The 105,526-nt window shown below is 38.8% G+C and overlaps 1 protein-coding gene across 2 annotated transcripts; it reads left to right on the top strand.

Annotated features, from left to right (window-relative positions):
• The first annotated feature begins 43,026 nt into the window (after positions 1-43,026).
• Positions 43,027-104,473, top strand: LRRK2 (leucine rich repeat kinase 2). 2 transcript variants are annotated; one of them, XM_054273141.1, is made up of 51 exons: positions 43,027-43,242; positions 43,327-43,412; positions 47,251-47,357; positions 49,438-49,526; positions 49,923-50,057; positions 51,685-51,819; positions 55,227-55,358; positions 57,789-57,908; positions 59,037-59,161; positions 59,708-59,787; positions 60,537-60,643; positions 62,277-62,406; positions 62,964-63,088; positions 64,739-64,872; positions 66,407-66,551; positions 66,831-66,970; positions 68,321-68,449; positions 68,536-68,706; positions 69,942-70,197; positions 70,429-70,617; positions 72,025-72,146; positions 72,905-72,974; positions 73,425-73,645; positions 74,158-74,408; positions 75,567-75,715; positions 76,470-76,563; positions 77,598-77,784; positions 78,169-78,350; positions 78,868-79,097; positions 80,104-80,231; positions 81,288-81,506; positions 83,670-83,871; positions 84,489-84,577; positions 85,145-85,332; positions 86,268-86,422; positions 87,268-87,414; positions 87,568-87,759; positions 88,528-88,674; positions 89,013-89,113; positions 89,277-89,467; positions 90,120-90,280; positions 91,099-91,269; positions 92,610-92,710; positions 93,186-93,380; positions 94,368-94,561; positions 94,852-94,924; positions 95,751-95,935; positions 96,714-96,866; positions 97,575-97,783; positions 100,883-100,957; positions 102,852-104,473. In XM_054273141.1, the coding sequence occupies exons 1-51, from the start codon at positions 43,083-43,085 to the stop codon at positions 102,971-102,973; spliced, it is 7,599 nt and encodes a 2,532-aa protein (XP_054129116.1). In that variant the 5' UTR covers positions 43,027-43,082; the 3' UTR covers positions 102,974-104,473. The 2 variants fall into 2 exon arrangements, with proteins under 2 accessions (XP_054129116.1, XP_054129118.1); XM_054273143.1 differs by lacking the exons at positions 43,027-43,242; positions 43,327-43,412; positions 47,251-47,357; ... (6 more) ...; positions 59,708-59,787; positions 60,537-60,643 and adding an exon at positions 61,280-61,352.
• Positions 104,474-105,526: the final 1,053 nt, after the last annotated feature.

Here is a 105,526-nt window from a genome sequence, read left to right as displayed (position 1 = left end):
AACACAACTTCAGGCTGCTCCCTCAGGTCCTGTCACTGGTCACCACAGAGCAGAGATCAGGGTCTGTCCCTCCTGCTCCCCTCATGAGGGAGCTGTAACTGCAGTGAGGTCTCCCCTCAGTCTCCTCCAGGCTGAACAGATGCAGTCACTCCTTATACAGCTTCTCCTCAAGGTCCTTCACCACCTTTGGGCACTCTGTAACAGTTTAATGTCTTTTCTATATTGAGGTGCCCAAAATGGCACTCGAGATGAGGCCACCCCAGAGCAGAGCAGAGCAGGGCAATCCCCTCTCTTGCCCAGCTGGTGCTGCTGTGCCTGATGCCCCCTGGACATGGGTGGCCCTCCTGGCTGCCAGGGCACTGCTGACTCATATTTACCTTTCCATCAGCCAGGACCCCCAGGTCCTTTTTTGTGGCACTGCTCTCCAGCCTCTCATTCTCCAGTCTGTCCATACATCCAGGGTTGCCCCATCTGAGGTGCAGAATCCGGCACTTTCCCTGGTTGAACTGCTGAATGCTGGACATTCTGTCCAGAAGGATATTATGAGAGACGGTATCAAAAGCTTTGCTGAAATCCAAAAAGATTACATTATCCACCTCCCCTTGATCAAAGAGGTGGGCTACCAGGAACTGTCCCCTCAGGTCCAGCAGCTCTCCATGAGCAGACTGGCTTACATTGCTACAGCACAAGCAGCACAGAAGATGTAATCTTCCAGAAGTCTCCAGACTTGCCTAACAAGCATAACACTCACTAGTTTTTTTTATGTAAGCCCCAAATAAAAATGTGGGACACAGTGCATGAAACAGAAAACATTCACACCAAATCCCCAGCCAGCTAGAAGGAATGCTTTTACAGAATACTGTAACAACAGCTGGCTGTCACAAAAACAACCTTTTTAATAGCCACTGCAGATGCTGGAGGCATTCTGTATGTTGCAGTTAATAGAGACTCAAGAGAGCTAACAAAAAGCTTTTATTTTTTTCAATTGATGTCCCAACACAAGCACAAACAGACATAATTTCTCATCAGATCATGCTGTCAAGCTTCTCTCTTAAAAGGATTCCCTGAAGAAAGACAACAAAAAGTTCAGCTGTGGGAGTTCATGCATTACACTGAAGACTGACAAATCTTTCATGAGAAAGATTTGGTTTGTTTGTAGATTTTCATTATTGTGATAATCTCTCTATAGTACTGCATTTCATCATAAAAGCTGACATAGATGACATCACATTAATTCAAAATGCGGTAGGTATGATCAGTAATCTAAGACAGGGCATCAGATTCAAAGAAGAATTTGAGTGGATTTTAGCTATGATGTTATGCTTTCAAGAGATTGAATATTTAATTGAAATACCTTTTAGATTCACAGCACTTCCTCATTCTCTCCTTTAAGGTGTGTTTGCACAATTGTTTGCCAGGATGTTGTGAAGTAGATCAAAGAACTTGTCCAGTTTCAAAAACTCAAAGTTTTGTGTTTCAATAGAGAGCAGGAATAATCACACGATTTTGCTGCTTTTTATTTTGTTGATACATGGTATCAATCAAAAAATATCTTCCAGAAAATTACCGAGGGCTTTGTAATGTGCCCAGAACTCTGCCAGACCAGAACAGGGGAGTAAGCCCCTGTCTTTGCAGACCCTCAGAAGGGGGTGGATGAGTGCTGAAATCTCCAGCCAAGATTCACAGAGAGATGCTCTAGGTCTGTTGTGTGATAGTCTGGTGGTCAGTAGCCTCACCCAGCAAGTGGGAGGCCAGATTCATGGATTTGCTTCAGCCCAGGACTCAGGACCCAGGAAATCTCTTTCTCACCTCTCAAGAAGATTATAGGTTCAATAGGGAAAAGATGGATTTTTAAAGGAAATTGGGTTGATGTGCAGACAAGAATGTAAGAGCCCTGGGGTGAGACAGACAGTGAGGCAGAAAAGGATGTGATTCTGTGGCAAAAGAAGGTCAGCTTTATCAATGATGGGTATATTATTCACATAAAACTAGTTTCACAAAAAAAAAAAAAAAGGAGTAATACAAGGAGCAAATCCTCAAGCCAAGAATTCTTCCCTTCTCAGCTGGTGCTGTGGGGGTGGGCATGAGGTCTTTGGCCTCATGTGGTTTCAGTAATACAGTGTCCAACCCCTTTAGTTTTTACTCTTGTAAACTAATTTCTTGTTTGTTACTTTTATGATGTCTTAAACTGTGATGCTGCTTTGATAGTCAATATTTTGCCACAATATTTTGCTGAACAGAGTTGCTATATGAGTTGAGAAATACTACTGTGCTGGGCTGAGGGAAATCTCCTAGCTGAATATACAAAAAAAGATCAGCAAATGCAGTTTATAGCAGCAGCTTATAAAATGTCCAAAACCTTGGAAAAGCAATGACAGAACTTTTCTTACAAGTTTGCTTGCAGTCTCAAGGTTCAGAAACCTTTTCTGAACACAGAACTTTACATTATCAGTGTGCCATGGTGGGGTACAACTTTTTACGAAAAGTATTTCTTCCTACTGAGAAGACACAAACCCTGACCCATGATCACACCAGTTTGTTGAGTTTGCAGGTATGTCTGGGTAATACAACATTGAGACTGTAAGGAATTCTCTAAAGGAGAAAAACAGGACCTGAAAATAGGACTTTAGAAACTATTTGAAATAAGCAGTGTATTGCTATAAGACTTCATTTTGTTCCAAACTTCATCCTACAACAACATTGTTTGGTCTCTTTGGAAAGAAGTCCCCATATAACATTCCTTCTCCAGCCATTTTCTCTATCTTGACAGAGTCATTCATTTATCTGAATGTGCCTATCTCTGAGCTCTCAATACAGTTTAGTTGTTTGTAATCCTTCCAGTGTTTGATTTGGGTTCTCATTTTTATGTACAGATCTGATTAGATCCTTCTCCAATATCTCAACAGAAGTCACCTCTCATATACACAACCTCTCCTTGACTGGATGCTGCTATTTAGTACTCTTATTCCTGAGTGTCCTGCTCTGCAGTGAGACTTTTAGCCTGTTATTTACCTTCTAATGCAGTTATCTGAAACTGTAAACTGGGACATCACTATTGACCTCTTCTGGAAAATCCTTTCAAAATGAAAGTAGCATCAGAATTTATTAATAAGGAATGTAATGGTGCCATGCATTTAATCCTACTGGTCAAGAGTTAAGTTGCTTAAAAAGGAGGAAGAGTTACAGCCTTAGCACAGGAGGAAGGTATGGATGATGGTTGATGGCAGAAAGAAGCTGACAAACTGGGAGATGAAGCATTCTTTGCCTGGCAGACTGGCAGCAGTACTGCTAAAGTTGCTAAGACATCACATCACAGGCTGTTTCAATCCCAGGTAACTTTACCGAAGTAACCATCTGAGCTCACATTTTGTATAATTTCACTCTCTTTCTATAAATATGAATTCCAGCAAACCCACTTCAGTCCTATTAAAATGTAATTGTAAGAAGAACATTTCTCAAAGTTAAATTTTTCACTCTATTTTTATAATCTACAACTTTTTTATGCTTTAGAGCAGAGACTCAGTTTTTGGCAGGAGAACAGTTCCTTTCTGCCTTTCCTTTGGCTGTCAGAAGGAAGATCTAACAAGATTTGACTCTGGTACAGGCAGCAGCAGCACATGTGAAAACGTGCTGCTAAATCCAGTGTGCCCCAATGGCTGTGTCTGCAGCTATGAGATAGAGAGTTGTGCACTGATATCTGTGCAGATGTCCAGGGGTGAAGGTCAGGCTGTGCATTTAAATGCATTGCTCTAAAATTCAGTGCCCAGCACATGCTAAAAGCCAGTGCAAAATGGGGAGTGGGGGTGGAGGGGGATGCAGATTTTTATTGCACAATTCAGGTTTTTTACATTTGTGTACTTGGAAAGACGCTTTGCCAGTTTACAATGCTTATGAAGTCATTATTACCCTGTAAAAGTTATAATTACTTAGTTACAGCACCTGGCAGCATGAAAATGAAGGACTTGGCACAACACTACCCACGAGATTCCAGGGATACCAGGAATGCTCTTCATACACTGTACCTTCAAACAGATGTACACCAACACAGAGCTGTTTGTCTGCCAAACAGAAACCTCCTCAAGTGCTGCAGAGAAGCCCAGAATGACAACAGGCCATCTCTCACTCAGTTCAGATTTCTGGAATCAGAGTAATGCTCTATTCCAGCACACACCTAGCATCTGGTGTACATGGAAGACAAATACAGGAGGAAGAGAACTATATGCAGACCCATTAATTTTGGTCCAAACCTCCTTCATTCTATTGTTCACTAAACAAATTTTATTATGATTTCCATAAAAGGTGGACAGTACTTCTAAACCAAATCCTTCTATGGATTATATAAGACCAGAACATCAGTTGCCTATCATTTAATGAAAAATAAATCAGAAAGGCTTTCAGGCTTATTTATGACTAAATGCTGTTCTCATCCCTGGAGAAGTAGCATCTGACCTGGTATGAATTCACTAGTTTATAAACTCTTACCTCATTAATGCAAAGTATTTCCATCAAATTAAAGTTCCAAGAAGTGGAAGCCATATTCTGTAAACTGCAGGTTAAAAGCTGGTTTTGCTGTCAGACCTGACACTGCATTGCCTCAGAGCAGAGCACTGTACAGAAATGCTTTTTCTGAGTTTGCAAATAAAACTGGAATCAGACCAGGAAGATTCCAGTCACTGACTCATTAAGTTGGTCGACCCTCTGGATCTGACAGACTATGAATCCATCAAAATTTGTTTAGTGGGATTTTTTCTGAGAGGACTGTACCATGAGGGATAGGCAACTTTGAGAAGGAAATTGTACCGTGTGAATTCCCTGTATGTAGGGGGATAGAATATAAGTAAACAAAGGTAGTATAGAAAGTAATCTTACCCCCTAAAGAGTTGCAGCTGGGTTAATTATTAAAGATTAGGAGCAGGCCTGACTTTAACAGGCCACAGCTGTAGCCTGAAGAAGAATGTTATAAAAGAGTAGATTGGTTGGTTAAGGGAAGCTGGAGTCAGTTGGCTACTGTGAGAAGAAGAAAGTGTTAGTGCCTGGAGGAGCTGTCTATGAGAAACATCAAGGAGGTATGAAACTCTAGCAATATAGAACCCTTCCAATATAATGACAATAGACCTTTTGCAATGTAATGGCAACACCTGTACAAAGGCAAGATACATTCAGAGGGTGCCTAAAGTTGACTGACATGCCAGACATCATACTGGGATGTGGAAGTTGAAAACCAGCACTTTCTATTGCTGGGAAGGAGGGTGTAGCTACAGCACACTGTCATTTGTAATTGCTTCCTTGCTTATTTCTTTATCTATCTGTATTTAAAAAGTCCTATTTCTACTAATGTACCTGGATGGGGTTTTTTTAATTTATTTTGTTCTGCTGAAAATATTAAAATCTGCTGCACTTTAGAACTGATCCTCTATGAAATGTTTTCTGTAACTTCCTCTAGAAATTTTAACGATTCCCTGACAAGCAGCATGGGGGCCAAGGTGATAACGTTAAATTTAACATTAAAGACTCTTGAAAATTGCATTAATAGTGATTTTCGACCCCTTCAAAGCATTTGATATGTGGATGTGCTAATCCCCTGGGAAGGTTGGATTTTTAGTAGGAAGTGTTGAATAGTCATTAATACCCATCACAAAGTAATGCCACTGACTTTTAAAAAGTATCTGTAAGTTCAGTGAGGACTCTGCTTTCAGTATGGCACTAACAACGCATGGCCCTGGTTATATGTGGGAGGCACTTCTCATGGTGCTCTGTGTGAAAGAATGGGAGCTAAACACACACGACCTCTTTCTAGCAGCTTTCCAAGGCACCAGGCTGTTTTCACTAATGATGCAAACCTGCTTCTCTCTGCAGCTACAAATTATATGCCTAAATCAGGCAGATTTGAGCTCATCCCATCTTTGCTTGGATCTAAAGGCAGGCCCTGTGAGGCTGCCCTCAGTGGTGCCCAGTGCCTGGCAGTCAGGAGGAGCAGCTGCCCTGCCACTGTTGCAGGACACAGAGACTTTGTGGTGTGCTGCACACAGCTGGAATGTGGCCATGGATGGATACACAGGATTTAGGAAGGACAGGTGGAGAAGAGCCTGGGGTGTTATGCCTTACATTAAGGAGCTCCTTGACAAATGCATTGCCCCGGTGTCAAACTGGAGACAGACCTGCTGAGAGTTTCTGGGTCAGGATCACAGCAAGGAGCAACCTGGGGGATGTTGTGGTAGATGAGGACTACAGACTGCAGACTAGGAGGAGGCAGGGGCTGAAGCCTCCAGCTTGGGGCCCTTGTCCTCACTGGGTATTTCAGGCACCTGGTTGTCTGCTGGAGGGGCAGCACTGGGCAGGCAACCCAGGATGATGTTAGAGTGCAATTTAGCATTTTCCTGGCACGGGAGCAGGGCAGTCATGACTGACTTGTTCATGCTGGCTTGGCTTTCTGCTGAGGAGCAGGGAAGAAGTGGGGGTAAGAGGGGCCACAGAGCACTGCTCAGGCTGTGGGTGGTTTGTCACAGGCTGCAGCAGTTGTGAGGTGACAGATGTAGCAGAGCCAGGAAGGTGAGCTACAAGACTGTGTGAGCAGATTGAGTTATTCAGGAAATAGCCTGTGGGAAGCAGCTGTGAAGGGGAAGAGTCCCCAGAAGAGCTAATTGGTTTTTAGAGAGAACTTAATGAGAGCTCATGCATCAGCTATACCATTGTGCAGGAGCACAGGAAGCTTCAGCTGACAGCCCATGGGCTAGGCAAGGACTATCCAGGTGAACTACAATACAGACAGGGAACATGCAGGAAGCAAAACCAAAAAGCACTGCTTAGGCACTGAGGAATAAAATCAGGGGCGCTAAAGCCAGCTGAAACTAAAATTAATGAGGGACATAAAGGGTAATAAAGTAAAAAGAGATAACCTGGGTCCACAGGTGGATGGGAGAGACAACACAGTGAAGGATGAAGTAATCAGTAGCTTTTTTGCAATAGTTGGCACATGTGAATCCTGCTGTCTTGCCTTTGCATGTATCAGCATGGGGTGGGGAACAGAAGGGCAGTGGGAAAACAGCAGTTAGGGAGCACTGAGACATCCCATGGGCATTCAAACCCATGGAATCAGGTGGCGGTCACTCAAGAGCATTGGCGTTGCTGGCCAGCAAGGTCACTGTCTATCATCTACAGAAAATCATGGCAAGTGGAAGAGGACCTGCTGACTGCAAGATGGTAATGTTACATTTGTTTTTAAAGGCAAAACAAAATACAGGGAACTGTAGGTCAGCCTGAGTGACTCCTGGACAGGTCATTCTTTGTTTCTCCTGGGACATTTACCTGAAGAGCTCAGGGGTATGCTGGATAAGAAGACAGCTTTGCCCTCTGTACAAAAGGTGTTTGTACATCACCAAGAGCACATGTGGCACGAGTAGTGCTGGGACTACACTGGATGACTGAATGAGACGGAAAACCACAGCTGGTACAGCCATGTTCATACTGCCTGCTGGGAATGGTCTCAGGAGCAATGTATCCCCAGCCACTCCCAGGATTTGTTTCAGGTCCTGTTGGTTGCTCCAAAACAGAGACTGAAGTGATCTACAGTTTTGCACTTACACCTTTTATGGATCAGCACTCCACTTCTCTCACTAGTGCTACCTTGTTTAGCAGAGCAGAGGAGCCCCTCTGCTGACCATGCAGGCAGCTGTAGCTCCTACCTCAACACTTCAGCTTACATGCTTAAAGAAGATGGTGTGAATACTCACCTTGACATAGGAACTGGGCATGCTGCCTGTACCAAAGCATTCATCACAGAAAATGATGTCCCTGAGGGGCACAGTCCCATGTGTAATGTCAACATAAATGTGAGGTCTTGAATTACAGAATGCAACATATGGTATTGTCAATAGAGACTAAGGCACTTTTTGTATAATGTGTTAATATGAAATTTATGAGGTAAAAAAGGATGGTGTAGCATTCAGTCTCCTCTAAGACACTAACAGTGCAGTTTAGGATACTTCTAGCTCTGACAGTAACACACATAGGTGACATTGAGTGAGCAGCTAACACAGAGATGGCAGGTACCCACTGTTAATTGATAGTAGAGGTATCCTCAATGTGTGCTAGGGAAGCACAGCCAAACAGCTCACAGGGAGGCATGTAAGTGTACAAGTTTGGGGAGGTAACAGAATGCATTAAGGACTGCATCTTGACTTGGGCGATGACACTGGTATTCTTCACAAGACCATGAGAATGTAAACACATTAAGAAAGTGTGAAAGGTTTGGCTACACTGAAATGTGTGTGCTTACTCTCAACACTGAAGACTATTAAAGATACATTTTTGTTGCAAATCTGCACCTGTATACTAATCTTTGTGATAATTTGATTTCAGAGGGAAATGCCTAATAAATGGGAAGTAAAGTGATTATATTTTTCTAATGGTAAACAGGTGGACCTTCTCTAAATGAACAAGAACTATTCAAGGAACACAATTTGGTGAATATATCTACCACTTATCAAAGGTACAGTTCTGTGAATAATGAGATAGTTTTTTCTTAGGACCAATGGCAAGTGAGAAAGAATCATCATTGTATCATCATTTGTCTTACATTCATCTCTCCAAAACTGGCAATTAGAGAAGTCTGCATTAATAGCACTATTGTAGATAGTAGACAATGTAAGAGTGAGAGGAAAAAAATAAAAAGAAGCAGAAGAGGTTAAAAATGGCAGAGGAAAAAAATCCTGAAGTACAGTAGGAAGAAGTCAGAATAAAAAAAAAAAAAAGTAGCCCTATCACTTCTGGAAACTTTAAAGTAGTGAAGATGGAAAAAAAGAGAGAGAGGAAAAAAAAGACATGGTGAGTAAACAGGTGGAAATCTAAGTTTTAGACACTGATTCCAGCTGAGTTGGGTTAGGTCAAGAGAGTCACTCAACAAGCAGCTGCTATTGAGGCAAAAAACTCTGAGCATCAATGATTTTGAAGAAAAAGAAGTGGAGTAAATAAGCAATTGTTTGTGACACAATCCCTCCCTCTGCTCCCTCTTGCTGTTGGGATTGACATTGCTTTAAAAGCCCAACACCATGTGTTTGTCATCTGATGGTGAAGCTGTGTATCAAAGAGCTTCCAGGCAGGTATTGGTTAAGAAAGTCTTCTGCTGAAGCACAGCACAGACCTTTTCTAGGTTTCTTTGCAGGGACACACAGTCCAGATGGGTGGCTTTTAGATCTGCCTCCAGGTGTCAACCCCATATATAGGCCTACAGGAGATTTTCCAGCAGGATCTCTCCCAAGCCTTTATGTGAGTTGGGCCCTTTGCAAGGCACAATACAGCTGGTGTTTGCTCTCTAAAGCTGTGCTCCAGCCCCGTCTTTCTATGAGGCAGGGACAAGGGAATGGAACCTTCTACTTGGAACCTTCTTTCTCTGAACATCAGCAGCCTTCACCAACTCAGATAATAGTTTGCATCAGGAGCAGCATTTCTTAGTACCCTCCCAGCTTGAGAGTTCAACCCATGCCTGAAGGATGAAATTGCTGGAGGATACAGGCTGGCCCAGCCCCCACATCTTCTTTTTGGAGCCAATGCAGAGCACGTGGGAGCAGATCAACCATCCTAGTGGCCATTTGTAGGTAAAGACTTAGGTGCTCTTGCACCACCCCTTAATGTGGATGCAAAATTCAGAGCCCACTGGAAAGGGGCAGCAAATCCCTCCATCCTGGGCCTCCTATCTGCCCATTTCAGCCCTTCCTTGCTGATGGAAGAGAGTAGGGAACCACCAAGCCAGGCTTGGATTTCTGCAACCATTGTCATGGGACACAGAGATGGAGACAGCTGTGAGCTGGGCTCTGACTCCTCTGCAGGGATCAGCCTCCTCATGAGAAATGGCTTTCCTCAGCTGCAGCTTCCTTCCAGGCAGATGCACCTTGGTCCCTGCAGACTTCTCTGACTGCAGCTCCCAACACAGAAATTACCTCTCTGACAATGCCATTCCTCCTGTTCCTCCAAGCAGCACATTTTGCACAAACCAGTGTGCTGACGAATTCTGTTTGAACAGGAAATATTACTTCAGCATCACAATCATCTTTCCATTTTCCTTAATAAGCTTGCTGTGTGTATTACATTGTGTTTTGGGGCCAGCAGAGCCTCACAATACTGTTAGGTTTTTGAGCAAATAGCAATATTGGAAAACAGATCCTGGTCTGAAAGTATATAATTTAAGCAAAAACAGAGATAGGGAAAATGGAGTTTGCAGTTTTGTTAGCTAAACTGTCCTCCTTGTTCCCCACCAGGGAAATAGAAGGGAAAGTAGCTAGGCTGTGAGATGGATTATTTTTTACAGGCATGCTGATTCCTCAAATTCATTCATGAAAAATGATCAGGGAAGAGAGGCACAGCATTGAAGCACTGCAAATTACACTGGAACTTTCTGTAGTACTAATGCATCAGTGCCTGTCGTTTGAAATTTCTGCATCAGTTATTTGGGAGTTACATGAATGGACAAAAAAAGTCATGTTTAGTCATCAAATACTCATAACTGATTTGGGTAATAGGGTTCATCAACAGACATGAAAGAAAGCATCTGAGACCTAGGATAAGAGGGGAGATGAGAAGATCCCCATGGGTGTGGGAAATCATCAAGGAAAATAATTACTAATGAAAGAAAATACACCTTTTAAAGTAGATCACTGATTTGTTGTGTGGGGAAGGACTTCAAATGAGCAGTGTTCTTTCCTCACAGATACTAAATTGTCTGTGGCCATCAAATCTGCTACTGTCAGCCTGTTCCTGACAAAGATGCTTGGAACACAGCTGATTAGACTCAGAGGAAAGATGTTCAGGACTGGTACCCTGGGATGGGACCTGACTCTATCCCCTATTACATTGGGTGGGCAGCTGGAGCTTTTCTGGGGCATGATTCTGGGTGCTGAAATGCCTGTGTGGGTATACTGCTCTCTTGGAACCTCTGTTCCCCTCCCTTTCTCATGCAGCATTAAGAATCAATGCCCTGTTCTAGCTTTATTTTCTAATTGGTCACCTTGGTGTGTTGGACCATTGGTTTAAGGTCTTTTCATTGATGGAAGGGATGAACTCTCTATTCTGGAGAGACTTTGACCCAGCTCTTGAGAAAACAAATGAATTTATGAAAAGCACCAAAGCAGACCTGCTGCCCAGAGCAATACAAATGCCTGCTTGAGGCCACACTTTCTGGACTAGGGCATACTCACACCAGGGTAATCTTCTGAGCAGCTGAGAATCTCTCACCAGTCTCTGTTAAAATCTTTTTTCTCAACCATTTTTCCCTCCTGAAAATTTTTGTCTCTCTTTAAAAAAACATAAACTGGTGCGTTTTATGCCTCCCTTGTCATATATTCTCAAATACAACTGAAAAAAGAGCTGCTCAAACATCCTTCAGATGGGACTCAAAGCACCATGACTGAGAGAGAAGGAAGTAGCAAGTGGAGATAGTTTCTTGTAATTCAAGTGCACATTCCTGTAGCATGTGGTAGGACCCTTTGGCTTTCCCTGACAGAAGTCAGCTGATAAAGGTATCAGATAGATTCTCCAGGGTGACCTAAATGCATCCTAGCTGTTATGGTCTGGTGCCTGAACCTACCAGTTGCACTAAAATCTGTTGCTGAGGTTCATGTGACAAGTGGTATTAAATTTACCACTAATTTTGATAAAAAAGAAGGCTATGTCTCAATGAAAGTCAATCTCTTTTGGGACTGGCTTTACCTGAACAAAATGATACAGGCCAAATATAAACGTAACTATCCTTCAGCGTCCTAGGCTAGTAAAACAAACACAAAAGTGTGCCAGCAGTTTTATTAGCTGAGTTCTAGAAACTGTTTTATAAGAGGTTTTGAATATGTAAACTGATATAGACCTTGTGTGCCACCTTCCATTACTATCAAGGCTTGAAAAACATCAACACCAATTTCAAGAACAGTGGTTAGGAAGTTTTGACTGTAAGAGGTAACATTCTTTCTGACTAATAATGTTGACACTTAAGTATTAATAATCTTTAACAGCATTTTCCTTCTTGATTCAATATAAGAATATGGTATTACAGCTGCTGTTTTGATATCAACATCTGCCATATGGAAATTCTGACTTTAAAAAGAAAACTAACCTAGCCAGATACTGGGATGAACAAAAAAAGCATTAAAAGCTGATTTAAAATTGCAATATATTAAGAAAAAGTGTCAGGTGATGTAATTAGCTAAAACATGCCAGGAAATTCTGATATTTTATTTCCACATAATGAATTTGTAATGCAAAGGCCCATGACTTTCAGTCAAGTTTAACTTCTGGAAGCCATGTGCAGGTGTGGTGGGTTTACTGAGCGTTTTTAGTTACAGAACACACAGACAAATGCCAGAGGGGGCGATTTTGCTCTTTTAGACTTCCTTGCACTAAGCAGTCAAAAGAATTTTAAAATTGATAGAGTACAATAATTTTTTAGAAAGCTGTCTAATCTCATTGTAAGTCCCTAGACAGTGCACACGTCAGAAAATTTACCTCACGTGTGGAAATTTTCATTGATTAGATTACAGCTTCCAGCTGGAAACTTCACCTGCAAGCTATTGTGCTTTTTTCTAAAACACTGAAAAGTTTATAATTTCTCATTCCCACATGTAAGCATTTATATGACCTTATCAATCACCTTCAAAAGCTGAAGAAATCACTTTTCTTACATTTCATATTGAAAGATTTATTTTAAAGTTCTTCTTTTTTCTGGCTTTAACTATTTCTGGCAATGACACAATTTTCAGTCTGTACACATGGATGTATTTCTTAAGTATAAATATTTTTCCCCTACTTACATTTCTGTCTGAAGATGACACTGAAAACATGTTGGGAGGCAGCATAGCCAAGAAATTATGAATAGTTGTGTACCTTCAGCAGCATTTTACAATAATATTTAGCTGTGAAGTAAAGTAGTGAAAACATGAGGATCAAGCAGCCCTAAATAGATATTCTTGAGCATCTATTCAGCAGTTTGGATGTCCTTTTGAAAAAACAGAGCATGCTCATGACACTGAATATCTCACTGTCATGCCCAGTAAGAGGCACCTGACACCTTTCTCCCGTGTGCTTCACTTCACCATTTAAAAGAGTTGTTTTAAATGAAAGGCTAAAAAATAAACAATTGAGTTCAGGGCAACGTTTTTGTTACCAGGAATCAGCACTAAGATTTGAAGCCTTGAGCCTCTACCTTCACAACTGCCAGCCTTCAAAACCAGCTGTGCTGGCTGGTTGTTAACACAGGGACTGTATGGAGCCCTGGCTGCTCCCTGGGGCTGGACTGAGACTCAAGACAGTGCCCAAGGGCAGTCAGACAGGCTCAGGGTCTACTTCTAAGTTTGGCTTGGCTTTGGGACCAAGAAGGAGGTGCTACATCTACGATCTATCCCTTTTCCTTAAAGAAGACCCCTACCACACTGTATAATTTTCCTTCACCTCATTCAGTACAGCTGTTGTGGCTGGCAGGCTCAGAACCAGGGATGCTGAGCTCTTGTGTGAAATGCAGCATTCCTATGCAGTTGCTAAAATTATCATCAGGAATAAAAGGAAGAGAGTGGAAATAGCAATTAACAGCTTACAGTTCCCCAAATGCTGATCAGAATTCTGTGCAATGCAGAAGAGACATTCCTGTGCATTTCCCCTGCTGAACATCAAAACCCTGTGGCAAACTGAAGAATTATGAGGGATTCTGAAAGAAAAGGAGCAACAGCCCTTAGAACTTAAATCTATTGCTGGTACTCATCTTCCCATCTTCACTTTTCTTCCTCCACCCTCCTTAATAAATGCTTTAAGCATTCAGTGCTGAACATACAAAGGATTACATTTACACTGATGTCGCTAGGATTATCTTCTTTACAGCCAGAACTGCAGCGAAGGCTCCCTGGAAGCAACCTTTGAGACACCAGAGAACATTACCCACAGGTTCAAAAGCACCTTCATGGCACATAAATCCTCCTCCCAGCCTCCTAAAGGAGACTTCACAGTGTGTTCATAGGGCAGAGATCTGCTCTTGCAGACAAGCTAAGGGTCTATTTCAAATCATAGGACTTTTGTAAGGCAACCTGCTGTTTCAATCTCTTTTATAGCAGGTAATTTCTAACTCACTACTTTGAAGAATGGCTTATCAAACAACTCAAACAAGGTGATATCACAGAGGAGCACCCTCTGTCTGGTTTGCATTCTCTCCAGCTATTCGGAGCTAGCATTTTGCTGAGTTTACAATTTACATGCCTTGTAACCTTGCTCAGCTTCTTTCAGGCAGTTATTAGTGACAATTAGTCCTTGTCAGCCTCAGGCATAAACCCAACACCTGCCATGCATCCAGATGCTTCCTTGTGCCTTCCCAGGCATTTCTACCTCCTGCATGGCTCTGACAAACACAAATGCTGTTCACATCACATAGCTACAAAAATATCATAGGAAATACAATAGACTCTCAAGTAACATGTTTGCAGTTTGTGAATAGTAAACTACACAAAGAGAAAAACCAAGTGTAAAAGAAAAGCCATGTTTCTTCTCCCATTTTCAAGTTAGTATTTTTCTTCAAGGGAGAAAAGAATTGAAAGGAAAGCTTCATGAACATTCTTGCTCTTAAGTATGCCCACCAAGATATGCATTGTCTATTTCACCCCAAAATCACACATTGCCTTTTAAGTGCCTCCTGTGAGCATTGAGAGCACAGAGGAATAGAAGCAAGAAGGTGCAAGTGCCTTATGGCAACCCAGGAAAGCTGCTGGTGAGAGGAGGGGATGGCCTGAAGGTGTTATGGGAGCAGTAGCTGATCCCCTATGGGCAAATGTCCTGTGGAGGCCTTGCTGTGACACATGGAGTGCATCAGCCAGGTATCTTCATCGCAGGGCTCCTGGGCCTGGCTCTCCCACTGGATCCTCCTACATGCTTTTCCTTTGTATTACACCTTCCAAGACCCAATATTGCCTGCTCTTTTGCCATTTGCTGCATTAATTGGACCGTTTCTGTAGAAGGACCCTATGAAAGCAAAGACTGCTTTGATGTGCGGTTGGAAATGTCTGTGCAAAGAAGTGTATATTCTAGCTTTGCAGTAATATAGCTCTAGGAATAAGATGTTTTTCAGAGTGAAATATCCATAATTATTTGTGGATAAATGTTAATGAAAATCTTGCAGCAGTGACCAAGTACCTTTAGGTTTCAGTTTCTAGTCATGTAAACTATTTCAGCCTCACTGATTGCTTCTCAAAATATGGAAGTTCCAAAAGCAATTGATATTAAAGTGAATTTCTAATTTAGAAAACAGACTATGATGCAAATGAATCAAACATTTCATGAAAGAAAAATATGGAAATCAAAATAAATGGTAGATTTGATGTACAGTCAAATACTCATTGCCAGAAATAAGAAATTCCCTCCCTACCCAGCAGTGTGAACAACTACCAGGCAAGAGCTACCACAAGCAGGATTCTGGGGAGTCTTTCCTTGCACCCCTGTGACTGTGCCAACATAATCCATGGGCAATCATTATGGTCACCAAGCCCTTCTTGAGAAAGGGTGGTTACCTCTGGTTGGCAGGAGTAAATCCTATTTGCAACTTTCCAAAAGGAGCATTCATTCCTACGCTGGAGTCAGGGAATTCCAGGGGTCTTTTCTTATCTCACTTCTGGGGAGCGCCACAAAGACATGGCCTCAAGATCGGGAAGATGCCAAAGGAAAATGGCTGGGACAGGGGTTTGCATTTTGCAGCACTAATAGCTGATGATGCAGCTTGTCTTCTGAACCCTGAAGGGCAGTACAGCAAAACAGAGGGCACCGTTCTGCCTCATGCAAAACCTTGCTGAGCTCTCGTCTCAAACACAATTTACAGCCCCACTCTCCACGCATCAGGAAGGAAATGGCAGAGAGAGGGAAGAAGCACAGAAGGGCAACTTGAATGATGACAGGGAGAGATCAGCTGCTTTGCAAGGAGAACTCAAAATGCTGAGAGGGCACACAAGTAAAGATTACAAAATCACAAAGCAGAGGAAAAGCTACATGCACAAGCTTTCCACCAAATCCTTCAAGTGTCAGAACTACAGATCACTCACTGAAAATAGAAAGGGATCAGTTTAAAATGTAGAAACTGCTTTTTTTCCCCACGGGCTGTAGCGAACTTGTGGAATCTGTTGCCATAGAAAGCTGTAGAGGCAAAAGGTTCAAGTAGGTGTTGTACCAGATGCTGAAGGAACAGACCAGGACTTTCCCCTCCAGCATCCCTCACAATGAACGTGGATATTTGAGGATTACAAGTGGAGTGGATGGCAGAAAGCAGCTAGATTTGTGCTTTCTCCCTAAACAACATTTTAAATTTTCACCATCAGAGATTGATCTCACAGCACAGGGCATTTCTTGAACTCTGGGAAATCCAATGAAATTTGCAACAGGCTTCAAGTGATTCTTACACAGCACCCAAAACCAGTACTTGTTCTACAAAACATTACTTTTTGGTTTTTTAGTATCTGAGGAAATACTCTACTGAGGCAGAGAGCAAGTCCTCAAATAACTGTGGCTTTCTTAAACTCAACAGTATTTGGAGTTATTACACCAGGAAAGTTCATCTGTAAAACAAGAAAAACAGACTCAGATGACATTCAGCATTGCCTACGCTGCTCAAGACAAATCAGTGGGGAAATGTATGTTAATCCCATTGTGAAATACATAGTAGCAACATCACCCCAAGTATAGTATCTGGCATTGTCCTCTCCTCATCTCAGTTTGCATCAGTTTCTCTTTCATCTCTTTTGTCTAAAAAGTAGCTGACATGATCTTTTAACCAAGTCTACTCCTTCTGTAGAGCTGTAAGTAAAGACTTAGACACAATGTGAACCTTATGTTCTCAGTCCTATGCCCTGCAATTGCTCTTCTGTGAGTTCTTTCATCATTGGGTAGGGTTTAGTTTGGATTTATTTTTTGTTATTTTAAAATTCTTTCTCTTACTCTGCTTTTTAGTAGTTGTTTCTTCTTTCCCAGCCTTGATAGACACAGGCTTGTCAATCCAAAATAACTGGACTGTCTGTACCACTACAGAAACTCCTTCACTTTTTCCTTTCCATCTGGTCCTGCCCTGATGCTTTTTCCTAGCCCTCTCCCAGCTACATGTCTCCCTGGATGAACCACAGGCTGCAGCCAGAAGCTTCTATTAGTATTCCAGGTCTGGTGCTCATTTGCCTCAGCAGTGATTAGCTTAGCCTAATTCAACCAGATTTGCAAGTTTATAAGGACAGCTCACATTCTGATGCCTCTCCTTTGTGCCCAGAGACCTGCCTGGCTTTTTGACTGAATGTAGAGTCAGTGAAATGTATTTATAAACAATGTAGTATATTATAAATGTATTCTATATTGAACTGAAATTATATTTTACTCACTTTCTCTGACGTTTATCTAACACTATCTTTTTAAAATATCCTAAAATACATGATATAGAAGGTAATAGAAAGAGGGACAAGAGAAATATTAATGTCTGAAATAAAATTTAAAGACACAGAATGCAGATTTTTAATTCTATCTTATTATTTATTTCAAACTGCCCACGAGGTCCACCCAGCTTGCCTATATTATTATTCATCACTGAAAAAGTTGTTTTCTATAGGTACTATGGTGGCCCCATCTGCAAACCCTGCTTTGGAGTGAACAGTAATAATCATTATGAAAGCAAGTGATCTTAGTCATTCTCAGAGTTACTTGGAACTGTGGAGATTAAACATGGTATTTGCTAAAGAAGTATTTCTTCCTTTCCTTTAAGCTGGATGTCAGAAGGAAAGTTTAATTCTCCACTTGACTAGCGTAACTAGAACATTATTAAAATTTCATAGTACATGAACCAAGAGATGACCCAGCTCCTGACAGAGCAATGCTTGGTGTTATGAGCAGTCTGGTTCTCAGTGTTTGGAGCCCCATGTGTTTTCCATACTATGAAACCAACCCACTAAGTGATACAGCTTCTGCAAGGTTTTTTTGGTAATAACATTCTCTTAATTCAAACATTTTATATTTACACAGTTCAATAGTATTTGTCAGATATTAGGAATTGGCTATGAGAAAGCCTTTATTTTAGGTTTTATTTTAAGCACGTAACATTTAAGAATAGAATACATGAATAACAAGTAACTCGAAGCAGGAGAAATTGCCATGCAGGAAAGCAAACCCTTTTTAAAAAGCTAGTGGCCTGGTGGGATGGTGATCAGCTTTTCAGAAGTTTAAATTAAAATGACAAACTTAAGAAACCCAAAAACCAGAATCACTCATTACCAACTTTTATGCACAGTCATAGCCTGAGCTAGTTTAAGTGCTCAGGAATTTTGCCTCCATCTCATCCTAGATCAATAAATGGAGGGAAAAAAAATTCTAATCAAGACTGCAAGATGATTCAAAATCAGGTTTCTGGTATACCAGCTGATGTGGGTAACATTTAGCCTAAGATAGCTCTTAGATTTTCACTTGCTACTGTTTAATGGTTTTCTTCTGTCACTGACAGATATTTTAGATTACTTTAATTTTAAGCCTTTGAAGTATGCTATTCAGTAAGTCTGACAGCAGAAGTAGCAAAGAAAAGATATGACAAAGTTATGCTACACATTAATGGAAATAGGTCTAAGGTCACACCTTATCTTTGTGCTCTGGTGCTTCTTAATCCAATGGTTTAGGAACACTGAAAGTAGCAAAACTACTGAAGATTCTTGAAAGGAAAGAAAAGAATAGGGAATATAAAATGCACATCATGGCAGGATAATTCATCTGGGTTTTTTTCTCATCTTCATAACTACTCCAGCCATTTTTCTGCCAGCTCTCCATCTATTACAGAACAGATACAATTCACCAAGAGGAAAAGGGCTGTATGCTGCCTGTTAGGATGGAAGAAAAGCATTCAGAAGCCATGCTTGCATGGCTGTGAATCACAGGGCTTTGATAGGAACTGTACAAGTCCTATCAAAACCTATGCTAGAAACCATCTGCATAGGAAAGGATACAGGAGGAAGAAATGAAGGAAAAAACTAGAACCTAAATTTCAGGGGTCTCAATTGTATTTTTGTTTAAATATTTTCTCTTATGTTCAGTCAAACATATTTTGTAATACAAGAACAGAATTCTAAAAATGGGTGGTTTTCTGTTTACAATAAGTGGGTGACAATATGAATATTGAATATCCAATTGGATTGTTCCAGGTAACCTGTACATCAGCAAAAGTAATTTTGTGTGATTAATCTGAGGAATAACAGCAGCTGCACTCCATGTTCTAGCAATACAATTTATTTAGCAGATTTACAATCTATTGATAACACCTAAACCTAACAGCAACAACCAAAAATCAATGTGACTATTAATGATTTGAATTTGACCTGGCAAGGATAGTATTTACATAGCATGCAGGAGACTATTAGTTAAATCAAGCAATCAAAATATTACCTGACAGAAATGGTGCATTTTAGAATACACCATTTATTGTTATTGTGCTAATGCATGGTAAACATCTTGCTGTGTCCAACAAGAGTACAGGCTTCAATATCTGAGGTCCTTTATCATATGCAACTAAAGCTCCTTTAGTTTTTGTACTTTGAATACCTCTGAACTAGGGCCTTAAATTGAGCAAAACACCTCAAATTAAAAATATAGCTTTCCTTTTAGTACTTAATGCATCATTCTCTGCATGACAAACATAATAGGTTCACAAGTACCAGAGTCTTTCACAGTAAAAGGTTGATCCTTCACTTTGTTTCCATTCACTTAGTTAAAAGTCACACATGAGAACAGATTCACCAGAAACATTTCGAGTGGTAACAGGAGCCAGAAAAAGTCCTGAAGAAATGCAAATAGAGGTAAGCATAGTGAAGCAGATACCCAAATTTAGGAAATTTGTCATTACATCTACTTGGAAGTGGTTGCTTTTATAATGTCAGCAGTTAACCACAATTCAAACAGAAAGACTAAAAAGATACTTAGAGTGGTGACAGCTCAGATTCAACAGATACAGGAATTCAATGTCTGCTTGAGATAATATGGTTCCATTTTCAGCTGTGATTGTTGATGCAGATAAGACTATTGCAAGCCAAATGACATCTTTAAAAATTTATGTCCAAGCAGGTTCAGAAATGTCTCAGTTCACTCACCCAAACTGAACAATATACTCTATGCAAACAGTGCAATTAATAATGATGATGCTTTCATCAGCTTATTGCTAAGGCAGTATACTTCTGTGCTCTACACCACATTACAGTCTGCCTCTTAACCCAATATTAGGAAGAATCTTAAGTTTTTTTTAATGTCCTGGTGAAGTCATATTAACAAACAAAACCACTTGCCCTTTAGACAGTTGACTCTTCTACCCAGGATAAATATGTTGCTTCATTGGAGATTATTTTGTCATGTGAAGGAATCCTCCTTTAACATACATGGCCCTAAACATTAATGTGCCATCCCTGAAAAGTAGATGCTTCCTCTTATCACTGATTTTCCAGGATTGGGTAATTCTGCTTGATTTTGGGCTCCTTTCAAAGACTAGGAGGGACTCAGTGCCTCAAAAGGTAGAAAAAGACATCATTCAAAGGCTTAGGCTTAAATTCTCATTCTTTATCTCCCTACATAAGCAATGTTTTATCATAGCACCCTAGCAATGCTGCTTTCTAGGTAGGCACAATGCTTCTTCAGCAGCAAGGAGAATCACAGGCTCTGAAAACAGGTTGCTGCTTTAGTGCCACAAGCACGGTCCTTGCACTGCACAAACTGTCCAAGTGGTCTGTGAGAGCAGTTTAATTCTCAGCTGAAATATGATCAAAGTCAATCTTCATTCTATGCATACTTGCAGCACCACATGCTGCATCACTTCAGAGCTGGTACCCCACTCATTAGTGTGATCTGCTATTGTCCTAATGAGCCCACTGTCTTGTCAAGAGCCCTGGATCCTCTGTTATCTCAAACATAAAATAATTGTGTGCTTTTTAAAACTGCTCTCTCAAGAGTACAGGGAAATAGGAAAGCATGGTTCAAGATGATTAATTCACTATGAAAATGTCTGAGCAGTACATTTAATTACCTAGACATTCTCAATTTATACCTACAAGGAGATAAAACTGTACTCAACACTTCCAGGAAGCAAAAAAATTTTCCAGGTCTTTGGGGTTTTTAAATCTTCTTTTAGTACATTTCAGTTGCCAAAATGTCCCAGTTTCCCAAAGCTGGACATTTCTGTTACACTGGCTGCCAAAGTTCCCAATGCAATGCCAGTTTTTTTTTATCAAGCTCAAGAATAGTTCAGCTGATACATATCAATACTTTCAGCAGCTTTAAGCCCACAGTGTTACTTCACTAAAACAGGATTCTCCATCAGTCTTAAAGCAATTGCTGCTGCCTTTTGGCAACAATGTGATTTTAACATGAGCAAAGTCAGTAACTACCTGTTCCCTAGCTTGACACAGAACATGTGGAACTTCCAAACTAAATTTGCCATTATACTTCAACTATGTAATAGAAATTGTAGTATATTTCATAGAATCAAAGAATGGCTTGGATTGGAAATTACCTAAAAGACCATCTAGTTCCAACCCCTCTGCTGTGGACAGGGACACTTTTCCATTAGACCAAGTTGCTCAGAGCTCCATTGAGCCTTGGATAGTTCCAGGGACAAGATAGCCACAACTTCTCTGGGCAGCATGCTCCAGTGCCTCACCACCCTCACCACAAAAAATTTTGTTCTAATATCTAAGCTAAACCTACTCTGAGTTTGAACCATTCCCCCTTGTCCTGTGACCACAAGCTCTTGTCAAAAGGCCTTCTCCATCTTTCTTGTAGGCTCCCTTCAAGTACTGGAAGGCCACAATAAAGTCATCCCTAAACCTTCTCTTCCCTTTTCCAGGCTGAACAAACCCTTATATTTATAAAGATTATGTTAAATATTAATGCTATTCTATTACAAAAGTACTACTTAGCATTTATATGTCTTTGCTATAGTAAAATTTTTCTTTACAAAGGAATTCAAAGTTCAGGAAGAATAATATAAAATATAATAGGCAAGAAAAATTCCCTGCCAGTTTGATTTGTTGGCATACAAAACTCAGGCTCTACCCACAATTAGCTAGCTAATATCCTTTAGAGTTACATTTATTTTGAAAATATAGATAAACAGAAAATAATTACACATGCTGATGGGTAATTTCAAACAGTCTCATCATGAAAATGTACAGGTTTATCCAGTTTTCCTAGTTGTCTTGTCTGAGTCTAATAAACCAAAGATGTAAGTATTTTCCCCAGCAGCAGTACCAAAAACAGCTACTCTAAAATCTGTTTATATAAGACAGAAAGATAGAAAAAGGAAATAGTTCTTAAGGGAAAGCTTTCCAATAATTTTCCAAATAAAATCCTAGCCTTGAAACAGTTCAGAACTTAGGTAATGAGAACACTAATGCAAGCTGTTAATTACTTTTTATTTCTGTGAAAATTGCAAGATATTTTGAGTGTAATTGGTACAGCTTCTCTACAATATTACTCCAAAGGCACTAGGAGGAGCTCTAATTGCTCCCCAAAAGACACTAATTTCCACCTAATAGCTATTAAAGCAGGCCCAGTTTATTGGGTTTGTTGCTGCAGATTTTGTGTAACAAGTTCAAAATACACCCATAGCACAAAAATGCAACTTTATTACCAGAGCTAAAAAAGACTTCCTTCAGAACAAATGTTCCTTGTTACTGTGGTCTTTCTCTGTACATATTTATCTCTATGTCTGTTAACACAGTTCATCCTGTACACATACTTTATGTCTTCCCTTCAGAAGTTGAATGGTGATGGCTACAGGTGCCTTGGCCTACCAGGCTAGTAACACTGCCTGAGTGGATACATAATAATGTACATATATTTTATAAAAACTTTTTCTGGTTTGGAAGAACACTATGATGACCAGAGGTAAAAGGCAACTCTCTGTAGAAACCTGGTTTTAAATAGACATTTAAATAATGTCTTTAGCTCATTAGACACACATATTTAAGCTGGATGTAGTTAGGCACCAAGAACTGCATTACAGTTACCTTAGATTGCGTCTACATGACCACAAACATCTCCCCAGGCAGCAATTTCCTCTTTGCAGCCCAAAGAGCACCATACAGACCAAATCTGCTCTGTCATGTTCACGTTGCACTTACAGTGTTCAGTGTCTATTCTATGCTCATAGGTGTCTTCTGACCTGCACACTTCTTCAACACAGCACGTGCACTGTGTGCATTTGCCTGCCCAGGGCACAGAAACAGACACCTAAAGGATAGTTCCTACCTTTGTGCAGCACTCTGTACAGTGATGTCTGCTCTCACTGATCTTACTGCTACATCCACTGCATTTGCTCCTTGTACTTCTTCCAGAGCGTCTCTGATGTCTTCTCCTTCCAGTTTGTGGATCTGGCTTTTCCCAGCATATGGGATCACAAGAATTGCTCCATACATCATAGGTTTTTCTCCAGGTCAAGGGTCTGAGCTGGCCTTTCAGATATGTGGTACTGCTGTGGTAGGCCAGCTCACCTGAGCCACCACCATTCTGTTTCTGATAGGAATGATATACACACAGGATAAACAACAGTGGCACCACAATTTTCTGGATGTCAAGGAGCCTAACATTTGCTATTTAGCACTAACACCTCATTTCCCAGGGCACTGTCCTGCCCTCCAGAGCTATGCCATCATAATAAAAGAAGGAGAAAAAGAGAAACCCATGTATATCTAAAATGAACAGGTTTGGTGGGGAAGACTGAATAAATTGATTGTTGGTTTCCCAAATATATATAACATAAAGTTGGTCAGACCCTACCACCCAGGGGCCCCTCAGCTGCATTGGAGCCATGAACAAAAACCAAATAACAAATCCTATTTGTTATCTTCTACCTAGAATTTCCTACCAAGAAATAAATGGCAAGGGCTCCATCACCCTTGGAAGACTGCTGAGAAAGATGAATACAGCAGCTGCACTTGAGACACCAAGGCCAGAAAGGTAAAGCCAAGGTCCTTTCCCTAAACACAGACACACCAGCCTACCCAAGGTTCAAATACCATCCTAAAGCTTGACAGACACTGTGTGTGTCTCCTTCTAATAAAACACTGAAATATACACAAGCACTCACTGATGCATTCCCACTAGCCTTGACCAGTGCATTTGTTGACTGACTACATGATGGCAAACCTTAAGGGGCTGGATGAATACCAACAGGCTCAATCCCAGGAGTGGGATCTGCTTCCACAAACATGCAAAAGCTCTGCAGCAGTCCCTGGGATAGTTTCCCAAAGGAAATTACTATGATTTCAAATTGAAAGGTCAGTGCCATGGAGAGAAGAGCCATTTGCACACAGCTCTAATGCCAAAAGAGCACAAAGCCGTTGTCACAAGGAGAGAAAAACAGTTTCAGATGCTCAGTTCCAGATATAATTTGTACTTTTAAGATTAAAAACTCTGCAGCTGGCATTAGTAACTGTCTGGCAGCCATGGAAGCTGTAGAGAATCCTGGCAGTCCTGAGGAGATGATATTTCTGCCTACATTCAGAGGCAGAAGATGTTGCTATACAGACCTGTGGTTAAGAAAACTGAATTTTAAAAAACTGCCTAGGCAGGCTGAGAGATCAGTGAGGCCAGTATCCACCCATGCAGTTTGAACAGGTCATCCTAAATAACAGCTCTAATTCTGAAAAATAATCTCCTCTCCAGTTGTTGTAGCATCCATTATTGGAATTTACAGCACAGATTCCAATCATCTCTATCTCGAAAGATGGGCTTTAAGCACAAGTCCAGTCACTTCTACCTCAAAAGATGAACTCTAAGACATTCCATCCTGCATTGAAGAGAAGCTTACAGGCCCAATGAAATGCCAGCATCAGTGCCTACCATGGCACTGTTATCCTCAGTGTATTCATTTAAAAACCCAAGACATAAACATTTTCCTTCTTGTGTCCAGCTGCTGTTCACTAAATGCTACTCACATAAAAGTGGAGCTTTTCTGCTTTCTACTTTCATCTTGGTATCAGGTAACTCATCCCTGCATCTACCTTCAGTGTCCAGAAGGAATCCTCTCATGCATGAGTGACTTGGATATTTTGTCCAATTCTATGTTATCTCTGTGTTTTTCTAATCTGCTTCTACTGCTGGATAAGGCTGCAGGGAGACCACGGCTTCTGTTTCCACTAGCTTGAGCATCTTAGTCAAGCTCAACATGCCAAAAAAAAACTGCTGGCATGCCACCTTGTCATGCATCGAGGCAGCATTGTCTTCCTCCTTTGGTACAAGTCCTTAAAGCAGTCAATCTGGAAAATATATGCACAGGAGAAGTTAGTCCTTTAAGGCAAGTAAGCCTTTACTTACATACCTTGGAGGAAGTCAGTGGACACATTCCAGTTCTTGCAGCCTACTGCTTTCACACTTGTAGATCTGTTTCTGCAGCATCTGGAAGAACATGGCCATTACCAGGAGTCAGGAGTTAGCAGAGTGAGTGGGTGATGCAAATTTTTATTTTGTCAGCTGAACTGTCATCTGTGGTAGCACAAGGTAAAGCTGAGAAAGCGGAGAAGCAGTACCTCTCTTAAAAAATATTGCAGATGTATTGGATTCTTGTGACACTGAGCAAGAGCTGGAGGAAGGGAATTAGAATAACTTTGTGGTGTCAGAGCTGTCACACAAAACTGAATTTCAGGTAGGGGAATTTAGGAATGGGAAAGATAAAGTGAGCTGTTTGTGGGCAGGTCAAACTCAGTAACACTCAGAATATCAACAGTATGAAACTGTATAAAATGACAGCCTTTGCCTCCATCTGTCCAAACAGATTACTATGTCGAGTTTGGTTTTGGCAGGGAGTAAAGATTAAAGAGCTTAGACAGGGACTGTAGTATGAAAACCTTTTCTCTTAAGACCAGAGCCACACTTGAAGTTTGTTGATGAGCAGAAGAGGGTAGCTGTTCCCTCCAGAGTGTCATTGTGCTGTTCTTCAAAGCCCAAACTTGCTGCAGCTGGCAGTAACACAATTCATGCATACAAATCAAGTTAAATAGGCCAGTTTAATGAGTTTTCTATATTGACTACCCATATCTTCAGGAACATCCAGGGACTCTACCTGCTGAACTACTGATAGTTTGACGCTATTTATTAACCTCAGAAGTGGGTTTAGCATAAGCATCGCGCTTACCAGTTCCAGCTTGAACTCATTTGTTATGTGTCAGTAGTTTTCAACCACTAGCAATAATCTCCCACTTAGACTTGCTTCACTGCTGCTTGTTTCCTGCTTCAACTTACAAGACAGAGCTGCTTCTAGATTTCCCTTTTAGATATTGGATGGCCCAAATATCATGGAGTTCTTCCTGGGGAATGATGAACCCGAGGGAACTGGCTGATGCCATTGTAATGCTACTGTATAATCCTTGATTAACCACAAAAACTGGGAGGAAGGCCTGAAGACAAGAAAGCAAATGTCATCATATCTTCAAGAAGGGGGAGGGACCCAGGGGACTACAGGCCAGTCAGACTCCGCTTGATCCCTTGGAAGGTGATGGAGTAGCTAATCCTGGAAACCATTTCTAAGCACATGAAAGACAAGAATCATAAGGAAGAGTCAGCATGGATTCACCAAATGCAGGTCATGCTTGACAAACTTGACAACCTTCTATGATGAAATTACTATCCTGAGAGAAAAGGGTAGAGCAGTGAATATTTAGTAAGGCTTTCCAACACTCTACCACAAGATTCTCACAGGGAAGCTGCTGAAGTATAGGCTGGATGAGCAGACAGGGAGGTGGAACAAAAACTGACTGATTGGCCAGGCCCAGGGGATGGTGATCAGTGGCATGATGTCTAACTGGAACCCAGTAACTGGCAATGTACCCCAGGGGTCAATACTAGGTTTGATCCTGTTTACCACCTTCCTTAGGTGGTGGTGCAAAGTGTACACTCAGCCAGTTGGCAAATGACACAAAATCGAAAGCAGGGGCCAAAGAGCCACGCTGCCGTCCCAAGGGAGCTTAACAAGCTGGAGAAACAGGCCAACAGGAGCCCCAGGAAGCTGAATAAGAAGTACTAAGTCCTGCAGCTGGAGAAAAACAACCCCATGCACCAGGACATCAGAGGAGACATGACTAAGAAAGCAGCTTTCAGAAAATGACCTGAAAGGAGTGTGAAAAGGGGACAGAGTCAAACTCTTTCAAAATGTGCCCATTGACACAACCAGAGGCAAGGGTCACAAACTGAAACACAGGTGACATTGCTTGAAACAGTTTTGCACTATGAAGATGACTGAGCACTGGTACAGGTTGCCTGGAGAGGTGCTAGAATGTCCCTCCTTGGATACAGTCATAGTGTTGGGCAACCAGCTCCAAGTGGCCCTGCTTGAATAGGGTGGATGGATGAGAAGACATCCAGATGTTCCTCCCAACCTCAACCATTTTGTTATATTTATTGCTTCCCTCTCAACTCCACTGAGCCATTGGGACTTTTTCTCATTGTGATGATACCTTTCATTTCTTCAGCTACGCTGGCATTTTGGGACAAATTTCTCCCCAGCATTCAGAGTAGAGCCCTGGGTGTCAGATTACAGCTCCACACAAATGAGTAAGAACAGACCTGCCAGATGGTAAGGTTTGATCTGAGCAGTGGAAGCTTCAGCACTGCTTCCAGGAATCAGCATCTCAGGGACTTCTGAGTCAAAAGTGAATTTTTGTACTTAATAGGAATTGAGATATTTTTCTTCTATGAATTAATCCAATCAGTTTTGGAACACATCTTTAGCTTCCACAATGTCCTGTGATGACCACAGTTCCACAGCTGAATAGGATGTTATGATGAATTATATTTTGCACCCTACCATGGGCTAGGTGGCTTTGACATCCACTGACTCTTGCACAGAATGAGAGTAGAAGAAGTTTCCTATGTAGTTTGTGCCATTCACAGCCTTTCACATGCATAACCCAGTTCTCCCTTTGAGACTAAAGAGCCTGGATGAGGATTCAGCAAACTGTCCCCCATACAGGAATCATCTGATTCCTTGATCACAAAATCAGACACATATTCAATATAATGTTTCCAGTTTTACTATATTCTTCTTGAGATAACAAGAAAAATTATAAAGTGTTCAAGATGTCACTACACCACAGATTTATACAGCAATATATCCATTTAGTGATGAACAGTTCAAGACAGAAAAAAAAACCATGAGCAGGGAATGTTGCTGAGAGAGGAAGATGTTAATTGCATCTAAGCTTCCCAATGGATCATGATGGCTTTAGAGCTGTGAATAAGCCTGGGAAATGCAGCATTTCTACACAAGGCAGTGAAAAGGACTCTAAGGACAGAAACAGCAGCTGCAAAGAGAGGAACAAGTAGCATCTACAGAATTTAACTATTCATGAGATAAGTCATAGCCACAGTACTGATGTTCAAGACCATAGAAACAAAAGTTGCAGCTGAAATATGCAATGACTTTTTGACTGTGTATCATAAAATAAGAAGATACAAAGACCAAGTGAATTTTTGGTCCTCTGTGTAGAAAAAAACCCTATTACAGATCTTTTTCATCAGCAAATATATCAAACAAGAGACCAATTACTTACTTTTATAAACAAGAAGGCAGAAAGGCTCCAGATTTTTGTGAAAACATTAATAAAACCTCCCTGACTCTAGCACAGCACACAGGCATGTCCCATTCACAAAAATGCTGGCTACTTTGTTCTGTAGCAGTATTAGGTTTGTTTAAAATTTGGCAACCACTCAAATTTTGCTTATTCTGTCTCCAGGAGAACAGCTCTTCTCAGAAAATTTACACATTTATTTTCAGACTGCTACCTTCATCAGTTTTATGCTTCCACTGTTTGCCAGAGCAACTGAAGCCTGTAAAATATCATGTTAGCATGGAAAGGGAGCAGTCACTAGATTTTCATGATAACAATCTCCAAAACATGTTCATACTTTTCAAAGATGTATTCATCAGCAGGAAATGCAGACCTGTCAGCAAATACACGGTGCTTGGAAGCTCTTGCAAATAAACAATGATTTTAATCTGCTGAAGATAGTTCAACCTATTTATGTAGCAATCTCACAAAGCAATACTCTGATTATTTTCAGCAACTCCTGCAAGCAATGTGCACAGTGAGCATTTTTGCCCTAATAACCACTTCCAGGTCTAAGACAAGAAGTAGAATAGAAAATTAAGATCTCAAAACAGAACCATGCTTAAAATAAAACTTCAGGTTTACCTCTGATGTTTAAAGAGGAGCAAAAAAACAATGCAAGATTGAACAATAAATACAAGGCTAAATACAGGGATTACTGCAGGAAGTGTAGTAAGGCTGATGAATGAGGATGAATTGCCTGAACTTTTTGTTAACCCTCTGTGCACAAAGAGAATAATATGGATATGATAACATGGCACATTTAAATCCTATCTGTGAATTTTTCAATTAGCAAATAAAAAGGAAGGAACAGTAATAATTTTGGCATCAAAAGCTGACTTTTTTTTAATTCGTAAAGAAAAGCAATCTGACAGAGACAATGCTAATGTCAAATCACTGTCATCATAGATATTCTATTAAACACTTCTTGCAGTTCTAACCTTGAAAAACCTTATACTTGAATATTTTGAATATTGACTGTATTACTTTTTTTTTTTTTTTGTGTGATAATGGCCAGATTTAGTATAACAATCATATGATTGTTATAGAGATTTGGACAATATAGACTGTTAGACCGTAGCCCACCAGACATACATACAACTGGTGCCCTGCTAAGCTTCATTTGCAGCAAAGAGATCTGTTGTACATTGATTTAATCCTAGCAAGTTAGAGCATATTTGTTTTCTATGATTTCTGACTTCATAAAGGGCAAAAAGTGCCTGACTAACCTAGTGGCCTTCTACAATGGAAGGGAAAAGCATCTTGTGTATCTACCTTGACTTCTGAAAGGCTTTTGACACAGGAAATTGATCAATGTGCCACATGTGCCACAATCCAGATTTGGATATTTCTGTAATCCATGTTCCACTACAAATATTTTGTCCTATATCCTTAATTTTCAAAAAATTCTATTTATGGTGGAATGATGAAAAAGATAGTTAATTACAGTTTCTTAAATTAAACTAGCTCTGTAACAGATATTGTGGAGGAGTTGACTGCAATACAAAGTGCTTCACAGTCTCTCTCTATGACTCTGTCCCAAGTCAAAATCTGATTAATTGTACAGTAAAAACCTTGAATGATCTCCAGACAGGCAGAAAATAGGATATGCCAAAAATAGTTAAATCCAAAATCTTCCATTGCACATACTTCAAAAGCCCAATTTTTTACCAATAAAAAGAATAAATCAAAGCATAACTGATCAAATAGGAATAAGACATTTACAGCCATTTGTAACTAATATGATCAAAGGCAGAAAAGTAAAGCTATAGTAGCAATACAAGGTATTTTAACATTATTTCAGTGCAGCAAGCAATACAGCCACATGAAGAAATATATTTATAATAAGAGTGAAATAATTTCAGCTTGTGAGTATTAAAATGAACTCAGCCTCAAAGACTTCTTAATGATTGCAGATCCATTTACATTTCTCTCCACTGTTTTGTGGGAAAAGGTTAGCAAAATACAACTGCAAGGAGATGCACAAAAAGGATTGAAATAAATACATGACAAAAAATGAGGAAAACAATCTTCCAACTAAAAATCATTAACTTAAAGACAGTGCAGTATATTTGGAAACCTCTGACAGACTGAAAAGCAACGCTAGTCATCAAGACTGGACCAGGATTTTGGATGTTGTTGCCTGGCTGCTGACCCTGCAATTCGGGTGACTGGCACAAAACCACACAGAATTAAGAAGCAATACTTAATCTTAGAATGCAACATACGTGGAGATTAAGACTTACTGAAATTTGTCAGCCACTAATACACACAAAGTCAGCATAAAAGAGGAATTTTTTTCAATCCAGTGATTTTCATAAATATTTTAATAGCTTATAAAAATGGAACTGTTTTTGCTTCACTGATACTTTAAAAATAATCCTAACAATAATAATTCGCACGAATAATGTAGGCTCAAAATGTTGCTCATGTCCATTTTGTTCCAGTTTTTTCTGAAACAAGACTGTTTTGCACGTAGACTGGACATGAGCCCTACTGTGCATGAATCCTGAGAGATCAGAAATTAAATGCAAATAATTAAAGAAAGACCAAGAATTGCTAATCTACAACTAAGGGATGTGATTATCCAGCTGGAGGTTGGGACTGACTTCTTTTAATAGAATGGATATATTTGAGGTTTGGGCTTTGCAAATGAGCCATAACTGAGGAAAGAGAATTTTTGCAGTGAGAGAAGAGGATTATGGTGAGGTGGCTGCTGTCAATGGGACTCTCCAGAACTGGACAATTTTTGGGGGGAACAAATTATTCTGTGCAGAAAAAATGAGTTATTATCTGAGAGTATTTTTGAAGATTTCTTTTATGGAAAGTACAACTACTGGCAAACATATTGACAACCCAGGTATTCACTCTTGTCACTATATTCCAAAGTCATGCATCTAAATATGGCCTAGTCTGGCTTTGCAGTAGTCATGTTGATACAGTATTCATCAAAAGCTTGAGACCATACATCAACAGGAAGACCCACTTCACTGATTACAAAAAGTTATAAAGAAATTGAAAGTCTTACTGCAGAGTATATTTGCAGAACCAAATCTCACTTTTTAGCATAGAAGGAGGAGGATGCCAGACCTCCTGAAACTGTTAAACACCAAGATCAACACCATCCAGAAACTCTTCAGGGAAATCACCATACTTTGATTAGTAACAGAAGTCTGTGAGTCTTTAGTATTAGACTCTTGCACACCGCAGACAAAATCAGCTCAAATAACACTGTTAAACAGTATTTGTGACTGAGAAATTCACTGCTGGTTTGTGTTGTGTGGTGCTATTGACTGACTATCCAAGAGAAAGCAATGCTGCATCTGTCTATACCAACACACACCTTCTAAAACCAGCAGCATTTAAAGACACTGACTACATCAAAACTGTGCCTGGTTCTTCAAACAAGTTAAAAGAAATTTGCCAAGCAGTCTGCAGATGGATTTCATGACCTAGTTTTGTGCATTAGGGAAAGAAAGAAATTTTTAAAAAAAGGAAATAGATCAAATACAGACTTGCTCTTTCAGGGGATAAGGGAAGCAGAAAGGAATAGCTCTGCTTTCCTCCTAGTCCTTAGAGGAAGAGAAGAAAAATAACTGCAAGGTACTTTGTCACTCACAACCTCATTCACCTTGAATGAGACATGTGAGATTCTCACATGAACAGCTGCAAACTTTCTGAACCAGCAGCAGCTGAGTGTCACTTTGCATACAATTGCAAGACTCATATGAACTCCCATCTGATTAAACCATTCTCCCACAGGTAACAGTAAAAAGTCCTTATAAGCTGTGTTCATGTTACAAAATAATCCTAAGAAGCAAGCCTGGGAGTGGCCAGACACCTCATCTACATATTAGATACCACAGAAATTCTCTGTGTGGCTCAGTCTAGAATGAAACCCCAGAGTGATTGGGGTAAGATACTAGCAGGGATTGCTTTTCAGAGGTTGCATGGACAAGATCTTGCTCATATGACATCACCATGCCTGTGCCAATAGATTTGTGGCTTCTGAAACTCTGACAAACATCTCAACACCATATTCTAGGGCATCCTATATCCATCCTTTCCTTCTTGCCACCAACTTAGCAAACTGCAAAGGGCTTTACCCATTACTTTGGGGCAGAGCCTGTCTCTGCAACCATAGCAGGGGAACACCAGAGCCCAGTGCTGCAGCCTAAACCAGCCTCACATAGAAAAAAAATGAACAGTGAGCCACTAACACACCAGGAAGGATGGTCAGCTGCCCTTCCCTGCTATGATGAGCTATCTAACTGCAAGCAGATGCAGAAGCATTTGATTGTGCATGGCCACTGCTCTAAGGCCTTCTGCTACTGCTGAGGCTCAGGGCCAAAAGGGTGATGTGGCCTCTATGTCAGGCCCTCAACTTGACCATGCTCTGAAGGAATCCCATTCTCCCAGTCAGGCCTGCCTCCTTCTCCTCAATGCAAAGCCTCTGAGTTTCCATGGTGCCAAACTCCTTCGGTCCCCACACCTCTTTGTCAGCCACCCACACACATCATGTGGGCCAGGACTTGAGCAGTGGCCTGGGAACAATTGTTCTGGGGCATCACTGCTTAGGTGGACAGGGCAATGACCAACACACGTGAAGGCCTCATCTTCCCTTCTATTTAAGAACTCATCTGGAAAAAAGCTTATTAAAATTAATATTTTTCCATAGTGAACATCTGGCTATTTTTTTTTTTTCTCCTTTAACAACATGACTGAAAAAGGGCCCTTCATTTATTGCAAATAAATATTTTGGTCCCTGTGATCATGCAGAGCCTATTGCACAGTTCCCTTTTTAGTAGGTCCTACTAGAAGCTGGTAGACCGACCCACTACTGCTGTAGGTAACCAGTTCCTGATATGACTTAGGGGACTGTTCAGTGGCTGAAATGAATGCCAAATCAGTTCTGAGAGAGGCTTAATTACACTGCAATACTGACTAAAATAAAAGGACTCTTGTTAACAGACTGCAAGGGAAAGAAATGAAATTGTGCCCTTTCATTTTCAGAGTTGGATCATCACCCATGGATGTGGTAGGAAGCCTGCCAGGAAGCCAACCACAGCCAATACTGAAAACACCAAGATAAATGCACATTACAGCAAGCAGCTGTGCCACTGGGTGCTGCACCCCTGGTGCCACAGGCTCAGTTGCCTTTCTCATGGGCACTTTGATACACATACCTTCTTTGGAAAGAGGCAAAAGCATGGAGGACTTGGCACACTTGCAATGAACATTAACTGTGATATTTGACTGACTTTGTTGTGGCTCATGGTTTTTATCTTACTGCTGAGATAAGAACAGCCAGTGTAAGCAGACTTTGTAGTCTATCACCACAAGTACAGGAACTACCTAAGTGTGCTCTGTTTACATGCTCAGTGTCAGTGACAGCATGCTGAGTATCAGAATATCCTGTTCACAAAGCAATGCATTTACTGAAGTGATTGAAGTAGTTTTCTAGCAATTGCAATGCAATTTCCATACTGCAGTCATTTACACACAGTAGATGGAACTGTACCATTAGGAAGTTTATACACCTTAATGCTTTTCAAATCAATTCAATAATGCTATATCAGAGTATTTGACAGTACCACAATATTTTTTGTATCAGCATTGTGTAAGATCCAAGATAATCACTATCAGGAGTAGCAACAGGGATGGCAAGCACTGTGCCAAGCAGGAAAAGGAGGAGACTGATGCTGCAGCCAGATGTGGCAGCAGGGCTTGAACTTCTTGCCGCATGGATGCCTGGCAAGAGTCCTGGAAATGGAGCAGGCACCACTTGTGCCTGCAGCAGTCTGGTGAAGGACCAGAGGAAACAAACATGCCAAAGTCAAGAAATGTCTTAGGGAATAAGAAAAGTCCTCTGAGGGACTAGAATAGGAGTAGAGAACAAACATGGGAGAATCTGCCAGGAGCTGGACTGAGAATATGCAGAGTATTTCTTTGAAGAAAAGAGGGATGCTTACATACCCTTGGAAAAATATGAACTAGGGTTAAACCAGAGGACTATACCCTTCCAGTCCTGTTATTTGCTTCACCCCTGATTTGCTACTGGTTATAGACTTAAGAATTACTGTGAAATTAGAATAATGATATTGCTTAATCTGAGCAGCATGCTGGTACACAAAACCTTGCAAAAATAATTATTGTATTTGATACAGTATGTAATTTGTCAAAAGATTCATGCAGTTAAAGTTATTTGTACTAAAGCTGTTCCAATTATGAAGAGAGAAAATATTGATTAGAAGCCTCTTGCAGTGACAAGCAACAAGTTTGAAGCACTTAAATTCTCAGTTTCTCAAGAAAATTAATAAAGCCAACATTAGCCCTGCTATTTTAACTGAGGAAATAATGAGGACGGGCCTTGCCACTGTCATTGTTTACAAAGGCTAAACCAATTTTAATATTTTCATAAAAGTACATGGCTAATTGAGAGCATTATCAGCTAGTACTCCTTTATGTTACTTTGAGAATGATAGTAGATTGGATTTTTTTTCTAGTTTGAAAAAGGCAATAAATAGATAAACAACTAATTCAGAAAAATGTCTGAATTTGTCTGCTTGGTAATGGGAATGGGCAGTTTTATCCTCTTTCAGTGATAAGCTAGGACCTGCTATAGGATAGCTGAGCTATCATGTATCAGTTACTTGATACAGCACCAGAAGGCTTGAACAGACACAAGAAAACTGATTGTCTGATTGTCTAATTGTCAATCAATTTACTACTTGCAAATCCAGTGAGTGCTACTTAGAATAAATTTTACATTTAAACTAATGAAATCATAGAATCAGAGAATGTCTTGGGTTGGAAAGGGACCTTAAAGACCACCCAATTTCAACCTCTCTGCTGTGGGACACCTTTCACTAGATCAGGTTCTCAGAGCCCCATCCAACCCAGCCTCGAACATTTCCAGGGATGGGGCAGCCAAAGCTTCTCTGGGTAACCTGTTTCTGTGCCTCACCACACTCAGAGTAAAAAATTTCCTCCTAATATCTAATTTAAATGTTTTCAGCCATTCCCCCTTGCCCTGTCAACACATACTCTTTTAAAAATCTCTTTCCCACTTTTTTGTAGGCTCCTCTCAGGTACTGGAAGGCTACAATTAGGTCACCCTGAAGCCTTCTCTTCATTCTTATAAAGAAAATTATTTTCATTTATAACCAGAGCAAAAACATGTACTGGACAACAATGCCTTCTCTGGAAGAACTAAAAACATCTAACAAACCTAAAAAGCTTTGTAGGAATTAGAAAGTTTCTATTTTATCACTGCAAACTCAATAAGAATTTGTTTCTATAAATTGCCAAAGTAAATAATTAACCATATGAATAACTGTCCATGTAAGAGCCAAGAACCTTCCTCCTTACTAAAACCAGTGTGATCAATCCATTAATAACTGAACAGACAGACAGGGAAAAAAAATATATTGCTGGATTATGATTTACCTCAGTGCCACATTCTTTAATTCTGCTTCAGGGATTTACACTCATTTGCATACCCATCTTTATTTGTACTCTTTATAAAAGCTGATGACAGATAGACACTATGGTACAATCAAAGAGACCCATAAAAATTAAATTAGAAAAGATATACAAAACCCTAGACATAAGCAAAATGCCTCATACATGGCCCTGTAAACCCACTGGTGCTGTATAGTAATAGCTGCAGTTATTAAGAAAATACTTTAAAATGAAATAAGAAGCAAAATAATCCCAAGATGAGCAGTGCTGCCCAGGTCAGACACAGTGCTGGCCTCTATCTGGTGAGCAAATTCACTTCTGTAGGCATTGTAGTGTCTGTGCTATAAGGAAGTAGCATGAGTAGAGGCAGCACTTTCTAGAAGACCTAGCCTTATGAAGTTCACCATATTTCATAAACCAGTGGCTTCATATGTCCTATTATATCCAAGGTCGATATATTTCAGCCACTCTGAAAGGGATGATTGTTTCATACTCTTTTTTCCAAGCAGTCAGTGCTGTTTTATGCTCAGCTGTGGAAGTCTCCTTTTTAAACCTACATCACTTTACTAGTGTCATGGCCAAGTGCTACATACTCTGGACCAGGTGGCTCCTAACCCTCCTCCTCACAGCTCTCTTTAACATAACCTTGAAGCCAGTGATCCAGAAATTTAGGCTTTCTATTACACCCTCTTAGAGACCAGCCACAAGTCCACTTTATAATTTTTCAGTGGAGGAGTTTTTTTCCCCTTAAAGGCCTGATCAGGAAAGTAAACACTAGCTCTTCAAGAAACTCATCAGTACAATCCCCTGGGAATCTTTCTTCAGGGTCAAGGGAACAGAACAGAGCTGGCAAATTTTTAAAGACATCTTCATGGAGCACATGATTAGTGATCCCCAGGCACAAGAAATTTGGCAAGGAAGGCAGAAGATGGGAATCACTGAGTCTGCACCTGCTGGTGAAGCTAAAGGGCAAAAAGTATGTGCACAGGCAAAGGAGGCAAGAGCAGGTAACCTGGGAAGAGTATAGGGATACAGTCCAGTTGTGCAGGGATGGGAGGGAGGCCAAGGTGAAACTGGAGCTGGACTTGGCAAGGGATGCAAAGAATAACTGGAAGGGGTTCTACAGGTGTGCAGGGACTTTTTACAAGAGCATGTAGTGACAGAACAAGGGGGAATAGCTTCAAACTGAAAGAGGGCAGGTTTAGATTAGATATTTGGAAGAAATTCTTTCCGATGAGGGTGGTGAGGCACTGGAGCAGGGTGCCCAGAGAAGCTGTGGATGCCACATCCCTGGAAGTGTGCAAGTTGGATGGGGCCCTGAGCAACCTGGTCTAGTGGAAGGTGTCCCTGCCCATGGCTGGGGGGTCAGAACTTGATGGTGTTTAAGGTTCCTTCCAACCCAAACCATTCCATGATTCTATGAAGTGAAAGCTTCATAGAAGCTGTCCCTTTAACAGAAGCTGTTTAATCAGCTGGATACTGGCAGAAAACATCCTGAACATCTCCTTCAGTTTCTAATTTAGAATCACAAAGTGCATCATCAGCTATTCAGCAGGAAAGCTTACTTGGGCTTTGAAGTACTCATCTGCTCTGTTAACATACAGACCATATTGAGTATACAGCAATGCAGTGTACCCCAAATGATGATGAGAGGGGAAAAGCAGACAGAGGGAAGATGATTTTCAGAAAGATCAAGGGCAGGAAATTCAGGGACAGCCATTCTTTTGAGGAAATCCAGGTTTTCTCTGGCGTTCTCTAAGAACAGCATAGTTTTAAGCCGCCTTTGTCTAACTAAAATACCCACAGAACCAAAGGAACCATAGGCCATGTACTACTGCATTAGAAGTGTTCCCACCACTAGGTGTCAGCCCAATTTAACATATGCATAAATTTCTTTAAATTAACTTTTATTTTTCTTATACTTAAATACTTTAAAATGAAAATATTTTTGAAAGGCAAGTAGATTACCTGCTTTCAGAAAGGTACATTTCATAGAATCATTTAGAGTGAAAAAGTCTTTTAAAACTATCGAGTTCAATCAGTAACCCAGCCCTGCCAAGTCCACCATTAACCATGACCCTAAGGGCCACATCAACACGTCTTTTAAATATCCCCAGGGATGGTGAATTAACCACTTCCCTGGACTGCCCATTCCAGGGCTTGGACAACCCTTTCAGGGAAGAAATTTTTCTCAATTTCCCATCTAAACCTCCCCTCACACAACTTGAGGACATTTCCTCTTGTTCTATCACTTGCTACTTGGGAGGAGACATTGACCCCCACCTGGCCACAGCCTCCTTTCAGGCACTTGTAGAGATCAACAAGGTCTCCCTGAGCTCCCTTTTCACCAGGCTGAACAGCGCCAGCTCCCTCAGCTGCTCCTTGTAAGACTTGTGCTCCAGACTCTCCACCAGCTTCACTGCCATTCTCTGGACTTGCTCCAGCACCTCTCGCAGTGAGAGGCCCAAAACTGAACACAGGGTTTGAGGTGCAGCCTCACCAGTGCCGAGTACAGGGTGACAATCACTGCCCTGGTCCTGCTGGTATATTTCTGATCAAGGCCAGGATGCCATTTGCCTTCTTGGCCATACACAGGCTCATGTTCAGCTGCTGTTGACCAGTACCTCCAGATCTTCCACTAGGTAGATCTCCAAACACTCAGCTCCAGCCTTCAGCACTCCATTGTTGAGGGGTTGTTGAGACCAAGGTGCAGCACTCAGCACTTGACCTTGTGGAACCTCACACAATTGCTCTTGGCCCATCAATCCTGTCCAGCCTGTCCAGGGTCCTCCGCAGAGCCTTCCCACCCTCCAGCAGATCAGCACTTCCACTTTGGTGCCAACTTGTCACAAACTGACAGGAAGCACTTGATCCCCTTGTGCAGATCATTGATAAAGGTATTAGACAGGGTTGATCCAAATACTGACCCCTGGGGAGCTTCACTTGTGAGCAGCCACCCCCTGGATGTATCACCATGCACCACCACTCTCTGGGCCCAGCCATCAGCCAGTTCCCTACCCAGCAAAGAGAGTGCCTGTTCAAGCCCATCAATTTGGAAGCTGTGAAGATGATGGACCTTCACATATAGAGAGCAGTGGATAAGTATGGGCCTATTCACAGTACTTAATCTTTTTAAAATTTAAATCCCTGATAGCTAAAATGAGAGCTGAAAAGGTTGAGGTAGAATACCTGCTCTGCCACTGTTTTCTGAAGCAATGAATTCATTAACACCACAGAGCCCCTGCTGGTTACAACATAAAAGCAGAGGGACCATTTATCAGCATTTTGTCGAGGGGTGAATCAAATAACTGTCATATCACTTCTGAACAGACTCTGTCTGAGCACTTTCTGTCATTCAAATTAACACCACCCCCTCTCCAGCTGCAGGGTTAAAACTCACAGAGTGGGGATGCAACAATGGAAAGAATATTTATTCAGAGTATTATGCCTTCAGTGATAAATATGCATGGGCTCTTCAAAGCAGATTTCAAAACCAAAAAAAAGGTGGTTATAAAGTCTTGTGTAATTAAATTTTCATTCTCCTCTCTGGGGGAAGTATGATGAGACAAAACTGAATGTGAAAAAATGGACCTGATTGACATTGCTCTCTGTCAGAAAGAGCTTGCAAAGGAGAGTCCCCAGGCAATACCTAATACAGCTCCTGCAGGCTCACCAGGTGGTGTAAAGCACTGCAAATAAAATAATGGGAGAGCAGGAAGAAGGAGAAAAAAACCAACAAAGGACAAACAACAACAACAACAACAACAACAAAAAAAACTCAGGAAAAAAAAAAAAAACAAACAAAAAACATTCAGAACCTCCCCCACAAAATCCCAAACTCACTCTCACATACATTCCTTCCCACAAAACCAAACAGAAAGAAAATCCAAAGAGAGCTCAGCCCTGAAAAAGCCCAACTGAACTAGCAAGGATCCAGGGAAAAGAACTGTTCCAGAAAAACACCTTCCTTCCCAGCAACGCAGAAACAACAGCCTACAGTCTTTCCTTGCACACAGCCTCCCTCTCCTGTCAAAATTATGAAGTTTCAGTTCTGAAAAATACTTGTATCACACTGCAATATACAGTCCTTTCACAGCTGACCCAGAATCCCTCTCTGCATCCTCTCTGATATCTGACCCTATTAGCACCATAGAACATTTAAATCACTGTCAACATCAAAGCTAGGAAGGGTGAAGAAATGAGGGACCTGCTACACAGCTGATAGCAAAAGCCAATCAGAGATGGATAATATCAAGTGTGAATTAAAACACGTAGCAGAAAATTTTATTCCAAACATGAAAATGTATATAGCCAAGAGAGTGAAATGGGCCCAAGACAAGAGAATTATTTTCAGAAGAGACATTAGAGATGGCTGAGAACAGAAGGCAAAAACGGCCCCTTAACAACTCAAATCAACCTGGAGCTCCAACCTGGATTTCATTTCTAAAACAAATCCTAGGAATGGGATGAGACTTAGGCCCAGACATGGGCCATAACTCAGACAAAAAGTTCCTGAGGGTCTTCTGTTGTGTTCTCTAGCAGCTTGCCCTTTCTTTTGGAGTCCCCTTTGCAGCCTTATACCAACAGACGCTCCTATCCCAATCAACTTCTACATGGACCTAAAACAAAATACAGTTTTGTTACAGCCAAATCTAACATTGTGGTCACTTAGAAAGTTTCTCTAACTGTCAATGCATCCTCTACTCACATATGACACTGATTTCAAGAAAATATAACAATATGCATTATACATTGGATGATGAGGCCATGGAAATTGCTAAATCAAACCAGAAGACTGTAAGATGTGGAATTTCAGCCTGTTGCCAAAAAGAAATGGAGCCCCTGTCCTTGGAGGTGTTTAAAATAAAAAGATGTGACACTTAGTGCCATGGTCCAGTTGAAAAGGTGGTGTTAGTCATAGGTTGGACTCAATGATCTCAAAGATCTTCTCCAACCCAGTTAATTCTGTGACTCTGTACAGTCTTTTCAAACTATGTGCATAAAACAACACAACATGCTATAGGTGATAGAGAACAGAAGATGTGGAATGAACATACTGAGACACAACAAAAAAAGAAGAAATTGTTTAAATTAGTTAAAGAACTGGTCATCATGTAAGCCATCCATACTCAATGATGGAACATTAGAAAGAGGTCAGAAATATATGAAACTTCCAGAGCAGAAACATATTTAAGAGGTGCTCCAGAGATAAAAGTCTTTTGCCCTTTCCTCATGCTAAGAATGGCATTCAGACAACTACATCCCTTTACTATCAGACCTCAATTTTCCTGCCAGACAACAACACAAGATAGCTCAGTCACAATCTCTAATCACTTCCACAGATCATACAATGGTTTGGGTTGGAAGGGGACTTTGAAGACTATCTCATTCCAACCTTCCTTCTGTGGGCTGGGATACTCTCCACTAGACCAGGTTGTTCAGAGCCCCATCCAACCTGGCTTTGAGCATCCCCAGGGATAGGACATCCATTACTTCCCCAGGCAGCCTGGTAAGAGTGCCTCACCACCCCCACAATAAAGACTTTTTTCCCTAGTATTCAACCTAAACCTTCTGGTTTTGAATTCTCCCCATTCTCCCCATTCATTCTGGTGAAGATATTAATGTATCTTCACTGGATTTTCCCAGAAAAATCATGAAAAGCTACAATAGAGATGCTTACCAAGATTACCTCATTCTTTCCATTCTCCTCTTATCTAAGTAATTAATATGCTTCAGAAGACTTTTGCCAAACTCTATCAGACTTCCAGAGACTTAGCAGAAGCTGGCATCGTCTCCAACCAGCACTCCAGGGAACTGCTACCTGCAGAGGAATGAACCTTGGGAGACATGTTGGAAGATCAGGGTTTGAGACACCTGATTTCTAGAAGTTAGTTCCTGTATTTCTTCAGGAACTTCAGAAACACTAGCACAGTTTTTTATTCTTTGCCAACATAAGTAGAAAGAAGAGGAAACAATAACTCAGGCTCAAGCTGTCTAGCTCAGGAATCTATAATTGCTACAAGTTATTTACTGAAGGAACTAAGAGTGATCCAGGACTTTGAGCCAGCTGTGAGCTGGAACAAGCAGAGAGACTTCAACTACACAATAGTTACTATCAAGGTTCACAGAAGATACACACTGAAGATTTCAGGCGTCTGTGGGATCAGGCAAGAGCAATGTGGTGGGGGCCAAAAAGGACTGCAGTGGGTTGACCTCACTGGGCACCAGCTTCTCAGCAAAGCCACTCGCTAACTCACGTTCTTATCTAGAGGAGGGAGAGAAAACATTGTAAAAGGCTCACGGGTCAAGATAAGGACAGGAAGAGATCACTCACCAATCACCATTACAGGCAAAACAGACTCAGCTGGGGGAAATTAGTTTATTGCCAAACAAATTAGAGTAGAGCAATTAGAGATGGAAATGAAGTCTTAAATCACCTTCACCTCACCCCTCCCTTCTTCCCAGGCTCCGCTCCACACCCTTCCACAGGGCAGAGCCTTTCAGGAACAGACTGCCCCAGTGCAGGTATCCCACAGGACGACAAATCCTTTCCCCCACCAAAGCTCACCCAACCCAGAAACCAAACCCACCCGTTCCACAGCGCCCCGTGGCCGGTGTTTACAGCGCGGCGCTGCTGGGCGGACCCGGTCCGGCTCGGCAGCTCCATTGGGCAGTCTCTCGTCAATCACTGTGAGGGGGAGCTGCCCGCGGGTCCGTTCTGCTTGCCGGGCGCTTGCGCGGGGCCCTCGGGCGTTTCCCAGAGGTTACCGGGGGCCGCTCGCCCGCCCGTGGGGCCGGTCCTTGGCCTTGTCCATGGAGCGGCGCCGTGGGAGGGGCCGGAGGCCGCGGCAGGGGCGGCTCGGCAGGGCCGGGTGACGGCGGCCGGGCGGCGGCACTGCGGGGCTGCAGCAGCGGGACGGGCCCGCACCGCCCAGTCCAGCCCAGCCCAGCCCAGCCCTGCGCTCGTCCCGCCGACCGGCGGATGGGCACAGCGAGGGCAGCGGCTCGGCCATGGCCAGCGGCGGCCCCGAGGAGGGAGAGGCGGTGGCGGGGGAGGAACAAGCCCTGAGGAAGCTGGTCGTCCGGCTCCAGAACGTCCAGGAGAGGAAGCGGCTGGAGACGCTGGTGCAGACCCTGAGCGACCTGCTGGAGCTGGCGGCCCGGCAGAGCGGTGAGCGCCCTGCCCTGCCTTGCCCTGTCCCGCCCGCTGCCGGTCGCTAACGCGGTCTCTCTGTCGCTCTCTGTCCCCTCACAGCTCCCCGGCTCTTCAGCGGCAAAAACGTCCACGTGCCACTGCTGCTGGTGGTGGATCTGTACCCGGGAGCGGCGGGCGTGCAGCAGGTCAGGGGCCGGGGCCGGGGCCGCTGTCCCGCTCCGGCTGCGCTCCGCGGGATGAGCGAGCGCCGGGCCCTTCCCGGGATAAAAGTTCTTGTTCCGCTTGTTGATTTCTCCTTAACTTGCCGTGTGTCTCCTGGGCCGCTTCGTGAAGTGCTCTGAGCTGTAGAAGGGCGCTGTCACCGCTGGCATTTAAAGGGACCAAGCGTTCCAACTTATTGCAGACGCCACTGGCTGCGTTTCTGTTTTTACCGGCAGAAGGAGGCGAAATAGGAAATAAGATTTGAGGCATGTGAATGCTGTGTAATGTAGGGTTCTAAATTACCAGTGCTTTCTAATATAATTTTGACATGTCCATATTGAATTTTGCCATGGTTAGACAAACTTCTGAAAAGCATGATTTTATACTATGAATTCGTATATGTGTAGCCATATCCTTGAGACTTGTGCTAGTACACGTTTTTAAAGATGGGGGGAATATTTTAGCTAGGAGTAAGTTCTGCAATTTAAGGTTCTGCCTACCTGCTCCTGTAATTTAACGTTCGCCCATTTGGACTAGGTGTGGCACTTGGACAATTTGATGTTATACTTATGGTACAGCTGCCAGACTTGTCATACAAACCAGCTTCTTCCTGGCAGGCATATATTAATATCTGACTATGCTATGCATAGAGGATGTTTATAAGCTCCAGATTTCTGTGTAACTCACTTGATGCTTTTTTTTACTTATTAAGCAGTATGAATATGAAGCAGCAGTTTTTTTCAAAATAAAGCTCATTAGTTTATAAAACCTCTGCCCAGAAGTCTAAACTTGGAAATAAAACAACAATCATAACAAGAAGTAGGTGTGAAATGATAGCACAAGACTCTCAGAATTGCATAAAGAAGACAGTGATTAACTTTCATTTTAACTCTCTTAAAATACTTCATTCTAATGCAGAATTTTAAAATTAATTTTAATCTTCTACCTACCTACATTTGCAGTCATACAGTGTTTCAGTTCAGAAGTTCTGGACCTCCTTTGCATTACTGTGTTGTGTTGCAGGGGGAAATTCATAGCCAGTGCAAAGCTCAAATCCCATTCCTCATAAAATGTCTTGGGCAGCTCTTCTTTCACATTCAGTTCTGATGTTTACAAACATTCACACTACATAAGTAGATCTCTGTCTTCTTGCTTCATTCACTGCTATTTCTTTGTAATCTTTGTGAATAAATTCTCACTTTACAGCAGTGGTCCTGATTTCAGTGCAGTCTCTTTGCACTTCTAATGATTTTTTTATTGAATGAATAATTAATCATCCTTCTTTTACTTTTGGTATTTTTTAAAAAAATAGATTCACACAAGAGAATAAACACAGAGACATACCTGAAATGAGAATTTTCTTCACTCCCCTCCTTAACTGGTTACAAAGCATTGTGGGTTGATGTTGGAACCCTGGATGCTGTTCCACTAACTTGTACAGGGTTATTTTAGTAGATCAATATTGCAAGTCTGGCCCAGTTCAGACTGCAGGCATAAACCCTGCAAACTCCTTCAGCAACAGGAAGATACTGGTGTGGAAAGCCAGTAAGTAAAATAGCTCCTGTAAGTAAAATATATATCTTTAAGTAAATAGGATAATTTTCTGCAGTTTCTGTGGCAATGATTGGAGCAGCTTAGAAACTCTAGAGCAAAATATGAGTGCACTTCAGTAAAGAGCAGTCAGCAGTGCTTTATTCTCTTACATGGGTGGGACCCAATGTAACATAAATTAATTGCCTGCTAACAACAAAAAGGGTCAGATTTAAAAATAATGAGTCTCATTGCTGCTACCAACTATTTCTGTATATAGCGCCCTGTTTAAGTCTTTATAAGGACATCTTCTTTTGCTTTATTTCCCTTCCTTGTAACCTTTAGGATTTCTGTTTTTTAAAAGACCCTTGCTTTCTTACTTAATCTTCAAACACCTAAAAAGCTCTTTGTTACCTCAGGTTGTGGTTTTAATGTAGAATAGACCACATATCAGCAGGTCAGATGTTTCCATTGGTCTTCTCTGGATCCACAGTTCTGACAAATGTTTGTCAATACTTGGAGTCCTAACAATCCAATTTTATAAGAACAGTTAGGATGGTCTTATAAAGTGGGACTTCTAAAATAAAATGTTTTCTAAGGAATAAGCAGTTTATCAATTGATAGTCACCTCTACAAAGTTTTTGAAATTTGACTGTCACAAATAAACTCTATTTTGCTTGGAATATGGAAAATTAAGGAATTTTATATCTTCATCTTGGACCGATGGTTACTAAGACCTACTTTTTGTACCTGCATTTAGTTAGGACTCAGTTCCACAGACCACCCTGAATGTCCACAGTAAGTGATTTGTAGTCTCATGCAGGGCAGTTTGCTATCCAAGGAAAAGTGTATGAAAACTGGCTCATAGTGAAGCTCAATCTGCAAACATTGAGGTTGTATTTGGCTTAAAATGTTTGTTTCCGCAAATCTCAACTGAAACAGAAACAAAAGTACTGCAGATTTGGGCTGTGCTAACACTGCAACCAAGTATGTGAAAGACAAAAGTGGAATTTTGGTCCCCAGGGAGCTGCATCACCTTTGCACACTCTACAAAGCTGTCAGGAAAGCTCTCTAAATTCAAGCTTATGCTGTTCCTGTGGGTGACTCTACACTACCAGGCTTGTAATTCCGTGTCTCTAATCTTACTGATTGCAGGGTTAGGGATTGTGCACTTTATATGAACTTTGCTGTTAAACTCTTTGGAGGTAGCCATTTACATTCCTGTCGTTGGCTGTCCCATCTTGACCTCTTTGCTTTACATAACTCTTCTGTGAAAAAGTGATCCAGTTATCTATAGAGTCTTTGTGACATTTTTTCTTCTGCCTTGACTCTATTCTTAAAGCACAGAGGCCTGCTTCCACCTTTTTATTTACTTACAGGCTCAAGGAAACTCACATGCCTCATTCAAATTCCTTTCTGTAAAATCTGCCTCATCTTGACTTTTGACATTTCACAGTTCACTACTTTTCTTTCAATACAGAGGGATTTTCTTTCATCAGTTATTTCTTTGTACAGATTTTGCTTACTGCTTCCTCACTGCAGCCTGTTCAGTCATATCAGCCTGTAAAAATTCATAGGAGAGCAGATTTCTCCAATACAGAAGATCAAAGAGGAGCATTTTTAGCTTTTGGCATTATTTACAGGTGTTTGAAAGTCAAAGAATTTGCATTGGATGAAATAGGTAGATATTAAGAACAAATACATTGGGTTTAGTTGTCTTTCGCTCCTTATGATCTCAGAACTTCTACTGCCTTCATTACAGTTTGAAAGCACACACTACTGAGGGTTGATGGCAAGAATATGAAATGTGTAGTAATTGTTTATGTATCTCATCCCCATTTAAAGCATTGAAGGCCTTTAAAAACCTATACTTTATCCTTACAATTTGCAATTAAATAGCAAGTTCTTACAAAAACACACATTTTTCATTAAAATACACCTGCAGTAGTGCAGGGGTTTTCCCTGACCAATGATAAAATGCTATGGATCACATCACATCATATCTTTCTGTCTGTCAGCAACTCATTTAATTGTGTGCCCTTTACCCTCAAGCGTGCTGAAGCAGATTGAGAGTGATGTGTTCCTGCAAGCAATGCAATCAGAATCATTAGCATATGTTTTACTTCCCTCTTTTAACTTCCCATGCCATTTGTCTTGTGTTAATTAATTTTCCCTTACTGATTTACCTGGGTAACAGAACAGCTGTCTTGCAAAAGCCAAGGATATTAGAAGACAATGTAGAAGTTCCAAGCAGAATATCTATTCTAAAATAGCTGTATTTTTGTTTTACAGATGGGCTGGTCACTTCTTTGTAAATTAATAGAAATTTGTCCAAATACTCTACAAAACATAGCTCCTAAGGATGTTGGGAAGGACTGGGAAGTACTGGGTGTTCACCAGTAAGTATTTTGTATACAGAGTCTGCCAGAATGCTTGGTCATTTTGGCAACATATATGTGCAATGAAATATATAAAGTTATTACATCAGCTTTTTTGGTGCATTTGCAAAAGTGATTTGGGTTGTTTTTCATGAGCAAGAAATAACTGAGCTGAAGCTGCACATGCTGGCTACAATTTCTTTGGCTTGTTAATTGACTGCAAGTTATCCTGAGAGCTGGAGATACTGCTGCTCATTCTCAGGTCCCAGAAAAATTACTTTCTGGGACTGATCTTTCCTACAGCCTCCTCAGCACCCACACAGTGTGTGCAGTTAACAAAGCATCCTTTCCAAACTCAAACTTCACTGAAGATCTGATGATAGCACCGCTGTACATGATTCCTTCTCAGTGCCATCATTTTAGCCAACTGTGTATCCCTGTCTGACATGTTGACAGTTTTCCTTGCTGTGGAGAGGCTGAGTGGGGGAGTGGACCCAGGCATTTCTGTTAGTGCCAAAGGCAGAACAAGCCAGCTAAATTATGTCTCATGTTCCTTGAGCATGGTTTGTACTGTGGGAATCAACACCATAACCAATACATGCTGTTTACAGCAAGGCAGGAAATAGTTATAATAGAGAAGAAAAGGTCATTTTTTTATCAGGAGATTTTCCCTTTTGTGTGTGTAGTTATTTTGGGAGAATGGGAGTATTAAACTAGGAAAAGCATTTCTTTCTTTTGTCTTTCAGCTATGATCCAACTTGACTTCACTACAGTTATGTTTACAAATGGTAGTTTGCTATTGATTTAGGTGTTTTTGACAGACAGTGTAATGAATAATTAAATAGTTGCTGTCACTGTGAAAGAAAGAGAATTTCCTTCAGTGTATTTGCCTTCTTTCCATAAGCTTAAATAGACTTCTTGAGATGCTTTGTAATCTCTTATGTTGAACTTTCCTACAGCAGAAAAAAATTAGAAAGGTTTACATCCTTCTAGGTTATATTTGAAATGGGAGGATCCATGGGAGGGAATTTTCTGAAAGTAAATTTGGAAAGTGGATGTTATGCCTGTAGCTGATGTTATACCTCTCATCAGATTTTGCCTCCCATGTCTACTTTGGTCATCATAGCTACAACACTAGTGCTACGACAGAGGAAACTGGCAGCATCATAGTATGAAGGGAAAATAGTGATTCATTCCCCCTTATAAATTTAGACTTCAGCAAGGCAAACAACATCACTGCCAGAGCTGGAGTATGAAATTTGGATGAAACTTCAACTGCTGCTTATGTTTTTCAAGACAGGTCAAGAATATCAACTGAAGTATTACAAACTACTGCACAATGTATTTTTATTAGATATTATATATGCAAAGATTCACATTTGAATATTATTAAAATTGCTGAATCAATCTCTCTAAAATAAGGAAAAGTAAAAAAAATAAAGTTTCTTTAGTTTTTTGTGTGTAAGTCTATACATTTTAATTTAGTTTTTAATTACAGTTCCCCTCTGCCCCTGATTTTGATGTAGGCTTCATTTAGTGTGATATCAATGCTTTTAATTTACTTTTTAAGAGGTATTACAGATTTTTAGTCATTATTTTACAGATTGTAATTTGAGTAAAGTATGTTGAAAATATCTACTGATTGTTCTGTGCCCAGTTTGATACATGACCTGAATTTTGCAGTACTTGGCATTGTTTGGCTCTCTGTTTAACAAGTCAGAGCAGATTACAGAAGGTACACAGAGTGCAACTGGCAGTCTAGGAAATGTTTCTTTTTAGTGGTTTGTCCAGCATCATGTAAGTGCTGTAGGGCTGAAACATAGGATAGAATTCATCAAGATGCTGTTGAAGTTCTTCAGCTGGGAAACTGCTGCCTTGGTTGTTCAGTGTAACTGAGCTCTTGCTGCAGGCAGAGCAGTGCTGTGCTGTCATCAGTCTGTAGTGAATATTAGAGAGCACTCTAATAATCTGCACTCAGACTGGTGCTCTGCAGGGTAACCACTACTTCTGTTTTCAAAGTAAATGTTTGATAAAAATTTGTGTGTATCAATATTTCTTTAGCTATAACTCTTTTTCCTTTTTTTTTGTCTTTAATTTTTAGGCAGATTCTTAAAATGCTTACAGTCCACAAAGGAAATGTAAATCTTTCAGTTATAGGACTAAAAGCATTAAATCTACTCCTCATGTCAGGTATTGTGTGCTTTAACTTCCTATTCCATCTAAGCCTTTAAAACACAGAGCTGATTTGAAGTGTGTGATTGTCCATGGCAGACTGGACTTTTCTCTCTGTTTTACTCCATGAAGTCACTTGTCATTTGTACTTGTATACAAAATAATAAGAGTGCTGTTTTGAACCTTTTTTTAACCAGGTAGGTATGAACTGTCTATAGGTGGTAAAGTTTTAGAACATCAGTACTATTGTAAAATGCTGTCTTAAGAGAAATCTTTGTCATGGTTACACAAAACTGGATTTGAACTGTCAGAGTAAGCTTTAAGGACAATATTAAAGAATTTTGGATTTTATGGTGTTTCAATGAAAATATTGAGAAATAATTAGTGCAACATGTAATCTCTTCTGCTGTTCAGACATAATTGCTTTCCTGCTCTTGGAAGAAGAGGTGGATGTGTTTTCCTTGGTGTTTAATGCCATGCACACCTTCCCTAAAAATGAAGAGATCCAGCAGCATGGATGTAAAGCCTTACACAAACTTTTTGAGAAAGGTATTTTATCTTGTAGTTTATGATGTTAGAAAAATGTATAGATTGGGAGGGATGACAGATATTAATTTAAAGGCAATAAATGAATTTATGCATTCCAGATTGGTTTGTGAATTATGGCTGTTCTTAAATGAGCTAGCACAAAGCAGACTTTCCAAGAAATTTCACTAATTCTATAAATTAGAGCAATGAATATGACATCTTTTAAAAAATAAAAATGTCCCTTCATTTCTAAGTCCAAAATTAACTGAAAAGACGGGATTTAATGTTAGTCAGTAACTGGAATAAAGAATAGTGACATTTGATTTTAATTCTTAAAAACAGGATTGTGTATTTAAGACTGGTAAATTTTAGTAATGTGAACAGTTCTAAAATCAAACAAAATGATTGTACTTTAGAAAAATACTTTTTTCTGCTTTTTACCCTGGCAATGCTAAAAGGTGATCATGTGTCCATACAATAGTCCCATTTATTCTGAAAAATGAACTCACCATGTATTGAATTTTTGCAGAAACCTCAAGAATTGTGCATGTTACAGCCAGAAGTCCCCTTGTTGTAGTCCCCTTGCTTTGAATTGAGTTTCTTGATCCAAAATAAATATTGAGAAATGCTATCACTGCTGTACTCCTTTGCTTCAAAGATAATCTTCAGTTCTTCAGATTGGCTCTTTTTGGCACCATTCTCTCTTGCTTTTTTAAGTCTTTCTCCCACATGTATGCTTGGAATTATCTTCTCTGTTCCTTTTCCTCTTCCTGTCCCTAAATACTTCTGCCCTGCTATATTTTCTCTTCAGTCTCTATAACAATCTGAACTTCTTATGTTTTCTGTGCATGTTTTTTGTAAGTGCCAGGTTTTTACAGATCTGGCTGCATCTTGATGGCAGCACCAATGTGACAGGTTCCTAGGATGCTCCTGCCTTGTTTTCTCTACCTCTGAGGCACCTTGTCAGTTTTTGTTATGTGGATCTTTGCATAACCTTGTCTTTAACAAGATTCAGAAAACAATTCTGCTTGTGAAATTTAAGAGGTGCTCTTTCTCATCCTGGGTCAGTTCCCTTACCTGTGTCATTGCACAGCCACACAGTTATGTCAGTATGAATAACAGAGGCCAGGAAGGGAAAAACCTTAAGCCATTAAGGTAGGATTTTATTAAATGTGGTTTTATGGAAAAAAAAGTTCATTATAAAAAAAATTTAAAAGAAAAAGAAAAATTAAATCAATTCAGAGTATGCAAAATGGCATTCCCTAATTTTTTTCCCACTGTATGCTTAGCTTTTCCCTCACTTATAAACTGTCTTGGTTTGGACTGTCTGTGGAAACTTAGTTTGGACTAGCATTCTGTGAAAAAGGCTAAAAGACTTCTAAAATACAGATTCACAAGGTAGCATTTAAAAGTCAGAACTCAATTACATGAAGTGTAAGGTAGAAGAAGGTGTTTATAAAGTAGCTCAGTTTTTAGTTTAAAAAGCCATAATCATGGAAGATTATGTGTATGGACAGTACTTTACTTTCTGTGAAACATAGAGAATAAATACAAGGAAACTTGATAAAAACAGTTGTCTTTTCTCATGATGCACCAGGATAAGAATTATTTCCTCAAAACATACTGTATCTCTTGCCTTTCATTTTAGTTCCAGAAGAGCAGCTGACTGAATTTGTTGAAAGCAAAGATCATATGATCATACTGAAAGTTTTTAAAGAGTTTCCAGAGAAAGAAGAGGTGATCCTTCCTGCACTTTATTCATTACATTCCTTAGCTGGTCCACGTAAGTATTAGAAGTTATTTTTAATTCCTTTTCTCCCACACTATGCATCAGCTCTTGCTTTCTGTAAGTGTAAAAAGTAATTTTTGTGTGATTGCAGAAAATCATTGAGAACTGGTTGGGAGTTGCCAGACAAATCATCTTCCTGTTTTCTTTGGGAAGTACCCTTTTTTTTAAATGGGCTATTTATTATATTTAACCATTGAAGCATAAATCCTTCCTAACAGAAAGATACTTCCACTTGGACTAAGTGGTAGCAAAGATGTTTATCATGGTTGTAGAGACTTAAGTTTCAAGACCCTGTCCTGTCATCTTTTATTACTTGAAAAATAAGATACATTTATTGACTAAAAAAATCTTCTGTGAGTTTGGGTCACAGGTACAGAATATTCTTGGCAAAATCTAATTGTACAAATTCAATGGCCAGGCCTGGGGAAAAATATCTGAGTTCAGACACCTGCTGTGGTCATTCACTGGTGGCTGCAGTGGTGAGCACTGTGCATGTGGTGTCTTACAGTGTCCTCAGGTGTTGTGCAGTAAGACTGGAGGAAAATGTCTTTGTTAGCTCTTGTCTTCCAGTAGCAATCTATGGAAAATCAGGTCCTGACAAATGTGTGTGATGATTTGGGTCAATTTGTTGACAGCAATCTGATCTTGTTGACACAGAGGCAGGTTTTGTCAGCTTCCTGCTGACAAATTTGGGGAAGCACAGAGCAGGGTTCTGCTCTCTGTGTCTTTCATGAGGTGCATAATGTTGTACCTCCTGCAAGTGTGTTTGCTTACAAAACCTCGCTTGCACATCCTGTCTGGCTCTATAGGAACTGTGCTAGCCCCATCAATGCCCACTGAACAAGAACTAGACTGAAGTGTCCTGCATTTCATCAAACTCCAAGCTATCTAGTTCCTGTTTCTTAAAATTCTTGCTCTTCCAGTTAGTATTTAAAAAGCTTAGTATCCCTTGAGTCAGAAATAATTTTACCCTAGCCCAAAAGTTACTGCTGTTTTCTAAGGAGGAGGATGCCAGATTTTAAGTCCTTTTCAAAACAGTAAATAGTTATGCAAAGAGAAGGCATGAAAAAGACCTGCTTTAAAGCAGGCATTTAATATTCTCATTTCTAATATAAAAGATTGAAAACAGCCAGAGGAACAGAGACTACTTGCATGTGAGTGTGCAAAGCTGGTATTCATACTCTTGGTTGGTGACGTCCCTCAAGAACTCAACAAGATATATTTCTTTGAGACCACTATGGAGAAGATAACTCAGTGTTAGGTACACACTGTAACTTATCCAGTAGCAAATGTCTCCCCTTAACCTGAAGTTCAAGTCTCTATTCTGAATGAGTACCTCACTATGCCTTCTTTCATTAATACATACTTGCACTTGGGTTATAAGAAATTGTAGGATAAGGGTGTACAAGAACTCTTTAATCTCAGTAGTATTTGTGGCATGAGAAAAATGCTTTGCTGCTGACTGTCCTCCAGAGTGGAGTGGTGGATCACAGAATGTTACCCATCTGAATGGCAGGCACAGGGAGCCAGCCAGGCTTGGGCTCCTTTAGTAGGGAGGAACAGTCACCCCCAGAGGAAATTTACCTGACCCTAAACCAGCTGGGATGAGTCTCCATACAGAGTGCTCAGATCTCATCATCAATTGTTGAGAGAACCTGGATGACCAAGTTTTGGTGGTTAAGATTAAATGAGATCTGTTCCACCTTTTTCTCTACCTTGTTCTGGGACATGGTGACTTGCTGCAGATGTGCCATTGCTTGGATCTTGCAGATTTCGACATGCACTTCATTATGCCATCTCTGTAGTGATCAATTTTGGAATCATCTGACTATGTTACTATATTCATTAGTATCACCTTTGAAATCATAACTTGCTGTGGAATTATGCAATACTGTTTTGTGGAATGTGTGTTTTCAGTTGAGAATGACATGATAAATGGCTGTCCTATTAAAGCATTGTGAAAGGTTCCTTCCTTCACTATCAAATAGAGTGCTTCAGAAATGCTTCCCACTCAGAGCTTGCTTTTTCATCCAGTAGGTTGTCATGATTTAGTATTTAGAGATGTATTATTTTAAAGCTTTGCTGCTCTTTTAAAAAAAGTGATTATCTTTAATACTACAGTTGTGAATATTTCTCTTATGTTGTAATCAGGGAAGCCAAGCTGTTGAAAGAGCAATTAAGAAAATTTATAGACCTCAGCAGAGTAATGCAAACTCCCTTGGAGCTGGTGACAGGACTCCCTTTCATTCATTTGGGCCAGGATTTTGGCCAAGATTTCTTGGGTTCATATTCTGTCTCATACCCTGAATAGAAATACTACAAGGATGCTTTCATACACTGTGTTTTAACTACTATGATGCTGTTTTGCCTGAAATCACTATATGTAGGATCACTCTGTCCTCAGTTGGAATGGATACATTCTGTCTTTGTATAGGGTCACATGATTGTCCTATTGGTTTCTGTATCTGGCCTGAGTAATAAAACATGAACAGGGTGAGAGTGACCAAGCTCTGGCACAGTTTTCTTGGAGGGGCTGTGAAGTTTCAATCCTTGGAAATACTCAGAAGCCATCTGGACAAGCTGCTGTAGGCAGCCCTGCTTGAACACGTGGGTTGGACGCAGTGAACTTTTAGCTGTTCCTTCCGATGTCAATCTTCTGCAATTCTGTGAAATACAGGGTGTGCAATGGCTTTCAAAATATTGCAGGAATATTAGATGAAAATTTCAGTACCCTCAGGTACTGAACACCAGGTCTACGGTAGAACTAATTTGTATGAGAATAATAACTTCCTAACTTGCCCCCTAAAAAGAAGGAAAACTCAAAAATACATGATTAAATCAAATAAATGACTACAGAATAAATTTTATGGGAAAAAATTTTTTACTTTTTTTTCTTAATTTTATGTGCCTGGGAATATCGCTGAAATATTGTAAAATGTGTGCTTGTTCACAATCATGTTAGAAACACCATTTATAACATTGATATAGTATTTATAAAACAGCTTGTTCACATTAAAAAAAAAAAGCTACCTAATAGTAGTTTGGGGGGAGGTTTCTGTTACATGGCCTGATACAAAATGGGAAAAAACCAGAAATATTAATCTGAATTTTGATTGCACATTGAAAACCATTGGCTAGATAGGAAGAAAAATCCTAGCAGTCAATTACCATTCTCTAGGTGAGAAAGCATTGTTTTAATGAATAGTTTCCAAATGTTCATCATCATTTTATAACCATATCAAGAAATAAAGCCACCTTTCTTTCAAGATGCAAGGTAAAAATTGCAGTATAGTCACAGTTCCCTAAATAAATCTGTTTAGCTAAAGTCTGATTTAGAATCCAGTCAGCTTTTTTCCCCCTCTGTTTTAAGAAGCAGTTTTTGTTTCTGTTTCTTTCTTCAGCCAGCAATGTTGAAGTGCTCATGTCGGGAAATGTTCGCTGCTACAATGTTATAGTGGAAATGATGAAAAGTTTCCCCAGCAGTGAAGCAGTTCAGGAAGTGAGTTGCTGTTTGTTGCACAAGCTTACATTGGGTAAGTTCACAAAGTTGTTTATGTAAAGTCAGCTTACTCTGACTATGTAAGAGTTGGAGTTAACTGGGAGTGTTTACAGACAGCAACTGCTATTCCAGTAATCCTCAGGGTGGTGCATGGATCCTTGTGTCTAATGGTGACCCTGACCACAGTCAATGTGGTGTCCTTATGTGGTAAATGTAACAATGAGCAGCTGCCATAAAAGACTCGAGTTAGGGGGGAGCAATGAGACAAAAAAGGGTGAGAAGCACAATAGGAGAATGGGAAATCAGTAGGTCTGATTCTGTATAAAGTTACTATAGAAAAGAAGAAAATTACTTAGAGATTTCATGTTTTGTAGTGCCAGGGTGAATGTGTAAGAAACAACTGGTGCTACAGAATTAGTTGAAAAGTATTCTGTAAAACTCTAGCTTTCCTCCTTGCAGTGCATTTATCTTCAGAGACCTGTGCTGCATTCCTGACAGTGATGATGCCTGTCTTGGGGCCTCCCTGTGCTGCAGCAGTGAATGAATCACTGGGTTCTGGACTTGCCTTGACTTGAGCAAAAGTACTTCAGTTGTCTGTGCTAAAATGGGCTGGTGTCACATCAGGAGAAATTATGTCAGTGGCAAAAAGTTGTGCCTCTTAGCAGCTCTGTTCTCACACTTGTGACTAATAAATCCATTTGAGCACTTGCCAAGAACCACATAATAGGAAGTTCAAATGAAAATGAATATGTTTTTCCCCCTGTTGCATGCAAGCCCACTGTGAGCAGCTGCCTGAGCAGCCCTCACTCCATGGCTGGTTCTTCTTCATCAAGAGTTAGACTTCCCAATTTTTGCAGGTGCTGGTGTGAAGCTACTGCAGATGCTGGTACCAGTGCATGACTCCCCATAATAAAGTTGCTCCCATCCTTTCACCATCTGTTTCCACTTCTTCATGCAGATATGGTAGAAAATACAGATCAGACCTGAGTGCAACCTGGAGCAATTTCCCATTCCCCTTCAGAAAGCCAGATGAGATTTTTAAGGAAATGTGGTGGCTGCTGAGGTGGTAATTGCAGTGGTTTTTTTGGCAAGAGGTGATGCTGACCTTGAACAGTTTGCTGTGCAAGGCTAACTGAAGATACACAGGGAAACCAAGCACTTGTGGGAGCACAGCAGCTTGGTTGAGAGGCCTTGATCTTGCTGTGAGTGCAGCCAGCCTGGTTTCAATCAGATGTTTGCCATGAGTTTCTGCTGACCAACAAAAAAGGGGCAGAAAAGCAGTCACAAGATTTATTTCTTCTTTGAGCCCTTCATCTTAATAAAGAGCTGCTTTAGTAGAGTTATGGAAGAGATGTTCACAGCACCATGCAATTATGGGAACAGAAATAAAATTGTTAGGTGCTCCTGGAAATAGTCTGAAAGTTATTTCCCAGATTATTCTGATGGACACTGTCTTCCTAAACCCATGTTAACTGGCAGTGAAATGGTAAAGTTAGCATGTACTAGCTTCCAAAATCATCATGCATTCTTGCTAATCTGGTAATGGCTATCCTGGACTGTCTTTGATATTTTTACCTGGCTGATACCTGTTTGGCCAGCCCAAGTCCAACAGAACTACTCATCACATGGCCTAGGTTTATTAATTTCTTTAGGTAAGTAATGCATTTACACAAACATACCTTTTCCATTAAAGTATGTTAAGAAACAGGGATGCTGATATAACATGACCACACAACTGATCTTTTGCATTACTACTCTAATTCTCATTTTTGCTTGTCAAGATTTAAATGAAATTCAATATCAAAATAGAAGCCATAGCTATCAAACCATATTTGACAGAGTGTTGATCTATTATTTTCTATATAATACTTCCAAACAAGGAAGTTATTTGAATTTGCTTGCTTTTTGGAGAGTGCCTTATATTCAGCCTGTAATACAAAATGCTGTACAACTTAGAATAATTGTTATGCTTTAAATATATTTATTATCCAAAGGCTTTCCTCTGTTCCAGAAGGACTCTATTCTATATTTGTAATGCCAACCTTGATTTATTTAATGAGGAGGCAAAATCAGAGAGTTAACTAGGGTTAAATTACTTGTGTCAGAGGATAAATCAAATCATTGCAGGAATTCAGGGCCAGGACTGCATTTGCTTCCTGGCAGGAAGTCTGCGAATGATACACCAATTGTATTTTTCTTATTTTGATGACAGTGTGTGTTTCATTTTGAATTAAACCTCGCCGCTTGTAAAAAAAATTCAAAAAGGCCCAGAAAGAATGTAGGTCTCAATTTTTTTTATCCTTCACCTCTTCTTTCCACAAATAAATTTTGATGTCAAGCCCTGTAGTAAGAAAAACAGCATTTGTTACAAAGTTTATGCATTGTGTGCTGGGAAATTTATGTTAAATGCATGTAAAGCTCTAGATATGTTTTTGTATTAATTTGATATTTTATCTGGTTTCAGGAAATTTTTTCAATATCCTTGTATTACATAAAGTTCCAGAAGTCATTGTGAAAGCTGTTACAACATATCCTGAAAATGCAAAGTTACAAGCTGCAGCTCTCAGTTGTTTAGCTCTTCTAAGTGAGTAAATCTTTGTCTACTTGTTAATTTTTTTCACTCTAGTAATTTCCTGTAATAATTTCAAACTCCATTTCTTTAACACAAAAGCCTCAGGCAGGACAGCTTCAACAAAGCTGGATTTCCTACATGATTGCAGTTTGCTGTTTCACTATGATAAGTCTGTGTTCATATCATATGCCCAACATCTGCACCGTGTTCAGAGCTGGTAAGTTATGTTGACAGATCTGAACAGAGCAAACAGAGCAAACTGTTTATTCATAGGCAAATTTTGGATAATCCCTTCTTAACATACAGTGATAACAACACTGGTTAGACATTGTGTTTGCCAGGTATGACAGTACTTGTACTGTGGCAGTTGATAGCAATAAATCATTGCTTGTGCTTGAGTTCTGAAATTAATTAAAAGATGTAAACTTTTCCTTGAATACAGTTCAGACAGAAATTAGTTAGCTAGTGGGAAAAAGTTAAGAATCTGATTCTCTTTGTCCTTTAGTAATTGTTCCATATAAATGTCAGTAGAAATGCTGTTTAAGAGGCCCCAAAATAGCAAAGATTAGATATCAGTAGACATTCCATTATGCCTCAGATATTATGCCTCAGTGTTGGTATCTCTTTCTTTCCCTTAATTGCTGAAAATCACAGGTAGAATATTTCATTTTTCAAATTCTGTTGCACTTTCTCAGCTATTTCTCTCTTAGCAACTGCTATTTGCATTTGTTTTAAACAGCATTGCTTCAGAGTGTAGATGGCTCTGTAGTAAGTGGTTCCATGCAAATGATTCACTGTTACATTTTATGTCTGTGGTGTTCTGCACATAAATATGCAACAAAAAGAGGTACATGCAGAGGTCTTCTCAGAGCCAAAGCCTAGACTGATCTGTAACTCTGTGACATTTACTACACTACGCTTTAGTTTTTCACTCCCTTCATAACCTTGAAGACATTTTTCAAGTCTGCACGTCTGTCTCAAAGTTTATAGCAAAAGATTTCTCCCTTCCCAGAAAAGGCTTATCTTCCCACTGATTTACACACATTGCCAGTGTGAGTCCCTCCATGACTACAGAAAGGTTAAGACAGAGGTGTTTTGTTTTCACAGTAAGAATTTATTGTAAATATTTTATATTTCCAGCTGAAACAATATTCTTAAACCGGGACTTAGAGGAAAGAAAAGAAGAGGAGGAGGAAGAAAAGTTCTGCTGGTTGGAAGCGTGTTACAGAGCATTAGAACTGCACCGAAAAAATACAGATGTGCTGGTGAGAAATTATGGGTGATGGGAATATGGCAAAACTGTATTATGTATTAAAAAAAAATGTTTAGAAACATGCTTTTCTCATCTCTATCCTCAGGCAGAAAAAAGACTGTAATGTCTGGGTTAGATTTAGAGTAAGTCTTACCTTTCTTGCCTTTCTTTGTTCGTCTTAAGAGGTTTTACTTCTTCAGATCAAATGTAGGTAGTTAAGATGAAGCTTATACCTGAAACTTTGGCCATGCAAAGATTGTTGTTTACATACCTCTTTTGTATCAAACAGCCAAACACAGGCCCAGCAGCAGGAGAATTAATCTTGTCCTAAAATAGATGTCAAAATGAAAATCAAATAATGAGACTGTCACACGTTTGTAACTCAGGCCTATCTGAGCTATAAAGAATATTACAGTGTACATTTTGTTCTATTTCTACATAAAGTGCCTTGTACCTCTTTTGTGAACTGAAAAGCAGTCAAACTATTAAAGTTTTTTCATATGTTGTTAATCTTCCAGAGGTATATTTTCTTAATCTTTTTGTTTTGGTTTATATTTAGGAGGCTGCGTGCTGGGCTTTGAAAAATCTGTTTCTGTATCAACGCAACCTTCATGAGAAGATTGGAGATGGAGATAATCAGTCAGTGTTGTCTTAAACTGGATTTTTTGGAAATGAAGAAAAAATGAGTGCCTGTTGTTAAGCCATTTGATGTTTCACTTTTCAATTATGTTTAATTTTATAGTAGATGAAATGCATGATGATCAACCACACCTGGGAAAGTTTCTTCCAAAGTGTGCTAACCTTGACTCAGGAAAATCTGCTAGTGTTTTCCTAAAGGGTCAGAACACAACCTATTAGAGCTAATTTTTACAGTTCATGAAGAATTTTGTCTTCATTTGCAATAGGGATAAAGAATGTAAGAATTGGGAAAACAGACAAGATTAAGATAGCATGTAAGGGGCAGAGAAAAGCAGTGCTCATTTTCCCACAAAACAGATGAAAAAGCATTATAGAGGGAATGCTGCCTCATTAGGGAAAATCTACTGGGCATGGATAAGACACAAATTTCCATTTTACTTAAACTGTTTCTCAGAGTTCCTTAAAATTTTGGTCACTCAATTTTTGTAAGCCTGTTCATACCCCCTCTGGACCTCAGGTCCCTTGGAAATCATGGTTCCAAGGAATTCAGCGACACTCAGACTAGACAAAATTGTATAGGTTAGAAAGGGTTTTCTGTCTGCTGTTGCTCTGGAAACATATTGGAGACCAAGAGCAATCACCTGAAATTTTCATTGTGTTATGTAATACCTCTTTAAGAAACTGAACTGCAGTTCTGAAGTAACTGCTGTAATACAGTTAATGTGCAGTGATTTGTTTCTCTCTGAAAGGTTCCCAATAGACAGAGCAGTGATGCTGTCCATGCTGATGCACTCCTCTTCAAAAGAAGTGTTTCAGGCAGCTGCTAGCACCTTGGCAATTTTGTCACAACAAAATGGTAAGGGACTTTAATCATCTTTTCTTTCTTGTTCAGCAGAAAGTTTTTGCAAAAATATTAAAGAGAATTTAGTGTACTGTTGAGTGAATTCAGTACTCCCTGTGATTAGAATATTACGTTGTTGTGATAAGTAGGAAGTTTGTTCCTTGCTTTGAAAAAGTTACTGTTGGCTAGTATCAAAAAATATGAGGAAATGAAAAGCTCTCTGCACATTATGTGTTGCAATTGCTACTTTTTGGAGCAGGAGACATGAAAAAAACTGTGCTCTCTTTGTATGCTTGTTTAAATACTTATCACATGTTTGAATTTCGTCAAGAGCAACATTGGTTGAAAAATCACGTGAATGAGGACCACAGCCCAACAAGTATCACCTTCTTGCTTAACACAGTCCTTTTGACTTCAGTGGATCAAATTGTGTAGAAAGTTAAGCATGTGCATGACAGTTTTCAAGATTGATTTACTCCTGATTGTGTCCCTAACATGGTTTCCTAACTTTTTTCAATTTGCAGACCCCCTCAAAATTTTTCAGTGGAGATGTGGACCCCTGAGTAGAGTATTTAAGCCTACTGACAGTTGGCCTGCTTTTATTAGATAACTTTCACAGAATCCTTTGAAATGGTCATGGACCTCAAGTGGTTTGCAGACTGCACATTGAAAACCACTGGCTAGATAGGAAGAAAAATCCTAGCAGTTAATTACCATTCTCTAGGTGAGAAAGCATTGTTTTATCACCAATTTATTGAGCCATCCAAGTACATAAAACCTAACACAGAAAAGGTTTTATAATTATTTATGAGATCAGTATCTTACCTATACTGAGAAATGGATCTCATAAATGTATGCAAACTATTGTCATATATCAGGTACTTTCATAACATGTTACTGACAAGTGGGCCTCTGGTTCCTTCTGGAAGTCTAAAGCAAGTTTTTCTTCTTCTTTTTTTTTAATTTTTTTTTTTTTTCCCCTGAATGGATGTGCTTACAGCATAAATGATAGACATAAAGAAGCTTAGTAAAACCTTCTGGCATAATGCAGTATTGTTTGAACTAACCATCTGAAATGGATGTACTGAACTGGTAATAACAAGATTTGGTGGTAGTTACTATGATAATTTTAATAATGTTGTAATTTTTATCAATTGCAGTTATAGCTACAATGTGTGCTTGGATATTTGAATTTGCAAGAAGTGAATTAACAAAGTAAAGAGAATTAATAAATATAAGTTCATTTTTAAAGTTTCATTTTGGAAGTTAGAAGGTTTTTTTTAAGTTTTAAGCTCTAGCTTTCCTACATGATCACAGAATTCAAATACAAGGAAAAAGTTTAAGAATAAACTTTTCTGGAAATATGAGTGAGGCTATACATTCTTCTTCCTATATGTTAACTTTACCTAAGTAAAAATAGCAGATGTATAGAAACTTAGGAGACAGTCAGAAATTATAAGGTGTTTTATTAAGCTATGCAAACATAAGTCAGCTTCAGCTCAAATTGTTTCCCATTTTAATTTATACTACAATGTCTGTTTGAAGAGGCGAAAACATTGGGGAAAAAAAAGGAGGAAAACCAGTTGTGCTTGAGAATTACACAGAAAGAAAGATTTACTTATAAGATGCTTGATATTTTGTGTTTTAGTAAACATTAGGAAGACACTACTGGCAAAAGGCATACATATGAATGTTTTGGATATAATGAGGAAACATCCACATTCTCCTGAAATGGTTGAAAGTGCCTGCAGGATTCTGAATCATGTTTTCGAAGGAAGGTAATAAAATTAGAAATGCATGTCCATTTTCATGGTGAAGAGTTTTGAGGTTCTGTGCCAAGAGTATTACATTTTGGTTGTTGACTGGTAGTGAAATTGACCACAGACTGACCAAATTCCCTGTTTAAGACATGGAATTTGGTAAGCCCTGTAGTCAAATGCCCAAGTGGGGTGTGTGTAGGGAGCTGCATGTTCTTCCCTTCATTGTTCTTGAGCAGTGAGATTCAAATAGACAATCACTGAGTGGTCTCCCCTTCTGTTAGCCATGTTGAATTGCATTGAGAGATAAGAAATTTGCCACAAAATTACCTCTGATTATTAAAATAGCATTTTGTTAATATTAATTTCTTGTTAGCTAGGATGCTATTATTTACATGGACTGAATTAATGGAATGGCTTGAAAATAGTTTGCTATGATGAAAAAAATTACTACAGTTTAATTTATGTTTCAGATTTACAGTGTTCCAAAGGGTTATCACACAGTGTTAATTAAGGACAAATACATGTAAAATTTGGAAATGTATTATTTTTATTTATTTTATGAATGATATTTTCAGTTTCCCTCATCTGGATGTAATGACAGTAGCAGTATCAGAAGTTGTAAAAGCCATGAGGAGACATGAAAAATCACTCTCTGTACAACTGGAAGCACTTCGAGTCCTTTTACACTTCATGATGCCCAGTAAGTCCTCCAAAGGCATACACCAAATCAGAGAATAGAATCAGATAGCTGGGTTTTAGTCTTTCTTATCTAATGAGACAGCCTTTAATGGGACTTCAAAAATTATTGCAGTTCTGTACATAGCAGAGAACAGCTGTAAATCTTTAGGAACATACTAGATGGGAGGAAGTATTCGAGGTATTGAAGGTAACAGACCAAACTGATCACTGCTGATTTCCCCTTGATTTCATCAGTGAAGAGTTAGCTCCATTCCTTCTAAGGAACTCAGGGAGTGAGTGTGGAGCTATCAGTGTCATTGTGGTTTGCATCATCAATGCCGTTTAAGTGAGAGCAAGTCCTGATAGTGACATGAACATTGTTGTGCCACAAAATGCAATTGTTTTGAAAGTGTCTCTTGGAAGGAACATAAAGACTGGACAGTGATCTATATATTTAAAGATGTAAAATATACAGTTATATACTACTTTCTATCAAAAAGGAGAAACCAAACTGACTAGTTTAGTTATAAATTCCTTTCTGAAAAAACCCTCTTTATCAGCAATCCAGAGGGTGGAAAAATGATCTTTATTAATTTTATGGCTTTGGTAGAATTTTGGAAAAGTTTTAACTCTTTTTGTCAATGTACTGCTATAAATCTTGCTTTTTTCCTGTGATATTGAGTGTAGGAATACAGACATGGATACTGATTTTTTTTTCAGAATAACTTTTTGTAGGTATCTCTCAGCAGTTTGAGCCGAACATTTACAAAACTAATAACTCTGAAAGTAGTGACGTGATCAATATGCAGACTGATTGCAGGTTTTCAGTTTACTTCTATTATTTGAGTTCCAATCCTAATACTTTCCTCTTTTTTCAATGAAGAGCAAGATTTAGATTTGATATGTGTGTTCTAACATGGAGGCAAGGCACTTTGCTTGCCATTATCGTGGAAGTGAGGCCCTTCTAAAGTGTAATCAAGCACAGAGAGCACCAACTGGATGTTGGAACTTGCAGGTTAATTAGAGAATAAAAAAGTAATTCATGGGAAAAATAATAATCACAGTAAATATGTATGCTGAAGTGACTTTGAAAGGATCTCTGGGTACTTTCTGTAGTGTCACTTGACTGCAAGTGCCAAATGCTACAGTGGTTAATTTGAAAGACTGGTTTTCTCTGGGTTTTTTTGTTTATGCTCACATACCACTTAATGTCATCTGTGTGTAAAACTTGTCCTATGGTGTGCTGCCAAGTGAGCAAGAGCAAATAGTTTATAGCTTCTCTATGGTGTCTCCTTACCAGAAGGAAGAGGCATTCTGAAGTAGGTATCAGGGAACTCCATAGCTCAAAAAAAGTAATAGATTGCAGTGAACCTTAGAGCAGATTCTTTGGCATGGTTTTGTATTTTCCTCGTAAGCAGTGAGCAAATATGTGGTGAAATTTTCCTTTCAAGCACAATGTACTCATATTACAATGCAAATCTGGAGGGATTCCAGTCTCTGCAATACAGTGTTCTGGAAGTACCATGAGATCTGGAATATGCTCTCTGAGTCACCCCAGTGTTCATTTGAGTCACCTCAGCGTTCATTTGATTGTTAGATTCTGTTATTGGGTTGATGATGGGGAGAATATGAATTCTGCTGTTCTGAGGAAGATTGTTTTCTGTTGTTGCAGGTACAAAGAATGAACACCAGAATGGTTCTTCCAGAGATGTGGGAGATGCTGCTTTTGCACTTACAGGAAAAGTCATTAAAAGCCAGTGTCTGTTGGAGGGAACTCACTCATTGGTGCTTAATGCTTTAAACAGGGTATAGTTAAAGCTTTATTCTAATGGATTTTGTCATTATTTTACACTTGAAGCAGTGAATCATTTGTACATTTCAGTTCTGCATTGATTTTCCTACTGATTTAATAGAATTAATGTTAACTCCCAAGTTTCATGAATCTTGTAGACTTTCTTCTTACTTTCTTTTCTGGAGTGTATTAGATGATTCTTTATACAGTAATTCCAAAGGATATTTATTAAAAAAAAAAAAAAGGTAGGGTTTTTTTCAAGGATGCAGTTTATTTGGTATTCTATTTTCTTAAAACAGACTAGTGTATATATGAGAAGTGTCCTCATGCCTACACCTGAGCTACACATATAACTGAGTGGACAGCTGAGTTGTCTGCATTCTTTTCACTGTTCAACTTTTTCCAACCCCTGTAAAATAGAATGATCACAGTGCCTTGAAGGAGAAGCTGAAAAATGAAAGGCTGAAGCAGACTCAGTCTATGCCAAGGAAACACTGGGAACTTTGGGAACTGGGAACTTTGCACAGCAAATTAACCTCAGATCCTAGTGATTGGAAATGTTTAACTTCATGGCCTTCAGAAGAATCCAATCTCTACAAGATTTTCAAGGTTCACATGATCACAATCAAAATGTAGCAATTCCTAGTTTTTTAGAAGCCCCTCTCAGGAATTTTAAGCTTGCCAAATAGATTTGGTCAAGGAAATTTATGTCTCTTACTATAGAAGTCAGAGCAAGTAATGTATCAGTGAAATAGTTCTAGAGTGTCTAAAGGACATCTTGACCTGAAGGTATCAGATAGAGAAGTTAACAAAGGAGGTAAAACAATTTTTGCTCCAGAAGGTCTTCAGTATTTTGTTATCATCCTGATTGCATTTTCCAATGCATCTGGTTTGTGGTTTGGGGTATTACAATATCAGGCAGAAGGGCTAGAAATTGACACATTTAATTAAAAACTAGAGACAGAATAAGGAGGAAGAGATGGACATGACTCCATTGAAGTAATTTTGCAGATTTGTGATGGCTGTCACACTCTCTGTGACACAGATCTAGGCCCTCATCTAGGTTTCCTCCATCTAAAGGTGGGGGATGGTAATAGATATGTTGCTTCATATCTTTTTCTTTTAATATTTTTCAGTTGCCAGCATGGTTATCGCTTTTTCCAGTTATCAAAAAAAAACCAAAAAACAAACCCTGTATTATTTCCTTTTTAACCACAAAGGAAGTAGATTTTCTCTCTCTGCTTGACCTAGAAAAATGGTGTAAACTTATCAATGAGAATTTGAGGGGGAAAAATCCAATTTTTCATCAGAAAAGTAGCTAGGGAATATTTTCAGAATCATCTGGGCAAGGTGTGAGCAGCTGAAACTGATGTTTGATAAGAGAATCTTTTTGGAATTGTTGATTGTTGTTATTTATTGTCACATCAGCTGTAACTTCAGTTCAGCATTGACTTGTTATTACAGAGCAGCTTTAAGAACAAGCAACTCCTCTATTGCCACTGTAAGCAGAACAATCTTGATCTGATTTTATCTTCTTTTCTCCATTAGTTTATTGGAAATCCTAGCATTCAGAAGTGTGGATTGAAACTGCTTGGTTCTGTAGCTGAGTGCACAGGTGCACTGGAAATTTTAACCCAGCAAGGAGCTACTGACACTGTGCTTCACACCCTACAGATGTATCCAGATGAACAAGGTAGGGAAGGTGTTTTGTCAGCAGAATGAGAATGGCATGGTAGGAGGTTTGTACCAGATCTGCTGCTCTCTTTAGTGCTGGATGTGATTTTGGTTGCATGGCAAGAGGAGGCTGCAGTGTTGCACAATCCTCAGATTCACTCATACTGCAGTTATGCCTGGTCCTATAATAACTTGTGCAAGTACTTTCTGGAATGTTACTGAAAGACTACAATCATGGGCTTATTCCATCAGAATGTCTGAATTATCAGTGTCTGAATAATATTTCTTTTTCTTCTAGACATACAGTGTTTGGGTTTGAGTCTTCTGCGCTCTTTGATCACACGGAGGAGTTTGTGCATTGCCACCATGCACGTCCTGTCAGCAGTTCTGGTTTCTACCCTGCGACGATTTAAAGAGGTCACTGAAATCCAGATGCATGTATGTGTCATTTCTGTCTATGAAGATGAAATCAAAACTCAAAACCATAGAAAATTATTTTAATATAGTTATATCTAAGTATAATTCCTTATTTTACTTACTTGATTTTGATTTTATTGAAATTACTAGATTAGTATAAACCTTTGTAATTAAACTGAGACATTGATTGTAGAGGTGGTTTTCTTGCAGGCATATATTCAATCCAGAATGTGTAAGCATAAGTTAAATGTTTATCTAAAACTTCTGAGATCTGCAAGCTAGAACAAATTTCTCAGTCATGATCCATCACTCTGTCAATCTGTAACCATTTCATGAAACAACCATCATTAGAGTTCTGATTGCCCTTCTTTGAGAAGTCGTAGAAGATAACTTAGTTCCAAGCCTTGTTACCAGGAATAAACTTAGTGTAGGAATGCTGTATTTAAGAAAATATATTACTGGAATACTGTCAGACTTTGGAGCCACATCTGTATATGGAAGGAGAGTTCTTTGTCTGTAAACACACATTTAATCCTTGTGTAAAATTTTGTTTCCTCTGCTTCAGAAGTTTTCCCTGTTTGTTACCAGTTTCACTTTTCTAGTGGGATAGAATGTGCATGTGACATCAGCTTTCTGTGAGAGTTTCTATATTTCTCTTTCATATGAATATGAAAATATTGCAAATACAGCCTCCCTTCTTTGCTGCTGTTTTTTGCCCGGCCTTTCCAGCATTTAGCTTAGCAACCAAAATAGAGAGAAATAAAAACAGTATGCTGGAATCAGGAAGTTACTTTAAACTATTTCGTTTCAATTGGGTTTGGACAGAGTCCATAATTTACCGAGTTCATCCTTCTGGGTGAACTTTACTTGCAGAATCATGGGATAATTTTGTATTTCTTCTTAGTTATTAGATGCACCTGTTAATTTTTTCATTTAGTCGAATAGTTCTTTTAAAATTCAGGGATTACAGAGCAGCACACTGGAACAGAGGATGTATCTTCATTCCATATCGTTAGAAGGAGATTGTTTCCTCTTTACATTTTCAGGAAATCACAAGTACATTTGTCACTGCCAGGCAGGATGTTGCCAGATATAATGTTGCATATTTGACTTTTCAAAGTGTCAGTTAATATCTGTTTAAGTGGATCAGCTAAATAAGCATGAAACTACAGCTATATAAACAGAGACACCTGCTATTTTTGCCTTCTCTCCCAGACTTTTCCTATTTGTTAACTATTCCATGTTTAGAGATAAGACAAAAAAAATTAAAGCACAAATTTTTTGGTTGAAATTTCATTTTGTTGCATGACCTGTTTTAAAGTAACACTTTTTAACACTGTACTTCTTTCAATGTTCTCATTGTGTTCTTAGGGATTTCATGCAATCTTGGCAATTCTTGGTTTGTCACCTTGTTTTGCAAAGCTGCTGGTAAATGAATCATTTGACACAGTCATTTTCTATCAGATGTCTATGTGTTTCACTGACCAGCGAGATCAACAGGTATCTTTTTTCTCTGACAGTTGCACAGCTGAAAAATGTTGGTGCTTTTTTGTCCTAACTTTTATTTTTTTTGTCTTTCCATTCAGTTTCAAAGCCTGTGTTGTAGATGTTTTGCTAAAATAGCTGAAAATGATGAGTTAAAAAATACAATGCTAGAAAAAGCATGTATGGAGTACAATAGTATTATGGCTGAATGTTTACTTTTACTGGGAGCTGATGTTAATAAGAAGACAAAGACAAACTCTTTGATCTATCAGGTAATACATGGAAATATATATACAATTTTATTGCTTACAAGTTCGTGCTTTTGGGTTCCTTTCTGTTGTTGTGTAAATATTTATTTGGCCGAGCACAGAGAACAGAGATGCTGCTCCCACATGCTCACCAGTGCTTCTTGCTAACTGTGACCACCTTTAAATTTAATTATTTTAAGTGATTTGCATAAGCACTTCTTTATTTTGGTTTAGTGTCAAAGTTTTAAATAGTCTGAGAGAACCCCACCTATACTGCCTGGACGGAATTAGGAAGTAGAACTTTGTGGGTGACGAAGCACAGCTGGGTTTGGAACTGCCATCCATTCATAGAGTGTGAGGTAGGCAAATCAGTGTAGGAAACCACAGTGCACTTATTGAAGTAACTGAAAGTATTTCTAGAAAATGTTTTTAATATTCACCATCAACACTGGTCTGCGTAGCTGTGCAGACTTGGAGATTGGGAGGAGCTGACTGAACCATAGAAACATAAAGGTTGGAAAAGACCTCCATGATAGTGAAGTCCAAATTTTGGCTGAAACCACCTTGTCCACTAAGCCAGAGCACTAAATGCCACATCCAGTTGTTTCTTGGACACTTCCAGGGATGGAGACTCCACCACTTAGGGTGTCAATGCTTAACCACCCTGCCAGTGAAGATATTCTTCCTGATGTCCAGCCTGAGCAGCCCTGGAGCAGCTTGAGGCCATGTCCTCTTGTCCTGTCACTGGCTGCCCAGGGGAAGTGGCTGATCTCTACCTGGCTGCACCCTCCTTTCAGGTAGTTAAAGCCAGCAGAGCTGACCTCAGAATCATTAGACAAGGCTTGATGAAACTGACTATTGTTGCCTGTTGATTAAATATCCAGATGATAACCCCTTAGTGTCTATTTTCCACTAAACAGATAAATAAGTGAAGTTGCAATAGGCCACATGCAACAAACAAACTAGATAAATTATCATTCATTTCTGCCTGAAAATTGTGTGCACTCATGACAAGAATTACAATTGCAGATCTAAAGCATTTGATACATTTGGGCAAAGCCTTCATGAAAGTTAGAGTTGGTACTCAGGCATCTTAGGAAGACATATGCTCAAAGGAGTAAGGAATTGCATAATTGAGAAAGATACACAATCCTTAAAATAAAGTCACTCTGAATTTGAGACAAACATCTTAATGCAGTCTGAGCTGTTACTTGAATGCTTCACATTCTTGGTTTGTTTTATTTGCTTTTCTCTATTAGGTTTGTGAGAAAGGAAGTAATCCTAAATTGGTGGAATTGTTGTTGGCCAGTGGTGCTCGAGAGCAGGACGTTCGGAGTGCTTTGGCCATCAGTATAAAGAGAGGAGACAGCCAGATCATCAGCTTGCTCTTAAAGAAGCTTAGCCTTGATGTCACCAACAGCAGTATTTGTCTTGGAGGATTTGGTTTTGGCAGATTAGAGCCTTCCTGGCTCATTCCTTTGTTCCCAGATAAACTTACTCAAACAAGAAAACAGAGTGAGTATATGTAGAAATTGCTGTAAATATAGAAAATGTGTCAATATCTTCTGATGATACTATGAATGTGTTTTGGCTGAAGATTTTCAGTTGAGAATCTCTTCATAGCATTCAGCTTGCAATGGAAAGTTTGGCAAAACTTGAAAGCAAATCAAGTTATTTCTGTTATTTTTTGAAGCTACTTGGATTTCTTGGAGATTATTTTATATTTTCCATTTCTTGTACATATAGATGCAGGTTCTGCACTGGCAAGGATGGTGCTCAAATTCCAGATGAAGAATATTTCAGAGGATAGATCAAGAGCCTCCTCTGATCCAAACTTGTCTGAAGATGGAGTGGACAGAAACTATGACTGGAATTTCATACCTGACCCGTTAGTGGACAGTATTTTTCCTTTGTGTGATGATATTGATAGTGAAGGTAATTGTTTTTATTTTCTTTTTTGCTTTTTATAATCCAAATCTAATGTACTAGGGCTAGACTATAGCCATAAATCAGTTATTTAGTTGTATTTGAGATTTAACATCTCCCATGAAGAAAAAAACTTCTATCTAAAATTTTGTTTGAGGTAGCATTGGAAAATAGTTTGTGGTGAGTATGTGCTTCATGTACAAAACTAAGACCTTGAAGAATTTTACAGTTATACATTTAGAATTAGTTTGTCATGCATTCAGTTTCTTGTAGAGAGAAAGAGTAAGATTCTTGCAACTGAATTTAGATTTTGACTTTTTCTGTCTTTTTCTGAGCTGCCTTTATAGTCTATGACAAAAAGCAAGAGCTTCAAGAGCCCAGTTTGTCTCATCATGAAGTCAGTCATGTATTGTGATCTAGAAACTCCTCTGTTCCCTAGGTATTCTGCAAATGAAGTTCATACAACCCGATCTGATATAGAGGTGTATGTTATTAACAAATAAAGTAGGTGAAACAAGCTCTATCCCAAAGATAACTAATTGATCTGAAAGTGTAAATGACAGGTTTATGTTCAGCCCAACACCATTCTTTGTAACCAGGACATTTGAATGCCTTTAACTTACAGAAATGTAGCATTTGTGTCTATAATACCAGCAACTTAATGATGAAAGTAGCCTTAATTTTTAATGTATCTTTTTTGTTGTTCAAATGTTGCTCTTGTTTTAAACCAACTGGTTGCTTAAAATCAACACAGGTGAAGAATTTGAATTTTGGAATCAGAGAATCCTAAGGAACTTTTTTTTTATTCTGCTTTGTTGTTTTCCTTGTATCATTCAGCACCACTTTTAATTTCTGTAGGTCTATTTGTTGCTCCATGTAGAGAAGTTGTTATCATTAAAAAATTCAGAAGTGATTTTGGGAGTTTTAAAAGTAGCTTTGAGAAGAGGAACAATCAAATATCTCCAGATAATGACACCAAATGTCTCCTGATTCACCAAATACGGAGTGGCATTTGATGTTTCATTCTCAATAAATGTGGGAGTGCAAATTTATCTATTGAAATACAACTCTTTTCAATTTAAAAAGTTATTTACACTGAAGTAGCAGAAACATGTGCTATGAAACATGCATAATAATCTCAACCCAATGGAAATTTTGTATCATAAATTATCAGTGCAGGTCCTGCAATCACCTGCAGATCCTACTTGAAGAATGTCAAGTGAGTCTGGCCCCTCTGCTCTAAAACACAGACAACATTCTTGGCCTATTGCACACAGAATTGGCCAGTGAGATCCTGCCAGTATTGATGCTTTTGAAATGCATCTCTTCTTTGTATGTCAGCATCTATAGTACAGTTGAATTCTGAGCCTCATCTTTAAACACATTTTCTCACCTATTTCTGTTCCTGTATTCAAGGAAGTGAAGGCCCACTTTTTACAAAAAAGAAGTCCAATTCCATTGCAGTTGCTGATTTATATTGTAGGGAAATGGCATGTCAGAGAGCTTCTCCTACTTTGATGCGACATTCCTACTCTGTGGTAAGTCAGATCCATGCTCATTCCAGGTTTTTAAGTCCATCTGCGTAGCCTGCTCCAAAATTGTTAATAATCAAGTGATAGGAAAGGTCATATAACCATATGGTCTTTGTCTCACTGTTGCCATTCAGTGTTTCCTTCTGCTGTGGTGCACTGTGTGGATGAGTTTGTCAGCAAAAATTTATGATCACTGAAGAGTAGACACCCTTTTGAAGTGTTCAGATTTCCAGTCTGGTGTTCAAATGGAAATACAGGGATCATGGGCCCAGTCACAAAAAATTACTGAAGATCAGCTTCACTAAGGGGAAGTTAATGATCAATGGAGAGAGACTGATTCCCTAAGGAGACATAAGAGGACAAATTGGTGGAATAGAGGTCAGGTTCCTTTGGAAGGACCTTGTCTCTTTCCATTAACTCTAAAGGGAAACTGGAGAGACTGGCTTTCCTAGACAAAGTTATGTTCTGTAGTACTCTGCTCCATCCTATTATTATCCTATTGCACCCTAGTGGAAGTTATTCTGGGTTGCCAGAAATGCACGACTTCCATTGCACTTTAAATCTACCATCCTTTCATATTTCATGGATAAATATATTTTTTAAAGATGTGACCTGTTGTTATTTTGAGTTCAAGTGTATGGGTTTTTTGTGTTCTCCCTATAAGCTCTGATAAAAAGAAATGACAATAAAAAGAGTTTTACTGAATATGGATGATTTCAGAACATTTATATGTTCCTAAATGCTTTTTCTCTTGGATTTTGCAGGGACCTGGCTCAGATTATGAACCATTAATGAAACAAAGACGAAAATTCTTGCTCTCAGATGAATCCCCCAGTAAGTAAACTGTACAATTATATAACAGATTTTACAGCCTTAATGACTTCACAAGCATAGCATGCAAGGATTGAGACACATTATGTATTTGTTTAGGAGGAGGATACATTTTGGAAATATTACAGTAAAGTACAAATGATGCATATATAGAGATTTTTGTTTCTTGGACTCCACAAATAATTTATGTAGGCAATAAAATTTAATGAGTGCCCTTATTAGCTTTCAAAAGCTCCTTCTGTTGTGCAGTGCATAAACATCCACCTCTTCCCCTTCCCTACTGTCTTATAGATTTCTGTGTCGTTATAGAATTCTTCATAGATTTGTATCCTAACCAATATCCAAACATTCACTCTCTTCTGCATCTTTAGATCCCAAGCTAAATGATTGTAATTTTACCTAAGTGATAGTGATAAATTAAATGATGTTATTTTCACATTTTTGTTTTAATAGAAGGCATCTCAAAATTGTCATCACATATAAGATCATCAGACAGTCTTTCTTCATTGATCTCAGAGAAAGAGTATATTAAATCACTAGATCTTTCATCAAATGAGCTGGAGAACATTGATGCTATCAGCCAGAACAGCTGCTTAATAAGTCATCTGGAACACCTTGAGAAACTGGAGCTCCATCAAAATGCTCTTACAAACATTCCAGAACAACTGTGTGAAGTAATTCTGCATAATTTTATATAACACTAGTTGAAATTAGTTAAAATAAAGTGTTGATATCTAATAATGTAATCCATATATATTGTAATAATGTATCCATAGCAATATTACTCAAGAACATGATTCATACATTTACTCAACTTTCATTCAGTGGATTCATGTTCATTAGGAAAAAAAGTGTTTTCATGGGTTTGTTTAAAGTAATTTACTGCAGAGAACTGCTTTAAGATTTTGTGATATTAAGTAGCATAATAATGGCAATGGAACTGCAGGCAGTTAATATCTTAAATTTAATAAATGGAGCTAATTGTTTTTGAATAATGCCCAATACTTTATTTTTTTTGTAGAAATATTATAGGTTACATTGGTATGATCGCGATTTTCTCCTACTTTTACATAGTGAGATAAATATAAATAAATCAATAATTTGTATAAAAATATAACTCAATTGCAAACACATAAATTCATCTTTTCTTTTAACTTTTTTCAAACAAATGATCCTTTTCTTTCAGAACTTGAAATGCCTGACTTACCTGGACTTGCACAGTAACCGATTCACGGCTTTCCCGCCGTACTTACTGAGGATGAATTGTATCACAAACCTCGACATCTCACGGAATGACATCGGCCCTTCCTTTGCTCTGGATCCCAACCTCAGATGTCCAACTCTAAAGCAACTCAACCTTTCATACAATCAGCTGGTGTGCACTCCTGAATTTCTTACAAGTGTTGCTGAAAATCTGGAACAGCTCTCGCTGGAAGGGTGAGTAGCATGAGTAAATGGACTGCAGCATAATAAACATAATAGGAAATAATAGATTTGTCATGCATGATGATGACTCTTTATAGCATGTAAAGAAAGAATTGTTTAGTCACCGGTGGAACACTGCCATTGTCTTCCAAATGTGTAAATTGCTGCAGTTTTTGTAGTTGGATTGCAAAGTACAAGGTATGGGAATGACTTTGGACCTTGTTGGAATCTAGATTCTCTTGGAATCTGATGAAGCAGCATTGCTGTTCCATTACCATACTAAATAAGTTGTAGTTCAGTTTCTTTCTGCTCCACCCTATTAATCCACAGGGCTGTGTAGTCTGACATATTCAATAAGGTTTTCTGTATACACAATAGTTTCCACGGTATTTCATATGCATAAAAGCTTTTCTGGAAGTAGTAGTAGTAATGGAATTTTAGGTATTGGTATGGATATGTTTTAAGCCACAGAAACGGGTTAAAACATGTAGCTTTTTGTTTGCCAGCACTTATTACCATATTTCTTAGTGAGGTAATTCATACCCATGTGGAATTCTTAAGAATGCAGTTGGTGATAGCTCTGTAAACTGCAGAGGCTGTCTCATTCATTTCCTACAGTTCATGCTAAATCAGATGGTGAACTTTGTTAGTAATAGTACCCTGGCATAACAGTGGATGGATCTTTTATCTCTGTATTTTCGGGATCTTTCTCTTCCTCTTTCTAGTGTTTTTCTCCCTAGACTACATTGTGTAAAATTATATACTTATCCTGAATTGCATTCCATATAGGAATTTTTTTTTAATTTTGTAGGTTGTTAGTAATTCTGTAATATTGCAAACACATAATTTTAGTACACAGAACCTCTCACAAATGCAGCAGTCCTCTTTGCATGGGATTGAGCTCCAGTATGTAATCAGAAAATTAAACCTTGCAATACATTTTGACACTTGGTCTCCAAATTAATTAAACTGATCTTAATACCAGTCATGTTATTCCATGCTGCCACATGTTCTAGTGGTTTTGCTGACTGGTCAGTCTTTATATAGATAAAGTCTTCTTTTTGCTTTACTGGTGTAAGGATGACTTTGTCAGATCAACACTACTTTCACCTTTTACCTAATAGTTTCTAAATAAAACATGGACTGTCTTTTTTCTTGTTGTTATCATAGAAACAAAATTTCTTGCTTATGTTCACCCCTATGCTTGAAAGACCTGAAAATTTTAAACATTAGTAAGAACAGTATTTCATCCCTTGCTGAGAATGTCTTCATGGGCTGTACAAAACTGGAGCAGTTCAATGCCAGGATGAATGTTCTTGGTAAGTCTCTGTGAAAACAGGATTCACCTTCTAGAAATTATTCCAAGTCACAGAATTCCTCTGCCACCAATATTTGGAGTCTTGGGAGAACAGAAAAGAGTAATACAAGTACTAATCCTTGTTTATAGAGTTTCCTAAGCATCAGCTTGTGATCACTGAAGCACAGAGCATGCTTCCAGTCATTTGATCTGACTCACCCAACTCCTCTTGTTCCTGCATTTGGAGTGGATGCTGTAAGAATGGCTGAGTGCACTTGAGATTGTACACACTGCTGAGGAAGGTTCAAAGAAGAGAAAATCACTGAGATTTAGCTTGCAAATCTAGTACTAATGCAGGTTTAATACTGTACTGTAATATATGGATGCATCCTGGTTTGTATAAACAGCAGTGTGACCATCAGAACCAGGGCAGGGATTGTCCCCCTGTGCTCAGCACTGGTGAGGCCACACCTCAAATCCTGTGTTCAGTTTTGTACTTGCAGTACACTAAAGTATAAGTAAGATTATTTTGGTGTTTAATGCCACCAGGAGATGAAGGATAACAATGTATAATTTGTTAAAAGATGATATATTAATTAATTTTGGGACTTTCATTTTTAATAAGCTTTAAGAAAAAGGATTTGAACTTTGCCTTTGGTAGGTGATACCTTTGTATGAAAATGATAGACTGACCTTTTAGTCTGTGTAAACTCCAGTCTTTAAAATAATTTAAACCATTCTTAAAATCATAGGATTAACCCCTTTTTCTGCTCTAGAAAAGATACCTGACTTGTCATCCAGCATAACAAGTTTAAAATTATCCCAGAATTGTTTTCTTAATGTTCCAGAAGCTATTCTTCTTCTACCACAGTAAGTTACTCTTTTATTCATTGATGTTAATGTCAAGTTCTTGATAAAGAAAATCTGATGACAAAATTGTTGTTCTGCAGAAAATCCTGCATGGTTTACTGATTTTCAGGGAATCCTCACTGGGTAAATCCTGAACTTGGTAGCTTTTAAACTGAAGACAAATTAGTCACATTTTCTTCATGATTCTGAAAAATTCTATTCCTATGATTCAAATTGCTGTTGTTGAAAATATATTCCTTGACAGCTGAAGCTGACAATTCTTTAATTGAGAATACTAGAATTCTCATATTTCCTAGGAACCAACAATAAAAATATATCAGCAACTTTTTTAGTTCTGCAGACTTTTGCACAAGACTACTGAGATTAGTTTTTCACTTCCTAAATAACATGAGATACTTATTCTCAAAGAAAAACACTTCCTCCAAAAAGAGTTGTGGTAAAGAAGCATGTGACATTTATTTTGCTATACATTCAAAGCATTGCTTATGTGAAAATTGGACTTTTGCTTTTTTTGTAAAAGTTGCTGACCTTAACAGATCACTAGATTGAGATTGTGGAGGGAGTGCTTGGAAGGGGTGATCCAGTAGGTGTGGGGAGATGTGAGTGCTGATGGTGCCATAGAGAGAGCAGATCCACAGATTTGAGAATTTATATTAATGAAATTACCATGATATTGCACAATTTCAGCACACTAACATTCATAGCTGCAGATTTAATGGATGTGTTGAAAAAATGCAGTTTTCAGGTTCTACATCTCACAACTCAAACAAATCAGGAAGGTGTTGCATGCAATTTTGTGTGCTTCATGTTTCATAGCAGCATAAACTTGTCCAATAGGTCTAGGTGAACTATGTAATTTCTGCACATGTGTTTGTATACTTATATCTACTTTATTTGGATTTCAGTCAGAAAACCATCTCTTCTGATAGCTAATCCACTTGTTTATTAAAAATTAATACAGCTTTGGTTTCAGCTAACCTGGGTTTTATTTTTTCATTTGCTGACTTCTCTCTTTTTCATTTTCACGTTTTTAGTTTGAGATCAGTAGATTTAAGCCAAAACAAGATCACAAGCCTGCCTGGACCAATGCACTGGAAATCACTAAATTTAAGGGAGCTCTTATTTAATCATAATGAAATAGATGTCTTGGACTTGAGTGAAAAGGCATGTGCATGGTCTAGGCTAGAAAAGCTACACCTCTCCCACAACAAGTTAAAGGAGGTAAAGTTTAAAATTCTACCTGAAGAAAATTTAATTGCTTTTCAGTTGAATGCAGTTTTTCAATGTTAATTTGATTTTCGTGTCCCCTCTAATACAGTTGCATTCTGTTAGTGAAGTGTTATGTAAGTGCAAATATTTCCTTCCTCTGTGAAGGAAAATTGCTATATGCTATTCAGATTTTCTGCCTGGAATATGTCATATAATCAGTTTGTATACTGAATTACTTATAAGGTCTTTTCTGTCTTACTGTGGGATATTAGGCCTGTTTATTACAAGAAATGAACTACAGCAGTAAAAATAATACCTAGCTCTGTTAAATAATTAATGTATTCATGTTCCTAATTTTTTTTTATTTAATTGCCCATTAAATGTTGTTTTATTTAGATTCCTCCTCAGATTGGCTTCCTAGAGAACTTGACTTCTCTGGATGTAAGTCATAATCCTGATTTGAGATTCTTTCCTGATGAAATGGGAAGACTGTCCAAAGTCTGGGATCTTCCTTTGGAAGGACTCCATCTTAATTTAGACTTCAAGCATGTGGGATGCAAAGCCAGAGACATTATCAGGTTTGTTGCCCTATTGTTCTTGAATATTCCTGGTTTGCTTTCTTGGGATTTGCAGTAAGCATTGAGGAAATACCATGCTGTTTTGTAAAGACATGCTGGTTTTTCATATGAAATCCAGCCTGCTGTTGTGTGGGAGGTTATGATAACAACACACACAGATAACAGAGTGGTTTAGACTATACTATTATTACCTCTTGAATTTGATGCTTCCACAAACTGTGCAATAAGTGATGCTTACCAATTATTTGTAATATGTTTATTGTGTTCTCCAGTTCCTCTGTGCACTGCACAGAGCACAATTTTGGGATAATTACAAAGCAAAAAAAGACATATTCTGAATTAAACTTTAGCTTTCAAATCAGAAATTAGAGTAGACTGTTAAAAGAACAGTAATATCAAACAGATACTAAAAATTTGAAGAAAATTGTATGGTTCTAGATTTTTCTTTGTTCTTGAGTTCTGTTCGTCTTTTTCTTTGTTATACACTTCTGAGAGTTTTGCAAACTTTTTCTACCAGATTTCTTCAGCAGCGACTGAAGAAGGCAGTGCCTTATAACAGAATGAAGCTCATGATTGTTGGGAACACTGGCAGTGGGAAAACCACCCTGTTGCAACAGCTCATGAAAAGCAAACGAACAGAACTGGGCTCTCCAAAAGCTACAGTAGGCATTGATGTGAAAGACTGGATCATTCAAGGGAAAGGCAAAATGAAGAAGGAGCTTATATTAAATGTGTGGGATTTTGGAGGTATTTCCTGAGTTTATTTTCCTTTTCTATTGTCTTTTCTAACATTTTAATGCATTACTTATTCTTAGAGACAGCCTGTGGTAATTCAGACTGGGGACAGTAGAATCACAAACGTACACCCAAAGTCCAATGACCATTTATAAATTAGTGGATTCTGTAAATCAGCAGCTAATCCCTCAAATTTAATATAAAGCCTCAGGAATTTCTTATCACCAAATGTTGTTTGACCACTCATTTCAACTATAATACTTAGAATAATCATTTCAGAATAGTAAGAAATTGCTTGTAATCATCAGAAGAATCTTTCATTAAACTCTGTTTCTCAATTTTGTAGTCCAGGTCTCTCTAGGCTCTGCAATATCACAGGTTTGTAAGGTTACAGACAGCAAAGCACTTAGGATGAGTCTTTGAACCTTGTGTTTCTGGAAACCTTTCTGAGTCTGGAGGAGTACAGAAGCACTTCTAAAATCCAGGGCTGTTTGAGGGTATAGAAAAGTTATTTTTAAACAGATGTCTGTCATCATTTAAATACAGTCTATCACAATGCATAAGCACAGGTCAGTGCCATTCAAGCTGCATGTCCAGCTTTAGTTGTAATTTTAAGTGCTTAGTTATGTGAATTTATTTTGAAGTTGCTGAAAGTATAGGAGAAAGGAAAGGAAGAAAGTAAAGGGAAAGGAAAGAGTGAGGGAGAAATTCAGTATTGAGGTTTTAAACGAATCATTACCTTTTAAGTTGTCCATGCAGCAACCATGTTTATCCAGTTAAATCTTACATTGGTATAAAACCAGTGTGTTTAAACATTACACTTCAATCTGTGAGCTACCACTGAGTGCCTTCCTAAAATTCGTAGTTTTTATGGTTTCCTGTCAATTTATATAAAGTTCTGCAAACATTAATTTCACTTCTGAACTCGTGGTCTAGGGACATGTGTTCCTCTGCCTTTTTGTGACCTGCAGATGTTCAGTCAAGGAAGTACTAAACAATGGAAATTTTTGATCATTAGGACAAGAGGAGTTCTACAGTACCCATCCTCATTTCATGACCCAGAGGGCTTTATATCTTGCTGTTTATGATCTCAGCAAAGGACAAGCAGAGGTGGATGCTATGAAGCCATGGCTTTTTAACATCAAGGTAAGACTTACAGAATGGAATTCTCCTTTCCAGGGAGCTGTGGGTGAATAGCACATTAACCATAAATATTTATATAGGGGAAGAAGAAAAAAAATAGTTCAAAAAGTAAGAACAGTAATATTAAACAAGAGCTGAAATACATCATGTAGTGGATATGACAGTAATTTTAGACATAAAAAGACATGATCAGCACCATTTATGGACTTAAAATGTGCAAAGTGATTAGCAAAAGAATAGTTTGCATATTCTGGAAATATTTTGAATTTACTGATAAAAATAAGAAACTAATAGTATTAAAGAAATAATGAGTTAAACTTCATTTTTCTTTTACACCATTATAAACTTTGGGGAAATGAGAATTAGACTAATTTAAAACTCATATATAGATACAGGCCTGAAACCATGCTATTAAGTGTATGCTTAGTATCCTGTTATTAATAGGAATTATTCCAGAACTATGGTAGGGAATTGACCTGAGAACCTGCCTGTGTATTTGTCATTTTTTTCTAAGTGTTTATCTCCATTTTTGGAGCCATTCCATGGCGAGTGAGCATTACTTGTCTTTTCTTTTATAGGATGCTTAGCCATGACTGGGCAATACACTCACATAAAGAGTTTGTTTACTGTTCCTGTTAATGAGCTTGTCTTTTCCACTCTTTTCACCTTGGGCAGTGATACAGGACACAGCAATCAGTTTAGTGTTGATGAAAATAATTTCTGAAAATAATTTCTCCTTTGCTTTGCAGTACCTGCTGATGTTTCCCTGCTGCCCTGTTCCAAAGACAGCTAGCAAAGTACCATTTCTTTTGGCTATTCCATTTTGTTGGACGTTTTAATGAATAATATTCCTCTATTTTACTGCCAATAGTGTTAATCTGCAAAGAATGAAATACACATGTACACTCCTTCCTTTTAGAAAAAGCTGATTTTTTAATATTTCTCTTTTGAAATAGCTCTCTGAATGTTTGACTAAATTGCTCACATTTTATGTGAATATAAAACTCCAAAATCAACATTTGCTGTTGAATTAATGAACAGTATGGATCTCACTATCAGGCTCGAGCATCAACATCCCCTGTGATTCTTGTTGGCACTCATCTGGATGTTTCTGATGAAATGCAGCGTAAGGTCTGCATGAGTAAAATCACCAGAGAGCTGCTGAACAAGCGAGGCTTCCCAGCAATCCAGGATTACCACTTTGTTAATGCCACAGAAGAATCTGATTCCATCATCAGACTTAGGAAAATCATCATAAAGGAGAGTCTTCACTTCAAGGTGAGATCCATACTGTTTTAATGTTGAAAACACCTTGTTTTACTTAAGTGAATGCATTTTTGAACATTAATGCATAATTAAATAAATTCCCGTGTGATAGCAAAGTCATCTTGCCTTCTATAAAATGTTACACACAGCAAAATATGAAGGAAATTCACCAGGTTTGTTTTAATTTGATTTTCTTCCCAAAAATTCAACTTAGTAAAATCCCAGCAAAGTTCTGTTTTCAAGCACTACGGCCATAAATCAAGTATTCAATGAAAAACAAGCTATCTTTGTCTTACAAAGAAATTTCATTAAAACCTTGGTTTCTTGGGCAGCATCATGAAATTACAGTAAGTATTGCAAGATTTCAGGGGACAGGAAATAGGATGTTGTGGTTTGTGAAAAACAACTGATTTCTCATTTACTGATTTTAGTTTACATAGTGTGAAACTGTTTCTATAAAGAGGAAAATGAATTAAAGCAGGAAAGGAAGATCCTGTGGACTGAGTGATCCTCCTAGACTGGAATATCTGCACTTGTAATTCTGTCTCCAAAGTCATCCCAACTCATTCCCTGCTCTGTCCTTAGCCACAACATGAAGCTCTGAGTGGGAATGAAGAGACCTGGCCAGGCATGGAACTTGTAGAAAGACAGGATCTTGTCTGTAACAAAAGAATGTACTTGTTTTTTTTAATTTGTGCAACAACATATTTTTCATTTTTTGTTTATGTCATAGCACATTAAAGAGAAAAGATGATGTCCTGTGCTACTTAAATCAATGGTCAAGAGCTTCATAAATTGTACCAGAACCCAAATTTCTTTCAAATGACTGCTTGGAAGATTTTGTAGAGCAAATGATGTATTTATGACTAGCCTCACACCAGTGGTGCTACAAATGAGTTAAAGTGTACACGCCTCTCTTGTTTCTCTCAGGAATTAGCAGCTTAGCCATATCCAAATTGTCTCTAACTTCATTCCACAGTGCAAGGAACAGCTAACCAGTCCTAAATGGCAAGGAGGTGCCCTCTCAAGTGAAATGGGTTAATTCCTCCTCTCATACATCCAGTAGGCATGAATTGAGCTGGTGTTTTTATGTGGCGCTGTGTCTCACCACACTTAGAGAACACCCCAGAGCAGTTCTGCTTTTTGAAAAATGTTGTTCCTTTAATGTCTGCATCTCTTGAGACTATGACTTAAACTGATGTTTAAACTTCTACACAGATGTAAGATGGCCTGAAAGGAGATAATTACCATAAATTATATAGGTAATTTGTGAAAGGAATGTTACAAGGCTTCAATCTCTAATCTGCTTAGAGATTAGACCACATTAGTTTAATATTCAGCATTGTCATCAAGTACTCCAGAGTCTTTGAAATTACACAAGGTGCTAATTTCATCTGCACAAGGTACCAATTATATTTTTGACACATCAAAAACATCACAGTACATTGGTGAGAGAAAAATTACAGTTATGAGGCCAGTTTGTAAATATTGGGAAAGTTGTTTCCCATTTCCTCAGAAAAGTTGGTGGGTCAGCACGCATGGAGAAAGGAAAACCTGACTGGGTACTAGTGATTACCAAATACCTAAGGGTGTCTGCAGGAAGGAACAGAGGCTCAGGAAACAGGCACAGGGCACCCACCCGTTTATGTCACTCATGTGGCTAAATTTATTTCATTCTAATTCTCTTGTCCACTGGCTGCTAGCAATGGAGACTTTTAATCAAGCTACTACCCTCTTCTCTCCCATTTATCCAAATACATGGCTAGAGATATTACATACTACAAGAAGTATAGGTTTTTATTATTAATTTGTGTATTGCTCTGTATTAACTGAAGATGTATGATATAATCTACTCATACAGGGAATATTTCCCTTTTACTTTGAACAAAAGTTTCTCTCTGAAATATCTTCTGAGAGACCTTATTTATTATTTTTTTATGTACAAGTAATATGGAAATATTTTCTTCTCTGAGTAGTTATTTACAGGAATACATTATAATTCTGAAAGAATAATTACTTACATCTACCTTTCAGAAGCCATGTTAGTCAATAAATGAGTGTTCTTGTTTCTTTCTGCTTCTATTGAGTGGACATACACTTTATATCTTAGTTTTATTTTTTTAATTTCACATGAATAAATGAATACATTTAAGATTATTATTCATAATTTTACAGATCAGAGATCAGCCAGTGGTTGGTCAGCTAATTCCTGACAGCTACCTGGAGCTGGAAAAGAGAATTTTGCTGGAACGTAAAAACGTCCCAGTGGAATTTCCTGTAATTGATCAGAAGCGCTTGCTGGAACTGGTACAAGAAGGCCAGCTACAGCTGGATGAAAATGAACTCCCTCATGCCATTCACTTTCTGAATGAATCAGGTAAAATATTCTCTTCTATGTGTGTTTGTTAACATTTTGCTGTAAATCTGCAGCTGACAGATCTGTACGTGATTTTACATCTTTCACAGGGAAGCCACACGATGGTAAGCTGAGGTGTCTAAGCTTGGGTAACATCAGTTTGTTAAACCACATTATTAGGAAAGGAATTCCATGATGTGAAGGATCAGCACTGTAACAGTTTATATCTCTTGCTCTCTTTTACCCCTCCTTGAAAACATTCTACTGCTGGTTAGGCAGCATAGTTGCAGAAGAAAGATGCAATTGTTCCAATCACTCAGAATTGTGGTTAGAGAAACACATGTAACAGTTTATCTCAGTGCAGTACTGACTTCATAAGATTAAATAATAAACCACACAGATCATAGCAAAAAAGCAAGTCAGATTAAAAATCTAACAAAAATTCTGAAAATAAAGGTAAAGCTGAGCATGATGTGCTTGCACTCTACTGTTCTGAGATATTGACATCAATATAGCTGTATTTATTATTAAATTGTTTATGTCAAGTCATATAATAAAAACAGCCCAGAATGGAGTGCTTACTTTGCTTGATATTGATCTTGAGCACTGCATTGCTAATTACAGTATTCTTCGTGCAGGTGTTCTCCTTCATTTCCAAGACCCAGCACTTCAGCTGAGAGATCTGTATTTTGTAGATCCAAAGTGGCTGTGTAAAATCATGGCACAGGTCAGACTGAACACTTTTTGTGTATGCATTTATGGTACATTTTCCCCTGTCCAAAATCACTGTAACTCATCAATGTTCCTTCTTCACCATTTCTTTATTGTTTCATAATCTAGAATTTTCTCAAGGACCACGTTTTTTTACTTTGTTCTTTTCTATTTCTGTTGCTTTCTGGACAACTGTGTTGTTGCTTCTCTGTTCTTACATTGTAATGTCCTATATCATTTAAACTGCAACAGACACAAGAATACATGTAGAATAGAAAAACCCCATGGATGCAAGGTAATCCTGCAATATGTTGCCACAGGTTGGGATGAAAGCTGGAACTTTGGGCTAAAGGCTGTAAGAATGGGGAAGAATTTTAATTGTATGCCAGGTACAGATGGCAGAGACAAGTGAGTGGATATGAAGTTGGATATGAAGCAGACTGACTGCTTAAGTGAGACCATCATTGAAATGTTGATCTAGAAACACTCTCAAAATTTATTATATATACTCATATTTTCTGACCTCTGAAACTTTCATCTAATTATGAATGTACACCTGAAATTGTTTCACTTTTTTTAAAAGATTCTCATGGTGAAAGTGGAAGGCTGTTCTAAATACCCTAAGGGAATTGTGAAGCGTTCAGATGTGGAAAAATTCCTTTTGAAGAAGAGCAAGTTCCCTAAAATCTATATGTCACAATACTTTAAGCTTCTGGAAAAGTTCCAGATTGCTTTGCCATTAGGAGAGGACCAACTACTAATCCCAAGCAGGTAAGCAAGGAGCTAAACCCAAAAATGACAGCCGTAGAAATAGATCAAAATTGAAACTTCCCATCAGGCTAACTAGTTTCACTGATCATCAGAGCATTTGGTGCATGAAAGCATGACAGACTCTTTGTATATTACATTTTAGTAAATGCTTTCAGAAGAGATATGTTAAACTGATCTAGTTGCAGATAAAGCTTATGTATCAACATGGTAGGTAAATGGAAACTATAAAGGATAGAATATTTTATGAGGATAGCACTTCTTTTACAGTTACCATGCTTCAAGACTACAGCAAGGAGGTTATGATTTAGCTTCAGAGCACTGTGCCAGCATTACAGATATTTATTGAAGTTTAAAAGATAACAAAACATTTCCATAACTTATTTGCATGAAGTGAGAACCACTCACAAGTTACTCAGAGGCACTACCTGCTTCAAAAATTTTACATACTAAATGTGGTGACAAAAAAGTGTCATGATTTTGAATGTGGTATTTTTGTTTTATCTGAAGCAAATAACTCAGTTTCTGTGCCTCAGTTACAGATTTCCCTAATGTGTTTGGTAATGTTTATGTTGCCTAGTGGAGAGAGTGTTGCATGCATGGCTGCACTGATTAGGATTTTTATGTCCTTCAAAGCCCTGGGATAGGAAGATTTTATCTGAATATCTTACCTGCCTTTTGTATGTCTCAGCTTTTTCTCATATTTCCATTAAATATCTAATGATCCATTAGCGAGCCACTGTTGGGTTTATATTACAGTCAGAACTTCACTTTGACACAAGCAAGCATAATAAACAAACACACTTTCTGGTAGCTCCCTGACCATCTGAATCATGCACTCATTAATAAATCATGCATTTTACATTACACATAATATATGTCACAAGCTCAGATATATAACATCATCCAATACTTTCTTAATATTTTTCTTCTTTCAGCTTGTCTGATCACAGACCTGTTATAGAGCTTCCTCACTGTGAAAATTCTGAAATTATCATCAGGCTTTATGAGATGCCATACTTTCCCATGGGATTTTGGTCCAGGCTCATCAACAGGTTGCTTGAGATATCTCCTTACATGCTCTCAGGAAGAGGTACAAATCTTTATCTTCAAAAGGAATAGTGTGCAAGTTTGCCTTGAATGCCAACACCTGCCTGTTAAAGCTTTAGTCCCCAACACTGTTTTGCTTTAGCTAAATTCTGAACACTTCACAGCTGTAAGAAAAAGACAGTGGTCATTTTTGTAATTTAGAAGTATACAGGAACAGATAGTGCCTGATCTTGCAGTTGTGTGTTAAAGAAAATAAAGGTTGTAAAGGGTCCATTTCTCCCCTTCACATGCTAGAGACAGGGGAAATCCTTATGTTTGCTGCTATTTGATTCCACAAAGGATACAGGAAGGGATATGTCTTCCACACAGAAAAACAAACTGTTTTTCTTCAGGTTCATTAATTCTCTCTTTATTTAAGTCTCAAAACTTCGCTTTTATCAGAAAGAGGGGATATGTCTTCACTTTTTTCCCAAGAATTCCATGCTTTCATATGGTAATACTCTACAAATATCACTTGTAAATGCCTGATTTCCTGGCATTTTGAGTTTTCTGAGCATCAAATTCCAGTTGCATCCTGCTATTTTATGAGTGTGTGACAGGAAAACTTTAAATCACAGCTTTTTTTCATATTTTGCCTGAGATACTCTGTGCTTGAACCTGAACGTACCTAAGCATTTCTGTAATGCCTTCTAGAACCGAACACAAGTTGACATATATTTAGTTTTTGTGCTGCCTGCAAGGTTGTAGCCTTTATTTTGTTTGTTATTTGGGTAAGTATAACCCTACAATCATAGTTATATATTCAAAGTACTATGAATTATTCTAAATATTTTTAAATTGACATTAATATTAGAGATCAGACTTTTAATCTAATTTTGTGTTTTCTAGAGCGAGCTCTTCGTCCTAACAGAATGTACTGGAGACAAGGCATCTACTTGAACTGGTCTCCTGAGGCTTATTGTCTAGTGGAGTCAGCAGTATTTGACAACAACCCAGACAGTTTTTTGAAAATCACAGCACCTTCTTGCAGAAAAGGTTAATTATTCCTAAGCCTGAATTTTGCTCCAGTTTGATTGCAGCTTGGCATTTTGGTTTGTTGTGCTTCTGCCTTTGGAATATAGAGTTGTTCTTTGCAATTAGAAGTATGGCAGACTGAGTCTGTAATTCCCCTCTTTTTGTTTCTTAAAGGGTGCATCCTTTTGGGGCAAGTTGTGGATCACATAGATTCTCTTATGGAAGAATGGTTTCCAGGTTTGTTGGAAATTGATGTTTGTGGTGAAGGGGAAACACTGTTGAAGAAATGGGCTTTGTACAGCTTTCAAGATGGTGAAGAACACCAAAAAATACTACTTGATGACTTGCTTAGGAAGGCTGAAGAAGGTATATATTTATGCCATTTGAGATGTATATAAAGGTACACTTGTATCTACACAAATACTGTGCAACATCCCCTTTATAACATTTGGGTATTTCATGTTATTTTAAAGTGTTTCATTTCTGTAAGAAAAAATTGCAGCGTAAGTCAAAAGCAGCTTGGGGTTTTTTTATGTCAGAGCTGTCTAGTATATATAAGAATATAATATGAGACAGATTGAATCTACTCTGTGTAGTTATATAAAAATAGCAATAATGGAAAGAATCATTTTGTCATAATACTGATAACTCAGCTTCAATCTTGGAACTGAATCCAGCAGGTAGTAAAACTAATATTTTATCTCTTGGTTGGATCACATAGCACAGTAATTTAAAAGACAATATTCAGTATGGCATTCTGCATACTGACAGCATTCTTTCTTTTTACAGACAGAAAATTATTAGTCTTGCTTAGTGTTAGGTTGTAGCCATTTTTTTCACATTTGATAGGTACATATATAGAACCATGAAAATACTTAAGCATGTAAGAGCCAAGATTTTGCATGGTAAACTTAATTAGTATGTATGTCTGTGTGCATGCATGTGTATGTATATGCACACACATATATGTATATATACACATACATATATGTATATATATATATAAGCAAATATATTAATCTTATTTTAGGTTCATTGGTCTTATGCATTCTCAGAGGTCTTCATGCCTTTCAGTGCATTTTCACTGATATCTTTTTTCTTTTTCTTTTTCATTTTCTCTTTTGTTTTTCTTAGGTGACCTTTTGGTGAATCCAGATCAACCAAGACAGACCATTCCAATTGCTCAGATTGCTCCTGATCTGATACTGGCTGATTTGCCTAGAAATATTATGTTGAACAATGATGACCTGGAATTTGATGAAGCTCCTGAATTTCTCTTGGGTAAGCATTATTTTGTAGGGTGTGGGTTTTTTATAGAGATTATGTAAGCAAATCTATTGAAGTCAGTTCTGCAACGTATGAAAAGCATTTTAGAGATTTATTTTCTGAAGAAATGTATTATTTTAAAGTTTTCTGAATTTCAGGTTATTGAGTATTGAATTTTCCATTAATTTGTGCACTAGGACACTGGGTTTTATGTGTTTAGTTTACTGATCATGAATCTTAACACAGTAAAATATGTGGATCATATTTTAAAACTCAACCCTTTCAGCTATTATTTTTGAGAAATGGTTGTTATCCCTTTCCTAATAGTACTCTTCCATGTTATTGTTCAAAAGGTGATGGTGGCTTTGGATCTGTGTACCGTGCATCCTATGGTGGTGAAGAGGTTGCTGTAAAGATTTTCAATAAACATACTTCCCTCAGGCTCCTAAGACAAGTAAGGAATCCTGCCTTTTTTCTGTAGTGCTGCTCTTGGAATACCAGCCCTAGCAAAGAGTTTTAAGTAAATTGCAAGTCCATGCTCTAAAACATTCCTCAGTTTATTTCAGATGTAGAGATTATGCTTTTTGCAGTATTTAATATGATTTTACAATTTGCAGGAGCTTGCAGTGCTTTGTCACCTCCACCACCCCAGTCTGGTGTCTTTGCTGGCTGCTGCAATCCGTCCCCGGATGCTGGTGATGGAATTGGCCCTCAAAGGATCTCTTGATCGTTTGCTTCAACAGGAAAATGCAAGTTTGACTAGAACACTGCAGCACAGGATAGCTCTACATGTAGCAGATGGCTTAAGGTAAATGGGACTTCTGCATTGCTGTAAAAACAGGATATAGCTTCAAAGATGATATACTGCAAATGAAAAGCTTCTGTTCTCTCACATCTCAAGCAGAATATTTCCTGGCTCTGACAAATTCTTGTATTTTTATGGTTGATCGGCTGATATGTAATGTGTACTTTCATTACCTGTTTTGTTCCTGCTAACAAGTGATGTTCATATAAGTAGAGAAATTGCAAGACTCCATGTGGCTGTTGATTTCTTACTGAAATGTCAAAGAAATTAATTTAGTGCATATTTCAAGTTCTGAAAATCCATTAATCACTTTACCTCATTGCAGCGTGACTTTAAAAGGACAAAACCTGCAAGAGGGTTTAGCTTAAGGTTTTAAGATGCATTTTTCAAGCTATCAGTGACTCTTCAGATAAAACTCGGTACTAAAATACTGCAATGTAAATAGTAAAGTAGTAAATAGTAAATTGTATTTTAGAACAATTATAAAGTCATTATCCAGAAAGGCTGTGTCTTGTTGGTGATGTTTGACATTTTTAACACAGTATTTCATGTTTGAAAGCACAATTTACTGTTACAAGAATAATGCACTCTGTGTGTGTGTACAGATACATCCCTAACTTGTGAATGCTTTCAGTAAATGTTTTTTGATTACTAGGTACCTGCATTCAGCAATGATCATCTACCGTGATTTAAAGCCTCACAATGTGTTGCTCTTTACCTTATATCCCAATTCAGCTGTTATTGCAAAAATAGCTGACTATGGCATTGCCCAGTATTGTTGCCGAATGGGAATAAAAACCTCGGAAGGCACACCAGGTATGGAAATAGGATTTGATTTAAAGTCCATTATGTCCAAAAATAGCTAATATATTTTTCATGTAGTCTGTAAGAAGTAACTCAAATCTATATTCTAGTCAAAAGTCACAAGAAGTAGTCCTAATCATATTACAAGTTGTGATGCCAGATTTATACCTCTTGGCCATTCCTCCTGTTCATGTTTTAACACCTTTTAGAAGAATCAAGGAGTATATTAAAGGTTTAAAAAGAAGAAATTAAATCACATGCATTAATATTTTTTTGTTGTCTGATTTTAATATGGTTATTGTGATATTGAAATTATACTAAATTATAACTATGCTAAAATTTTTTGCTTTAATTTCCAGTAAAGTGTACATAAGTCTTAATTTTTTTTAAGACAATAAATATCTTCACTCTTCCCCAACTTTAGAGAGAACCTATTAGCATCCATTCTAAAGCCCTGAACAACTCAATCACTTTGAAAAGTTCCTTCAGGTCTTTTAAATTGTGCCTGGGAGCGTCACTTCAAGTGTTAAATGTTAGTCCATCAAAAGAGACTGCAGACTTGCCCTTGATGTTCAGCATTCATTGATAAAGTAATTATTTTACATTAAAAGGGGCAGGAGCTCTGTAACCGATGTACTGTCCCCTTCTTTTATACTTACTGCTGATATTTTCGGACATCTGCCAAATACAAGCCGTTGCCAGCCCAGAAATAGTTTGTTTTTCCTTGCACTTCCTGTGCCATTTTTATCAATAATTGTTTACTTTTTAAAGTACAAAGATAGCTTCATCTTGACATGAAGCATACTTATTAATGAATGATTTATTTGCAGGATTTCGAGCGCCAGAGGTTGCCAGAGGAAATGTTATTTACAATCAGCAAGCTGATGTTTATTCATTTGGCTTGCTGCTTTATGACATTTTAACAGGAGGAGGTAGAATAATGGAAGGCTTGAAGTTTCCAAATGAATTTGATGAATTAGCAATACAAGGAAAATTACCAGGTATGCCTTGTTTCTAAAAGTTTTAGCTTTTGTCCTGCCTCCTCCAGAAATAGCATATATTATGAGTTATGTTGTATCTAAGAGATCATAGAAGGAGACTTAGAAAAATACATTCTTCATATTCCTTCTGCATTACAATATGGAATTATTGGCTGCTGGAAGGAAGATTAAACAGGCTATCAGGCTGGACATGATGTAGTCATCTGGGCAACATAACTTGGGCAACTTCTACCAGTGTTGAGAGCTGTTTAATTTTTATAGCACTACAAGCTGAATGTCTGGTGTTCTTATTTACTGCCCAACAATAGTGGGTGTACTCATGAAACATTCTTTAAGGAATGTTTTGCTCCATTTAGGAAAGAACTGCATCACTCAGTCTGGCATAGCTTCTCCATTATGAGAGGCAGAGTGTTCATGCATTTTCTGCTCCTTAAGGAAAACAGTCCAGTTGTAATCTCAGACAGTTTCTGCCCCCTTCCTGAAGAGGATATCCCAGGAACTGATGAATAAGTATCCCTTAAATGCAGCTGTATTGACTGTACTATAAGCCCTGTGGAATAATTGAAGTATTAGTTTCTGGAGATAGTACAGTTCCTTCCACCTATGCTCATCATTTCTGTATTTCCACCAAAAGAGGGGCTGGCTGGTCTCACAAGCAAACAGTGCCTGTCTTTTGCTGCACTGATTATGTTCATTTGCAGGTATTCATCACTAATGTTACCTCTGTCTGAGGTAGGACTGGAATATTTGCTGTGGATTATGATAAACTAAAAGGAAAAGCAATACAGGCACCATCATGAGTGATTTATTCTCAGAGAGCTCAGCAGCTATAGTCATAAGAGACATATTCCAAGCACTAAGTGGGAATTTAAATTTCCATATCTTGTAAATGCTTTATGGAGTTGTTTATCTATTTGCTGTATCTTGTATTGGAAGTCCATCTGTATTCCATATACTCAGAAGAATAAATGTGGAAAACAGTGTTTGCAGGAATTGGAAAGACTGTTGACTGAAGTCCCATAGCCTTGAATGGTCAGCATTAATGGAAGCCCATGTATATCTGGGATTCAGTCCCAGCCACAGGGACATCAAAGAAAAAGATAAAGCAAAATCCATTTCCTTTAACTGCTATTAATTAAAAGGAGTCTAGTTCTAGCATTTTATGCTCTAGCCTATAATGGTAGATGAGCAATTCCAAGCTGTTCATGCTGACATTTTACCTAAGAATGTGATATTTCTTAGAGCAGCTCAGTAAGAAGTTAGATAAATTCTAAAAATAAGAAGATTAGTTAGAACTGTGGTAAATGCTGGTTAATAAGTTATGTAATTTTCCATTCTAGATCCTGTCAAAGAATATGGGTGTTCCCCGTGGCCTGAAGTTGAAAACTTAATTAAAAAGTGTTTGAAGGAAAACCCTCAGGAACGACCAACATCTTGCCAGGTATTACTTAGTTTATTTGCTTTTTTATGATAGATGGCAAGTATAAAGTTGTGGTTTCTGAAAAGGAATCAGACATTCAGTTAATGAGAAGCACAGGTTTCTTTGTGTTGTTCTTTTCTGGAATGGAAACTGCCATGAAATATCGCCTGCTCTTACCTTCCAGAATAAACTGTTCCATTGAAATCTACTTACCACATGTTCTAGCTTGCTATTTTCCTGTGTTGCTGTGTAGCAATTGGAGTGAAACACAATTCAGATTACTTCTGATTTTTTTTACAATTCTGATTACTTTACTAGAGCTATGCAAAAAGCCTTTGTTAAGTAATATCAGTGCAGTTACACAGTGTTCTGCACCAGTACAAATGACCAGGCCTGCTGAGATACATATCTAAAAAATGCTGTTATCTGTTGCTTGTTATTTATTGCTGTACAAGCCATTGTTGTCACCATGGGTGTGCTGTGCCTTTCTTCATAGGTTTATGAGATCCTGAATTCTGCAGAACTGATCTGTTTGATGAGATATGTCTCCATACCTAGCACATCTACAGCAGAGTGCATGGTGGCTGCCAATCAAAGCTGCAAGAAGGCAGGAGTCTGGATAGGAAATGGGAACACAGAAAAGGCACAGCTTTCATTTGTTAACCTAAACACAGATGGACATACTTGTGAGGTATGTGGGAAAGTTGACATTTATTCTGTTTTTTCTGGCAGACAGATATATTTCAGAAAAATTAATTGCTTTTTTACAGCAGGATATTACTTCTGGAAAGCTAAGCTTTGAGAGGACAAAGATTGCTCATAAGTGTGTCATCTTTGTATCCATGAAATGAGGTAGAAGAGCAGTTGCTTTTTACTCTTTTTCTGTTATCCAGCCTGAACTTTCTCATAATACTGTCTTTCTACTGCTGGATTACTTTCTTCTACTGAGATGGAAACTATTTCTAGCATGGAGACTACAGAAAGGAGTTAATAGTTAGGCAGACCTTCATATCTCTACCTCCTTTTTACCATCCAGGTTGTCTCTTAACAACTTCTCACTTCCCACAAATGCCATGTCCTTGTGCCACTTTGGTGATGCCCTCCAGTTCTTTTCATTTGATTTTGTACATCTCAATCCTATCCCATCAGCAAAGAGGAAAGATTTTACCAAGGACTGATGTGCTGTGATGAACATGTGTGCCAGAACTGAGCATGATTCATCATCAAAGTTGTTTCAGTTCTATTTCCATCTGCCATCTGTTGACCATGATACATCTGAATTGCCAGCTTTGGTATAAACTATATGGGTTGTTTTTTCTAAAAATAAAATGAGAAAAAGAAGTATTAGGCCACTATTTTCATTGTTAGCAATTAGTACTGCAAGAGTTCCATTTTTTCAATTCTAAATAAATAAAAGAGTAACTTTTTTTGTCAGCATTCAGCTGAGAGATTTTCCTGTGTACGGTTTGAGGGGTCCTTCCCAGCACTTGGAAGACAGGTGGCCCAGTTGATGATGTATTCTGCTAATAGGGAATTAGATTTCTTAAAGGGGAAATTAGGCCATGGGTCTGTCCAGAGTCCAAGAAGACTGTGCTATATTTTTATCATCAGTAATTTCTAGCATTTACCATTACTGAAATAATGACCAAGTTGTTTTTCTCCTTCTTTTCTGACTCAGGATATTGCAGACAGTAAAATTATAAGTTTGGCCTTAGTGACTCTTCCTACTGAGAAAGAAAACTGGATTGTAGCAGGAACCCAGTCTGGTTCTCTGTGGGCAGTTAACACAGAAGATGAAACAAGAAGGCATCGTCTGCAGAAAATGTCAGATTCTGTCACTTGTTTGTACTGTAATTCTCTTTCAAAGCAAAGGTATAAATGAATTTTAAATGTTTTGGGTTACATTTTGAGAACACTGCTAAACCGAGGTGTTCAGAAAATGACATCTGTGCACACTGCACTTTTGTTCTGACAACTGCTTATTTTGCCTGTGTTTCCACTTTCTTTTGCACCCAGTGCAGCTCGGGACTACATTCATGATCACAGGGGTTGTGTTTGCTTTTAGTGTTTAATTGAATACTTGAAATACTAGAGACTCCTCATTTTAATTTTTCTTACCTGATTAAGGCACTTCTAGAATTAATTATTTTATTTTATTTCAGCAAACAGAAGAATTTCTTCTTGGTAGGCACAGCTGATGGCAAACTGGCAGTTTTTGAAGACAGAGCAGTAAAGGTAGACGACTCTGCTGTCTGTTCTACAGAGTGTTATCATTAATGTCTAAAGCAGCTACCAAGAGCTTTATTTCATGCCACTTATTTTTAACTGCTTCTCTAAAACTAAAATTAATTGCTTCTCTAAAACTAAAATTAATTTTCTATTGCAGTCTGAGATGAATTTCACTCTTTACAATAACTGCTATAAACAAAAGAGTTAAGAGGTGGAAAATTCCTTTGAAAGGCCTGGCAAACTATCTAGAGACTGACATTATTGGTTGTTGTTAAGAATATTCTAACAGTTTTGACCTCCTTTATTTATTGCTGTAATAGCTCCTTTTTCCTCTCATTTAGTAAATTTTTATATAACAGCTATGTTCAAAAATAAAATATTGCTTAGATTTTCTGTAGATCAGAGTTCTCCTCACAGAACAGATGAAGAAATGCTGGGAGCTGTTTATATCATCTGGCACCTGAAGGTTTAGTTCCTGACCAAGCATTTAGAGCAGTTATGGAGTTGCAGTGCATTTCAGAATTAGAATATAATCCAGTGTAAGATGTCTTCAGAGACACAGATGTATCTTTCCAGCCAGTCCTTGAATTGTGCCAGGGGTTGCAGACAGTGTCAGTCCCTGCCCTGGCCTGTTTCTGCTCTCAGGCTGTCTCCTATGGCACATCCATAATGGGAATATGGTGCTTTTCAGTCAGTAATGTTCTGGAAATGTTCTGGGTCATCAGAAAATCTGGATGAGTAAATTTAATTCAGCAGGCTGTGTGGCCTTGTTTTAACAGCATTCTGAGTGTCTGCATCCTCCTTGTTTCTAAAAAAATATATTTTTTTGCAGTGTAAGGGTGCTACACCTTTGAAGATACTGACAATAGGAAATGTTAGCACACCCCTGATGTGCTTAAATGAATCCTCATGCTTCTCTGAAAAAAATGTCATCTGGGGAGGCTGTGGAACAAAAATCATTGCCTTAACCAGTGACTTCTCTGTTCAAAAGCTCATTGAAACAAAGACAAGTCAACTGTAAGTTCTTGATTTTTATAAGTGATGTTATTTGGCTCATTTGTTTTCATCAAAGGTTTCTGACAGTACTTTGATGTAATGTCTTGTTCTAGAGCTCATTCTTTGAGTTTGCTTGTTTCTCTTCTTTTCTTTCCATAATGCAGATGGAGTATCAGTGAGTAATGTTGAAAGTATTTGTTGCTGCTTTTAAGCAAGGAAATACATTTTTACTCCACAGAGGATTGATGAAGTCAATATCTATGCAACTGATGAGTTTTCATCTCCAGCTGGCCTAGTCCAGGCCCTGTTTACTTTATTTAGAGTTACACATACATATTCATCATAGTATTTGTCCTTCCATGTTTGTCAGTATATGTGTGCATATCCTTGCCCTATATATATTTAATCATGTCTGATTGCTGAATTCTCACTATTTAGAAATTATTGACTGAGGGTTTGGGAGTGTTTGATGTAATTCTCACATGGACAAATCCTACTCTGAAGTTATGGGGAATTTTTCCTGAGCAGGGAAAACAGTGTTTGATGAGAAAGATTTATTAATAGACTTTGAGCATTAATGTGCCTCCAAGGATGTCAGCAGCCTAACTCTGTTACTATGAGAATTTATGTTGAACTGTAGGAAGATTAAAGCAAAGCCTTTCAGTTGTATCTTAGCCTAATTTGATTTTAGGGCTGAATGATTCTACAGCAGTCAGAGGGAAGCTAATTCTACTCAAAGTAGTGAAGTTTTCTGCTAGGTATGTTCTGTGTATCTGACTGGAGTTCTTCTCTCTTCTAGGTTCTGTCATAATGCTTACAGTGATGCAAACATTATTTCAATAGCAATAGACAAATCCATCTACTTGGCAAAGAAAAACAGCCATTTTGTGGAAATCTGGGACAAGAAAACAGAAAAACTTTCTGAATTAATTGACTGTGCACATTTTCTGAAGTAAGTGGTTTGTTTCAGATTTTTGGTCTGGTGGATAAGAAGGGGAATATCAGATTGCCTTCTCTAGCATGGTACCCTAACCTGCCAGAAGTCAGGCATTTATCCAGTTTGTTGGATTTCCTATCCTGTCTTTTGGCCCAGAACATCAGAGTATTCCATGCAGAATCCCACTTTTTAAAGACCCTTACTGTATTTCCCAATTTCTCTATGTTGTCAAGAAGGCTCATTTAGCTCAAGAAAGAAGAAAGTCTTTTGCTGTCCTTTAGGTACTAAGGCTAATCCAGCTACTTCCTGCATCCCCTGAACAAGAATGTTTTTTACAGTGCACAAATTCAGTAGGAAATTAGATTTTTATTAATTGTGACAACTTTTTCATTTGCATTTAAATTGTTGCTCTGCCTTAACGTGCCACATCCATTTATTTTTATGGTGAGGTTAGGAGCAGGTGTAAGTGTGCTTTGCTGTGCCATTAACCTCCTGCAGGCTGGGGGAGAACTGAGAAGTGTTCCTGCCTTCTATTTAAAGGTCTTCTGAAGCAGACCAGATGGCTCTTTGGAGTCCAGTAGTTTTCTTCCCAGTGTGTTTGCATGAGAATTTTGTGTTTGGCTTGGTGAATGATTGCTTAAAATCTCGTATTCAGAGTGTCATTTTAGTAGCTGCAGAATAGGTGCCACCAAATTCCAATGCAAATTCTTTCCATACTTATAGGAACAAAGTGGAAAAATTAAATAAGGAATCAAAACACAAACTGGCTTATTCAGGAAGAGTGAAGACCATTTGTCTGCAGAAGAATACTGCACTGTGGATAGGGACAGGAGGAGGACACATCTTGCTGCTTGATTTGTCAACGCGTCGTCCTGTACGAGTTATAGACAAGTTCTGTGACTCTGTTCGAGTCATGGTAACAGCTCAGCTGGGTAAGTAAAACCTTCAAGTGATGAGTACTTTGAGGTTTGCTCTGTGCTGCTTGTTGTGGTGTTCCAGGAACAGATTAGCATTATCCAGGATTTGTTCATTCATGCTACTCCACGGCTGTCCTCTTCCATCAGTGTCAGACTCTAGGGTGCAAACTGAGCAGGCTGAATACCTGTGCCCACATAAATCAGCAGCTCTTCCCTGGCTGGTCACTGGTCTGCACATGAGCTCCCCACCTTACCTGCATCCCTGTGCTGTGCTTCAGCACAGCTCTCACCATCCTGTCACAGGTCACTCTGTCTTCTCTTACATGTGTCTGCCTTTGTTCTTTCTCCATCTCAAGTGTTACACTTATGGCTTTTCTCTCTGTGGACTATACTGGATTTTAATAATTTTTCTTTCATTGCTTATTGGCTAGTTTTCTTCTCCTGTCCTCATTCAGGAATGGTTCTTTTAGATTTGGGTCACAGGCAGATCACAGCAGAGCTGGTAAAGTGCTACACACCTGGACTTGGGGTGTGGACTTGTACAGATGTGCTGCTGCTGTCATCAGGGACAGTTGTTTTGAGCTGCTCTAGGCAGACAGGAGTTGTGAGGTTTCAGTGGTGACCACCAACAGCCACAGGAATGCAGCTGAGGAAGGGACACTCCTTGGCTGTTGAAGCTTCCTTCACCTGTACACTGTCCTGCACCTTTCTCAAAAGTAATAAAAGCCATATAAACTCAAGTTTGTGGTACTGCTGTGGTGAATACAGTCAAAATACACATAGTTCAAAAAGTACTTTGTGGCACAATATGTGGATTCCCATCCCTTTCCACTGTGTTTTGGAAAAAACTCTGGAGTTTCCCTGTCAGTGTTATTTAAAGTGTGTTTGCTGTCCAAAAAAAAACAAGCAAACACTGAAGCTGTTGTGAATTCAGCAGCATACTGTAATTCTGCTAGTAAATATCACAGTTGTAGGCTGTGGATGTTTTCTCTGTACCAGGAGGAACTTATTCTGCAAGCTGTTTCTTCCTTTCTGGCACCAGAAGAATCCATAGACTGCAGTCAGGTCATAGTGCTGGCAACACGGTATGAGTCAAACATACCTCACCTTCCTCTGCTTTCCTTTGCCTGAAACAGCAAGTGTTACAGTCTGGTCAGAGCCCAGCTGTTCATGGTGCCAGCTACAGCACAGCATTCTCATTCCATCTAGGCCTGATGGCTACAGTGTTAGTATCTTAAAGGGACATTTCATTTTCAGCACTTTGTAAAGAATAGTAGCTATGAAAACATAGTCATTTTTGCCTTGCTGCTGTCATTGATTGGGAAAATATATAGAATAGTGTGATTTAAAAGCCTTGAGGCTCAGTCACATCAACATTTTTAATCAGAATTTTATTTATAGAAAAATTAATATTGAAGAGTTTAGCTTCATTTGCACAAATCTCAAGAACAGAAAATAAGATTGATATATGCAGTTTGATGTGCATTTTTTTCTTTTGATCATCTTTTTGCAGCAATTATTTATAAGGGCTAGGGTTTTTTTCCTAAATTCAAGGACTTGGTTTCTACTGGAATCCCTGAAAATGGCACTGAGGCTGCTGAGCAGTGTTTCAACAGTACCACATTGCTTATATGAAATAAGAGAAGATAGAGAGAAATATTTTTTATAAAATTTGTGTGAAATAGTTTCATTATATATTTAAAATATATAATGTCATGGAGAGGTAAAAAAGGAAAAAGAGATTTCCAGACTTTGAGACATTAATTTTATCTGAACTTCATATATGAATATGGAAATACAATGTTGTTTTCCAACTCTGTTACCTAACACATTGATGTTCAATAGGCATGAGACTTACCATAGAGAATAATTTAGATATAAATCTCTTGTTTATTTTGCAAGTGCAAATTTAGATTTCTATATGGTAAGACAGGACCAAGGTCTAAATAAGAAACATTATCTTTTAGTTCCAATCACTTTTGTAAGGAGTATGGATAGGACTGGCTATAGAAAAAAATTAAATTTATGAAAAATATGATCATGGAGCATGAGTATGGTTCCCACCATCCCTCATCTACTATAAGCAGATTTACATCACTTTCAGAGGAGAATATAGTGCTGAACTCCTTGGGGCAGGAAGCACCTCTCTCTACCTTGCAGAGGTCCCAGGCATGTTAGAAAACTTCCCAACTGCAGCTTTCACACAAAAAGTTAAGCCATATTCCAGACTTTTCATGCCCCAGGAACTGCTCCCCTGCTCATGTCTGCCCTGGGAGCATCAGGCTCCATGCTGGAAGCTGCAGTGGGGTGTCTGCACAGGGGGGCTGCTCCTTCCCTGGCCTGCTCCTCTCCAGGGACCCAGGCTGGGCCCTGGATTCCCCTACCAGCTGAAAGCCAAGGGCTTTCCACCCTCATGTGCTGCCAGTAGGAACAGGGAGCTGCTGTGGCAGGAGAACATGTGACAGCTTCTGTCTATCTTTGCAAGACATTTATAGACATGACTTGTTGAAAGTAAGCAGGAAGTTGATATTGAAACACTGGCACATTCTCTTTATCCTTTTGTCATCCAACCACTCCTGTCTTCCAGGTCTTTTTTTTTGTGTTATTCATTAGGCAGCTTCTTATGATCTATCCCCTATTTCCACTTCCCACCCATATGCCATCATAAGTTTTAGTTCATAGTTTTTACTCAGTTTTTTGTCATATTTGGTTGGTTTGTTTTTTTTCATAACTGAGCTGGTACGTTTGCTGTGCACTGGGACTTCACTTGCAGCCTGTCCTTTTGCTGTGACATGTTTCCTGTGACTCTGCCACCTCTGCCTGTGCTGTATAATAGGGTGCTTTGTTCTTGGGCTTGTTCAGCAGGCTGGTCGGCTGATCCTGTGCTTATGCCTTGGAACCCTGATAAACCCTGACATTAAATGGAGATGGGAACTATATCGTCTTTGTGTCTGGGTTTTTCATGGTTAATGGTTTTGAATAAAGGGTCTGATTGACTGAACTCTGCTTTCTGTCCTCTTATGCTCTTATGCCTTGATGTCATTTACTCTTTCTGTATTGAATTACAAAGTTCACATTGAAATTAAGATTTGACATTTTATTTCTTTGTAAAAGGGAGTCTCAAGAATGTTGTCCTTGTTTTGGGATATTGCTATAAAAGTGACACCGAAGACAACAAATATCACAAAGGTATCTGCATTGTGTTTTACTAACTTGTATTATTAGTGGAGGAGACACTATTGTGCTTGACTACTCACTGAGAGTGAAGAGTTGATCATCATTTGACAAAATTTTATTGAGACACTACTATTAAGTAGTTTTTGTTTTATTTTGCATATCTGGGGTCATACAAACTGAAAGTAACTTCCATAAACGGATCTGAGGAAGCCACTGCTTGAAGGATTTCATACAATTTGTTTCAAAGCTGTATTTGGAGAGTAAATGTCATTGTCTAATTGGAGAATGTATCAAATGGATTTCCAGAGGTGTCTGTGCTAGGTCAGGAATCCCCAGTGTTTTCATGGATGATGTGAATGAAAGAATAGTGAATGTACTTTTTAGTTTTGCAGACAACTCACAGCTAAGACAAGCTCCCCAGAGGGCAGGATTAGAACTCAAAGTGACCCTGACAAATAGAACTAATGGTCTGGAAGGAAATAGGATACAATTCTGTAGGGACAAATGCAAGACCTTTTATTTAATTAGGAATAATCTGCTGCACCAGCATGAGGAAATGATCAGCTTAAACAGCAGTGCTGCAGAAAATGGGTCAGAATTGATCAGAGGCTGGTCATGAATCAGCCCTGTCACGTGGGTGCAGATGAGGCAAACACCATTCTCACACCATGAAAGTGGTGTCTATAAGGCATGAGCTAATTCTTACACTCTGCTGGGTGCTAATATGGCCTCTGCTGGAGGAGCCTAACCATTTATTGCTGAATGATCTGGACTATTAGGAATAATCCAGAGGAGACAAATGCAACCTGTGAGGAAGTGTTGAAGGGAATTAAATTGGTTAATATAAATAAAGCTTAGAGAGGACATGATAATAGCCTTCAAATATGTAAATGAAGAGCAAGAGAATAAAGACTTCTCCATATTCCCTGTGAGTAGGATAAGCACTAACAGGTTTCTGTTACAACAAGGGAGATTTCGGTCAGACATCGGTAAAAGTTTCCTGACAATTAGGACAGCAAAGTGCTGGAAGATAGAAGAGCTGCCTCTTTAGATTTTTCTAAGAACAGTTAAAGTTGATGCTCTAATCAATGCCCTTCTTCATCTTTATCTCATCCCAGTTTCAGTGACCCCTAGAAATGTGGCAATGACAGTATAAAGTTAAGGAGGCAAGTGTGGGTGAGCTGACTGAAATGAGTCAAACTTTGGAGCATTGTGTTTACATTGTGGTATTCCCCAATTTCTGAACCATAAGAACATTTATCGGCTTGTTAGCATTTTTATTTTATTTAAGAATGACATTAATTACAGAGAAGAATCAGGGACTCCAGAATGCTTGGGGCCTTAGTTTGTAAGCCTCAGTTCATGTAAGTGTTCTCAGTTGTCCCTATTCCACTAAAACCAGTGTGAATTCTTCATGAACAAAGAGTTGTTTGCATGAATGGAGACTGAGGAAGTGACCTTTTCTCAATATATTCACTACTTAAATGAAATCAATTTTTATTTTACAGTGAATGTGGTTTGAGTCTCATAGGCATTGGGGTATATCTGCTTGGAAAGAGAGATGAAATTTTAGCAGCACCTCAGTATTGGCATTAACTGTAGCTCAGATCAGTTCCTTAATGCCCATGGGCACCAGAAATGGGTTTTTTTCAAGTACTTTTAAATGGTATAGTCTAAATTTAGGAACTAGAATGCAAATCATTGTGCAAATACAAACAGCTTGTAACACATAACTGCATCACCTCACACACAAAGTGTCATGGAATTTGTCTTCTGGGTCTTAATGATCATGCTTCATTGGGTAAATTTATGAGTAATTGAGAACAAGCAGATAAGCAAAATAATTTCTAATCATGCAGTAACTCATCTCTGTTGCAGTTTTCAAATTCTCATTTTTTTTCCCCAGAGTTACAATCCTGCGTGTCAGTGTGGGACATCAACCTGCCCCATGAAGTGCAAAACCTGAAAAAACACATAGAAATGAGACAGGAATTAGCAGAAAAAATGAAGAGCTTTTCTTTGGACTGAAAAGTCACCCTGCAAGTGCCATTTTTTTTCTAGTCTTCCATCTTAACATACTGTGCAATATTTACAACTTCTTCTTCCTGTTATTTTTAACCTAAAGCAGGAAGAAAATTACCATGAGAGTATTCATAGGATGCCAAGAAGAAAGAAGTTATTTTTAATATTTGAAAGGACAGAAAACTGTTGGGAATTTCTGATTCTAAAATGCTATCATGGATCTGTTGTTTACCTGTGAAGTTCTGCTCTCTGCAACTATGGCTCAACTTAGGTATAACATCGTTCATTCAGTTTTTGATCCCAGTTAAACTGGGAATAAGCCAGTATTATAAGTGGCTCTAATTTACTTCATTATCTCTATGAGTTGACACTCTAATAAGAAGCAAAATTTAAGCCTCTGTGTGCTTACTGCACTTTGCATGTATGAGTTTGCTCCTGTGATTCATGGTTTAGTAATGTCAGAGCTCGTGACCCTGTGAAAAAACATCATCTAACAGCACTGTTTAAAGGAATATGTAATTACTACATTACTCTTTAAAACAACAGGCAGAATTGTCTGTGTTTCTTCCATGAATAAATGACTTTTTTTTTCCATTATGACCAGAAAAAAACCCCATTGTGCTACTCTAATAAAATAGCTCCAGGTTAAACACACGGTGAGGCCTCCTCACGTCGGTGCCCTCGTGCAGCGCTGCAGTCACAGCACTGGGCTGGGAACAGTGCCAGGCACAAAACTCCCTTGGGCAGCTCTCTGGGAAGAGAGAAGGGAAAGCACGGGGTCACTGCTCTGGTCTAAATGCTGCTATGACTTGCTCTTAGTCCAACTTGCTTGTTTGCTTACCTCAGTCTAAAAAAAGGGGAGCTTTTGCTTTGATTTTTCTAACATGCAAAGTTTCCACTTACTCATTCTTGTTGGAATTTGTGTTGTTTGGGGGGATAATCAGGGGAACCTTGAGGAGTGTAAGAACTGGCTGCCTCTTCCAAATTTGTTTCTACACATCATCATTCAAGAGTCACTTTTTGCTACTTTCTGGCTGTAAGTGCAAGCTGCTGCTTACAGCCCACACTGACCTGCTCTAAGGACGTGCCTTATTTCTGTCCTCCTGAAGACAGACACTTCTTTTTTTGATGCCAGAAGAATCCACAGGGTGCTCCCAAAAACCTCAGGGAGTGGAGCATCCAGAGCCATTCCTGAGTCTAGGGAGCTGAACAAGGTTGAGCAACCAAAAAGTTCTCAGTTTTTTGTTTGGTTTTTTTTGTGTTTTTTGTTTGTTTCTTTCTTTTTGGAAAATTACATACTGGGACAACAGCATTTCTTGTGTCCAACTCTAGCATTGATCTATTTTCTGCCAGTTGTGGAATGCATACTCAGGATTCTTTTCAGATATGCATCCCAGTTTCTATGAATTCTTGTAATCTGTGTACTGAGAAGAATTTGCTATTTATATGGGATTTTATAACTCAGAAAATATATATTATGTTAGAATGAATATGGTTGGTTTTTTTTTAAAGAAAAGAATATATACATTGTGATTACGTTTATTTGTAAGTAATTTTGAAATGTAAGCCTAAACATTTCTATTAAAACTGTGCTTTGTTAATAATGTAAGTCTACTTTCTCATCACTGAATTTTTAAGGAGGGGGTTTTCTTTGCAGCTTTTGTGGCATTTGTTTCCTTCAGGATGATGCAAAATCCTGGCTCTGTAAGTATTATTGACACAGCTGCATTCCTGCTGCACACTGCTCTGTTGCAGTGCATGTCTTGAGCCCTTTTCCCTTTCCCTGTTCACCTTGTGTGTGGTGTTCCTGCAGCCTTCCCCAGAGGTGGGAGGTGACCTGTAAGGAGAATTGTCCCTGCAGTCATTCCTCACCTCTCCAAGGCTCTGGATAACATTGATCCATAGATCAACTGGGTTGTGCATTCAGTATTACAGGAAGGGCAAAGAACAGAAGAAACAGCAGCCAAAGGAGAGTCAGGAGCTCATTGCAAACCCGACTCAACTGGCCACTGCTGATTTATCTGTGGCTGGAGAGAAAAATTCTGTCATGGTGGTAATTCACTGGGACTGTGAGCACAGTGATCCCACTGCATCCTCACCAGATACTAAAAACAGTACTGCGAGAAAATATTTAGAGAACATCTTGTGTTGGTGCTTCTTGTTCAAAGTGCTCAGGGCCTGGCATCCCCTCCCCAGCTGGCACCTGCCACCAAGGGCAGGAACAGAACCATTGAAACCTGCACTAAAAGGAAACCTGTTCCCAGAACATGTCTACTGACAAACTATTAGGAAAGAGGGAAAAATAAATATCCATCACTTCGTGTTCACTCCGGTTTCAGTGGAGCTCTTTGAAAACAGTGCAAGCTGATCACATAAGAGGGCAAGTTCTGTCAGATATAGTTTCTTGCATGCTTAGGATGACATCCAACATGTGAAAACAGATAACCCTTACTTCAGAGGAGAGCCTGTTTGCTCATGGGAAACAAGCATGTGGTGTGGTGTGACTGAACACCTGAGCTGGGACAGGTGAGTAACCCCATGCCCCTCACTACCCTAAAG

This window comes from Melozone crissalis, unplaced genomic scaffold (assembly GCF_028551555.1).
Source record: "Melozone crissalis strain CALT ecotype California unplaced genomic scaffold, PUWL_Pcris_2 ptg000004l_1, whole genome shotgun sequence".
Taxonomy (NCBI): domain Eukaryota; kingdom Metazoa; phylum Chordata; class Aves; order Passeriformes; family Passerellidae; genus Melozone; species Melozone crissalis.
The sequence above is the reverse complement of the archived record's forward strand: the minus strand, read 5'-3'. Positions and strand labels throughout refer to the sequence as shown.

Excerpts from the sequence above, each read along its gene's own strand:
- LRRK2 (XM_054273141.1), top strand. The coding sequence starts at position 43,083 with ATGGCCAGCGGCGGCCCCGAGGAGGGAGAGGCGGTGGCGGGGGAGGAA. Across the intron at positions 89,468-90,119 it reads CATGTAGCAGATGGCTTAAG|GTACCTGCATTCAGCAATGA; the intron begins GTAAATGGGACT and ends TTTGATTACTAG. Across the intron at positions 91,270-92,609 it reads AATACAAGGAAAATTACCAG|ATCCTGTCAAAGAATATGGG; the intron begins GTATGCCTTGTT and ends TTTCCATTCTAG.